The sequence below is a fragment of the Gobio gobio genome, assembly GCF_949357685.1.
Source record: "Gobio gobio genome assembly, chromosome: 16".
Taxonomy (NCBI): domain Eukaryota; kingdom Metazoa; phylum Chordata; class Actinopteri; order Cypriniformes; family Gobionidae; genus Gobio; species Gobio gobio.
In genome coordinates this window covers 46,385,992-46,516,139 of record NC_137109.1, presented here as the reverse complement: position 1 = coordinate 46,516,139, position 130,148 = coordinate 46,385,992, and the positions used below count along the sequence as shown (strand labels likewise).

General features: G+C 38.2%; 4 protein-coding genes across 8 annotated transcripts; all 4 read left to right on the top strand.

Moving 5' to 3' along the window:
- Nucleotides 1-37,439: 37,439 nt before the first annotated feature.
- On the top strand, nt 37,440-52,262 carry bscl2l (BSCL2 lipid droplet biogenesis associated, seipin, like). 2 transcript variants are annotated; one of them, XM_079838420.1, is made up of 9 exons: nt 37,440-37,641; nt 37,748-38,126; nt 41,904-41,985; nt 42,566-42,709; nt 48,493-48,627; nt 48,844-48,941; nt 49,026-49,155; nt 51,184-51,265; nt 51,536-52,262. In XM_079838420.1, exons 2-9 carry the CDS (start codon nt 37,861-37,863, stop codon nt 51,775-51,777), a joined length of 1,179 nt encoding a protein of 392 aa, XP_079694546.1. In that variant the 5' UTR covers nt 37,440-37,641; nt 37,748-37,860; the 3' UTR covers nt 51,778-52,262. The 2 variants fall into 2 exon arrangements, with proteins under 2 accessions (XP_079694546.1, XP_079694545.1); XM_079838419.1 differs by having other exon boundaries at nt 37,458-38,126.
- A 446-nt stretch (nt 52,263-52,708) lies between these two features.
- Nucleotides 52,709-64,465, top strand: LOC307139669 (inositol-trisphosphate 3-kinase B). Of its 2 annotated transcripts, XM_079838719.1 has the most exons (8): nt 52,709-52,772; nt 53,051-53,909; nt 54,330-54,414; nt 54,582-54,795; nt 62,953-63,157; nt 63,245-63,346; nt 63,771-63,842; nt 64,040-64,465. In XM_079838719.1, the coding sequence occupies exons 1-8, from the start codon at nt 52,753-52,755 to the stop codon at nt 64,286-64,288; spliced, it is 1,806 nt and encodes a 601-aa protein (XP_079694845.1). In that variant the 5' UTR covers nt 52,709-52,752; the 3' UTR covers nt 64,289-64,465. The 2 variants fall into 2 exon arrangements, with proteins under 2 accessions (XP_079694845.1, XP_079694846.1); XM_079838720.1 differs by lacking the exon at nt 52,709-52,772 and having other exon boundaries at nt 52,886-53,909; nt 64,040-64,463.
- A 2,299-nt stretch (nt 64,466-66,764) lies between these two features.
- Nucleotides 66,765-93,866, top strand: nxf1a (nuclear RNA export factor 1a). Its single transcript, XM_079839054.1, has 21 exons — nt 66,765-67,020; nt 68,869-69,067; nt 69,172-69,289; nt 73,190-73,273; nt 76,588-76,692; nt 76,773-76,853; nt 81,367-81,436; nt 81,564-81,652; nt 84,143-84,250; nt 84,409-84,518; nt 88,228-88,264; nt 88,582-88,650; nt 88,736-88,791; nt 88,890-88,994; nt 89,209-89,267; nt 89,376-89,491; nt 89,577-89,619; nt 90,924-90,996; nt 91,237-91,419; nt 92,678-92,738; nt 93,074-93,866. The coding sequence occupies exons 1-21, from the start codon at nt 66,984-66,986 to the stop codon at nt 93,110-93,112; spliced, it is 1,842 nt and encodes a 613-aa protein (XP_079695180.1). The 5' UTR covers nt 66,765-66,983; the 3' UTR covers nt 93,113-93,866.
- A 191-nt stretch (nt 93,867-94,057) lies between these two features.
- Nucleotides 94,058-128,526, top strand: atg2a (autophagy related 2A). Of its 3 annotated transcripts, none has more exons than XM_079839051.1 (42): nt 94,058-94,586; nt 95,837-95,999; nt 96,111-96,260; nt 96,931-97,033; nt 97,831-97,969; nt 101,777-101,980; nt 102,319-102,421; nt 102,620-102,790; nt 104,106-104,242; nt 106,245-106,320; nt 106,415-106,667; nt 107,791-107,932; nt 109,306-109,404; nt 109,517-109,684; nt 109,807-110,071; nt 111,029-111,116; nt 111,247-111,415; nt 111,485-111,627; nt 111,762-111,916; nt 112,628-112,782; nt 112,930-113,080; nt 113,198-113,382; nt 114,463-114,543; nt 114,629-114,735; nt 114,823-114,915; nt 114,999-115,069; nt 115,160-115,236; nt 115,365-115,535; nt 115,614-115,740; nt 116,985-117,208; nt 117,568-117,797; nt 119,462-119,597; nt 119,669-119,881; nt 119,961-120,062; nt 120,162-120,246; nt 122,059-122,212; nt 123,206-123,275; nt 123,452-123,534; nt 123,642-123,763; nt 124,497-124,651; nt 126,183-126,335; nt 126,453-128,526. In XM_079839051.1, the coding sequence occupies exons 1-42, from the start codon at nt 94,416-94,418 to the stop codon at nt 126,687-126,689; spliced, it is 6,081 nt and encodes a 2,026-aa protein (XP_079695177.1). In that variant the 5' UTR covers nt 94,058-94,415; the 3' UTR covers nt 126,690-128,526. The 3 variants fall into 3 exon arrangements, with proteins under 3 accessions (XP_079695177.1, XP_079695176.1, XP_079695178.1); XM_079839050.1 differs by having other exon boundaries at nt 116,982-117,208; XM_079839052.1 differs by having other exon boundaries at nt 94,067-94,586; nt 102,623-102,790; nt 116,982-117,208.
- Nucleotides 128,527-130,148: the final 1,622 nt, after the last annotated feature.

Here is a 130,148-nt window from a genome sequence, read left to right as displayed (position 1 = left end):
GTCCTCTCTCGTCCTTCACTCATGAGAGGACTCGAGACCGGTGTGCCTCGCAGGTGACGCTCACTCTCAATCACTCTAGATCTTGCTCGCTCCTCCCATGTCTCTCACTCGTCCACCTCGCCACATACCCCCAACACCCCTTGTTGGCCGGGGAACTACGCCTACCCAACCCCCGGGGAGCCCAATCTCTGCGTCCGGGGATATGGGTCGGCGAGACGAGAGAACAGGAGACGGAGACCCCAAGAGCGACCGGACGAGAGAGTGAAGAGAGGAAAAAAGAAATAAATTCTGCTCCGGTTCCCGGACACAATGCCGCTCAGTGCTCAGCCCGCTGAGAGGCTCTTCCTCGCGGTGCCAATGCGATGGTACTGGACGCTCGGTGGACGGCTCGATCCTCCTCGTGTGGGAAGAAGGAGGCGGAAACCGGCGAACGTTCAGCAACTTTTAATCAAAATAAATGTCTCTCGCTCGTCCACCTCGCCACAGAATTGTTCTGCATCTGCGAGAGTGTGGGCGAGCTTTTGACATCGCGGCTCTGCTTCCTGCTCTCTACTGCGCAGACTCCGGTCCCAAATCTGCGCAAGATGCCAGCGCCATATTCAGACCTCCGGAGGCTTCAATTACTTCAGCGGAAGCCAATGAAGTCGCATCGTCCATATTTTTTTACGGTCTATGGTACAGACCAAGTTGGTACAAATAACTTTTCAGTTAATAAGTGTGAATTCGTATTGAATTGGCAACACACTCCACAGGATGTTGAATTGGGAGAACAAGAAGAGGTATATCTATAGATATAGAAAGACAGTTCGCTCATATTACTTATGAAACAACAATGCGCAATATGGGTGAATAGTCCCGCCTTCTAAAGTAAAAGAGCCAATCCCTGATTGGTAAAGTCATTGCGTCACTGCAGCTGCAGTTAGAAGCTCCGGTTCCCACAGAAGCCTGAGACTCGTGCTTAGGACTGCACATGCGCATTGGCTCGTCTAGCCTGAAAAATACGCTTTTTTAACGCTATTTGAGCATAAGAAACAACATTTATAGTACAGTTCATGTCAGGTTTTGTTGCTGATGTGATGTTATTTAATTGTGAGTTTGGCAAGCAGTTTCTGAGATTCCAGGATTCCCCGTTCAAATAGATAGGACTTGGTCTTGGATGTCCGAAATAGCTGCCCGGAGGCGTTGCAAATCTGGCTGGCGAGTGAACAGACTTTCCTTGAAAGGGACTTTGCTATCGCTTTGGCATTTAGCCAGAGATGGGCTGAATCCGAAATCACCCCCTATACCCTTTAAATAGGGCACGATTTGAGGGGACAGTCATTTGTAGTGTTGTCCGAAACCATAGTGGACTTTATGGGTATTAGTGGACTAACGTAAAGAATAGTGATTGAGGGTTTAGGGGCCGATTTCGGATTCAGCCATGGTGTTGTTATTGGGAAATACGAGATGGCTCTAGCATTGGAGAAAGCACAACGGCTAACTTGAATCATGTGTGCCTTGATGACCAATATCATTACAGCCTTGACATCATTGAATTTCGTTCAGAGTCGTGTGACAGTTAATCACTGTTTGCAGATACCATAGAAATTAATTGCTGCATCCCAATTCGCCTACCTATACGCATGTATTGCTTTTGTGAAGAAAAAGTACACATTTTTGAGTGTGTGGCAGAAGAGTAGGCAAGCTTTGGGACATACTACTCTCTGTCATAATTGTGCCTTTAACGGACAGCTCTGTCGCTTAGTTGCATACATCCTGTCCCCGTTTAAACTGCCCTGTCAATCATCTTGTCACAGTTAAAATCCTCCACATTTCATTTAATTTCCTACGTATCAGAGAGAAATGTAGTAGCACGTTGATCTGCCAGTCGTGGGTCTTTCATGCGGAGACTCTCCTCATGTGTTTGCATGGTGATGCCTTTAAAGGTTAATGACCAAACGTATCTTTACAAAAGTTCACAATGCTGTTGTATATTAAATATTATGTGGATAACATGGAACAAATATCTTTTCGTCAGGTTAGATACTGATTATTAATCACTCAAACCCATTTATCTAAACCTCTCTACTTAACTGCCGGTCTCACAAGTTTTTTTTAAGCACATTTTAATCGTGTTTGTTGTAATCAAAGTTGTGTCCCAAATGACACACTATGCACTATGTACTCAAACGTGTAGTGTATGAATTTTATATGGTTATTTATTTTCTCATTCAACATTGGAGTCTGATGTCCCTCCCCCTCCACTACATAATTAAAGCTGCGACGGTTGGGTACATGAAGTGTCCCAACAAGTGTATTATCCAGGTATTTAAAGTACACTTTCTCTTTTTGGAATTTTGAGTATGAACATGCCAGTCGCAATATTTATATCATAAAACGTCACAGAATAGTACAAACACTCTAAAAAATGCGGGGTTAAAAACAACCCAAGTTGGGTTGAAAATGGACAAACCCAGCAATTGGGTTGTTTTAACCCAGTAAATGGGTTGTTTTAACCCAGCAGTTGGGTTAAATGTTTGCTTAAAACAACCCAATTGCTGGGTTAAAACAACCCAACAGCTGATTTCATTCATAAAAAAACTCCTCTATTCTCGTCACGAAGACTCGCGACAAATCAACATCCCTCAGGGCTTTTAGTTCAAAAGTGTGCAATTATTTTTTATTCAATACTTCCTCAAAATGCGCAGATGTCTCTTATGTGTTGTTTTCAATTCAAACTGGCAGCCGGAGGGCGCTCTGTGCACATGTAGTCCATATATGGTACAGACAGACGTAGAAGATACCATGTGCCATAATAGAAGTCCATAATAAAAGCTTCCTGAGATCGCGAAACATGCAAATAGAGACATTTGAAGACTAATAAACACTCAATCGCGACAATGTATGGGTTGTCTTCAAGCCACTTAGTCTTCAAATGCTCATCCTTGGGCAGATGAAAAAAGTTTGCTTTTGAGTCGCACTTCAGAACACAGCGTCTCGTCGCCATGATGTTTTCTAGTTTTCACTGGCGTCTTGGAGCGCAATAAGTGGGCGTATCGTATTCAAATAACTTGACAAGTTGACGTCATCTAGTCAGAGAAAAAGCTTCGGTCTTCTAACGATTCTTAAAAATGACTCCGAGTCGACTCTTACTTTTGAAAGAAAATAACTATATATACGGTGCACTGTCATATTTCAAACATTGCAGGATGTTTTTGTTCACTTAGATCTATGTTACACACTACATGAAAGGTACATTTCAAAATTCCATGAGAGATGCTCTTTAAAGCTTCTGCAACACATTACTAAAACGTTATGGTTTAATACTAAAATATTGCTATAGTTCATAATGTAATACTGTACTGTAATCGACAGTTGTTAGAAATTTGACAGAAAGAATTTGCTACTGCCTTTGTGTCACCATTATGTTCTGTTAGTTTCATGAGGGCACTATCATTTTCTAGCGACTGAGGAATGGTTACAAATGACGATTGATCAACCTCAAAGCCCTCCATTTTCTAACCTATTGAGTTTGATTTGCATGGCCCAGCTTTCATTCACAGCTGTGACCCATGTGGAAATGAGGGGATCAGCGATTAGCCAAGCGTCCACAGGATGTGGCCAGCAGGCACCGCGGAGAGGATGCTACGGGTGGGCATTTTGGGTTTGTTCAATGCATTGCCATTCATCAGTTCTCATTACAGGGCCTAGCGGCTGGTGACCCAGCGATTCAGTGCCATGGATACAGAACTCTTCATCCACCCCCATCTGTTCCAGTCCATTAGCTCCTGAGATGGGCCTGAGCCTGCGGTAAACGCTTTCCAGAACATTCTAATCCCACTCATCCCTGTGTCTCTCGTTGCATCGTACCAACACCACCACAGAGATCCATTCCATCCCCATGACAACAGTGACAACATCCCAGCTTCCCGGTTCCAAATTCTGTTCTGTTCGCACATGAATGGGGCGTTTAAAAAACAATGTGACGACAATTTGAAAGTCAATTGAACCAGCTTTATTCTGGCGGTGTGCAAAATAGCACTATATTCTGAAAAAGACCACGACACCGTATGTGAAATCATAGCTAAATCACTGCAGGCTAATAAGTGATGTTTTCTAAAGCAAGCATTGTTATTTCTGCTGCTTATACTGGCTACATAGCTTGGGGTTTGTTCAGATATTTGACTTCATGTATTAAACTTTGCAGCATAATTCGTTCCTGCACAATTTTTGTGACTTACACATCAAGCATTCAGACTTAAAAACTGGAGGCTATAACAAATTATTTGAATAATTTAACACAAAAATGTATTTGTAACATAATGACTGTGATCAAATCGCATGACGAAGGAGAAGGCAAAGAATCACTTAATAATATCAAGGAAAACAAAAACGATATAAACGATACGGGACAGAGAACTAAGGAGAGCTCAGGGCGTTCAGTGTATACAAACTGGGTAATCTATAGAAACAAACTAGTGGCGGGAAAATTAGAACAAAAGAAACGGGAACAAGAATTAATTGCTGTTGTTTCTGCTGCTGTTGATTGTTGTTACTGCTGCTTCTGTTGATGTTGATTATTGTTATTATTGCTGCTGTTGATATTGTTTATTGCTGCTGTTGCTGTTGATGTTTATTATTGCTGCTGCTGTTGATGTTTATTATTGCTGCTGCTGTTGATGTTTATTATTGCTCCTGTTGCTGTTGATGTTTATTGTTGCTGCTGTTGATGTTTATTATTGCTACTGCTGCTGTTGATGTTTATTATTGTTGCTGCTGTTGATGTTTATTATTGCTGCTGCTGCTGTTGATGTTTATTATTGCTCCTGTTGCTGTTGATGTTTATTATTGTTGCTGCTGTTGATGTTTATTATTGCTACTGCTGCTGTTGATGTTTATTATTGTTGCTGCTGTTGATGTTTATTATTGCTGCTGCTGCTGTTGATGTTTATTATTGCTGCTGCTGTTGATGTTTATTATTGCTCCTGTTGCTGTTGATGTTTATTGTTGCTGCTGTTGATGTTTATTATTGCTACTGCTGCTGTTGATGTTTATTATTGTTGCTGCTGTTGATGTTTATTATTGCTGCTGCTGCTGTTGATGTTTATTATTGCTCCTGTTGCTGTTGATGTTTATTATTGTTGCTGCTGTTGATGTTTATTATTGCTACTGCTGCTGTTGATGTTTATTATTGTTGCTGCTGTTGATGTTTATTATTGCTGCTGCTGCTGTTGATGTTTATTATTGCTCCTGTTGCTGTTGATGTTTATTATTGTTGCTGCTGTTGATGTTTATTATTGCTACTGCTGCTGTTGATGTTTATTATTGTTGCTGCTGTTGATGTTTATTATTGCTGCTGCTGCTGTTGATGTTTATTATTGCTCCTGTTGCTGTTGATGTTTATTATTGTTGCTGCTGTTGATGTTTATTATTGCTACTGCTGCTGTTGATGTTTATTATTGCTGCTGCTGCTGCTGTTGATGTTTATTATTGCTGCTGCTGCTGCTGTTGATGTTTATTATTGCTACTGCTGCTGTTGATGTTTATTATTGCTGCTGCTGCTGCTGCTGTTGATGTTTATTATTGCTACTGCTGCTGTTGATGTTTATTATTGCTGCTGCTGCTGTTGATGTTTATTATTGCTGCTGCTGCTGCTGCTGTTGATGTTTATTATTGCTACTGCTGCTGTTGATGTTTATTATTGCTGCTGCTGTTGATGTTTATTATTGCTGCTGCTGCTGCTGCTGCTGCTGTTGATGTTTATTATTGCTGCTGTTGATGTTTATTATTGCTGCTGTTGATGTTTATTATTGGTGCTGCTGTTGATGTTTATTATTGCTGCTGCTGTTGATGTTTATTATTGCTGCTGTTGATGTTTATTATTGCTGCTGCTGATGTTTATTATTGCTGCTGTTGATGTTTATTATTGGTGCTGCTGTTGATGTTTATTATTGCTGCTGCTGTTGATGTTTATTATTGCTGCTGCTGTTGATGTTTATTATTGCTACTGCTGCTGTTGATGTTTATTATTGCTGCTGCTGCTGTTGATGTTTATTATTGCTGCTGCTGCTGTTGATGTTTATTATTGCTGCTGCTGCTGCTGTTGATGTTTATTATTGCTACTGCTGCTGTTGATGTTTATTATTGCTGCTGCTGTTGATGTTTATTATTGCTGCTGCTGCTGTTGATGTTTATTATTGCTACTGCTGCTGTTGATGTTTATTATTGCTGCTGCTGCTGCTGCTGCTGCTGCTGTTGATGTTTATTATTGCTCCTGTTGCTGTTGCTGTTTATTATTGTTGCTGCTGTTGATATTTATTATTGCTACTGCTGCTGTTGATGTTTATTATTGCTGCTGCTGCTGTTGATGTTTATTATTGCTGCTGCTGCTGCTGCTGTTGATGTTTATTATTGCTGCTTCTGCTGTTGATGTTTATTATTGCTGCTGCTGTTATGTTTATTATTTCTGCTGCTGCTGATTGTTGTTATTGCTGCTGATGTTTATTATTGCTGCTGCTGATGTTTATTATTGCTGCTGTTTATTGTTGTTATTGCTGCTGCTGATGTTTATTATTGCTGCTGCTGCTGTTGATGTTTATTATTGCTGCTGCTGTTATGTTTATTATTGCTGCTGCTGCTGCTGATTGTTGTTATTGCTGCTGATGTTTATTATTGCTGCTGCTGATGTTTATTATTGCTGCTGTTTATTGTTATTGTTATTGCTGCTGCTGATGTTTATTATTGCTGCTGTTGATGTTTATTATTGGTGCTGTTGATGTTTATTATTGCTGCTGCTGCTGTTGATGTTTATTACTGCTGCTGTTGATGTTTATTATTGGTGCTGCTGTTGATGTTTATTATTGCTGCTGCTGCTGCTGTTTATTATTGCTGCTGCTGTTGATGTTTATTATTGCTGCTGCTGCTGCTGCTGTTGATGTTTATTATTGCTGCTGTTGATGTTTATTATTGCTGCTGCTGCTGCTGTTTATTATTGCTGCTGCTGCTGCTGTTGATGTTTATTATTGCTCCTGTTGCTGTTTATTATTGCTGTTGATGTTTATTATTGCTGCTGCTGCTGTTGATGTTTATTATTGCTGCTGCTGATGATTGTTGTTATTGCTGCTGATGTTTATTATTGCTGCTGCTGATTGTTGTTATTGCTGCTGCTGCTATTGATGTTTATTATTGCTGCTGCTGATTGTTGTTATTGCTGCTGCTGTTGATGTTTATTATTGCTGCTGCTGCTGTTGATGTTTATTATTGCTGCTGCTGATGATTGTTGTTATTGCTGCTGATGTTTATTATTGCTGCTGCTGATTGTTGTTATTGCTGCTGCTATTGATGTTTATTATTGCTGCTGCTGATTGTTGTTATTGCTGCTGCTGTTGATGTTTATTATTGCTGCTGCTGCTGCTGCTGCTGATTGTTGTTATTGCGGCTGCTGCTGATGTTTATTATTGCTGCTGTTGATTGTTGTTATTGCTGCTGTTGATGGTTATTATTGCTGATGTTTATGTTTATTATTGCTGCTGTTGGTTGCTGTTGTTGATGGTTATTATTGCTGATGTTAATGTTTATTATTACTGCTTTTGGTTGTTGCTGCTGCTGTTGATGGTTATTATTGCTTATGTTGATGTTTATTATTGCTGCTGTTGGTTGCTGCTGTTGATGGTTATTATTGCTGATGTTGATGTTTATTATTGCTGCTGTTGGTTGTTGCTACTGCTGTTGATGTTTATTATTGCTGCTGCTGCTGCTGCTGCTGCTGTTGATGTTTATTATTGCTCCTGTTGCTGTTGATGTTTATTATTGCTGCTGCTGCTGCTTTTGATGTTTATTATTGCTGCTGCTGCTGCTGCTTTTGATGTTTATTATTGCTGCTGCTGCTGTTTATTATTGCTGCTCCTGCTGCTGCTGCTGCTGATGTTTATTATTTCTGCTGCTGATGCTTATTATTTCTGCTGCTGATGTTTATTATTGCTGTTGTTGATTGTTGTTATTGCTGCTGTTGATGGTTATTATTGCTGATGTTTATGTTTATTATTGCTGCTGTTGGTTGCTGCTGTTGATGGTTATTATTGCTGATGTTGATGTTTATTATTGCTGCTGTTGGTTGTTGCTGCTGCTGTTGATGTTGATTATTGCTGCTGTTATTGCTGCTGCAGTTGATTATTGCTGTTATTGTTGCTGCAGTTGATTGTTTCTGATGTTATTTCTGCTGCTGTTGATTATTGCTTCTGTTGATTATTGCTGATTTATTGAATTACCCATAGCAGATACTATACTGGTGGATCTGGGGAAGGTGAAAGGTTGAAAGTTGAGCAGCAAGCTCATTTACTACTGATACAGCAGGAACCAATCAACTGTACCTTATAGAGAATTATGTGATTGCAAGCAGAGTTATCAACCTGCACCATCTAGAGATTCATGACAGAACTCTGTATAATCAAATAAATATAAATATTATTTAAAAACAAATAAAAGTGACTAACAAGTGTATTGATTATGGCTAAAATAAATTATGCTGCATATACTGTAAATGAGGTTAAAATGGATAACTATATACTACTGTAAATTGTTCAGTTATTTAGTCATTTATTTAATATAAACAAGTAAATATAGGATGAAGAATCATTATTATGTATTTGATCTTTATTTTTGTCTGAATTTGTTTGTCCTCAGTTACTTCTGCTAGGGCTCAAATACGTTCCATCGTCCTGAATAGTATGCTGGATGATTCATCTCTCCCCTCATGTAAGGCAAAACTCCTCAAATACATTCACACGCTTTTATCTATTAACAGAGAGCAGGTTTGGCATTTTCAATAGGCTGTGGCCGTTAATGACACCATTAAGACAGCAAATCTGCTCAGCCCACACTAATTTATTCATGAGCACACCAGGAACTCATCCTTTGAAATGTGCAATTGACCTTTCCACTGGCTTTTTGTACTAAAACAGCCGTTGTTCAACCACGGTCAGGCTTATTACATGTTTTAACACATTGGCTGCTGTTGTTTGTTAAGTGTTCATTCATTATGTGACTGAACCCTTGCCAGCGAAGTAAATGGATCACAATGTTTGAGGACGACCTGGAAAAGAAAATAATCTGTATTATCTGGCTGCAGGCTCACAGATGAACTTTTTGAACAATGAACAGATGAACAAAGCAGCATCTGCCCTAATGATGCTTTCAGATTGTGTTTGTGAGCAGAATACTTCCACTCAGCCGCCCTCTCTCGTCCTGTTTAATCAGGAAGCCAAGTGAGGTGTGTGCCTGCCTTTTTAATCTGCCTTCTACCCCAGATAACTCATTTTGACTCCCTGTAGACAGTGTGTAGTTTCAGTACACATGAGAGCAGATTCTGAATAAATGTGTGTTGGCTCCTATTAAAAAAGTGTATTGATAATTCAGAGGCTACTTCCCTTCTTTTTTTCAATCTATGCATTGTTTTAAATCACTCTTCCAAAAGTAATTAGAACAATATGGAAGAATGTGGTGTTAATTTAAAACATAATAACTTTAGATTAGAATTAGGTAGTGCGAAATGGTGCATTGCATTTGTTTGAGATCAGTTGTTGTTTATATTGCTAAAATAGATTACTGCATTATTGTGTGCTCAATTTAATCACAACAATGAATGTGTTTTTTAAAAGTAAAAATAAATAGTTGAAGTAAATATTAAAGAAAAATGCACGCTTCTGGTCTTGAATGAGTAGGGTTATTCCAAAGGGGGAAAACAGTTTGCCATTTGTCGTTTTTAAAGGGTAACTTCAGTGATTTAGCATTAGGCTTTGTATCAGTACACTCTAAAAAAAAAGGCTCGTACACTCTAAAAAAAAAGGCTCGTAATCATAGGGGAACCTTTTTTAGTGCTATATAGCACCAATTTTGGTGCTTCAGTGGTTCTTCAGCGGTTCTTCAGAGGTGCTATATAGCACCTTAGTCAAAGAACCGTTGAAGAACCTCTGAAGAACCGCTGAAGAACCACTGAAGAACCGCTGAAGAACCACTGAAGCACCAAAATTGGTGCTATATAGCACTAAAAAAGGTTCCCCTATGATTACGAGCCAAGAACCATTTTTGGTGCAATATAGAACCTTTTTTTTTTTAGAGTGTAATCATAGGGGAACCTTTTTTAGTGCTATATAGCACCAATTTTGGTGCTTCAGTGGTTCTTCAGCGGTTCTTCAGAGGTGCTATATAGCACCTTAGTCAAAGAACCGGTGAAGAACCTCTGAAGAACCGCTGAAGAACCTCTGAAGAACCGCTGAAGAACCACTGAAGAACCGCTGAAGAACCACTGAAGCACCAAAATTGGTGCTATATAGCACTAAAAAAGGTTCCCCTATGATTACGAGCCAAGAACCATTTTTGGTGCAATATAGAACCTTTTTTTTTTAGAGTGTAGAAACCCGGTAGTATATTCAAATTATGATATTTTCCCCCCTCATATCCCCCTGACACGAGAGAATTATGCATTTTATTTCTGGAAAAATTCCTCCGATGACGCAAATATCGTCATTTTGCGTCATCGGAGGATTTTTTTGGTCAGAGGCAAAGACTACAGCCACTAGATGGAGCTGTTCCGCATGTTATCAACCCGATTAGCCCCCAGTGAGGGTATTTTAGGGTCCAAATTGTGCTATTAACTAGTAGCTTACTAACATGCATATCCACAGGATGGCTGTTTAGTAATACTTATAAAGTAGCTAATACTTATAAAGCTCCCCCGAGAAAATGTTTATTTCTCTGATCTACATAGGCTATGTGCATTTTAAGATGTTCTGAAGGCCAAAAAATTAGATAACAGTAGCTTGAAAACCATGTCATTGGGCAGTAGATTATTTGTCTTTCTTATCTCTTTTTTCTCTGTTTTTCTCTTGCCCAGTCTCTTCCCCTCCTGATATAGTTTTTCCATTTTCGTCAGAGAAGAAAGTAAATATGGTTTACATATTAACATACTGATATTTATATGTTTTATGAATACTTTTCTTAGACACGTTAATTTACTGTTTATTAAAGTTTTAAGTTTATTAAATTAATTCACAAAATAAGCACATTCATTACTAATCTTATGCCCAATACAGGCTGAAATAGCTGAGCTTTTTTATTTATTTACTGAAGGCTACAAATAGAATAATATTAATTTACAATATGTACACATTCATCTTATGCCTAATCTGAAGAAAACGGTTTTGTTAATATTTCTTGTTTTGTTAATTACATTATGAATCACAATGGCCTATTTTGAATTCAAATTGGCGAAATTAGACAAAAGTGTAGGCTATTCATTTGCCTGAATATTTTTGTCTTTGTTTAACATTTCTGACTTAAAGAAGCAGAGTCTTCGCTTACATTTCTCTCACTTGACGTCGAGTCGTGCTGCTAAAATTCGCGTTTAGCCTCAGCAGCATCTGTGTGAACATAAAGCCCGCCTACTCTGATTTGATTGGTTTTCCCGAATATTTTGACATTGACGAGCGATGACAGACCAATGAGGCTCAGATGAACGCACACACCTCTGCTTCTGATGTGCGCTCTGCCTGGCGCCGCTGCGGATTGAAGAACACGCTGACTAAAAGACGGGACGAAGCCGAAGCCTCCCGCCAGTTTCATATGCTTTAAAAGGTTAATCACACATTTTTTGGGGGGGCTGGGGCAGAAGTTAAGGGGGGCTGAAAGCCTGTATTACTATGAAGATCAAAACGACGGTGTATGGAGTGGCCTCATTGGGCAGTGAAGCAAGTGCATTCTGGGAGTTGTCTTTCATCCGCATGAGACAAAAATTTCTGTCTTTTCTCAGTCTAGAAGGCACCAACTTCAAAAATTATTTCCCATTTCTGCTGCATAAATGACTCAGTTTAAATACAAGGTTTAATGCTAAATCACTGAAGTTACCCTTTAATTGAGAATCTCCTGACTTGGCTCTAAATTGGCATTCCTTTTTGTGTGACATTAGCACAGCATTAGTGGAGAAAACAGTCCAAAATGTTTCCACTCCCCTGCAACCTCCTGTATGCCGCGAGCTGTGACCGCCACATGGAGGTGCTTATTTGACTGTTTATCTCCCCGAAACCCTGTAGAGGACACATAAATATCAGAGGTTGCAGTTGTGCGAGGAATTTCAAATTATAGTGTTCAGGAGTGAAGAAGAACAAAATACAGTGTGCTGAAGCTCTGTTATTAAAGTCAACATGAAATCAAAATGTACTTTTTTTAATGCACACCCTTGATCTTATTGTGCATGATTCATTGGTGCATGATATTCGAAAATAGAAAAAATATAATCTTTGTAGTCTGTTTTCAAAATATAATAACTTGCTCTGCCTCTGAAATTACATTTTTGCCCTCTTACTTTTTAACACCCACTTTTTGGATCATTCTCAGTGGATACATTAAACATTCTTGTCAAACATTATATAATTTACTCAGGCGTATGTCAAATTACAAAAGTAAAATGGGTTGCAAATATATAAATATATATATAGGCACATAAGGCACCTTATAAGGAAGAATATTTTTTATATTTAGAATTATAAATATATGCTATGGGAGTTTTATGTTAAATTTAACATGCACCATTTCTTCTTATATTTTTTACAATATATATGCATATGTTTATGCATATGTTTATATATATATATATATATATATATATATATATATATATATATATATATATATATATATATATATATATATATATATATATATATATATATATATATATATATATATATATATATATATATATATATAATTAATAATTTGTTACATTTATACAGCGCTTTTCTAGGCACTCAAAGCGCTTTACATAGAAGGGGGGAATCTCCTCAACTACCACCAATGTGCAGCATCCACCTGGATGATGCGACAGCAGCCATATTGCGCCAGAACGCCCACCACACACAAGTTTATTGGTGGAGAGGAGACAGAGTGATTATACCAATCGTGTATATATATATATATATATATATACACTCTCCTAAAGGATTATTAGGAACACTTGTTCAATTTCTCATTAATGCAATTTTCTAATCAACCAATCACATGGCAGTTGCTTCAATGCATTTAGGGGTGTGGTCCTGGTCAAGACAATCTCCTGAACTCCAAACTGAATGTCAGAATGGGAAAGAAAGGTGATTTAAGCAATTTTGAGCGTGGCATGGTTGTTGGTGCCAGACGGGCCGGTCTGAGTATTTCACAATCTGCTCAGTTACTGGGATTTTCATGCACAACCATTTCTAGGGTTTACAAAGAATGGTGTGAAAAGGGAAAAACATCCAGAATGCGGCAGTCCTGTGGGCGAAAATGCCTTGTTGATGCTAGAGGTCAGAGGAGAATGGGCCGACTGATTCAAGCTGATAGAAGAGCAACTTTGACTGAAATAACCACTCATTACAACCGAGGTATGCAGCAAAGCATTTGTGAAGCCACAACACGCACAACCTTGAGGCGGATGGGCTACAACAGCAGAAGACCCCACCGGGTACCACTCATCTCCACTACAAATAGGAAAAAGAGGCTACAATTTGCACGAGCTCACCAAAATTGGACAGTTGAAGACTGGAAAAATGTTGCCTGGTCTGATGAGTCTCGATTTCTGTTGAGACATTCAGATGGTAGAGTCAGAATTTGGCATAAACAGAATGAGAACATGGATCCATCATGCCTTGTTACCACTGTGCAGGCTGGTGGTGGTGGTGTAATGGTGTGGGGGATGTTTTCGTGGCACACTTTAGGCCCCTTAGTGCCAATTGGGCATTGTTTAAATGCCACGGCCTACCTGAGCATTGTTTCTGACCATGTCCATCCCTTTATGACCATCATGTCCCCATCTTCTGATGGCTACTTCCAGCAGGATAATGCACCATGTCACAAAGCTTGAATCATTTCAAATTGGTTTCTTGAACATGATAATGAGTTCACTGTACTAAAATGGCCCCCACATTCACCAGATCTCAACCCAATAGAGCATCTTTGGGATGTGGTGGAACGGGAGCTTCATGCCCTGGATGTGCATCCCACAAATCTCCATCAACTGCAAGATGCTATCCTATCAAAATGGGCCAACATTTCTAAAGAATGCTTTCAGCACAGTGTTGAATCAATGCCACGTAGAATTAAGGCAGTTCTGAAGGTGAAAGGGGGTCAAACACAGTATTAGTATGTGTTCCTAATAATCCTTTAGGGGAGTGTATATACTATATATATATATATATATATATATATATATATATATATATATATATATATATATATATATATATATATATATATATATATATATATATATATATATATATATATATATATATATATATATATATATATATATATATATATATATATATATATATATATATATATATGGGGATTATTAGGAGGCCATGATGGACAGGGGCCAATGGGCAAATTTGGCCAGGATGCCGAGGTTACACCCCTACTCTTTATTGAAGGACATCCTGGGATTTTTAATGACCACAGAGAGTCAGGACCTCGGTTTAACGTCTCATCTGAAGGACGGTGCTTGTTACAGTATAGTGTCCCCATCACTACGGCGTTAGGACCCACACAGACCACAGGGTGAGCGCCCCCTGCTGGCCTCACTAAAACCTCTACCAGCAGCATCCTGGTTTTCCCAGTTGGTCTCCCATTTAGGTACTAGCCAGGCTCAGCCCTACTTAGCTTCAGTGGGAAACCAGTCTTGGGCTACAGAGTGATATGGCTGCTGGCAGTTGACGAGTTGGCAAGCGGTTCACATACTTTTTCTTGCAACTGTATATATATATTAGGTAGGCTGCCAAAACCTGCTGCCCTGCAGAGGCAGTGACTCTACAAACCCCTGAAGGTGTCCTGTGGTATCTGGCACCAAGACGTTAGCAGCAGATCTTTCAAGTCCTATAGGTTGTGAGGTTGAGCCACCGTAAATCGAACTTGTTGGTCCAGAACATACAGAGAATTTAATTGGATTGAGATCTGGGGAATTTGGAGGCCAGGGCAACACCTTGAACTTTTCATCATGTTCCTCAAGCCATTGCTATGCAGTGTGTGCAGTGTGGCAGGAGTCACATGATGGCCATACCCAGGGTTTCCCAGCAGAACATTGCCCAGAGCATCACACCGCCTCCACCGGCTTGTCGTCACCCCACAGCGATCAGTTATACGGCGCACATGTACACGGCCGTCAACGTGATGAAAAAGAAAACAGGACTCATCAGATCAGGCCACCTTCTTCCACTGCTCAAAGGTCCAGTTCCGATGCTTGCGTGCCCATTGTAGGCGCTTTCGGCGGTTGACAGGAGTCATCAGGGGCACTTTGATTGGCAGAGTGCGATGCAGTGTGTTCTGTGACACATTCCTTCCATAACCATCATTAAAAATAATCATCATTAAACGTTTGTATGACTCGCGCCACAGTAGAACTACTGTTGGCTCAGAGCAGACGGGATAGTCTTTGTTGTCCTTGTACATGGGCGCCCAACACCCTGTCGCCGGTTTGTGGTTTGTCCCTCTCGGACCACTGTTGGTAAATTCTCTCCACTGCTGACCAGGAGCAACACACAAACTCAGACCCAGTTGCCTTGCCCTTAAAATCACAAAAAGTCGCTCAGATCTTTTTTGGGGGGCAGGAATATGTAAGAGATATAAGAGAACAGATTTTTTCTTTCCATCTTGTACAATATTTTTACATTTTTAAATACAGGCTAAAACAAACTGTTATATGTACAATTTGTGTGCATTTTATATATTAATATATATATGATGTACAATTGCGGGTCTGGAAAGATAGCTTACCCATAGGGCTGTGCAATATATTGAAATTATCGAAATATCGCAAATGTACATATCGCAATATGCATATCGCAAGGGCACGCAATATCTGAATGATTTTAATAGGCTACTTCAACCTTGTGAAAAATGTACGTTTTAGGTTGATGCATATAGCAGAGAATAGACTGGGCACATGACTGTTACTTATGTGACTTGCTTAATGTTAAAAAGAGTTATTAAACGTAATAACTTGCGAAAAACAACTCCTTGCAGTCTCGCGCTGTCTGCTGTCTGACACACACACCGAAACGTGCGCACAAGCCGTTCTTTTTTTCGTGTCTTGTTACACACTCGAACTGTCAAATACACACACAGTCTTGATGAGTATTCATGTAAACACAGTCGGTTATGCTTGAAGATATCAGTTGGAGAAAGAAATAGATTTTACACACTTAAAGCAATATCGTATTGCGTATCGAATATCGCATTATTTAACAAGGATATCGCATATCGCATTTTTCTTTAATATCGCACAGCCCTACTTACCCATTATGAAATATGAATGTAATATTGAGAAAGTCATCTATGACACACTCACCTATCACAGATAGACAGTGTTCTGATAATCAATATTTAATAATTTCATCAAAACAACAAATTATTTTCTCCTGACATGATTCATTTTTAAAGCTCTGCTTTTGTATTTGCATTTAGTCAGAATCTCACTATATCAGACGCTGTAATCAAGCAACAAATTTCGTATTAGAAATTATGCTGAATTCCATTTGTGATGAGAGCAAAAGGGATTAGCATGTGCTAATGAGCGTGCGATGTGCCAAACAGGGAGAATTCAGGCCAAATCATTTGTGCTTGGCATTGGACATGGACGGCAAGCACTAAAACTCAGATGCATCATTCTAAAACAAGTACAAACGGGCCATCAGAGCTACTAGAGAGCAGAAGAGACAGACACAGAGGACCCTATAAAATAATAAGTGCTACATCAGTACAGTACATGCCGCAAAAAAAATATCAGTATCTCCTCTTCAAGGTTGTTGAGCTACTTTGAAGGAGTCCAAATCACTCACTCGTTCCGACTGCAACATCAGCTCATCTACAGGACGACTTCTGAAGGATCAGATGAGAGACAGTCCTTCAGGGTTTGAATGAAGAGCGCAAGAGAGAGAGCAATCTGCCCCACCGCTGGTATCAAATGACCTTCACAGCGCAAACATATCCATCTGTTGTGTCTGCAAAGACGATGACAGACAGCCAAATAGTGCCTTATAATTAAGTAAAAATAAAGCAGACATCAAACGCTTAACGATCCGTCTCCATTAATGCCTGTGCCGACATTTACAGGATTTCAACCGCTCCTGAAGGACAGACAACCACCAGCATTACATCTTTGAGCATTAATAATGCATTGACTGTTTTCAAAAACAAGACAAGGTGCAAGGTAATGTTTACGATGTATTTGCCATATTTGCTATCACAAATGATGAATACACAAATTATATTTCAGCTGACAGTCGTAAGAGACTCTTTTTTGCCTATAGTATAAACAGAAATTCAACACATCTGCAAGCTGTCCAGAGTTCAATACAAAGTGAATAGCCTTTTTTTTTTACTTTCACTAATTAGCAAAAATATTTATTCGGCATGCATTGGCTGATTGAAGTATTCTAATGCTTTTACACAATGATAAAAACACAAGTTGACAAAAGAACAATCGGCAATAATTGGCAGGAAAATGAAAGCTCGTCTGAATGCTGTGATGAAAGCCGTGATGGACGCCCCAGTCAGTGTTGGCACACCATTTTATGAAACATGACATATGACCTTTAAACGGGAGCGTGTATTAATCAGAGGCTGAATGAATGCACGCAAACTCATTAACAACATTTGGCCTTAGCTACATATCTGATCCCTGAGCAATATTTTCTCATGGGGCGATGTGAACATTTCAGATTAATTAATTCGTATAATTAATACAGATTTTAAAGTCGATTAAAGCACAACGCTTGAGCTTGAGTGGTTGCTATATAGGCTGTTGCCAAGGTGTTCTGAACGTTTTTCCTAAGTGGCTGCTAAGGTGCTCTGAGTGCTTAAAAGGCTAAAAGAGCCCACCCAAGTCTCTGGCCCTGTTTACACCTGGTATTAAGATGTGTTTGGTTGATCGGATTGGACAAGTGGATGACACTAAATACAGGTGTAAATGGAGTCTAAAGCCGCAAAACCACAAAAGACTGGCTTCTCTCCGCCTACTGACCTAACGCGTTAACATTATGGGAAGCACGCTAGCCAGACGGGATTTAAACTCGGCTGAAAGTCGGCTGAAGACCCAAGTTTGGTTTGAAGTTGAAAAACATACCAAGCTCAAGTTCTCTCACCAGTGATTTCTAACACACACTCACCACGTTCAGTGTGGTATTGCGGCTATCAGAGAAACAAAAGCTACTGCTCTCCAAACGTTTTCTCCGGGCACGTTCATATGTAAATTGCGCCTGCTCATAGACCCTCCCCTCGAAGAAATCAGGACAGAAGTGATCGAAAGTGGACAAAAGAGACGTATTAAAACACCAGGTGTAAACGGGAATGTGTCTCCCTCATCTACTTGTGATCTGACCAAAATGCATCTTAAAGAGCACCTATTATGGCATTTAAAATGTTCCAAATATTGTTTTAGAAGTCCCCAACAACAGTTTTGCATGCATGCAATGACAAAAAAGACTTTAGTTTTCTTATAATATGCATTTATTTTTACCTGTTTTGACAGCAATTCTCAAATGATTCCTTTAGTGATTCACTTTTCAAAACCCCGCCTTTACGTGACGCTAATCTGCGGTGATTGGTCCGATGACCCAGTCAGTTGTGATTGGTATAGTCTGTGCAGATATTTTCGGAAACGGAAGGCCCATCAAAGTCTTATAGTGACAGTAATTTGTTACTATGTGTCAGGAGTTATGAATATGAAAACCGCGTCGGTACCGTTTGATTGTAATATGAGCCTCAGCTGATCTCATCCTTCTGCACTTCAGAACACAGCGTCTCGTTGCCATGATGTTTTCTAGTTTTCACTGGCGTCTTGGAGCGCAATAAGTGGGCGTATCGTATTCAAATAACTTGACAAGTTGACGTCATCTAGCCAGAGAAAAAGCTTCGGTCTTCTAACGATTCTTAAAAATGACTCAGAGTCGACTCTTACTTTTGAAAGAAAATAACTATATAAACGGTGCACTGTCATATTTCAAACTTTGCAGGATGTTTTTGTTCACTTAGATCTATGTTACACACTACATGAAAGGTAAATTTCAAAATTCCATGATAGGTGCTCTTTAATACCAGGTGTTTTTCTGGTCTCGGGTTAGGGCTGTGCGATATTGAAGAAAAATGCGATAAGCGATATCCTTTTTAAATAATGCGATATTCGATATACGATACTATATTGCTTTAAAGGGTTAGTTCACCCAAAAATGAAAATTCTGTCATTAATTACTTACCCTCATGTTGTTGGACACCCGTAAGACCTCCATTCATCTTCGGAACACAAATGAAGATATTTTAGTTGAAATCCGATGGCTCTGAAAGGCTTCCATTGGCACAATGTGCTTTACACTCTCAAGACCCTTAAAAGGTACTAAAGACGTCGTTAAGAAGTCCATCTCACTACAGTGGTTCTACAATAACTTTATGAAGCAACGAGAATAGTTTTTGAGCGCAAAAAAACCCTAAATAACGACTTGTATAGTGATGACCGATTTCAAAACACTGCAAGAAGACAGCCATTTTGACATAACTGTGTGTGTATTTGACAGTTTGAGAGTCTAAAAAGACACACAAAAAAAGAACGGCTTGTACGCACGTTTCGGTGTGTGTCAGACAGCGCAAGACTGCAAGGAGTTGTTTTTCACAAGTTATTGCGTTTAATAACTCTTTTTAACATCAAGCAATTCACATAAGTAACAGTCGTGTGCTCAGTCTATTCTCTGCTATATGCGTTAACCTAAAACGTACGCTTTTCACAATGTCATTCAGATATTGCATACCCTTGCGATATGCATATTGCGATATGTACATTTGCGATATTTCGATAATTTCAAATGTAATTTTACTCTATTTATTAATGTTTTTACTCAACATCTGTGCAGTTTTTGGAGTATTTATAATAATTTTTAAATTTATATAAATCAATGTAAAATATATATTGTTTAATGGATTTTCACACAAAATCATTTTTTTATGTAAAACTCACTTTATAAAAGACACAAATTTCTAACTTTCATTCGTGGGGATAACATGGATAATTTGACATGGCTTAGTATAAGATTTTTGCCCATCTTTTGGAGGAAAAAAATATTTTTTTCAATGATGTTACATTATGATTAGAATCAAACCTGAACTAGAGAAAAGTTGGAGTCTTTAGAGTTTATCATTTATTTCAAACATCTGATTTTCTTATAATTCTACAAATTGAATCTACACTTCAGTTACTAACTGTAACAGAACAAAAATTTACAGAAATGAACAGTTATATTACATATTGAGTAAAAAATACACAACATGAACATCAAAATGCAATGAACTGAACAGCAATAACAAATGTATTCCTGTGTGTGTGTGTGTGTGTGTGTGTGTGTGTGTGTGTGTGTGTGTGTGTGTGTGTGTGTGTGTGTGTGTGTGTGTGTGTGTGTGTGTGTGTGTGTGTGTGTGTGTGTGTGTGTGTGTGTGTGTGTGTGTGTGTGTGTGTGTGTGTGTGTGTGTGTGTGTGTGTGTGTGTGTGTGTGTGTGTGTGTGAGCATGATCATTTTGCATTGTGGATATTTTATGCGTTGTTGGAAGTGTGCCACTTCATTTCTGTATGCGTGTTCTGTGTTGTTTTCTGTTTTTGAGGATGAATTTTGTCCATTTTCTAAGCGGGGTCTCCAGAGACCCTGAATGTGACTTTTTTTGTCACACGAACATAAAAACAGATCAATCCATTTATATTTTATTTGTAGATCTAGAGAGTGTTGACCACCGTACAAAGTCTCATGCCATTTGGACAAAGGGAACTTTTTTTTTTAAATTTGAGCAAACGTCCTTTGGGGTCAGAAAAGATCCCAATATCATCTTGTCCAATAGGGGACCATGGAGTTTAAAAAAAAAAGGGTTGAGATCTCTGCATCTATAGGATTTCTTTCCTTAAATTGTAAGGCCAATCACTTTGAAAAGTAATAGCTGCACCATTTGAGATAACACTCGGTCATTCAATTTGCGGTATCAAAGTCAGTGGGGTTCAAACATCATTGGACCAGATTGAATTTCATTATATGGAGAGAGAGAGAGAGAAACTGAAAAGACACTATTTTTTAAAACTATCTTCTTTTGTGTTTCACAGAAGAAAATTATACAGGGTTGAAATGACATGAGGGTGAGTAAATGGTGAATTTTCATTTCTGGACGAACTATCCTTTTAATATTGTGACCTGTAATAAGTTAATTTTATTACTATTAGTTCAGTCATTTTATTTTACTTTGACATTTTTGAAATGATCTTCCTGATGCTGTGCATGAGATATGTTTTGTATTAATGGAGACTGAGCTGCTGTGCTCAACACTGATCCGGGATGATTGACAGCTGTGTTAGCACTGCCCACCCATCATTTACATTTATTCACTGCCATTATGCATGCCTGTCACTATGCATCAGGCTACAATCAGTGCTGTGTGTGTGTGTTTGTTTGTGCAAGTATGCGTGCCGTGCATGCATTTGTGTGGGTGTGTGTGCACACATAGACACTACTTTATCCCTGCAAAAAAGAGCAACAGATTACTTCATTCAGTTTGGATGACCCAAGCCTCGCTATGGTGTGATCCACCAGCAGGTGGGAGTCAGTGTGTCATTCTTTCGGGCTGTAGATTCACGTCTTTTCCTGTTCTTGTCATCAATCCAGCGCGTGCACCGAGCCAAGCTTACAATGGCATGTGTGCCTTTGTCTGAGTGTGTGAGTCAGAGCATGTGAGTGTGTCTGAATTTTAGCGGGACCATTCTAGTCGGCAGATGGCCACCCGGAAGGGCTTCATCTTTGGCCTCATTGGCTGCTCACATCACTGGCATGCTGGAAAATAAACGCACCTGAGCCAAGTTTCTCTCCCACAGACAGCAGTGAGAGCAATTGTTGTTCTGTAAACCACGTTATTGTGTCAGCATTAGTATTTCTAATATATGTGCTTTGTAGAATAACAGTGAATAAACCTCGTAATCCGGGAAGATTTCTCGTCTGAGGTTCGTACAAGTAATAAGCTCTAATCACAAATCAGTAGGATGAATAAAAATACCCAGGCATATGGTGTTTGCCCCATGTTTGTTAGACTGGATCTGTTTGCTTATGATTCTCCTGCAGTTTACAGCTCCTTGTTTTGCCTTCCACACATATTGTGGAGTATGGAAAGCCTGGTGACACCTGGCCTGGGCGTTTGCTTGCTAGGGCAGAAATAATCAGCATGTTGTCAGGCTGCAGCAAGACTCAGCAGAAATCTCAGCTCAGAGACTTTGGTGTCAGATGGGTGACGAGACACTTGCTGTTCCCTTTAATTTCCTTTGTCTTGGAATTTTCTTGGTCTGGTAACCTCACTGAAAAAGTAAGATACATTTACCATGATCTTCAAAGTCATCCCTTAATGAATTTAGCATTAAAGGTGCAGTGTGTAAATTTTAGTGGCATGTAGCGGTGAGGTTGCAACTGTCCACCGCTCACCCCTCCCTTTCGAAGCACATAGAGAAGCTACGATGGCCAACACAGGACAAAGATGTCGTTGTCTGAGAGAGCAGAGAGTAGCTAGCGCTCTGTAGAGAAGTTTGTCCGGTTAGGGCTACTGTAGAAACATGACGGCGCAAAATGGCGAATTCACTGTAAATGGACCCGCGGTGTATGTAGATAGAAATGACTCATTCGAAGGTAATAAAAACATAACGGTTCATTGTGTAAGGTCTTTATACACCACTGAAAACATAGTTATGTATATTATATTTCATTTCTGTCAATAGATCCTCATAAATATTACCAGGGCTTGACATTAATACCCGCCAGCCCGCCAAATGCGGGTCGATTTCAGCTGTGGCAGGTAAGGCAGCCACTCTCATTAGCCACTTTGGCGGGTTGAATGTAATTTCAGCCAACAGCCAAATGAAATGCCAAGACCGTCATATCACAAAAGTACAATTCAATTGCAATTCTTTATTGATTAACTTGCAGTTAGTGAAGGCGGGATAGGTGGAATCGCGCTGAATTACACACAACAGAAGCGGCAGTTCTCCTTGCGCCTGAATAATCAAATACACACGCACACAAATGTCAAAATGGATGAAGTGTACATGTGGGTAATAACTGGATATGTGTCAGAATATTACGTCCATGCATTCCGCAGCCCAATTAAACAACTACAGATGTTAAATAGATGTGTGTGTGTGTGTGTGTGTGTGTGTGTGTGTGTGTGTGTGTGTGTGTGTGTGTGTGTGTGTGTGTGTGTGTGTGTGTGTGTGTGTGTGTGTGTGTGTGTGTGTGTGTGTGTGTGTGTGTGTGTGTGTGTGTGTGTGTGTGTGTGTGTGTGTGTGTGTGTGTGTGTGTGTGTGTGTGTGTGTGTGTGTGTGTGTGTGTGTGTGTGTGTGTGTGTGTGTGTGTGTGTGTGTGTGTGTATATAAACCTACTGTATCTGGAATTTTTTTTTATGTACTTTTATATAGCCTAACAAAAATAACTCATATCATATTAAATGTCTCATTAGCCTATGCTCATATTGTCCACCCTTTCCCCTGCACATAGTACCAGCTGATACAATGTAGTCTGAATTTGGGTGGTCACACTGCATTTTAAAGTTGAAAGGGTTTTAAATCTTCTTAAATCCAGTAAAAGAACTCACAATCAAGTAATTGAAGCATGCCAAAGTCAACCTTAATCATATAAAATGTAATTTCCAAACAGCAAAATTGTGGCCAGTGAAAATGCTGAGTGGCTAGTAACTTTGGAAAACCACTAGCCACAGTGGCTGGTGAGCAAAAAAGTTAATGTCAAGCCCTGAATATTACACACTGCTCCTTTAAGCATAAAACACTGTGATTGGAAATAGCACAATTTATAAAAAATTGTGTATTCTCATATATGCATTTCTTTTAAGATGAAATAAAATGATCAGATGTAATGCATATCTGAATTGTATATAGATTCATTTTGTGCAATCACTTACATAAGCCATTCAAAAGTTTGGGATTTATGCTCATTAAGGCTGCATTTATTTGATCAAAAATATAGTAAAACATTAATATTGTAAATTATTTTTACAAATTAAAAAAAATAAATAAATAAATAAATATATATATATATATATATATATATATATATATATATATATATATATATTTTTTTTTTTTTTTTTTTAATTTGTAAAAATAATATATATATATATATTATTCCTCTGATGTCAAAGCTGAATTTTCAGCATCATTACCTGCAGTCTTCGGTGTCACATGATCCTTCAGATATCATTCGAATATGAGGATTTGCTGCTCAAGAAACATTTCTTCAATGTTAAAATCGGTGTTGTGCTGCTTGCTATTTTTGTGGAAACTGTGAATCTTTTTTTTTTAGGATTCTTTGATTAATAAGATTGAAAGAACATTATTTATTTAAAATAAAAAATATTTTCTAACATAATAAATGCCTTTACTGTCACTTTGATCAATTGAATGCATCCCTAGATTCCCTACCATACTAAAGTATTTATTTCTTGCCTAAAAAATAAATACAAATCTTACTGACCCCAAACTTTTGAATGGTAATGTATATAAAGAAATGTTGTGCAACTACTTACCTTGAATTTTTTTTTTTTAAATCAATACGTAAACCCAAAATTTTCAACTCTTTGGGGTTTCCATAGAATTCCTTTATTATTTAAATACCCTAATTAATCTATTATATATTTAAATCGTTTTTGAGTATTCAAATATTTAAAGGTTAAAGCATTTGTCTATGCCATCTTAACAAGACAAACAATGGCTCTGCAGTGTTATCAACAACATTGTTTTGTTTGTTTGAGAATGGTGATGATCCACCAATGGCGTGAGTTTGGGGCAGTACTACTTGTTTGACTGACCAATGGCAGACTAAACTGGAGGGAGTGTTTGGCGAAACTTGTTTGTAATCGCTATTTTTGCAATTCTGTTTGGAGCCATTAGTGTCAGAAACTCAGAATACTCCTTTGAAAGTCCATTGGTGCGAGAGCAACTGAAGTCCAGGGAAGGTCTCATGAAAATGACCTGGCAAGAAATTGCCACCCTAATTCAAAATAATCAGAAATGGCGAAATTACCTCTTTAGGCCAGAAACATACTCTGTGCAATTACATGAACGCAAATGCTTCTAGCTATGCAAGCTCAATTTCATGCACCATTGAGTTCTGAAATGTGTCAGAACACAGTTTATAATGCAACACAAGTAGGCTACACGTTGTATTCACAGTGTTGCCTCAAAGGGTGCTATAGTGAGCATTATCATAAACTCTCTGTTTATATGGTCAGTTTTCTCTTTCACGTCAACTTAGCAGATCGTCTTGTTGAGCAAGTTAAAGTTAGCTAAACTGTCAATTGCTATCTTCAGGTTTTTTTTACACATAACTCTTCGCATATTTGACATTGTTGCAGCTCTTCTCTTCCCAGTCTGTCAGTAACGCTCTGTTTAGTTCCTATCTCTATGAAGCCCCCTGATTGGTCAGTGATTGATCAGTGTGTTTTGATTGGTCAACCGCTTTGAACGTGTTTCTGAAATGTCACGCCCATAACCCAGAGTTTCAATACACTACTAACACAACTCATTCAAGGCCTAGTCCCCTTTTTTTTTGCATATGCCTTGGTCGGGAATTATTTAAATGAGGTATATTGTGATGTGTACGTCCCCTTCTTACAGTGTCCTTCAAGTGCAAAAAGGGGATAAAGATATGGGATTATAAAATGTAGTGGATTCAGCAAGTGAACACATCAAATGACATCAGTGATCAGACTCGTGTCAGAATATAATGTTTTTGCAATGATTTGCACACACATTTCCCTCAAAAGCACAATAGTGCAACTGTCAGACAAGGGCTGGTTAATGTAGAGTAAGGACAGGAGAGCGAGACGGATAGAGAGAGATTATGAGGCGTGGTAAAGAGAGTAGAGGTCACTGATGGCTTTATTACTGTAGTGTAATAAGAAATCACCCGGATGGAAAGAGGACACCTGCCATGGTCTCGTATTAAACCTTCACATGCGCTCCCAAAACACAATAGCGGATAAGCTTTTTCCCCATCTAGATCCAATAGCCTACAATGTTGCTGGAAAGAATTTTTGAACAGATTATATCCTCTTTAATTTAAAGAGCCAATAAAATGGGAGTTTGGCTGCTAGTCCTTGTGTGGGGGCTTTGAGGTCATGTATGCTAGCTAGACATGCTCAAAATCGACCAAATTTGCATGACTTGAAAAAAAAATTTGACAACATGATTTTTTTGTTTCATCAAAATATCATAACTGGATCTTTTGGTGAAACGACAAGATGTGTCCGAAACTGTTCCCTATTTCAATATACAGTGCCCTCCACTAATATTGGCACTGATATATTGCAACATCCTTTTCCCAAGATAACAGCTCTGAGTCTTCTATAATTTCTGATGAGTTTGGAGATCAGAGAGCATTCCTTCATACAGAATCTCTCCAGATCCTTCAGATTCACAGATCCATGTTGGAGCTTCTTCTCTTCAGTTCATCACTCATTCTCTATAGGGTTCAGGTCAGGAGACATCATGGCAGAAGCTTCATTTTGTGCTCAGTGACACATTTCTGTGTTGATTTTGATGTTTGTTTTGGATCATTGTCCTGATGGAAGATCCACCCACGGTCCATTATAAGATTTCTAGCAGAGGCCGTCAGGTTTAGATTTTTTATCTGTTGGTATTTGCTAGAATCCATGATAGCATGTATCTGAACAAGATGTCCAGGGAAAAAAAGTTTGCTTTTAAAATGAGCAAGAAGGATTTTTCTTGAAACCCTCCCAAACAACATGTGGTGATGTAGGTGCTGTTTGATACAAATATTTTAGGCTTTCTGACCCCAAGACTCAACTAATCTCTGTGATTCTCCATCTGTGATCATTGGAGAGTCTTTGTCCACTCAAACTCTCCTCCTCTCGTGCATTAGGACGATTATAGACACATGTCCTCTTCCAGGCAGATTCAGAACATCTTTAGTTGAGTAGAATTTCTTAATTATTGCCCTGATGGTGGAAATTGTGATTTTCAATGCTTTAGCTATTTTCTTACCACCACTTTTTGCTGCACATCAGAGCTATAATTTTACTCATTGTGAAGAATGATTAAGGGAATTTGGCATTTGTGTTTCCTCATATTTATACTCCTGTGAAACAAGACGTCACAGCTGGACAATTTCGTGTTGCTAGTCACCCTGGTGTGCTAAATTTTTTTAATATTAATGGGAATATACTTCAGAGATATTTTACTCATAAGAATTTCTAAGGGTGTCTGTATGTCTCCAATGTATGTCTCCAACATACATTTTTTTTAATGTTTTTTATGTAAGTTTCCCCCCACTTTCAATTGTTTTACTTTGATGAAAGGTTATAATTTTGTGAAATTTTTAAATGAAATTATCAAAAGCATAAACAATATAGATTTATTTTCACAGCCGCCTTTGCTCATATTTACCAGGGGTTCCAATAGTGGAGGGCACTGTAGTGCACTATATCAGGTGTCAGCCATTTTGTAGTGGTGTCTGAAATGAACGTCATTCCCTACATTTGTTCACCCTTTCACTCTCACAATACACTCTGATTTTGAGTGTACATTCAATGCGAGACGGCAATATAGCACGAAACAAAATTAAAGACACCGGAGGTGGCAACTTTTACAAATGTAGGCTAGGTGTTACGTTTTTTGGTAATTATAGTATATCTGTATGAAGATATTGTGACGTAAAATGATACAGATTTACACAGTAATTATTTTCAACTGCATAGTTTGTGAAATTGTCCGTTACAGAGTCCTCTCTGATGCATGATATTTATGCCAGTGTCTGAATTCACTCACTCCTTTTCATTCCCTTCCTCCCATGTAGAGGACTCAGACACAGCTAAAGACTTCTCTCAGGTGACATATGCAGAACATCTCCAATCATTTATTCTGCTTAAACCCCTGAAAACTTGCATTTATCTGTCTCCATTTTTTAGTGTGATGCCCACATGCATGATTGAACCAAGTCCCGTCCTGTTTTTTTTTTCCTGATAAGCTGTGATGTACATCTAGATGCAGAAGAAAAGATCTGTTGTTACTTCTTTCATCGCGACTTTAAGCATGTATAAATGTATCTTGTTAAATTAGTTCACAGTAAATTTTACAAAATTCTGCACGTGTCAAGCCATTAGCTGTGTTTATACAGTGAAAATAGAGGGAGTACAGGTTAAAAGAAGTAACAACACATCCATTATGTTTTAAAGTTAGCAAAAAAACGGAAGTTGCGATAGTCTTTTCTTCTCTATTGTGAAATGTATCCAAGTGAAAAATTTAGGGAGAACATTTTTTTGATTTCGTCCTTCGGAAATTGATAGGATCGTAGGAAGTTAGGCTAACTAAATTGAGGCGGATCTGAATGCCAGTTTGCAGTCAGTTGTGGAAGATATTTAGTCCCACCCTCATGTCTAGACACATGTCATGAAGAGAACAGCTGTCGTTTCAAGGGGGAGGGGAGGTTAACGTTTTTGATTAAAGATTACGAGGGCATATTAATTTTAATAACGGATAAATCATTTATAATAAGCACTGCAATTTTGTGTAAAAAATATGAGTTGTCAAATTTGATTTCATGGGGACTTGAATGACTTTCAAATGAATGGAGACAGATGGTTGTTTTTAACATCTGAGTGCATCAAGGGTGAGATCAAACAGGAGGCATGAAGAGTGGGTCAAAAGAGTTAGCCAAGACCGATAACAGTGCAGACACCTGTCAATCAAAGGTTCAGATCCACATGTGCAGAGAACACCTGCAGCCACTACCCTTCAGATCACCTGTGTCTGCAGAACTGAAGCAGAACTATGGCTCTGTCCCAAAACCTTGTCAGCTGCCTTGCTGTCATGCTTATATGAGCATAAAGCAACATCCTTGAAATGGAATCTCATAAGTGACTGGTTTTGAATGCTCTACAAATGCACATATCTTCCACAACTGACTGCAAGCTGGCATTAAGATCTGTCTCCATTTAGTTAGCAACGCCTAACTGTTGTGTTTAACCAAGGAAGAACTGGAGTGAGTACTCAATTGCAGTGAATGGTGGAATTTATTAACAAAATAAACAGAACACAAAACAAAAACCCATGAGGGGGAAAATCAAACGTAATACAAAAACAAACCAGGAACATGAACCAGAAGTCAGGAACGGGAAACAGACAACGGGAAACAGACGCCGTGACATAGACAACGTAGGGGAGAGCAGGGACGAAAGTAACATTTTTCAGAAAAACGAAATTTTAAAAGATAATATTTTAGACCGAGATATATTTTTGCTGTGGTCAATAACTCATAAGTGTGGTCTATCAATAGCAGGTGGTATTTTGTACAAATATAAAATGACTTCAGTATATTTTCTCTTTGAACATAAGCTGCACATTGTTACTTTTGACCCCATCAGGTGGGACGAAAGTAACAACAATACAAGCTAGATTTTTAAAACATACCTGACTATGACCATGTTAATATGTAACTGCAAACATATTTGGTCCTTTGTCTTTGCAAAATAAATATTAAATTACATTTTCATTTTAAATGTTAAAGTTCATCAAATGTTTCAAATGTAACCTGACAGTACAAACTTGAATTGTTTAGAATATTTTTTTATATGCAATGTAAATCTATTTGATAAGTTTTTTCTTCAACAGTATGACCAATATGAAAATTAAATTAAATTAGCATAATATGTATTATATATATATATATATATATATAATAGTGGGACAAAAGTAACAAGTGTTACTTTCGTCCCGACAGGAAGTCCTGACATTTAAACACGATTTACTTTTATACTGAAAAACTCTGAAAAGACAAACCTTCAGGGTGTGTAACAGCACTAAATAACCCGTAGATTGATCATTACTGTGACACATGAAACAAGAAACACAACTTGTAATTAGAAAAAAAGTACCGCTTCATTAATTTACTTGCCGTACTTGAAAACTGAATTTCGGACCTAACCGCGGAAAACGAGGACGGAATCACAGGATATTTGGCAGATCCGTCAAGGGTTGTGTGCTGAACCTGCTGTCATAGCTTGGAATGCAAATGTAGTCAGAGAAAATCGCTTTGTTACTTTCGTCCCGTGATACTTTCGCCCCGGTTCTCCCCTACCAGCACAGGACAGAAAAAGGAAGGAGATTAAATAGACAAACAAGGCAGGTAATGAGGACAACAGGTGGGGCAAATGAATCACTAATTATATGACAAGAAGGGTGGGGTCAAGACTGCAGACAGGAGCACATGGCCCAAAATAACAAAACACCACATGTGCTCAACCAGACAGGACAGACATGTGACACTAACTTCCTACGATCCAATTAACTTCCGAAGGACGAAATCAAGCATTTTTCTCATTCCAGAAGCCGTTTCACTCGGATATACATTTCACAATCGACTCGCAATGCGCTTCATGCACACTCTCTTCCCCATTCAAAAGTCAGCCAAGTCGACTTGTTCCCTCAGCTTGAGGATCTCCTCTCTAAAAGACATGTTGTCATCAAGGGCTAAATCGAAAACTGCGGGATATGGAGCAGAAGCCTAGCCGTGGTCCATGGGGATATCAGCCGCCTTGCACGCTGTGTCATCCCACGACAGCGCTGGTGGCGGCCGCTCTCTCCTCTCCCATACCCCTGGTCTTGACTCAAACAATGTTGGAACAGCTTCCTTAACTAATAGCTGTCTCCCTGTCTCGGACTCTGGCTCACGAACATCCTCCTTTTTAAAATGCCGGGTTTTAAAACACTCGGGTATGGGGAGTAACTGTGAAGTTGTCCCTCCGGATAGCGACAAGCCATTTTCTCCGGATTTCCGCGTCAGGTGGAAATATGTGAAAATGAAGTACTTTGTTAACTTACTCGAGGCTTGACACAGAGGCACACAACAATGTTCAGCTGTAGTGCTGTTGGTTCGCTGAAATTTAAACGTTTTCTTAGACATATCTAGCCTGACGTCGTCATACTCAATTCTAGTCAGAATATGAGTCTGGTTCTGCTCCGTTGGGCAGTGATTATGGGGCGTGTTTCAGCCGAACCAGGAAAGACCTCAATTGGACAGACCTACAACCAATCAGAGCAACGGAGCGACGCATAACGTTAGTTGTCAAATGTCAACAGAACTCAACTGCACTGTGTTGCCATGTCCGCGGGTTGAAGCGACCCCACTTATGTGATATACAGACCCAGGAATGCGATTTTTAGCTGCCAGCCCTGCCGAAATAACACATATTTTACCCCCCAAATGCCTTTTTTCCCGGAGAACCCCCCCTGGAAAGCTATTGGGCTTGTTTTTGGCTAGTTTTGAGGAACGTTAGCAATTGGGCGGGTTTTGTTGTAAAAACTTGGCAACCCTGTACCTGCACGCACGCTGGAATAAGTAGCCTAACGTTAGAAGAAACATATGAGTGTAAACGATCTTTGCCGGTGTTGTAAAAAAAAGGATACACAGAGTTTACTTACCAACACGATCATCATTTCTGAGAGAAATAGTAAAGGTGAATGCATATACGAACAAGTTCTGCGTTTAGGATTAGAACAAACTCAACCCAAGCGCCTTTGATGACGTGGATGATTACGTTACTGTTGATCATCTGTCCGTCATCGTCTAAAGCCCGCCCTGACAATTTCATTGGTCCGAACAGTTTCTGTTCGGGCATAATTACTTCTCTACCGATCAAGTCCAGACCGAACTGCCCGAGTAAAAATGTTGTGGGCGGGGCTAAGTTCGGCTGGCATCCAGGCTAAGACATATCGTTATTGCTTTGGGAAAAAAATCAGCTCATTAGTATGATAGCGGAAGTAGCTTAGCTGGCGGAGATTTTTAGCTTGTGTAACGGAGGCCAGCTAGTAGTTGCTGTGCGAGTAAACCTCACTCCTCTGATCTCAAGAGACGCTCTAGTGACTGATACTAGGGGTTTCAGCCTTTAGCCTCCTTGTTAGAGCGTCCGACTCGCATGCCGGCGGACCCGGGTTCGAGTCCCGCTTGGAGTTGGCGGTTTAAACAGGAGGGGTTACACTTAGAAACATGCTAAGACCAAACTCTAATGAAATTAGATAATGCACTATAAAAGACATGTTTAAAGTTTGCATGAAACTGAAAACACGTCTTTACTTCTCTATATGTTCAAGTGAAACCGCTCTTCTTGAACGAGAAAAAAAAGTTGTGTGCATTGGGAATAGATGGGGTTTTTTGGAAGAAAATGCTTTTGATTAAAGATTGAAAGGCACATTATGATCTGCATGGTTAAATAATTTATAATAAACACTAAAATTTTCCATTAAAATATGTAAGATTTGTAGATTTTTATTTCATGCTGACATTTCTCTGTTTTCACTGAGCTTGTTGTATTGTATGATGTGATTTGCTTTTTTTTTTATAAAAGATACATGCAATGCTACCCTAAAGTCACCATCAAATCAAAATTGAAAAATCCTATTTTTGTTGGAAAATTGCAATATTTTTTATAATTGATTTATCCTTCTAAATCTTTAATCAAAATAACTTCCCCTCCCTCTTGCAACCACAACCATCCAATCAATTCCTTATGGACAAAATCAAGTCCTGCCATTCATTTTTTCTTGTTCTTGTTTCACTTGGATATAAGTCACAATAGGGAAGAAAAGACTATTGCAACTTCGATTAATTCCGACTTTAAAATTGGTCAAAATGGCTTCTGGACCATAGCCTGGCTCCGATGACGTTGATGTTGTGCGCTAGTTTGAGATGGCACACGTCACGACCAAACGTTAGCGATTGGTTATGGCAGATCCAGAGTGGCTCTGGGCAGATCCAATAGTTTTAAACTTCAACAGAGTTCCCGCCTTCAAGGACGTAAACGCTTGTCAATGGAGAGTGGCCAGACTCTCTGAACAAATGAAATGTACGAGGACCAGGCTATCTGGAACAGCCTTTGTGTCACGCTTATGATTATGATCCCTTAAAATGCTGCCTAAGAAGACAGCTCACTAGGTTTTGGAACAGAGTATTTGTCTTCCTTTCAGAGTCTGTGTTATGTGATACCAAGAACTGGTTGAGATATATGCTGTGTGATTCCTTCATTTCTGAATCTGTGGGAACTGGGAAGGATTTTGAAATTTTAATGTTCCTTTGGCAGAACTTTGTTGACCAGTGACCTTTTTTTCCACTGTGCTGACGTTTTTATTATGCTGATGTCGACTGATGGGAAAACTGAACATGTATGGCCTTGTTTCTATATTAACTGAACTGGATTTAATATGGTACCTCTCATAACTGAATAACAACTTAAGGTTGTTTTATAGCTGGAATAAGTAGCCTAACGTTAGAAGAAACATATGAGTGTAAACGATCTTTGCCGGTGTTGTAAAAAAAAGGATACACAGAGTTTACTTACCAACACGATCATCATTTCTGAGAGAAATAGTAAAGGTGAATGCATATACGAACAAGTTCTGCGTTTAGGATTAGAACAAACTCAACCCAAGCGCCTTTGATGACGTGGATGATTACGTTACTGTTGATCATCTGTCCGTCATCGTCTAAAGCCCGCCCTGACAATTTCATTGGTCCGAACAGTTTCTGTTCGGGCATAATTACTTCTCTACCGATCAAGTCCAGACCGAACTGCCCGAGTAAAAATGTTGTGGGCGGGGCTAAGTTCGGCTGGCATCCAGGCTAAGACATATCGTTATTGCTTTGGGAAAAAAATCAGCTCATTAGTATAAGGGCCCCTGCCCTTTTTCAAAATGAATCAAAAGTGCCCCTCTCAGACAAATATCAATGATAATATCGTGGTCAATAAAACTAAATAAAAATGTGATTATTATAACATGACAATGCATATAATAGTAACGAACGGCTCAAAAGTCGGACAATTTCTGTTGAGGCGTTGCCATAACGCGTTGCGCTCTCGCTCTGTCTAGATGTGTTTAAATCTGCTGTCACACATGCACACTTCAATAAGCCGACAGAAAGCAGGTTAATGCGTTTACATGCCGCACGAAATCGGGATAAGCGGCAAAAAACTACCCATTCCGCCTTCCGTGGAAAAGTGTTGAATGTTGAAAGTGAAACTCAAGATACGGACGTGACGTCATGACGAGCGAACCTGGTCGAGTTAGTCTTTCGATCGGCAGGGGAACTTTCAACAATTTTTCCATAAATTGAACAGGGAAGGCGGTCGGCCGAAAGTTTACTTTATAAAGTTTTAAATATGGATATTTTTCTTACACAAACGCATCGATTTGCTTCAGAAGGCCTTTATTAACACCCCGGAGCCACGTGGAGCAGTTATTTGATGGGCAGATGCACTTTTTATGGACTTAAACGGAGCAACTATTACTGCAATTCTAATGCTTTGGATTAGCCAGGAATTTTGTAATATAACTCAGATTTTATTAGTCTGAAAGAAGAATGTCATATACACCTAGGATGACTTGAGGGTGAGTAGTAAATTATGAGCTAATTTTCATTTCTGGGTGAACTATCCCTTTAAGCATAATCGGCTTAAGAACATGCACGTAAACGCACTCAATGGCTACCGAGATCTGCTTGGTTACAAACATTCTTCCAAATATCTTCCCTTTGTGTTCAGCAGAACAAAGAAACTCATACAGGTTTGGAACAACTTGAGGGTGAGTAAATGATGACAGAATTTAGATTTTTGGGTGAACTATCCTTTTAACAGTGAATATTTCAGATGATGGCAGCTTTGGATTGACACACAAAACTTTCAAATATTATCCTTGTATTGTATGAGCACATGTTGTAATAGCTGCCTAATAGTTGTAATATTTTAAAGGGGTCATGAACTGGCTTCTTTTTTTTATATACTGTTGTCTGAGGTCAACTTATGACAGGGTTTTTACATTAAAAAATATCTTAGTGAATAAGTAATAGGCTATTTTCTGCCTTGGTTTTGAGGCTCTCTGAAAAACGGTCAGTTTTGATGGGCGTGTCGCACTGAAGACTTGGATTGGCTAGGATTGGATAAGATTTGCATATTTAATGAGCTTCAGCTCTCCTCAGTACATGTGGGGATTGTTTTGAAAGCATCTGGGGAAACTCACAGGACTCGCAAAATATCTTTATCAAACAAACACAATGATTCATCTCTCATCCACCCGCGATTGATTGGAAAGTTATTTTTGTATTACTTGGCCCGCCCGATCAGTGAATATAACCGCGACCCGTACACACACACGCGCATGCAAGAAAGGAATGTTATTTCACTATTTAAGATAGCCCGTCGGCCGGCCGGTGATATGTTTTGGTAGCCCGTCTAAAAAACACATAGCCCCGGGACATTGGGCTTTGCGAGCACTGCCGTTACATGTCCAAGTCTGTTCACGAATGAACCAATAACCCCTTCTCCAGCCTGTGACAGCGTGCTAAAGTATGCCATCAATAGATATCAAACGATCTGTAACAATGCAATACTAACACATATAAAAAACATGTTTACTCACATAAGTGTGTTGCACCGTTCCTGTCGGATCCAATATAGAAGGCACAGCATTGTGTTTTAATCACAATATGTCTGCAAATCCAGTCTCAACCTGTATCTTGTTTACAATCGATTCCGTGGTGAAATTAAGCAAACAAATGCGCAATGTCTTACACACGTGAGCTGGAACCGGCATGTTTATTGCTCTGTAGCGCGACCCGTTTAGCTCCACGTGTCGGTGGGCGGGGCTTGAGGAGGTGCTTCTGCATCCTATGATGTCAGTGGTCGACATATTCTGAGATCTCTCGTTTTCTGGGCCTGGTGTCTATAAAAGCTTTTCTTTGACTAACAAGGACGTTTTCAGCTCTGAAACTTACAGGATATTCTTATATCACCATGAACTTTAATATACCAAAGGCTCAAAGGAAAGTTGATTTCTCAATTCATCACCTCTTTAACTGAATACATGAAGTAATATCATAGCTCCATATGGACACTATGGACCTTACTTTGATAGACATTAAAACAGGCATTTTCTGTAAAGCTGCTTTGAAATGTATAGTGAAAAAACGCTATATAGGCTACATATAATCTGAATATACATTGAACTGAATTAGCCGCAGTGCAGTTGTATATTGAAGCTTTACATACTAGGGGTGTATATTATTTACAAATGAGTCATACCAGCATGAGGGGAAGAGGAGAAGGGGGGGGGGGGTGAATAAGTCTCGTCTTCAGTGTAGTTCAGCTCTCTCCATTTTTACAAATTCAATTCCAATTAAAGGTGTCATGCTTTAAATTTTTTACTTTATTTCCTTTTGTCATCCCATCAGAGCAAAAGCACTGTTCCAGGTGGAACAATTTGATTCACCTGCAAGATCCTTTTTTAAATATGTATGTAGGCCAGCCGTCTCTCTTTGGCAGGTCATTTGAAATCATCCACAGAATCCCTATCATCTCCCGCTCTTTCCCTGGCACGTGAAAAATCAATCCGAATGTGGCACCTTTTCAAGTGGAGCTCATTTTAGAGAAAAATACTTGTTTTGGAGGCACATGAATAAAGCAATTCAGACATTTTATACCAGTGCTGTTACTAATGGTTATATCAACTATATTTGAAGGAATTTCTGAAGGAAATGTAAGTGTTTGCACATGCAAAACTCGACACCACAATGCTAGAGTGTTGCTAGGGCATTGCTTTGTGATTTCTAAGGTTGTTGCTAGGTAGTTATTTACCGTTCCCAAGTCAAAAGAGCCAATTTTATGTCTCGATGTGGCTTGGGTTCCTTCTTCAGTAGAAAACATCACTCATTTATTGCATTTGCTATAATTGATTACAACACTATTTTTAACAATACCAAAAATAAACACTTATTTAAATAATAATTTAGAATAAAATCTTTATATTTCAGTAAATATCACCATAATGAAACCGGTTCACTGTCGTATAGATTTAACTGAAAGGATATTTGGCGTCATCTAGTGGAAGGAGAGACACATTACAAAAACACTTCATGTGGGACACAGTGCTAAACTTGGGGTTTGTAAACAAGATCTCCTGTTTATGTTTTTACTTTTATGTGCAAAACTTTTTAGCTTCATATAGGAGTCCAATAGACTACATAGTTGTGACAAGCACAAGCTCAGACCCGTTGCCTCGCATTGTCCTCAGCTACTGTGCTTTTGAAGTTGCATGTGTCTTGTGTGCATCCAATGGATTTGTGGTTGCATGCTAATCTTGAAGTGTTGTTGTGTATCCAACCTTGCAAAGCAGTTACATGGCCACATGTTATTCTCACAAAATGACTGCTGTTTTTGCTTGGTTGGCTGTTACCAATTGTACTGCAAGGTCATCAAGATACACATATTTTTAATAGAAGGATTCGTCTTGGATATTTCATACCCCTTGTATTTCCTAACAGCTCTCCTTGTCCTTTGCCTCACATGCTGGTCATGAGTCCCAGTGTCGTCCCACTGGACTCCAGCTGTTCTTCAGACGGTCCGTTTTTTTTTTCCAGGAACCAACAGTATCACAGTCCATTACAGCAGAAACATTCATTAAAAAGAGCTTGTTCATTGATTCAGATGAATCAAAGTCAGACGTCAGAGCTTCAAGGGCAGAGGAAAAGAACTCGAAAATGAGAACATGAGCTGGTGGTGAGAAATGAGATTCAAGTGAGATGAGATTCAAGTGGAGATTCAATTCTGGTGGTGAGCGTTTTTTCTGAGTAACGAAGAAGGTTCTGGTGTGTTATTTTTGTAGATGGTCAAACATTAAGCAGTGAGAACAGGGGAACACAGCTGAAACCGAAAGGGAAGAGGAAGTGGTTGTGAAAGACATTTCTGAGATAGCAGCGCAAAAGCAAGTAAATCTCGATGAACATGCACCCCAGTATGGACGAGTTCAGTTCAGAGGATTCTGGTGTTCAAGATGTGGGACCTCAAATCAACGGGCTGGTGGTCCAGATCCTGGAGAGGGTGTCTGTGCTGCTGGTGCGGGTCAGACAGAAGGTTCTGGAAATAGCTCTTCTGATCTGTGTGATTCTGCTGTTGTTCTGGGTGGCTTTGTTCCTCTACGGCAGTTTCTATTATTCCTTTATGCCCACAGCCAATTTCATCACACCTGTCCACTTCTTCTACAGGTGAGATGATCCGTTTTTAAAGTATAAAGTATAAATGCAATGATAAACTAGATCAGTTTTGTTTATGTTTTAAGCATAAACCTCATTAAACTATGTTAGATATCTTCTTACAAGGAAACACCTTTTTCTTGCACCACTTACAATATCTTTATTCATGTTTTAAGCACAAAATGGTTATATGCATTATATATATATATATATATATATATATATATATATATATACACACACACACACATTAAATATGTTTCTCAGATTCTCAGATAAAAGCATTTGCGCCCTAATAATCTCACATTTCAGATGAGAAAATCTCAAACTACTCAGATTTGATAAAATGCCAACATCTGCAATCAAAACCCAGGGATCTCAGTGTACTGTAAACTCTTTATTTAATAAAACTTTATTTGAGCTAGGTTATATATGATATCCATATTTTACATTTTATAAGTTTATATTCTCACTGTGTCTATTTTTTGTTTGTTTATTATTTAAAACTGTAAAGTCTGGCATATGATCTAATTTTGATCTAAAATCATCGCATTTATTTAAATGGATCAGTTTATTGGTTATAATTTATTGGGAATAGTTAAAGGGTTACTTCAGTGATTTAGCATTAGGCTTTGTATCAGTAGAAACCCGGTAGTATATTCGAATTATGGTACTTTCCCCCCTCATGTCCCCCTGAGACGAGAGAATTATGCAGTTTATTTCTGGAAAAAATCCTCAGATGATGCAAATATCGTAATTTTGCGTCATCTGAGGATTTTTTTGGCCAGAGGCTAGAGACTACAGCCAGTAGTAGGAGCTGTTCTGCATGTTATCAACCCGCCCACAGGAGAGAGATATAGGTCGGGCATTCATAACGGAGCGGTGCGGAGCAAAGTGAGTGTTTCAACTTTTCAATGAATTCCTTTGAAAGTTAAGCTTCCGTATAGCCTGGTTAAAACCAGACCATTCTCAGTAGTAACTGAGTTATGGTCTGGCAAAGCTTCATAGACAAATCATTTCCAAAGGGGCGTCACCAACGGGCGTCGCTCAAATGCCTCTCGGCGCAATTGGATAGACCTAAAACCAATCAGAGCGATGAGGGAGATGACGTATGCAGAGCGACGGAGAAACAGCTGAGACTCTGGCCGTTTCTCAATATGCGTTCTTGTCTGTACTTGTGTTCTCAAATAGGAAATGTCCCCGGTTTCCATTTCAGAAATCTGGTCACTTTACCTAAACCACATATTAATGTTTAATATATTATTTTTAAAATGTAAACGAAAAGCAATTTTATTATAAATATATAAGATAATCAATGTAGGCCTAGCTACGCGTTGCCTGAACCACATTCGTGTTTAAGATTTTTTTAAATTAATTTTTTTTATGAAATGAGGCAGTGGTGTTTTATGACATATTTCGTACGCAAACTTCTGACTTGCGTCCGTGACTTGCCAAGTTTGACTCCAGAGAACGAACTCCCGAGGACGGGAGGACACTAGTCCGCCTACTATGCTAATGGACAAGCAGCGTTCTTGACAGTATCACTCGGTATATATTTGTATATGTAGTGCAGGCAATGCATATTATCTTCAATGCATGTTTATAACAAAACTAAATATAAAAAAACCCAGCCTCTTTTCGTTTACAATAAAAAAAAACACACACACATAATATAGGCATAATATAGGCTATGATTATCACTGTAATAAATGACATAAAACACAGTCTCTTTTTGTTAAATGTCAGTTTATGTGTGATCATCAATAGCAATTCTAAAAGTAAAAGGTATAAGAAGCTATACAATAAATAAAGCAATTCAGTCAAAGTCAGCGCTAGGAGACAACAACGGTAAAGTTTAATATCGTAAAAATATAAAGTTATGAAACTTCACTTTGCCCTCAGACAAAACGATCTGTCTGGGAACAAATTATAGATTAATGAGAGCAAAGATCAGCCGTTAGATCTACACAAGACGAGACGAATCATATCTTATGTTTAACCACTACAGAGACATCAGAGCCAGCGGCAGGCGGCAGAAGGACTGGCCGAGGAAAGGCGCCTCTCGGTGGGGGGTTAATGAGCGATTGAGCGCCGCTGAACCACTGGAGTTCACAACTCCGAAAACGGCAGATAAAATTTTTAAAAAGGCGCTCTCTTTATAAATAAACCACAGATTTGAGCTTGAAACAACTACATTCTCACCTGAAAAGGACTTAAAACTATATTTTGTAAAACATTAACACTACCAGAGGGCTCTCGCTAAGACCCATTCGTTTAGCCACCAAAGGGCCAAGCTGGTATCAGACTTTTGCCAAATCCAGTCGGTAAGACAGCGATAACATCTTTTTCAGATATGAAGGCTTCGAGTGTTGTTCTTTGCTCGGGTCTTAACGAAAATGAAAAGTTTAAATCGCTTAAAACAGACGCGATAGCTGATTCGAACGAGTGATGCTCCACGGCGGCAAATCTGCTTCAACGTCGCTGCGCTGTCATCATCGTGTAAAGCCCGCCCCAACGTTTCTAATTGGTGCCGCGATTTCTAGGGATTAGAAATGGGCTTGAATGGGCTCTTTGCCAGACTACTTGCAGAGTAAATCTAAATTTGCCGGAAGTTGTCTGGGTTTTCCTAGGCTAGCTTCCATAGGCATGATCTGAAAACGCGACAGACTGGACACGTGTCATAAATGACAGCCGCGCTTACCTCAGCTCTGCTCAGCTCTTCTCTCGTGATGAATGAAATCTGACTCCTGCTGCGTGTGTGGCGTGACTTTAGTTTGGCTCACTCACACTTTATTGAAAAGACACGTTCAGTTTTTAATTGTAGTGTTTATTCTCTAATTGAAGGAAATTATTTTATTACTATGAAAATCAAAATGACGGTGGGGCGGTGCCACGGTGGGCAAGAGATGTAACCAGTAGCCGTGGCTTTGGGAGTGGCCTCGTAGGGCAGTGAAGCAAGTGCATTCTGGGAGTTGTTGTCTTTCATCCACATGAGACAAAAATAAATGTACTGTCTTTTCTCAGTCTAGAAGGCACCAAATTCAAAAATTATTTCACATTTCTACTACATAAATGACCCAGTTTAAATACACATTCATCTTCCCAGCACTGAAGTGCCCCTTTAATGGAACAGTTATTATTAACTTTAGACAAAATATATATTAAAAGCAAATTCCATTTATGCTCGTAGTATAATTTAGGAGAATGTGGAGCTTCTCCTAAGCTTCTCCTAAGGAAAAAACAGCTCAATTTAATTAAGAGACCCAAACTGAGCAAAAATATGCAATTTGGTACAGATGGATGAAAAGTAAGATGAAATTCTGATAGTTTGAAATGTAAATCAATGAGTCTACTTTCATAAAACACAGAAATATCAGTTGTCACTCTATATACAATTATATTTCAAAGCTTAGTTTTATGAGCAAAGTTATGTAGTTTTAATTGTGTGTGTGTACAATTGAAAAAAAAAATGAGCCACTTTTATGGTGCTTTCTCTTATAGAGGTAAGTCATACAAAAGACACGTGAATCACAAGTTGAAGGGGGGCAGTTTTACTTGTTGCTAAAAAAGTATGAACTATCAATTCGATGACAGAAGCCATGTAGTAGATTGTGTACCACATTTTTCAGCAAAATTTTGACACGTTGATCATTTAGAGTCCTTAGAAATGTAGAAAGTAGGCTTTATAAGGTGAAATCGATGCTGAAATGTCACAGAATCAGCCTACATACATCGTTTTTTGATGTCTGCATTCTGCTTGTTCATGTCAAATGTGTTTCTGATCTCCAGGACTGATTGTCCATCTCATCATCACCCTATGTGTTCTTTCCCTGTGGCTAATGTCTCTTTACTGAAAAATGGAAAACATCAGGTGACCATCCTTGATCTAATCCTTAAACTTTTTAATATCCTTTCAAATTAATGATTTTTCTGGTTAACTTTTATTGCTGAGTTTATGTAAATGAGAAAATGAATGACAAAAGCAGGCTATATTCTTACTTGCTTACTGTTCAATACAGGCCTATTATTCTTTATAGTATGTGAAACTGTGCAAAGTAGGCCTGTGCGATAGTATTTCAAACACCAGCATATGCTGCATTGTTGTCATATGACCTCACTACATTGCATGTTTATCTCAGTGGTTTTTAGTTATGATAAAAATATAACATCTTAGTCCAATTTCGTGCAAAAATGACTTTTTGGTGTTTTGATCAAATAAGAAAGAAAGACGTTCAAAATCATGTCAGACATCGCTTCTGGTTTTTCTCAGTGCTGTACAGTGGGCTCAGTTTGTTTACTGCACATAGCGTGCACTCATTGGGAGATTCCAGAATATTTGCATATTGTGCACAGTGGCATATTTACAAAATTTGATTGGTAGGCTATATCATTTCATATTCCATATTCATATTCCATGCTGTTTTTTTTGCTTTTCTCTTTCCTGCCTACAGGTAATGACGTACGGCCAGCCCTATCAGATCACACTACAACTGGAAATGCCAGAGTCTCCAGCCAATCAGGAGCTGGGAATGTTCCTAGTGAAAATCGCTCCCTATTCTAAAGCTGGAAAGATTGTTGACGTATCAACACGTGCTGTAAGTGCATGAACTAGGAAACAGTGATACACATGAAAATGTGTTTTTATGATAAAAGTTGTCAATCAAGTAAGTAATAATTGACGACGGGACGTTGAATTATTAGAAAATAATGCACACCCGAGGTGGTAATGCGGCCACGACGCGAAGCGGGTATGCATCATTTTCTATTAATTCGATGGACCAGTATACCTCAAGACATTGTTCCTATGTTATATTTCAAGACATTTGTCAGGTTTTTTTTTTCTTAAAACACTCTAATTTCGTACTCATCTCATCCCAAGCCTCCATTGCAAATTCCAAAACTTTGTTTTAGAGCTAACGGAAGCTTGAGCCATTGATTAATGTCTAATTTCTTTCTTCTGCTGAACACAAAAGAAGACATTTGGAAGAATGTCAGTAACCAAACAGTTCATGGGCTCCACTGACTTCCATAGTATGGGGAAAAAGAATACTATGGAAGTCAATAGGGCACATCAACTGTTTGGTTACCGACATTCTTCCAAATATCTTCTTTTGTGTTCAGCAGTTTGAAACAACTTGAGGGTGAGTAAATTATGAGTTTTTTTACGGTCTATGGGTTAACCCAATTTAGCCTGTGTAGAATCACTTTTGCCGCTCGACAGAGCAAGATATATAGAAAAACTGAGCCGTATTGTGTCAGATTGTCCATACAGTATCTGTGACTGATAAATGACCCAATGGAATCAATGGCCAAAGGTGCCATTTTCTCATCAAAATACATACCCATATAGGTATGACAAGCCAACTTCATAAATCACCCAGTCTTTCCATGAAGACATTAATTCAGTGTTCCTGAATTTAATGACTTGACTTGGACTCGCGAACAACTGACCTGAGACTTGACTCGAGACTTGACTTGGACTTGAAGACTTGGACTTTTGTATTTTGGGCCGGCATTCCCGATTGCTTTCTCTATTTCCTACCCCACATGACAGCACGAAAACACCACCTTGTACTACTCATTCATTCACAAATATGGGCTGCAGCAGCAAATATCACAAAACATTTCTAAACACACCAAGCCAGCGAGCGCGTGACGCATCTGAAGGCACGCAAATTCATCACCCATTAGAAAACTGCTGTTAAATAAATTAGCAACAAATAGTAACAATATAGTCACACCTTACCTTACAAAACTTTGTCATTTAATTTGAAAAGCAATCAATTAATCCAAAGGGAAACTGTGGTGTTGCACAGCAGCAGAGGCTTACTTGCGGTCCATTTTCAAGAAGTACATATTTCCATGTCCCTTTCATATTTTTTTCCAAAGTAGGCTATTTGCTAACACATGTATATAATCCAGATTTACCAAATTAATTAGCATCTGGATTGCACGAACACTTTCAAACGCAATTTATGACCCTGTCCGACTAATTTCCACAAACGGAATACACAGATGGAAATGTCCTTCATTGTGTCGTTTACTGTAACGCTTGTCTATTCACAGGTTTTGTTATCGCCGGCGCTCACTGGAAGACTACATTATATATTTTGTGTGCTTTATTATGCAATTTTAAAGTAAAATAAATCTGTTTTGATAGTTCAATACACTGTTAATTATAACAACTAGCTGAAAAAAAATATTGCTAAAAATAGAACAAAGACTTGACTTGACTAGGACCCTAAAGACTTGAGACGTGACTTGAGACTTGACTTGGACCTCAAAGACTTGAGACTTGAATTGAGACTTGACTTGGACCTCAAAGACTTGAGACTTGACTTGGACCTCAAAGACTTGAGACTTGACTTGGACCTCAAAGACTTGAGACTTGACTTGACTTGGACCTCAAAGACTTGAGACTTGACTTGGACTTGGACCTCAAAGACTTGACTTGACTTGGACCTCAAAGACTTGAGACTTGACTTGAACTTGGACCTCAAAGTTCTTGAGACTTGATTTGACTTGACTTGGACCTCAGAGATTTGACTTGGACCTCAGAGACTTGAGACTTGACTTGGATTTGGACTTGGACCTCAGAGACTTGAGACTTGACTTGGACCTCAGAGACTTGAGACTTGACTTGGACCTCAGAGACTTGAGACTTGACTTTGATTTGGACTTGGACCTCAAAGACTTGAGACTTGACTTGGACCTCAAAGACTTGAGACTTGACTTGGACCTCAAAGACTTGAGACTTGACTTGACCTCAAAGACTTGAGACTTGACTTGACTTGACTTGGAACTCAGACTTGAGACTTGACTTGACTTGGACCTCAGAGACTTGAGACTTGACTTGGACTTGGACAGACTTGAGACTTGACTTGACTTGACTTGACTTGGAACTCAGACTTGAGACTTGACTTGACTTGACTTGGACCTCAGAGACTTAAGACTTGACTTGGACTTGGACAGATTTGAGACTTGACTTGACTTGGACCTCAAAGACTTGAGACTTGACTTGGACTTGGACCTCAAAGACTTGAGACTTGACTTGGACTTGGACAGACTTGAGACTTGACTTGGACTTGGACCTCAAAGATTTGACACTTGACTTGGACTTGGACCTCAAAGACTTGACTTGACTTGGACTTCAAAGTTCTTGAGACTTGATTTGACTTGACTTGGACCTCAGAGACTTGAGATTTGACTTGGACCTCAGACACTTGATACTTGACTTGGACCTCAGAGACTTGAGACTTGGACCTCAGAGACTTGAGACTTGGACCTCAGAGACTTGAGACTTGACTTGGATTTGGACTTGGACCTCAAAGACTTAAGACTTGACTTGGACCTCAAAGACTTGAGACTTGACTTGGACCTCAAAGACTTGAGACTTGACTTGACTTGACCTCAAAGACTTGAGACTTGACTTGACTTGGAACTCAGACTTGAGACTTGACTTGACTTGACCTCAAAGACTTGAGACTTGACTTGACTTGGACCTCAAAGACTTGAGACTTGACTTGACTTGACTTGGAACTCAGACTTGAGACTTGACTTGGACCTCAAAGACTTGAGACTTGACTTGACTTGGACCTCAAAGACTTGAGACTTGACTTGAACCTCAAAGACTTGAGACTTGACTTGACTTGGACCTCAAAGACTTGAGACTTGACTTGACTTGACTTGACTTGGAACTCAGACTTGAGACTTGACTTGGACCTCAAAGACTTGACTTGACTTGGACCTCAAAGACTTGAGACTTGACTTGACTTGACTTGACCTCAAAGACTTGAGACTTGACTTGACTTGGAACTCAGACTTGAGACTTGACTTGGACCTCAAAGACTTGAGACTTGACTTGAACCTCAAAGACTTGAGACTTGACTTGACTTGGACCTCAAAGTCTTGAGACTTGACTTGGACCTCAAAGACTTGAGACTTGACTTGGACCTCAAAAATTTGAGACTTGACTTGACTTGACTTGGACCTCAAAGACTTGAGACTTGACTTGGACCTCAAAAATTTGAGACTTGACTTGACTTGACTTGGACCTCAAAGACTTGAGACTTGACTTGGACCTCAAAGACTTGAGACTTGACTTGGACCTCAAAGACCTGAGACTTAACTTAACTTAACTTGACTTGGACCTCAAAGACTTGAGACTTGACTTGACTTGGACCTCAAAGACTTGAGACTTGACTTGACTTGACTTGGGCCTCAAAGACTTGAGACTTGACTTGGACCTCAAAGACTTGAGACTTGACTTGACTTGACTTGACTTGGACCTCAAAGACCTGAGACTTGACTTAACTTAACTTAACTTAACTTAACTTAACTTAACTTAACTTGACTTGACTTGACTTGACTTGACTTGACTTGATTTGACTTGACTTGACATGGACCTCAAAGACTTGAGACTTGACTTGAAGAGTTCGGTTGCAAAACGCGATAAACGCCATTTTTTGACATTTGGGTTTTATTATTGGAAATCACTGTTTAGATGTACCTTAATCTATGTGTGAATTGCTGCCATTAATAAGATTTAAAAATGTACATTTTAAGCCTACTACAAAATGTATTTTTTCACAAAACGCGATATCCGCCAGCCCAGTTTCTTTACAAAGTGCGATATAGAACGTTCTGCTGCGCGAGCTCAGGATGTCACGCGAGGAGAGAGTCACCGCCGGTGAAGTGCTCCGAGTTTGCTCAGTGATTTAACGATAATATCAAAACAAAAAACATATTTTTAAAAAGAGGATTCAATAGGCTAACTAAACATTTACCATTTAATTGTTTATACTGTATGCGAGCTGTCAGTCACGTAGGCTACGTCACTGATCAACAGCTGTCTGTCAGTCAGAGAATCAAAGCTTCAGAGTCAAGCTAACGTTATGAATTTCGATGACGGATTGGAGCCGGTCATTCCAGCTGCTGTTGGGAGAAAGAGGAAGGCATCTAAAGAAAATCATCAAAGGGAGAAGACAAACGGGCAAGGCATTCAGGGGAGGGAAAACATTCAAAGATGAATTGTGGTCATCGTGCGACTGCGAGTAATGTTGGTCTGTGTCATGCCGACAAACTGTCAGATGAAGATGTAGCCTTCAACTTCACAAAAATGTATAAAAACGCTTCAAAAGTGGACCAGGATAACATTGATTCACTAGCTTTTCTTAATGGTATTACAGTAGTAGAATATAGCCTAAGGTGGATATAGCGTTTTGCAAAAAAAAAAAAAAAAATAGTTATGTTGTGTATGTTCTGGCCAAAACTAACTCGGAATCTTATTATTATTAATCAATCTTTGTATATACTATTCCATATATTTAATGATGTATTGGTTTTTTTAACCAATTTAAGATGTTTGACAATGTTAAGATAAATATGTTGCATTTTGGCATGGTTTTTGACTTATTTATGAACTATTTATGGACATAAAATTAAATAAAAAATATCCTGGATTTGAAGAATATTGTGTCCCTGGCCTTCACTGAGCTCAAGTAATAGTTTAATGTACAAAAAATTGTGAATGAACTTCACTGTTGATGTCTTAAATAATAATGTCAAATAACCAACATTTCTCAAAATGGATATATCTCATTTTGCAACGAAACTCTTCACTTGGACCTCAAAGACTTGAGACTTGACTTGGACCTCAAAGACTTGACTTAACTTAACTTGACTTGACTTGGAGCTCAAAGACTTGAGACTTGACTTGACTTGGACCTCAAAGACTTGAGACTTGACTTGACTTGGACCTCAAAGACTTGAGACTTGACTTGGACTTGGACCTCAAAGACTTGAAACTTGACTTGGACCGCAGGGACTTGTGAACATGTCTGCCCCGTAGTATAAATTATTTTAATGTTTGACATAAAAGAATAGTTCACCCAAAAAGTTAAATGTCTGTAAGCATTTACTCACCTGGACATTATTTACTCAATTACATTTACAATTACATTATTTACTATATCAAATGGCTTTAGAAGACATGGAATATAATACACAAGTCATATGTATCATATGAACTAATTTTGGACATTTTCTTTGGGAATGAATTGTGTACTAGAACAAAATATATACGTACATTCAAGTCATTCAAGTAAAAAAACGTTTACAATAAATTAGCTTCAGAAGTCATGTGAGCCACTTTTATGGTGCTTTCTCTTATAGAGGTAAGTCATACAGGTTTTGAACCACATGAGGTTGAGTAAATGATGACAAGATTTTCATTGTGAGATGAACTATCCCTTTAAGTAACTGTTGCAAACTATAGGTTCTCCAAGATAAGCTTCATGCGCTTTCTGAACCCATTTAGGACATCTTGTTTCACAATGCTGCAGCTGTGTTTTCGCATTTTTCTCTCTCTATCTCTCAGGCGATGCTCCATTATCGCTCCTCTCTTCTTCAGACTCTGGGCACATTGGTCTTCTCCCCCATGTTGTTAACAGGAGCATCGGAGCAGAAACAGTCAATCATAGTGGAGCTGTACTCTGAGTTCAAAGATGATTCTGTGAGTTATGATTCTGAACACCCTAGCAACTGCATAGCAACGCACTGACAACCACCCACAACACATTGTGCCACAGATTTTAGTATACACAAGAACTTCACATTTTCTTCACAAAGTGATTTTTTTTTTTATTATAGTGGAAATAAAAAGTCCTCCAGTATATGAGCTGTGGAACAAACCACATACTCTGTAAAGTTGTCTCTTTTCTCCATTCAGTACAAACCCATTGTTGGTGCTGCAATTGAAATCCATTCCCAGAATATTCAGATCTACAGAGCACATCTCTACATCTTTGCTCACTTTACAGGCATCAGGTTTGTGTTTGTGTATTCTTGAGATTTACTCAAGAATAAAATCCTAGTATTCTTCACCCAGGCATGTCTCTCTGATCTGCACAGGTACCTGCTGTATCACTTCCCCCTGATGTCAGCACTGATTGGAGTGATGAGTAACTTTACTTTCCTCAGTTTGATCAGCGTTCTCAGCTTCCTGCAGTTTAATCTGAGTAGTCGCAGGAAACCTGGAAAGGTGCGCGGTTCTAAAATTATCTATCTATCTATCTATCTATCTATCTATCTATCTATCTATCTATCTATCTATCTATCTATCTATCTATCTATCTATCTATCTATCTATCTATCTATCTATCTATCTATCTATCTATCTATCTATCTATCTATCTATCTATCTATCTATCTATCTATCTATCTATCTATCTATCTGTCTATCTATCTATCTATCTGTCTGTCTGTCTGTCTGTCTGTGTCGATCGATCGTCTGTCTGTCTGTCTGTCTGTCTGTCTATCTATCTATCTATCTATCTATCGTCTGTCTGTCTGTCTGTGTCGATCGATCGTCTGTCTATCTATCTATCGTTCTATCGATCGTCTGTCTGTCTGTCTGTCTGTCTGTCTGTCTGTCTGTCTGTCTATCTATCTATCTGTCGTTCTATCGATTGTCTGTCTGTCTGTCTGTCTATATATCTATCGTTCTATCGATCGTCTGTCTGTCTGTCTGTCTGTATATCTATCATCTTTCTGTCTGTCTGTCTGTCTGTCTATCTCTCTGTCTGTCTGTCTGTCGTTCTATCTATCTATCTATCTATCTATCTATCTATCTATCTATCTATCTATCTATCTATCTATCTATCTATCTATCTATCTATCTATCTATCTATCTATCTGTCTGTCTGTCTGTCTGTCTATGTCTGTCTGTCTGTCTGTCTGTCTGTCTGTCTGTCTGTCTGTCGTTCTATCTATCTATCTATCTATCTATCTATCTATCTATCTATCTATCTATCTATCTATCTATCTATCTATCTATCTATCTATCTATCTATCTATCTATCTATCTATCTATCTATCTATCTATCTATCTATCTATCTATCGTCTGTCTGTCTGTCTGTCTGTCTGTCGATCGTCTGTCTGTCTGTCTGTCTGTCTGTCTGTCTGTCTGTCTGTCTGTCTGTCTGTCTGTCTGTCTATCTATCTATCGTCTGTCTGTCTGTCTGTCTGTCTGTCGATCGATCGTCTGTCTGTCTGTCGATCGATCGATCGTCTGTCTGTCTGTCTGTCTGTCTATCTATCTATCTATCTATCTATCTATCGTCTGTCTGTCTATCTATTTATCGTTCTATCAATCGTCTGTTTGTCTGTCTGTCTGTCTATCTATCTATCTATCTATCTATCTATCTATCTATCTATCTATCTATCTATCTATCTATCTATCTATCTATCTATCTATCTATCTATCTATCTATCTGTCGTTCTATCGATCGTCTGTCTGTCTGTCTATCTATCTATCTATCTATCTATCTATCTATCTATCTATCTATCTATCTATCTATCTATCTATCTATCTATCTATCTATCTATCTATCTATCTATCTATCTATCTATCTATCTATCTATCTATCTATCTATCTATCTATCTATCTGTCTGTCTGTCTGTCTGTCTGTCTGTCTGTCTGTCTGTCTGTCTGTCTGTCTGTCTGTCTGTCTGTCTGTCTGTCTGTCTGTCTGTCTGTCTGTCTGTCTATCGTTGTATAAAAATATCTATGTAGTGGTGAGACTGCAGTGAAAACCAAACCCAATTGTCTTCAAAGTATTTTATTTTAGCAAGAAGGCCATTCACATACAGACATCAGAGTTTTCTGCGGCAGCCTCACCCAGTGCAGGCTGCCTAATATACTTCTCACACCTCTCACCCTGCTGTTTTCCTGTTATGTCGATTGAAGATAAGGAGACAAAAACATCTCTTATTCTCTTGGTCCAAGACAGAGGAGCCACTTCTAAGAAACAGCAGGATTTAGACATATAACACCTTTGGTTGCAAAGACACTTTCAGCTGACATTTGAAATGGCACACAGTAATTTTCACCTAAGATCAGATGTTTGTTGTCATGCAAGCACATAAATTACATTTACATAAAGCAAAATTAATTGCCACTACTATCTATCTAGGCCATCCATCCGTCCATCCATCCATCCATCCATCTATCCGTCCATCTATCTACTGTACTATACATTTTTCACACAGTATTTTCCTTGCTTCAGACGTATATACAACAAGAAGAATTCAATGAGCCAGATGACCTGGATGATCAGGCTGAACCCCAGGATGAAGGAAATGCACCAGGTGAAGCTCATGTACTGTTTCAAACCAATTGCAACTGCAGTAATAAAGTGTAAAATCCTAGAATTAATTTAGGAAATATTCTTTAGGAATAGTTCACCTATAGATTAAAATAACTCACATCATTAATGCGCATTAAAATCAAGAAAGCATGTAAATATGAAAGCCTAGTTTAGCAGATAGCAGTGGTTCATAAACCTTGACTGCGACTCATTGATCTAATTCTGTGAACAGCCGCTACAACACACTTGTTGGATTCCCCCATTTTTATAGAAAATGTTGACACCAGGGAGTGCAATTCTGTGGAGTTGGAAGAATCCATTCCAGACATGGGGGTGGAGGAGAGTGACGACTCTAGGGAACTCGCTGCGGATGAACCCATCTGTGAGGCTCGGAATGAAGAAATGATTTTGAGGCGCAGGCATTTATCACAGGACATGTTAGAGTCTTCTCAAGCATTAACAGACACCATAGATAAAAATTACTATCGTGTTGGTGTCTGCACAAGCTTGTAGAGAGGGAATGGAGCCATCTTCTAAATGAGGGTAAAGGTTATGAAGAGCAAAGGCCACCACCAACTTGACTTGGTAACAATTTCCTTGTTTAAAAAAATATAAACTTTATGCTAGCCCAAAATAATCACTTGTAGGCCAATCATTATGTCAAAGACAAGCACATTTATATTGTTTCCTCAGTATTGACATAACCTATATATATCCAAACTGTTCCAGAAGTATCCTTTGTTGTGGAATATATAATATAATAACAACACTGAAAACAGCGAGACTGTGTCAATAATCATCCCAAGGGGAAGAATGGCATTTGGTTGCGGTGTATGTCTGGAAAATGACATTATTAATTTGCATTCATTTACATGCATTCCTCTTGGAAACACAAAGACAACCAGATAAATATCTATTGGTTGTGTATACAGAAAGAGCTGAGGATATGACTTTACTGAAGTTTATTTGTGGACATTTATAATTGTGACTTTAATGTGAAAAAAAAATAAAGTTGAAAAAATATACATCATGGTATACTGTCTTTAATTTACACTGATTTTACATATAAAAATATTATACTGTATAATAATTACAAAACAACTCAAAATTAAATTACAATTTGGAGCAAGACGTACAAATCAAGTAATAGAATCTGTAATTTATGGTAGATGTTACAAAGAGCACGGTGCCAGCTACACCAAAGTTATGGGCTTAATTCCCAGGAAATGTGCATACTGATAAAACAAAAAAGCATCTGCCAAATGGAAACATGACGCGGTTGCAAGAGTAGGTCACTGCTCGACACTAGAAAGTGTGGATCAGCCCTCATCCCAACCTCCAAAGAGCTCATTGTAAAAAAATGTTGTGGAAAACCGTGATGTCACACTATGCAAATCACTGCTGGAAAACGTTGACAGCAAAACTTTGAACTGGCATTGAGTCGTTGGCGCTGAACTGCTGGAGGGTTCAACTTCACACACAGGAGTGATGAAAGATTGGCGACTCGGGTACGTGGGAGTTGATGCTTTTTTCACCCCTACTTTGTTTTGACCTTTGTGCCATTTAGCATATGTGGGCCATTTCCTGGGCAGGTAAAGCTTATTTTTATCCATTTCTATAGGAAACCACCAGTGATGGCAGTATTTCTATACCAAGGCTTTCTATATGTCCAGGAAATCCCCACACAATGTGCCTCTTTAAATAACAAAAGTGTATTGATGAGATGAATATTGTAATTAAGGTATTCTATTATGATTGATCAAATAATGATTGTTTATCCCCTCAGATTCTCTTTCTCTAGAGCTCAAAATAACAAAACACGAGTTACGTCCGTTTCCAAAGAGAATTTCCATCCTAGCGGCTTCATGAAAGACTTGGATTCTCCTCCAGAAAGAATGAGCACATTGTCGGAAAAGAAGAGCAGCGGAAGGGACGGGGAGAGCATGAGAGATTCTGTCGAAGACAAGATGTTTGATTTCTCACCATCCTTGAATAATCAAAGTCATCATAGCAAGAACACGGTCTTCAGAGCCAGACCCAAACTGGCTGTTGCTCACGCTGTCCTTTCTTCCAAGCTAGAAGAACCAACTGAAACTCAGATAAATGCATACGAGGAAACGGAGGACGCCAAACCAGAACCTCTGGAAAGTGTTTGTGTGGATCCCCCACCAGTACCTGCCGGAGAAATGACCGAGGACGAGGAAGAGCAGAGAGCGAAAGAGAGGGGGATGGCAAGTGAAAGTCTTGTTGAAGACGTGCCGATGGATGCAGAAACTAGGAAAAGCCTGTGGAGAAGCAAGAAGGGGCTGAAGGAAGGGATGCGGCAAAGGCTGGGAGGCGGGCTGGAGAGTATCGAGGAGAGTAACGAGGGAGAATTCAACAAACGAATGCAAAGGAAGAAGAGTTGGGGTACAAAACAGAGAAACGCACAGGCGTTTGGGTCATCGCGGGATGGAGAGCATTACAGGCAGGGAGGTGTGGAGAGAGATGGTGAGGAAGAATTAGTTCCACACCCTGTTCTCTCTCGGGTTCTCCTTCACTCCTCTGCTTCATCCTCCTCTTCCTTCAACAACTCCTCAGCAGAAAGTGACGAAGTCTTCAGCGAGAGTGAGGATACAGCCGCCAGGAGGCAGACCATGAAGAAGGTGAGTGGAAAGCAGTTTATCTTGATTCTGCAGAATCTCTCAGGACCAGTTGAAGTGGTGTCAGGTTCAGTCTGACTTGGGGATTAACTGAAAAGGTCTCCATTTTTTCGGTGCACTGAAATGTGTTAGACAATTTGCATGAGTACCATAACATAGCGTATATTTGAATAAGTTATTTGCATAGTACTGATATGGATAAAGTAGCATGTTACGGCCACATTTGCAATATTCCCAAAACAAATTCATCAACAAACCAAACATGCAATATACCCCATAATGCAACATTTTTGGGTTTGAACTGTTTCACCATTGGTAGGGTGTAACCATAAACCCTTCAAGGTTAAAGAAGCATGCCCATTTTGTGAAACACAGACTTTCTTTTAAGGTACTGGCACTAAATGACTGCCTTTTCTTTCCCAGTGTCGCTCTTGGAGAACATTTTTGACCATGATGCAGTGGTCCAAACGTACACAAAGCTCATGGATCCAGCTTGCTGGTCACCAAGGTACATAGCTCAGGCTTTTGTAAAGGACACTGCATTTTGACCCTCACCATACCTTCACTTTTTTTCAATCAAAATACACCATGTTACATAAGTAAAATGGGTTTGGACAATACTTTTGAAATAAGCAATATTTTGTAGACAAAATGTGTGTCGTGTGGTTTCTCTAGGTAATGTAAGGCTGAGTGAGGGTGGGGAGGTGCTGAAGAGGTTTTGCAAGGTGGAGGACGTCTGTCTGCAGGCCCTCATGTCTGATGCGCTCTGTCAGTTCGTGCCTCATTATTTCGGGCACATCAGTCAGGACGGAGAGCGATACATCCGTCTAGAGGACCTGCTTAGTGGGCTCAAACATCCTGTCATCATGGACTGCAAAATGGGTGTCCGGTAGGAAGAGAACCAACAACTTTACTCTAACACTGATTCATTTGTCTTCATAATAATTGTTACGTTGAAGGGTGGTTGATCTATGGTTGATCAGCTTTTTTTCGAAGGCTTGATTGTGTTTATGGGGTGCAGTCTAACATGTGTTTAACACTTTTTCACACAATTTAGCTTTATTCTAGACCACTGTGTCCCTTCTCGTAAAATGGCTGGATAGCTTTCAGGTTCTATGAAGCCCCTCCCTCAGAAATAGGGCTGGGCAAAAAAAATTGTTTTTTAGATTAATCCTTTTTTAAACTGTGGTCGATTCAAAATCAATTAGGATATAAAATCAAAGGCCACGAATCGATTTTTTCCCCATTTTTATTTCCGCAAACATTGAACGTAAGTTTAACGTAAATCTAATTATTAGTCTTCTCCACTAGATGTCACCCTCTTATTTGCCTTGCGCGATGTTACAAAGGAGCGAGAAGCGCGCCTGTCATTCATTCATTCAGTGGTTAAATGGCGGCTTCCGGTGCGTTGTCGACGTTTGTAATGCAGAGGTGAAATGCTACAAATCTGCAGAACCATTTGATGAGACATCACCCAGACGTTGCAACACTCCCACAGCCGAGCACACAACCGCTAAACATAGATCACATACATGCCAATGCTTGCCTTGCATTATGATCATTGTATATACTGTTCTTGAGCGTTCACTTAAGCACGTACGTTAGCCATTATAGACATATTCAAATCAACTGAGTAAATAGACAGCGCAGCACCAATAATTCCAAACTAATAGCTTATATTATAAACAGATTTCCTCAAATAAAAGTTAGTCCACATAATTCAGCACGCTAAGGTATTGTTGTTCGTTACTACGGCAACTACTTGTGTCCAAGTATGAACGCGCTTCTCGTGTAACTGCATACATGATGGGCGGCAAAATCCCAAGAAAAGCTTGTCGTGTAGGCGACTGAAAATCATCCAATATCCTTTTTATGTTTAGAATAAATATATCAAAATATCCATAAAAACTAAATTTTATAAAATACTTCTCAGATAATTTTTTAGAATAAAGTTGAAATCAAAATTGTATTGTATTTGTAGAGATGGGTTCTGTTTTAATGTACCCGAGTGTACCTAAAATAAAAAGAGTTTAATATACAGGTTTGTGGCTCTTCATTTCTTTTTAATTACCCACTTGTAAACTTATGTTCACTGTTCTTTTTTTATAAATATAGTATTTGTTTTAAATCTATATTCATTGAGTTGAATCGAGAATCAAAATCGGATCGATTTGAGAGCTTGCGAATCGAAATTGAATCGAATTGGAACATCTGAATCGATACCCAGCCCTACTCAGAAATACGCAATGTGCTCAGATTGGTTAGCTGGCCCAGTGAGTTGTGATTCGCTAACATTGTCCGGAAACGTCACGCCCCTTACCATTACGGTTAGTTGCATATGCTCAGGTGTATTTTAATAAACAATGCCGTCGATATTGCCTTATCAATTTGAGCCCGAATCAGACCCAGAAAATTTTAGTGAAGAGGATCGTGTGCAAGAACAGCTGTTACAGGATGTTTCAGAATGATATGTTTTTTGTTTGTTTGTAGTTGTCTCATACTTTTAGATATGCTGTTATTTGTAAATGCTTGAAGGGATTATTCGGATTACAGACTGGAGATCTATAGTGATCGCTACTGACTGTAGAGCACCGCTAGTTTTGTCTTTATAGAACGACTGTAGTCAAATATCTGTCACCAGAACTATGAGCACATTACAAAGACTAATCCATTTAATATGCATGTATATACATTTATATAATCTATAATGTATATAAATATAAATGTTTTATATATTAAAATAATATTTTTTTCTTAAATATATACATGCTTGTGTGTGTATTTATATATAAATAATAATTAACAGAGTACACACACATATATTATGTAAACACAAACTTTTATTTTGGATGCGATTAATCGCAATTAATCTTTTTACAGCCCAAATATATATATATATATATATATATATATATATATATATATATATATATATATATATATATATATATATATATATATATATATATATATACATATTTTCAGTTACGTCTGAAATCGTTTTGGAGGGCCGAAACCATTGTGCAAAACTGTGACATTTAATTAGCACTTCTCAGATGATGCATTTTGACCATGTCGTAGGCTACAACAGGTAAACAGAAGTGTGGACGCACTTCTGTGACTAAAAAGGATCGCAAAGAAGCAATCAACCCTCTACAATGCGATTAAAGCACCGCATATGGAACCAAATTTCACACTAGGCGACTAAACATTTCTTTCATTTGCCAATGGCTAGTAAATTGCCCATGATTAAGTTAGAGGCAAAAAAATTAAATTCAGCGCAGATATAATTCATTGCCTGCTGAGCTTTGCGCACCATTGCTTGGCTAAGAGCAACCTCTGTCGCTTTCTTACCCACCCGCACTCAAAATGAGAGAAAGAGAGAGGCTTTTACTCGTGATGGCGAAGTGAAGCTTTCTAAACCAGTGAAGCTTTATGAACCAATATCTAATATAAGCAAAAATTAATTAATGGATAGATTAATTAATCATTAAATTAAATACATGACAACAATCTGTTCCATTGCATACTCCTAGTAACTCAAACCAATAAAGATAACATTTTGTATTGTGAATGTGGACAATTTTTCCTGTTTGTGAACAAATAAAACTCATGAATAAAGGAAGTAGACTAAATAAATGCAGGAGCATGCACACAAAAAAACTGGCTTTCACCCAAATATATAAAGGCTGCAGAACAAAAGCCAAATATATTATCAACCTTATTGGGCAAACTCAAATGAAAGTGTTCCCACATTTCAGAACCATGACAAAGTCTTGCAACAATAAACTAGCGAAATACAACAGTTCTAACATAACAGTTCGCATTTTTAAACCTTTTTGAATCAGATTATGAAGCAGTCACACGGGTGTGTGTGATGCGAGGCTTCGGACGTCATTGGTCACGTGATTTTGATAGAACGAATCAAGCATCGATACAAAGCTTCACAGAAAATCGTTTCCTTTTTTTGACACACGCTTCGGAGCTTTGGTGTCACTGTTAACATCACTAGCTTTTACACATGCCACGTAAAGAGAATTGACGCGCTAGATCTAAATGCAGGGCTCGACAGGACCGATGGCCAAGAGTTGACAGAACTGTCACTGTCCTGATCGGGCCAGTGCTGCATCGTCATGAAAGCCAATGTGTTTTTTAGTCTTGTCAATGTCAACATTCAAGCGCAAGAAGACGCGGAAGATAACTTGCACACGTTATACAGAAAGTCTAACAGGACGCGAATACTGAATTGAGCTCTTTCACATCTACTTGCACTTGAACGGACAGTTTCACACAAAATTATGTCAAAATGCCCATCTTGGCGAGTAATAAACATAGTCAGTTATGTCTTAAGTGAACGTACAGTCAAGATAGAAAACACACGTGTAACTGTGCGTTCACACCACCAACGGCGAGAGTGTCAAAGTGGCCGGAAGTCATTCATTTTCAATGGGAGCCGGCGGCGAGTGCGGCGCGGCGCGTCTTGGACGATTTGGTCGTCGAGGAGAGTTGAAATCAGCTCAACTTTATGGTAATGAGCTATGACGCGGTTCGGTGACAACCAGGCGGCAACCAATCAGAATGTAGAAGTGCTCCGCTTGAGATGACTCCAGAGAGCGCAGTGCTGTAAACTTTGGTTCCGACCACATTAGTTCCCAATCAAAATGGAGGAGAGGTTGATCATTGCTGTGGAGGGTTTGTTAAGAAGGCGCGCAACATTATTTATAGGCAACTTTTTTGCACTAGGACACCAATTGCATTAATGCTTCGACCAATTGCATTAATGCTGCACTTTAACCAGGACAGTTATTGTTATGAAGGCTGCACACAAATTAATGTTAATTTTAAAGGACAACTCTGGTGAAAAATTAATTATTTAAAAATTAAATACATGGTTACCGAGTAGATTGTTTTCTGGGATGCGTTTTCATGAAAATCGAATGTAAAGAGTTTTATCTCTAAAAACAGATTAGCTTATAACGCTAGTATGTGGGGCACAGAATAAGTAAAATTAAATCACTAGTTAATACCACTAACAAGGCTCAAAATAGCCTCACACTAACACGGTAGCATAATGAGGGTCCCTACATGCAAACCGGAAGCATTGAGAACGTTGTAAGTGTACAAACAGTTTAATAAGAAGATACTTTATAAAGACAGTACATTACACGTATACAGACAGGAGCCATCTTGGAAAACAGTCTCGACAAGTCGAGCCACGAACGCTGTGCTAAGTGATGAACTGTGACTTGGAATCTCATATGGTCCGTTGTTTCCGGAAGAAAGCACTGACCGCAACAGAGAAAATAAAAAAATAAAAATAATAAAAATATAAAAAACTGAACGCAACAGAGACTAGTGCTCCCAAAGGATACACACTAAAGAGATGGCGGATTATTCAACCGTGGCTCGACTTGTCGAGACTGTTTTCCAAGATGGCTCCTGTCTGTGTACTCGTAATGTACTGTCTTTATAAAGTATCTTCTTATTAAACTGTTTGTACACTTACAAAGTTCTCAATGCTTCCGGTTTGCATGTAGGGACCCTCACTATGCTACCGTGTTAGTGTGAGGCTATTTTGAGCCTTGTTAGTGGTATTAACTAGCGATTTAATTTTACTTATTCTATGCCCCATATACTAGCGTTATAAGCTAATCTGTTTTTAGAGATAAAACTCTTTACATTTCGATTTTCATGAAAACGCATCCCAGAGAACGATCTACTCGGTAACCATGTGTTAATTACCCCTACACTGTAAAAAATACTGTGCCCGTTTTACTCAATAAAATTGAGGCAACTATTTGCATCAGCTTTTTGAGTATTTTAAACTCATTTTATTTGTGTTTATCCTATTAGACTTTGCATGTTTTCAACTTGGACTCTTAAGTAATAGCAACTCAATTTTATCAATTTAGAAAGCTATAGTTTTAAGTATATCCAATATAATCTTTTAAGCAATATTTACAAATGTCTCCTTATAAGCCACACATTAAGCTATACTTTTTTCCAAGCTACTTTTTTTAAAATATCAATTTAATTATTTTCTACATTTTTTTAAAGTACCATGAAACAGTAAACCAGCATCTCAATACAAAACATTTATTCACTTTAAGATGACAATGCAACAGTGCAAAACACAGTAGCTTATTTTTTCACCTTTACATAAAGCTGACTTCAAGTAAAAAAAAACGTTATGTACCACAAGAGGTAGCAACAGTATTTAATTTTCGTAAAACAGTTTTTTCAATGACCATTGGTCTGTTTAACCCACTGAGAACAGTAATTCAGTCATCTAATTAAAACAATGTTTCGAACAATGTTAAAAACATAAAATTAAAATGCATCATAATTATTACATCAGCTGATAAAAAAATAATCACTGAGAAAAGTGAACACCAATTTAAAGGGTTAGTTCACCCCAAAATGTAAATTCTGTCATTAATTATTCACCCTCATGTCGTTCCAAACCTTCGTTCATCTTCAGACACAAATGAAGATATTTTTGATGAAATCCCAGAGCTCTGATCCCTCCATAGACAATAATGTGAAGAAAAATTTCAAGGCCCTAAAGTATAGGAAAGACATAATTAAAATAGTCCATGTGACTCCAGTGCTTCAAACTTAATGTTATGAAGCCTCGACAATACTTTTTTTGCGCAAAAACAAACAAAAATAACGACTTTATTCAGCAATTTCGCTTTGGCCTGTTAGCGTTAGCCAAGCCGTGTAATTCAAGGCAAATTTAAGTATTTATCAATAATACAAACATTTAGCTTTATCCTTGCTATATTTAAAGCATCAAACCATTGAACAGTTCATATTTAATGTCATTCTTACCTTTTGTGTCGTTGGGTTGCCAGCAGTGCAAATTCAGTCCTGTCACCCTTCAGAATGGCGTCTGTCATGAACATTTGTGTTTTTGCAACAGCCAAATCCACTTGTTTAGACTTTTAAATAAATTTTACTTAAAAAGTATCTCGAAAAGGCACACATCTAAAAAGCCTAGTAAACATTACTCAAGATAATACACGCACCATTTAATTGTAAAAAACATGTGTTTACAACAACATTATATTAAATAAGTTACTCAAAATATTAAGTAAAGGACCAAACATAGATTTATTTGTTGAAAATATAGAATTTATTTTTGTTACAATTACAACCCCACAGAGTAATTTTTCCCAGTGTAGGTTCATTTTTCACCTGAGTTGTCCTTTAATTAAAGACCAAGGCTAGCAAACTTCTCCTATAAACTGCAAGTTGAAATTAGACATTTAGCATTTAACCATGAACACAAAAGCCACACCACACAAATGGCTTTTAAATGGTTTATTTCGTTAGCAAACATGCTACTATAATTGTTAAGTTTTCCATCGATCTGTTTTTTTTAACTTTCACATATAAATGATTTCATGAGGTTAACTTATACGGGTATACCCTACCTGTGGTCAGTCAGCACAAATGCAGAATAACATGATTGTTTGCTTTGCAGCCCCTTTAAATAAAGTTTAAAAAAGACCAAGCATTCGATCAACGTCAGCGCGTCCACAAATCTTTCTACAGCGTCGTTGGCAGGGCGGTCAGAGCGAAGTTTGACACTCTCACCTGCGGCAGTGTGAACGCACAGTAACAGTATCAGTATATTGGATCTGTGCATTGTCTTAAAGTGACAGCAGCCTAATATTCCTGCTGCTGTCTGTTTTTAATGTTAATTAAAACATTTTTTTGTCAATGCTCTTGACTGAATAACTTTTGTAACTTTAATAAGGATTAATCTATATACAATGAAGACTACAGTGTTATTTTACGTTTGATTACTTTATTCTGTTAAATTTCTGTACCTGTATGCTACTGTTAGATAGTGTTAGTGTTAGACACACCGCCTCTTTGCCCATTTTCTGTTTTCCCGGGAGTGGCGCACGAATACGCGCTGCCAAGATGGCGACAGCCGGCTCCGCCCACTTTAGGCTTAAAAAATGCTCTTCAGAAACCTACGGGTGACGTCACAGACACTACGTTCATATTTTTTACAGTCTATGGTTTTACCTGAGAACACGACACCCTGAACAGAAAACCAACTTTAGTTACCCAGTTACCCAAATGTAACCAGTGTTGGGGAAAGTTACTTTGAAAAGTAATGCATTACAATTTTGTGTTACTCCCTTAAAAAGTAACTAATTGAGTTAGTATAGAGTTAACTCTAGTAATAGAGTTACTTTTGCGTTACTTTTTCTCACCTGGGCTGGGCTTGTTTTTGTTTTGTTTTTATAACAAAAAAGTTATATTTTTGTGCAACGGTAAAAACTTCTTCATACCAAAATTTATATAATAAGCCCCAGGCTGAGGTAAAAATGCAAATTCACGCATGAACAGTAGAGGGCGCAGCTCTGCTGCCATTCTGGATAATGGTAGAATAGGATGCAGGAGAAAAAAGTTTTACCAATAAAAACAAAAAATCTAATAATTTTCATCATCAAAGGTCAGCAGCAAGATATTGGTAAATTAAATATAAAGGCAGATAAAATGCATAAAAATAGTTGTTTTATTTAACATTTAATTATTGGAGGTTTGCATAGTTCTCTGATTTTGCATTTGACTGATTTTATTCATTTTGAGGTGTACTGAATCTTTATTGTGCAAGTGAGATAAATAAATGCTCACATTTAGTCTGGAACTACAATAACCATCTTGTTTACACACACGCCTCTGCACTTATTTTTCTCAACATGGGGGCAGGAGAGCTGTCAGTCAAATTAATGTGAAAAAGTAACTCAGATATTTTGTTGTAAATTTGAAAAGTAATACGTTACTTTACTAGTTATTTGGAAAAAGTAATATTATTACGTAACTCAAGTTACTTGTAATGCGTTACCCCCAACACTGGATGTAACTTTATTTTCGGTTTGGGTTTCGGCTATCTGAAAGCTTCAGTTTTGGTGTAAAGTCATTCACTAGTTTTGATAACCTACTGTGTCCAAAATACCATTTTAGTTTGCTACTCTACTCTTCATTGAACTTATAATCACACTATATTTGAACAATAACACAGGACATACCAAGAGGAGGAGATCAGTAAGGCCAGGAACAATGCCAGCGTACGCTCTGATATGTATCAAAAGATGGTGAAAGTGGATTCGGCAGCTCCCAGTGCAGAAGAACACACACAGAGGGGAGTAACGAAACTGCGTTACCTGCAGTGGAGGGATGACAGCAGCTCCACCTCATCACTGGGCTTCCGCATAGAAGGCATAGTGGTATGAAACATTAGGCTAAAAGAGTTACAAGAGAGACACCATGAGGTCATTTATATTCATGATATTTGACTGGGTTTTATTTTCCAGATGGGGAATGGTAAAGTATTACGAGACTTTTACAAGACACGCACAGAAGCTCAAGTGACAGAAACCCTGCTATCCTTCACCAGGAGGCAGGTTCACATTCTAGTGAGTGCACACCATACAAACTCACACAAATAAATAAATAAATCAACATTCAGAAACACTTGATTAATTTCTGAAATGACTTTCCTTTCTGGCTGACATCAACAAGCCCTCTTATTTTACCAATAAATAAAACACCAACCTATTAAATTGGTTCCTAATAGGCAAAATCTCATTCCAACCAACATTTTATGTTCGCATATCTTGTTCCACTCTGAAATACTTGACATTTCAAGAGTAAATTGGGTTGTGAATGGGGATACATGTTGATTTTAAGCGCCGTGTTTTAGCCCCGTATGACTTTAGTCTTTTTCTATTATTCTACGCCTGCTTGACAATATGATTTGAATATATGTAAAAATAAATATAACTGCAGTTCATCCCAAATACATGAAAATATTTTTAATTTGTCACTTTGTGTATCTAGGAGGCCTACGAATCCAGATTACAGGCACTGAGCATAGCATTAAAGGAGTCAACCTTTTTCTACAAACACGAGGTTAGTGCAAAACTTGTCACGGTTTTCTTATAGCATTTTAAAGAATGTTGCTCAAATATTGCCAAAGGATGTGGGGTTTTATGTGTTTGACGGATCAGAGTTTGGCCTACAAATGAGCTCACAACTGAACAGCTCTACTTTTCATCTCATAACAACAATTGATGTGAATTTTGTTTCCTCTCTGCCACTTCTCACAGATCATAGGCAGCTCTTTGCTTTTCGTCCACGACTGCAGCAGCAAAGCAAACATATGGATGATAGATTTTGGAAAGACCATTCCAACCCCAGAGGATGTCCAGCTGAGCCATGATGTCCCATGGGTGGAGGGAAACCGGGAGGACGGGTACCTTATCGGACTGACCTCCCTCATCTCTCTGCTGAGGAAAGCCATCAAGCAAGCAGGGGAGCAAAGCCAAGAGCAACCATTTGATAGTGACCTCACATAAATGACACCAAAGAGACAAACCATTTCACCTTGGATCCAACAATAGGTCTTTTGGACAGTACAGGTCTATAAAGCTTTATACAGTTAATAGTATTAATAAAGCACTTCTGTTGCTATGGTCATTGCAAATATTCTTGTGTAAACTGTTTTTTTGTCTATTAAATGTTTTATATACTACAAGTTGTTCTACTTGTGTCTTCCTTTGGTTTGATTTACTGCTAATGGCCATTTTATTGAACATCACTTTATTGCTCAGTATGTAACTCACCAGATATGGACATACTATGTATTTCAATAATTGTGTATTTCATTTTTACACAATTCAGTTTTATTGAAAAATTATTTAACTGTCGTATTATTTAACACCATGCAATAAAGGCGTAAAATGGGACAAAAAGCCACAGATGACAATATGGAATATTGTGTTTTTATTATGTCATGTTATGCTATGTATATCAGCTCGGTTATAAAAAACATTAATATTACAACAATAAAACACATATTGTAGGAACTATAACAGTAGTTACATATAAGTGGAAACCTAATAGCAATATGGGCTGGGCTTTTCCGGCACACACTCCTCATCAGTGCTGTCACGCTCACTTCCTCTGTCCTCTGGGATATTCTCTATTATTCTGGACTGAGTGCTTGACCTGTGCTGTCCCGGTTTGGAAGGCAAAATGCTAATTTGTCTCGGTATGTATGTGTAAAGTTGCCATTTAATGCCTTAATATGTCATTTTGAATGGTTATTAATGTTGATATATTTGTTAAATGTCTGCTTTATTACAATATAAGACAATTCAAAACATATTTGCAAAAATAGAAGAGATATACTAGCAGATTACAGAAATCAGACTTTATGCAATCTGACTCCACTGTTTATGCATGACGTCCACATATGTGTATAAAAACCACATTTTACACTAAATTTTTGTTTATAAAATACTAACATATTCATCATACTTTACTGTAGGCCTACATACTAATATTTTTTTTAGCTCAATTGACCTCCTTGTATAAAAGTTTTTCACAGATATGCCTGAGGCATTGGCACCATAGACGTTTGGCACATGGCTATCACTATCAGCCATCTTGGATTAATGATGTCATCAAGTAATGAATATTTGGGATACAAGACAGTGGCCACTGTTAAAATATTTCTGACACTGCCCTCAACTGGTTTGGAGAAAATTACCATGATAAATGAACCCTAAATGGAGTTAAATTAACCGTCCACAAATGTGGACACCATGCATGAAAGGGTTAAATTGTGCAGCTTGTTGAGGAGAGATGAATTATGAATTTGTTTTCTCAAGCAATTGGACTATTTTCATTTAGCATATTTATAATGGTACTTTGAAAGAGGGACAGGAGACAAGAATTGCATATAGACTTTTTTGACTTGGGTAAGCAACCACGTATAAGCAACTGCATAGTAGGCTAGCATGCTAGCCCACCCACAACTCAACTCACATTTTCTTTATTAAAAAAAAAAAAAAAAAGATTAAAAATCTCAATGCTTAAAACGCTGAATAAATTATGCATTTTATAGCCAATATTTTAAAATATCTCATTTAAAACTAACTTTTAAGCTTATGGATCCCTGGGAGACTATATATTTTTGCTCTTGCCTAGTACGCACGTTTTCGATGCAAAATGAAGCACATTTGCACACTGGGTCCACGTGCATAGCAGTGCACGCGGTCGCGCGCAATTACGAAATATTGATCCGGTTCACCATGAGTCGGTATCGGGAATGGTACCCCAACCTGTCCGTGATGATAACACGGGTTTGCTCCAGTTCCTCAGGTACCACAATTATCATGATTTATTTATTTTTGAACCGATATGGTTTGGTGTCTTTGTAAACTAGGACGACTCGAAGTTGCAGACACTGCATGATATTGATTACGCCAGTGATTGACAGGTTTGATCATGATGGTCAGCTGCTCGTCTTTACATTTGCATTATATGATCGCGTTGTTTTTATATTACTAACTTTAACATGTCAACGTTAGTGATTTGGTGCAAAAAGTGCAGATCCTGAACATTCATGGTGAATCTGGGTAAAAATTAAACCAAATAAACTGTACAGGATAAATGTTGAGGTTATGTGCAACGGTTAAATGTGCAAAATATGAATGCTATTATTTAAAAATAAACATAACACTTGTAATGCTTATAATTTGCTTACATGAGCTCTTATTGTTAATGTTTAATTGTCAATTAACCAGTCTGGGGGGAAATATTTCGAGTCCACTTGATTATCTGCAAAGGAGGTAATATTAATACATTAATAAAACATGTATTTAATTGTACATTTAAATATGTTTTTAATGTATTTAAATATGTACTGCTGAATTAAAACTAGGAGTTTTTCATATTAATTTATGTAGCCGTTGGCGCCACCGAGAAACATGGATGTCAGTGCATTTTGGGAATTGTAGTTCTCATGAACCGTTAAAACCAAATGACGTCCTTTCGACGCAATTAGTCATATACTACTGTTCGTTTTGAGCTCTCTGCATATTCTCCATCTATATTTTTTTTAATAATAATTTTATTCTGGTTAAACAGTTGTTTTGAAGTTTTGTTACGCGGAAGCTGCTAGCACACACAGCAGTACATTCATGAACAACAACAATCTTCCACACTGTTTGGATCTTTCCTTTAGATTCGAGTGGCTCCGCTGTGATGAGAGAGGTGTGGAACACGAGCGGCTCATTTACAGGTAAAACTGAACCTGTTGCTACTTATATATATATATATATATATATAGCTGAAGTAAATATATGTGCATTTATACCCATATATAATATAATTATTTGGAGTATTTGAAGTATATTCAATTACATTTTTGACCATGCATGAGCATTAACCCATAAGAACCCGGACCAATTTATCCTTATAGGAAAATTATGGGGCATATAAAACAGGCTTAATGGACCACTTGTAACATGTTTCTGCAGTTGTTTTTGAAATACAACCCCTCCTTGTGAAAGATCTGTAATGTTACACATATGTGACATTGGGCGTTTATGATAAATTTTTTGTTACATATATGTCACATTGGGCATTTATTTCTCAGTTTTAAAAAAAAACATTTAATAATTTTTTTGCTAAATAGCAGTTTCTTTTCTTTTCCACAACATTTATCAAAATTATGCATATTATTAAAAAATGATTAACAAAACATATCAAGCCATAGACGGATCTTCCAACACTTATTAAACCCTGCTTGCTGATTTTAAGAATCATTGTTGTCAGTGAAATGTAGACATGCTAGTAGAGTCTGAAAACAGTTGCGTAACATTTTGTCAGCCACCATGGTATGTCATTTTGTCATTTTCCCAAGTATGCATGATTTCCTGACATTTGGTGCAGATCAATACCAATCAATATTTCAATTATATTAAACAGTTCTTTTAACATTTTTCTGAGTCCCAGATTTGATACAAAACATAGAGAAAATATAGAACACTAAAAAAATTATTGAATCTGCTAAATTAATTGAGCAGCTCATTAATATGTTTCTTAATATGACAAATACATAACATCAAAATTCCACCAACTGTTGTAAGGTTAACAGACCGATGTGACACATATATCACCACTGTTTTAAGGTTAACAGCCCGATGTGACACATATATCACCACTGTTTTAAGGTTAACAGCCCGATGTGACACATATATCACCAATGTTTTAAGGTTAACTATCACCAATGTTTTAAGGTTAACAGCCCGATGTGACACATATATCACCACTGTTTTAAGGTTAACAGCCCGATGTGACACATATATCACCAATGTTTTAAGGTTAACAGCCCGATGTGACACATATATCACCAATGTTTTAAGGTTAACTATCACCAATGTTTTAAGGTTAACAGCCCGATGTGACACATATATCACCACTGTTTTAAGGTTAACTATCACCAATGTTTTAAGGTTAACAGCCCGATGTGACACATATATCACCACTGTTTTAAGGTTAATAGCCCGATGTGACATATGTCACCACAATATTTTCGTAACTTGTTTTATATCAATTTGTTTAAGAAATTTATTAAAATCAGGTTAAGTGTAATCTATGATAAGTTATTAAAATGTTAGAATTGTTGCATGGGTTGAAACATACCTTTAGTAACAAAAACAAGTGTATTAAAAAATTGCTCACACTGCAACATGTGCTAACCAGACAGACCACCATTTTGGAAATGTTGCCATGGCAACAAAAAATGCACAAATTGTCACATGACTGAACCTGGGTGTTCCTTATATGTCACTTAGGGACTTCCTGAGTTGAAATTTAGGGATATTGCTTTAAAAAGACCTTTCCAGATAATCCCCAGTGTTTGTGACACCCGTGTCACTGTGGGTTCTCTAAATCAATCATATAAAATCAGACATGATAATTGTCATATACAGTGAGTCTAGATAGTATTTGCTGTGTACTTTATGCAGAATAACAGTAATATAATTCAACTAAAAACATTTGGCTAGAATATTATTCCATTCCTCCTGATAAACATCATGAGTTGTCTGGTGTGTCTTTTTCATATGATGTTTGTGTGGTTCAGATCATGATGGCCGCCGCTGGTTGGGGGTCCATCAAAGTTGCGGGTCCTTCAAGGCTAGCCTACACAATGATCCAGTTCACTTGCAGCATCGTGGTGGAGCACCAGGGGCGTCTTGGTCGGGACCCCGCAGCAGGTTTCAGAACGGCAGTGTTAATGTGTCTGTGATGGGTAGTCAGTATGGGGTGTCCAAACAGAGATTGTAAGTGTTGTTGCAAATTGCAATTGATTCAGCTTCATAAATAAGGATTGGACGTGTGTGAGGTTTGCATGTCATTCCCAACCCATGTTATGCTTTTCCTGCAGTATTCCATATGGACGGCCCAGTTGCAAAGGAGAGAGGCAAACAGACAGGATCGGAAATGCAAACAGATTCGGAGCAGAAGATGAAGGGAGAGGAGAAAAAAAGTGGTTCAAAATGACAGTAAGAGTTCTCTTTTCATTTCCTTAAAAAGGAATAGTTCATATGGAAATTGTTTTGTCTCTCATTACTCAACTTTACTAGCCTGACAAGCCAGACCCACATCAAGATGTTGGGTCTGGGAACACAGCATTGGCAGGGCTCAATTCGAGGGGCGGGATAAACGGTTGTCTTTCAAAAAAAAAATGTAACGCGCCGCGTCAAAATAAAAAAACGAACCCGAGGCGTTTTTTAAAAAATGACGCTTTTACGGCTGCCGTTTTGCACGTCAGTTTGCACACTCACATTGGCGCCCTTTGTTTAGTCACGAGGCGTTAAACGTCGGCGATAAACGCGCGCGAAAATCGTCCCAGTGTGAACAGGCCTTGAGACTGCAAAAGAACAATGGTAAGAGCAGAATATTAAAATTTTCCCTATACTTTTTTGCACATTACTGTTGTTAATAAAAGTACATTTTATCTGCATATCAATTCATAAATCTTTGATATGTATATTGTATATTACAAAAGATATGGTGCCTATATACACCGTGGAATAGCCTGTATAAATAACGACTTATATAGTGATGACGATTTCAAAACACGGCATCATGAAGCTTCGAAGCGTTATGAATCAGTGAGTCGAATCATTATTCGGATCGCGTGTCAAACCGCCAAACTGCTGAAATTTGGCGATCCAAACTGCTGAATCGACTCACTGATTCATAACGCTTCGAAGCTTCATGATGTCCTGTTTTGAAATCGTCATCACTATATAAGTCGTTATTTAGGGTTTTTTGCGCACAAAAACTATTCTCGTCACTCCATAAAGTTATTGTAGAACCACTGTAGTGAGATGGACTTTGTAACGACGTCTTTAGTGCCTTTTAAGGGTCTTGAGAGTGTAAAGTGCCATTGTGCCAATGGAGGCCTTTCAGAGCCATCAGATTACAACTAAAATGTCTTCATTTGTGTTCTGAAGATGAATGGAGGTCTGACGGGTGTCGAACGACATGAGGGGAAGTCATTAATGACAGAATTTTCATTTTTGGGTGAACTTACCCTTTAAGTGCAAACAATAACCATAATCAAAGTACTCAATATTCAAAGTGCAAATAGAGACAAAATTTTTCTTCAAGCACGATACAGAGCTAAGAGATGGAAAACAACAAGAGAGAGCCTTTATATTGGGAGATATTCACGTGCCTCAGGGAGCAGCTTTCAAACAGCGGTAACGTATTGAAATCGCGTTTGAATGAGTTTATTTTTCACTTTCGCAATCATACGTACTCTGAATAGGGAGCGGTTATATTTTAAAATATAAGTCTGACGCTTCTGCTGCGCAAAGAATCCTCCGCCACGGTCCTGTCCACTAACATTTAACACACACTCGTACACACGCTCAATGTCTTCTCGTCACGTGATCAGTGGCAGTGCTGCGCACTAGGTAAACTCAAACAGCTCGTGTTGGATGAGCTGATGGAATTGAAGCGACTGTTATCCACCTGAAGTATATCGTTTTTATTTCTACAAAAAGCAAAACTACAGTGGAGGCGTAATGTAAACGTAGCGTTGGCAATTCTATCCTCACGTCACCCTCACACTCCCTCATGACCAGGTCAAGACAATATGACACGAGACAGCTTTTCACCTCGACGAGAAATCTCGTCACAGTTTAGTCTCGCGAGATCTCGTGGCACAAGATCTCGTCACACCCCTATCTGTTAATGATCTCTTTTTGTGTGTCACAAGGAAATAAATTGAAATAGAATTGGATCAGAATTACATGATACATCTTGCACGAGATCTGAATTTTTTTTTTTTTGCAGCCTATCTGAACCACTTCCAAATGTGGTATTAAATCAGATGCATATCCGATATCTGGACATCCAACCCACGTCTAAACACAAATATCCGATTCCCCTTTGAATTCCAAGCCACCACAAGACGAGGGCAACAAATATAGCTTTTTAATGTTGTATTATTAAAAAGAATTAAAGGGGTAGGAGTACAAGTTTTACTTCTTCCTACTCCTTTTCGCACATGAGATAGAAGCATGTTTATACAGGAAAAGTAAGATACTTTGCTGCTTTTTTTATTTAATTTTCTATTTTTCCTCTTTACTTTTTCTTTTATGTCAATTATGAAGCAGATGTGCTTATATGCGCTCGCTCGCAGCTTTTTTATTGAGGTGGAAACTATATAAAGGAACGAAATTGCGTGCACACACAAACATTCAGAAGCTGCTTTTCAGTCCTTCCAGAAAAATGCGGCTTTTTTTGTGATTGTTGCGGGCAAAAATCCTTGATTATGCGGCACGTTTTCTTAAAAAATGCGATGAAAAATGCGGGATATTTATGCAATTTTATGCGATAAAATTGCGGGAACTGGCAAAAACTGCGGTTTGATGAGAAAGAGAAAAAAAGCACTACATCACAGAAAGTGCTGGAATATTTAAGTTCTCATCTTGTTTTATTGAAGACCTTAATAATGGCTCAAATTTACAAAACATTTAGTCAATCAAGTTCTGTAGCTTTACAAAAGGAATATGCTACAACTTCTGAAAAAATTAATAAATAACTTCCTGTTTTACAGATGTCGCTATACAAAACAGACATTTGAGTGCTTCCAATGCACAAAGTGCAATCTCTTAAAGGGTTAGTTCACCTAAAAATGAAAATTCTGTCATTAATGACTTCCCTTTATGTTGTTGGACACAAATTAAGATATTTTAGTTGAATTCCGATGGCTCAGAAAGGCCTCCATTGGCACAATGTACACTCTCAAGACCCATGAAAGGTAGCCTACTAAAGACGTCGTTACAAAGTCCATCTCACTACAGTGGTTCTACAATAACTTTATGAAGCGACGATAATAGTTATTGTGTGCAAAAAAAACTAAATAACGACTTATATAGTGATGACTGATTTCAAAACACAGCATCATGATGCTATGAATCATCGAGTCGATTTATGATTCGGATCGCGTGTCAAACTGCTGACGATCCAACCCACTGAATCGACTCATTGATTCATAACGCTTCAAACCGCTGAATCAACTCATTGATTCATAACGCTTCAAACCGCTGAATCAACTCATTGATTCATAACGCTTCAAACCGCTGAATCGACTCATTGATTCATAACGCTTCAAAGCTTCATGATGCTGTGTTTTGAAATCAGTCAGCACACAGGGAAACTGCTTTGCTCTTTTGCTGTTATTTTTGTTGGCCAATGGGAGTTTGTGCTTCATCATGGTTTCACCGGTATCTATGGTTTCTCCACGGGGTTTGAAGCTTTTCGATGACGTTCACGTCGGGTAATCACGTCACTTCAAAACGTTCCCATGGCAATAGGCGGAAATGGCGGCTCTTGTGTGAAGTAAACGAAAAAATTTCAACTTTCTGCTAATATATATGACTTTTTTTGCAACGAAAATGCGGGGATTATGAAATCATGATAGCCCCGCATATTTTGCACGCGGAAATAGGCAATTTATGCGGCGAAAGTACGGCGTATTTGAAAAAAGGCGGCCCCCGCATGAATATGCGGACTTTGGCTGATTATGCGTTAAATCACGCGATCGCATAATCGCGTTTTTCTGGAGGGGCTGGCTTTTTAACCTCTGCCCTGTGAGTTTTATTAATAAAACAGCTTCACTACTGAAGCTACATTATATTTCTCAGCAATGAGATGATAACTTTGCTGTAATTAAAGCAACACGCTTCACTATTAAGGCTACTAACTCATGCGCAAGCTCTCTCTCTCTCTTTCTCTCTCTCTCTTTCTCTCTCTCTCTTTCTCTCTCTCTCTTTCTCTCTCTCTCTTTCTCTCTCTCTCTCTTTCTCTCTCTCTCTCTCTCTCTCTCTCTCTCTCTCTCTATCTCTCATGAATTAATTAATTCCAAAAATGTGTTTGTTTCACAGATCCCACATGGAAAAAAGTATGATAAGAGATGGCTGCTAACATCGCTACAGAATCTCTGTCCCATTGCGTTTACTCCACTACACGTAAGTGATCATAGTTAGTCAGTGATGCTAGAAGGTGTAACTGTTTGTCCACTAGAGGTCAGTGGAGCTGTTTGTAATTCAGTTCTGTTTTACTGTATAGACGGGTTTCTGTGCAACGTCATCACAGAGATGCGGGGCAGAAAGCAGAACTCTTTACGGCATATCTATAGCAGAAACGGAGATGACACAGAGCTGTTGTGCTGTAAACTGCTCTTAACCACCAAAAAGATGGATTTAAAATTTTCAAAGGATCACATGTCTGTGCTAAAAACAGAAGATTATGGATTCTGGCCATTAATAGGGCGGATTGGGGTCCTAGTGGTCCTATAATGAATAAATGTATAGAAAATGTATATATGTAAGCAATATCACAATAACACTTTTATTTAACTTATTAAAATGATTGAGACGTTAAATTATATTTCAGAGCTTCTCATTGAAAATGGTGTGTCTGCACAGAGATACATTAAAGGATTAGTTCACTTCAAAATTATAATTTCCTGGGCCCGGTTGCATGAAAGCCCTTAAGTTAAGAAAACCCTTAGTTACAAGGTTAAAGGGTTAGTTCACCCTAAAATGAAAATTCTGTCATTAATTACTTACCCTCATGTCGTTCGACACCCGTAAGACCTCCGTTCATCTTCGGAACACAAATGAAGATATTTTAGCTGAAATCCGATGGCTCGGAAAGGCCTCCATTGGCACAATGCACTTTACACTCTCAAGACCCTTAAAAGGTACTAAAGACGTCATTACAATCCATCTCTCTACAGTGGTTCTACATAACTTTATAAAGCGGCGAGAATATTTTTTGTGCACAAAAAAACCTAAATAACGACTTATAGTGATGACCGATTTCAAAATAATGCATCATGAAGCTTCGAAGCGTTATGAATCAGTGAGTTGATTCAGCAGTTTGCATCGCCAAAGTCACGTATTTCAGCAGTTTGGCGGTGTGACATGCGATCCGAATCATGAATCGACTCACTGATTCATAACGCTAAAATATCTTCATTTGTGTTCTGAAGATGAACGGAGGTCTTACGGGTGTCGAACGACATGAGGGTAAGTAATTAATGACAGAATTTTCATTTTTGGGTGAACTAACCCTTTAAGGGTACCTTTAGTGAAACATGGGTTGCAAGAAAAAAACCCTAGGGTCCACTTAAGGAATCTTAAGGCTGTCACTAAGTATTTCCCTTAAATGCTTAAGTTTTCCCTTAAGTTCTGTTTTGCGTTGCAACAAAGTCCTTAGTAACCATTTAAACCTTAAAAAATTAAGGGATCAAAAAAGGGTCCCCTAACCCTTCTCCGGTATTTGGGGTCTTTTCTGACCCCAAAGGACGTTTAAAGTAAAAAAAAAGTTAAAAGTTAAAAAAAAATGTTCCCTTTGTCCAAATGGCATGAGACTTTGTACGGTGGTCAACACTCTCTAGATCTACAAATAAAAAAATATATTGGATTGATATCTGTTTTTATGTTCGTGTGACAAAAAAAGTCACACTCAGGGTCTCTGGAGACCCCGCTTAGAAATTGGACAAAATTAATCCTCAAAAACAGAAACAACACAGAGCACGCATACAGAAATGAAGTGGCACACTTCCAACAATGCATAAAACATCCACAATGCAAAATGATCATGCTCACACACACACACACATGAATACATTTGTTATTGCTGTTCAGTTCATTGCATTTTGATGTTCATGTTGTGTTCTGTTACAGTTCGTAACTGAAGTGTAGATTAAATTTGTAGAATTATAAGAAAATCAGATGTTTGAAATAAATGATAAACTCTAAAGACTCCAACTTTTCTCTTGTTCAGGTTTGATTCTAATCATAATGAAACATCATTGAAAAAAAGTTTGACAAAATTAATACATTTTAATTGTGATTTTCATAGCATTTAGATATGAATCCAACTGAAAAATACTTGTGAAAAGATGTCTTTCAGTCAGTCTAATAGCACATAGCAAATAGTGGAGCTCTGCAGCCATTTACTGGTAAAAGTCTTTTTATTATTTTAAAACTGTTTTTTCCAAAAGATGGGCAAAAATCTTACACTAAACCATGTCAAATTATCCATGTTATTCCCACGAATGAAAGTTGGAAATTAAAAAATTATAAATACTCTGCACAGATGTTGAGTAAAAACATTAATAAACAGTAAAATTACATTTGTCCTAAAAAAAACAATTGTTTTGTCTGTGGAGACCCCAAAGAGTGTAATTCCCAAACGAAGGCAGGAGAAGGGTTAAGTCATCTCCTGAACTCAAACACGATGGATGATTTCATGTTAATTCAGAAAGAATGTACCAATGTGCATTTTTACCAATCAATTAAAATAAGCCTGTTGAAAGTATGAAGTGACACGGTGTATATTAAATAAACATTCAACGCCAAAGTTTTTTTTTTTTTTTTTTTTTTTATTACTTCCACTGTGCACTTGAATTAATTATTTCATCTTGTGCGCAAGAGTGACTGATTATAGTGGCAGGCTTGGGTGTTTTTCCCCTCTCTTTAAAAAAAAAAGCTGTTTGTCCTTGGTCCAGTTTGGTTTAGATTTTGTTTCCATAACTGTAAAGCCTGTTAGCACACGTTGTGTCTAGGACACCGAACACGTCATTCAGTGAATAATCACTAAACTGAAGTTTGGCGTTGATGCGTGAGTATATATGTCCAACTCGTTGTTATAGTATTGTAATGTCATTTTTAATGGAAAACGATGCGAGTGGTGCGGCATCAGAGGCTCTGCAAGATCCCAGACGTGGAATAGGGTCTTATCTGGCTAAACGATCTGTCATTTTCACACAAAAAAAACAAAAAAAAAACGTTTTAACCTAAACTGCTCATCTTGCGCTGCTCTGTGAAGTGCCACGGATTGCATAACGTCGGAAAGATCACGTTAGACGTAGGCGGAAGTACCGCCCCAAGTGAACGTGCAAGGACTAATACAAACGGCCTTTACCAAAAAACACTCCATCTTCAACTTCAAAATCGTCCGACAACGTTGTTTTACCTTTTTTTTTTTGCTAAAGGGCGTTTGTATTAGTCTTCGCACACTTTGTAAACACGGGGGCGGTACTTCCGCCTACGTCCACCGTGACCTTTTCCCAATCAGGGGCTCCTCAGAGATAGGAACTAAACCGCATTACTGACAGACTGGGAAGAGAGGTGCTGCAACAATGTCAATGAACATTAAAGCATAAATCTATTTTAGTAGACCACAAAATCAAGTCAGCAAATTAGCAATACTTTATTTTCAGTTGATGCGTCACGTCTTTGTCTGATTTTGTTTCTGTGTTTTTGTCTAGTACTCCACAGAGGGAAATACAGTTCATTTCTATCTGGAGGATGCTGCCACTGCCAGCGCTCTGTGCAAACTCACACGCAGAGTCACAGACAGTGAAGGGCAGAGGGTACTCTACTGGTTCATGTATTCTTAAAATCATTCATCTTGTACTAATGTATCCTGAGTTCCATGTTTCTTGTTCCCCAGGTGGTCGTGCTTATGAGCCATTGTTCCAGTCCCCGTTTCCTCCAAAGTGAGCTGAAACCACAAGATCTGGAGCATTTAAAGGTAGGGGGACACCAAACCAAAGCAAAAAAAAAAAACTATCGCTGATTAGGGATGCACCGATACCGATATACTATACTGATTTTAACAAACAATTATTGGCCGATACCGATATTTCTTGCCAATATATACCGACATCACTTGCATATTCACTGCATATTCTTCACTGTATAAATTAAATGCATATATTACTATTACATTGAGACGTAGCTAAATTCTACTGTACAACATTAATCCTGTCACAATTACTTTGTTAAACTGAACTTTTATTTTGACGGTTTGCCATGAAGACCTTTTGAGTTTGAGTTTGAGTTTGTGTGTGTGTGTGTGTGTGTGTGTGTGTGTGTGTGTGTGTGTGTGTGTGTGTGTGTGTGTGTGTGTGTGTGTGTGTGTGTGTGTGTGTGTGTGTGTGTGTGTGTGTGTGTGTGTGTGTGTGTGTGTGTGTGTGTGTGTGTGTGTGTGTGTGTGTGTGTGTGTGTGTGTGTGTGTGTGTGTGTGTGTGTGTGTGTGTGTGTGTGTGTGTGTGTGTGTGTGTGTGTGTGTGTGTGTGTGTGTGTGTGTGTGTGTGTGTGTGGACTGGTAATCATCACGTTATGGGGACAAAATGTCCCCACAAAGATAGCAATATCCGAAATCCTCATCCTTGTGGGGACATTTTTAGGTCCCCATGAGGAAAACATCTTATAAATCAGACTAAGTGATGTTTTTTGAAAATGTAAAATTGCAAAATGTCTCCTGTGAGGGTTAGGTTTAGGTTTAGGGGCAGTGTAGGGGGATAGAATATACGGTATGTACAGTATAAAAACCATTACGCCTATGGAAAGTCCCCATAAAACATGAAAACCCAACATGTGTGTGTGTGTGTGTGTGTGTGTGTGTGTGTGTGTTTATGATATGACAATAGATTTTGTCGATTGAAACTGTAAAATGCTCATGAAGTGACTGGAGAGGATGTTCATGCATTCATCTCCTCATATATAGAGGCGGCAGAGGCTGAAAAACACTGCGTGTGGGTGTGTGTGTTAAATGAAACCGTGCGTCTGCACCATTCATTCACACAGAGAAACACAGAAACATGCAGGATTCATATTTAAACAGTCTTTTTGCGGCTTAATATTCATGTACACTAGTATATATCGTGATTTGATTAAATTGTACTGACCAACGTTTGATTTATTCATGAAAATTTTGACATGCTATAGCTGATAGTTGTAAATTGATCAAAAATCGGCCGCAAAAATCTGTAGCGCTGATGAAAGCCGACCATGTTGTTGCCTCCGTCGGGTGAAAAATCTGTGCTTGAACACACCGAAAGGACTACAGGCGAATGTCAACTAGCATGCGCGTTGCGTGTAAAGTAGATAACTGTCTATTTAAGGAGATGCATTCGTCATTCAAAAAGGGAAAGCGAAAATAAGGCTTAAAGGTCGGACTTGCAGCAGCTTCTTGCTGCAGTAACATTTTTGGCCTACAGGTGACAGCTGTTGCATTCAAAATCGGCATGAAATGGAAATGGCGTCTTTTTTTCCCTATTGTGACATACACTCACCTAAAGGATTATTAGGAACACCTGTTCAATTTCTCATTAATGCAATTATCTAATCAACCAATCACATGGCAGTTGCTTCAACGCATTTAGAGTAGGGATGGGCGATATGGACTTAAAAATGTATCCCGATATTTGTTAGTATTTATTGCGATAACGATATCAATGACGATAAATGTAGTATCATTCCCCATGTTTTTGGATACAAGTGAGAGCTGCATGCATTCTTGAGAGTCTCAGAAAAACAAACAATGATCTAAAGTAAAACGTACATGTCATCAAAAAGGCTCCTATAATACATAAAAAAATTAAATAAAAATAAAAATATATATATTTTTTTTTTGTTTTGTTTGTTTTATTATTATTTTTATGCAAAATTCCACACCAGCCTTTTCAGAAATGGAAAAGTTGCAGATATAATTGTCTTCTGTAAAAGTGCAGGTAATGTTTAAATAGTGCAACTGTGCTGAAAAACATCACAATACAAACAATAATAATTCAAATCAATGACAAATTTTACTACATGTAAACCAATTCTGTATTTATTCATACACTCATGGTGCAAACAGTGGTAAAAATAGCAGAAACAGCAAAAGTAATTATCCCAAAAATGTCTTCAGATTACAAAAAAGTTGAAAATAATGATTTAATGATAGAACTTCAGTAATTTGAGTTGATAAGATAATAATACCACGAATTCTTCTACTAATAAAAATAAACTGCACTACAGAATAATGAGCTTCTGGGTTCATGAATATTAATCACGTTGTCAGCGCTCATTCAAACTGATTTGCTGAAATCAAAACAGGCACAGTAATAGGTGCACGCCAGCCAATGAGATTACCGTTTGTGCATTCGTTTCTTCCTGTTCATGAAAGGTTGAATAATTCCAAATAAACGCCATTATTTTGCAGGAAAATACAACAAATGATATTGTTTACATGTAGCACGTCAAGTCTGTGTGGTATAAGACTCTCTCGCTTTCTCTTTGAGTGTGTGTGAAACACTGAGCGCTCTGTCGCGCGCCTCACACTAGTGTTTACTGTGCGTCAAATACACTTTGCATTCATTGAGACGAACTGAAATAGTTTGATTTACCGATCGATTGAGACAGAGCGAATCTCTTAAGCGCTCAGTCCAAGTGCTCAGCGAGTGAAAATACATCTGTATGTACAGGTTCAGATTGCCCTCAGGTAGCCCCTCGTTTAGCTATGAACTCTTCCGCAGCTTCCGCCATAGTTGTTTTCGCTCTGCACGTGAGATGCGGATTCAGTGCCGCCGCTCGGGGCACCGAGTGCTGCGGGGGGCACCACAAGAAAATTCTCTCTCCAACCCCGTTCAGCTATACAAATTGACGAACGCAGCCACCGCGGCCATCATAAAGTAATAACGCTTAGGGCATCAAGAGACGGCCAGCGGCGGCACTGTGCGGATGGGTCGCGCCATCAACTAGGCTTTATCAAATTCTTATCGTGGGGAGAATTTTTACCGGTATATCGCAAACGATAAGATATCGCCCATCCCTAATTTAGAGGTGTGGTCCTGGTCAAGACAATCTCCTGAACTCCAAACTGAATGTCAGAATGGGAAAGAAAGGTGATTTAAGCAATTTTGAGCGTGGCATGGTTGTTGGTGCCAGACGGGCCAGTCTGAGTATTTCACAATCTGCTCAGTTACTGAGCTGGATTTTCACGCACAACCATTTCTAGGGTTTACAAAGAATGGTGTGAAAAGGGAAAAACATCCAGTATGCGGCAGTCCTGTGGGCGAAAATGCCTTGTTGATGCTAGAGGTCAGAGGAGAATGGGCCGACTGATTCAAGCTGATAGAAGAGCAACTTTGACTGAAATAACCACTCGTTACAACCGAGGTCTGCAGCAAAGCATTTATGAAGCCACAACACGCACAACCTTGAGGGGGATGGGCTACAACAGCAGAAGACCCCACCGGGTACCACTCATCTCCACTACAAATAGGAAAAAGAGGCTACAATTTGCACAAGCTCACCAAAATTGGACAGTTGAAGACTGGACAAATGTTGCCTGGTCTGATGAGTCTCGATTTCTGTTGAGACATTCAGATGGTAGAGTCAGAATTTGGCGTAAACAGAATGAGAACATGGATACATCATGCCTTGTTACCACTGTGCAGGCTGGTGGTGGTGGTGTAATGGTGTGGGGGATGTTTTCTTGGCACACTTTAGGCCCCTTAGTGCCAATTGGGCATCGTTTAAATGCCACGGCCTACCTGAGCATTGTTTCTGACCATGTCCATCCCTTTATGACCATCATGTCCCCATCCTCTGATGGCTACTTCCAGCAGGATAATGCACCATGTCACAAAGCTTGAATCATTTCAAATTGGTTTCTTGAACATGACAATGAGTTCACTGCACTAAAACGGCCCCCACAGTCACCAGATCTCAACCCAATAGAGCATCTTTGGGATGTGGTGGAACGGGAGCTTTGTGCCCTGGATGTGCATCCCACAAATCTCCATCAACTGCAAGATGCTATCCTATCAATATGGGCCAACATTTCTATAGAATGCTTTCAGCACAGTGTTGAATCAATGCCACGTAGAATTAAGGCAGTTCTGAAGGCAAAAGGGGGTCAAATACAGTATTAGTATGGTGTTCCTAATAATCCTTTAGGTGAGTGTATATCAAAGTGAAACAGCTTCTCGAAAAAATGTAGAGCAATACTTGATTTTGTCCATCAGAAATTGGATGGTTGTGGTTTGCTATTGTTCAATCTTATGTGAGTGACAGATTGTCCCGCCCTCACACCAGTAAATGCGTCATTAGAGAAAAGATGTCACTGTAAGAGGGAGGGGAAGTTTCCGAGGGCACACAAATAAAAAATGTGCACGGTTAAATAATTTATAATAAATGCTGCAACATTCCATAAAAACAAGAATTTTCCAATTTGATTTCATGGTAACTTTAACTGTTGCTGTTCTTTTCTGCAGCATTGCATGTCCAAACGCTTCAATAGTTCCCAGAAGTCTCTCAACCTGAGCAGCATCCGCACTGATCCAGGTAAAATTATACTGAGGGTTTAAAACCCTGACACCGTACAATGGATTCCCCCAGTCAAGATTAACACTGTTACCTTCATAATTTACAAAATGAGAAATGATATCTTTACTTTTCTCTTTCCTACCAGACTTGGTTTCTCATAATATAGAGATGATCTTAAACCAAAAAAACTGCATGCAAGCTGTGATCAAAATCATACAGGAAAATATCCCAGAGGTAAGACTTAGTGTTTGGGGTTTGTTCAAATTATTAACCATAAATATAAACAATAATAATAGTGATGCTAGCCTTAGCAAACACCACTAATTGTTCTCTTTTAAACGGCATAATGTTGAGTAATGTTGGTGACAGAGTAGATTTAAGATCAATGACATTAGCTATGATGTTTCGAGAAGCATCAAAGGCCTGGTGTTCATTGCTTCATGACCTGTTTCCTTCGTCTACCAGCCGTGACGAATAAATATAGTAGCTATATCTAATCCAGCAAAGCTCTGCCACAATGTCTAGACAAAAATAGGAAATCAAAACATCCAGCTGGTGGAAACATTGAAGTACGCGCTTGTATTTCTAGGGTAAACAGCTGTGGGTAGGTCACGCTCCGACACTGATTCCAGGAAACATTTGTCAGGTGTCTCTGAGGGGTATGGGTTCAGAGCTTATTAGCCCATGCATGATAGTAGGGCCTGTGTGTCCAGTGCCAACACTTGTGGTCTTGGCCACTTGACAGAGTGTACATGTGACAGGAAGTAAGTGCACAGGAACGTCCCAGGTCAGAATAATGCCAAAGCTCAGAACCCTTAACTCACACCAAGTCCACACTATCAATAATAGCACTTCAGAGCTGTATTTAAGGTTAAGCGCACTATGTTGTAAATGTGAATAGCCTCGATGCTAACATGGCTTTAAAAATTAAACAAACAAACAAAAAAACGTCATTCCATAGACAACTAATTTGTCACTAAACACAAATATTTTGGAGGGAAAACTTGAGGTCTTCATGCCCACTTGAACACTTGGGCCAAATACAGGAAATATGTCATTACATGGAAAAACATTTTTTATTCAGAAACATGGAATGTCACCTTGAAAGTATTTTAGATTTTCTACCTTATGTCAAGATTAAATGTTTTATATAATTATATTATGGATTGTGCTATTGACCTTGTGTTTGCCACGTAATTAGCTTCAATGCTAACATGGCGCTAAAAATGTAATGAAGAAAAATAAATAAAAAATTGTCACTAAAACACAAATATTTTGGAGGGAAAAGACTTAATATAAATGGAATCAGTACATAAAATGCTTAATATTTAAGATGTACGAGAAACTTTAAAGATGAAGAAGAAACAGTAAGTGCTCTTTGCCATCGCAGCTATTTATCTGTGGCAAAAGCGCAACCTCCGGTCTATCTGGGTGGGTTAAGAAAACATTCAGACTCTGAGTCAGCATGGTGAGTACCACGGAGACATATCTAAAATTATAGGAAAGCCGTTGACCAATTAAACCTCTCAATTTTGCCATCGACATTCATTACAAGATATAGCAACAGATCACATGAGCTTCACTGACATTACTCCTATTGGTTGTCGCTCTAGAAAGTCATTCTTCATTTGCATGGTTAGACATATCTCAACTTTGTTGCATCGCTGGACACTAGAGATGTTCCGATACCCTTTTTCCCTTTTCGATACCTGGGCTCAGGGTATCGGCCGATACCGAGTACTGATCCGATACCTGGGTGTGTATCTGTATATACAGCTAGCCCTGTATTAATTGCTAGAATTATTTTATGGTGTGCTTCAGACTTATCCCTTAATAAAACATGAACAAATACATACAGTGAACTACTTTATTTATTACAGTATTTTTATTATCTGACATGCATTTGACAGTAATATTATTTATTTTTCTTAAAGGGATAGTTCACCCAAAAATGAAAATTAGCCCATAATTTACTCACCCTCAAATCATCCTAGGTGTATGTGACATTCTTCTTTCAGACGAATAAAATCTGAGTTGTATTACAAAAGTCCAGGCTAATCCAAGCATAAGAATTGGATTCATAGTTGCTCTGTTTTTGAAGTCCATAAAAAGTGCATCTGCCCATCAAATAACTGCTCCGGGGTGTTAATAAAGGCATTCTGAAGCGAATCGATGTGTTTGTGTAAGAAAAATATCCATATTTAAAACTTTATAAAGTAAACTTTCGACCGACCATATGTACAGTGTCCTCCACTAATATTGGCACCCTTGATAAATATGAGCAACGGTGGCTGTGAAAAAAATTGTTCTGCATTGTTTATCTTTTGATCTTTCATTAAAAAAAAATCAGAAAATTCTAACCTTTCATTGAAGTAAAACAATTGAAAGTGGGGGAAAATCTCCTTATCAAATAAAAACAATTCTCCAATGCATTTTGGCCACAATTATTGCCACCCCTAGAAATTCTATTAGTATGAAAATAGTAAAATATCTCTGAAGTATGTTCCCATTTATATCAAGAAAAATCCAGCAAAAAAAATCATATTCATACATACAACAAATTCAGACACGACTGGAGCTTCAAAAGGGATCTGGTTCTGTGGTCAGATAAAAGTAATAAAAGCTTTAGTCATCAATTTGGGAAACCCTGCTTTGATGTAAAGAACGTTAAGAGTTTTAAGTAACGTTTTATCTCTGTCCCTATCTTTCTTTGATTCGTCACAGTTGTTGTGCTTGAACCTGAGCAACAACAAGCTGTATAAGTTGGATGATATTGCAGAACTAGTGAACAAAGTCCCCAACCTGCAGTCACTGAACCTGTCTCATAATGAGGTAATGCTTTTACCGTCTCCTATTTACATTAATAGTGAGATACGTTTGTTCTGCAGAATATTAGCCCACTTAATTCTTTAGCTTCTATTTACTCAACTGCAGGCTCCACAGAATTTACTTTCAGTGTCTGCTGTACCTCATTCTCTGTCTTTCTGTAGCTGAAGTCAGAACGAGAGCTGGATATGGTGAAGGGGTTCCGGCTGGTGGAGCTGTGGTTGGACAGGAACCCTCTGTGTGATCACTTCAAAGATCAGACCTCATACATCAGGTCAGTGCCAGTCAGCTCGGAAAATAGGTTGGAATAATTAGCTGACAGATATACCAAAAACAGACACGGTTCCTTATAAGACATAACCGCAGACCTGTTGGTTAAACCCTTGCCTGTCATCCCCCATTTTGGCAAGTGGGGCATTTTGACATACCCCAAATAAAAGGGCTGCTGCTCGCAAGTCTTTCTGAATATACACATAAGTAACATATATCTAGAAATCCAACGCTTAAGAGTTAAAGGGCGTTTTCACACCTGAAAGTCCGCACCAAGGTCCGAACCGAAGTTCATGTTTTGATACATTTTATACATTCGGTTAGTTTTGGTTTGGTTTCACATTGCAATTATGCGAGCGCACTAAAGAACTTTACATGACACACTTGCGTCCACTCGTCATCATCTATGTGGGCGGCATCTGGACATTGATTGGTTTGTAAACGGACGTGCGTCTGACGTCAAGAATGAATGAACGGACGCATATCGTTGCCACTATTGAACAGTGCGCATTGCTTGACTATTTTCTTTTCGTTACGTTTAAAAGTGGACATTTCAAGCTTTATATACACATATTTCTCATGTTTGTAAGACAAGTAGCTGCTGAGTTTCGGTTTATTTGAGACGCGCTCCAGTTCATGTGCAAAGCATGTGATCGTTCCCAGGATCATTGTCTGCTATAGACAATTTGCTTCTTATGTATTCAATTCAGGCAATTATCTGATTAAACGTTGATTAAAATTAAGATACAATTTATACGAAACGAAATTCACATTAAAGAAAGGCTTTCTAAGCAAAGTCATACAAAATTTCTTTCAAAATCATTTCTGACCTTCTGTCTTCTGACATATTGCGCATCTTTTCACTTTTCATAATCAATGTAGCCTAGATTGAATTTAAAAATAACATTATAATATTTAAACATAAACAGGAACTTCCTGTAAATGGTCTGAAAGTCCGAACAATACAGAAAATGCTTTCACATTAGAAACGAACCGAACCTTTGTGCAGTTTGATCCGGACCGAGACTACCTCTTTTCGTCAGACCAAATTTCATCTGTTTGGTCCGGACTGTGGTACTGGGGAGGTTTCTCACCTGTAATTTTGATTCGCACCAAACTGAAAAGTCAGAAAATCCGGACCAAACAAGGTAGGTGTGAAAACGCCCTAAGACAATTCAAGACTGTTATTAATATGGAGATATATAGGCTTAAACATTAAAACAAAAATAAAAAATATTAATAATATATTTTTAAATGTATACAAATATTATGTGAATGTATCATAACAACTTATAACCACAACTAAGGTGAAGCCACAAGTGTGGTCATGCTTCATTTCAAATCTGAGGATAAAATCTCTAAAATCATGCATTTTATGAAGCAAAAGACTGTCATGTGAGTTTTTAGCGAATGCTAAGATAAGATGCTATCATTATGTTATTGGCCTATAAAATACATACTTGCAGTCTACTAACTAGTCTTTCAACTGCTTAATTCATACTCTATTGTTTTCATTCAATTAACTTTTCATACGTCTGTCATGAATGACTTAAACCTCATTAACCTTTTATAGTAATTATTTTGTTTTGGAATTGAGCCATTATAACTGGAAACTTACTATCTGAAGTCTTTCTAGCAAACAAACAAACAAACAAACAAACAAACAAACAAGATATATACAGTGAGGAAAAAAGTATTTGAACACCCTGCTATTTTGCAAGTTCTCCCACTTAGAAATCATGGAGGGGTCTGAAATTGTCATCGTAGGTGCATGTCCACTGTGAGAGACATAATCTAAAAAAAAATCCAGAAATCACAATGTAGGATTTTTTTTAACTATTTATTTGTATGATACAGCTGCAAATAAGTATTTTAACATCTGTCTATCAGCTAGAATTCTGACCCTCAAAGACCTGTTAGTCTGCCTTTAAAATGTCCACCTCCACTCCATTTATTATCCTAAATTAGATGCACCTGTTTGAGGTCGTTAGCTGCATAAAGACACCTGTCCACCCCATAAAATCAGTAAGAATCCAACTACTAACATGGCCAAGACCAAAGAGCTGTCCAAAGACACTAGAGACAAAATTGTACACCTCCACAAGGCTGGAAAGGGCTACGGGGAAATTGCCAAGCAGCTTGGTGAAAAAAGGTCCACTGTTGGAGCAATCATTAGAAAATGGAAGAAGCTAAACATGACTGTCAATCTCCCTCGGACTGGGGCTCCATGCAAGATCTCACCTCGTGGGGTCTCAATGATCCTAAGAAAGGTGAGAAATCAGCCCAGAACTACACGGGAGGAGCTGGTCAATGACCTGAAAAGAGCTGGGACCAGCGTTTCCAAGGTTACTGTTGGTAATACACTAAGACGTCATGGTTTAAAAATCATGCATGGCACGGAAGGTTCCCCTGCTTAAACCAGCACATGTCCAGGCCCGTCTTAAGTTTGCCAATGACCTTTCGGATGATCCAGAGGAGTCATGGGAGAAAGTCATGTGGTCAGATGAGACCAAAATAGAACTTTTTGGTCATAATTCCACTAAACGTGTTTGGAGGAAGAAGAATGATGAGTACCATCCCAAGAACACCATCCCTACTGTGAAGCATGGGGGTGGTAGCATCATGCTTTGGGGGTGTTTTTCTGCACATGGGACAGGGCGACTGCACTGTATTAAGGAGAGGATGACCGGGGCCATGTATTGCGAGATTTTGGGGAACAACCTCCTTCCCTCAGTTAGAGCATTGAAGATGGGTCGAGGCTGGGTCTTCCAACATGACAATGACCCGAAGCACACAGCCAGGATAACCAAGGAGTGGCTCTGTAAGAAGCATATCAAGGTTCTGGCGTAGCCTAGCCAGTCTCCAGACCTAAACCCAATAGAGAATCTTTGGAGGGAGCTCAAACTCCGTGTTTCTCAGCGACAGGCCAGAAACCTGACTGATCTAGAGAAGATCTGTGTGGAGGAGTGGGCCAAAATCCCTCCTGCAGTGTGTGCAAACCTGGTGAAAAACTACAGGAAACGTTTGACCTCTGTAATTGCAAACAAAGGCTACTGTACCAAATATTAACATTGATTTTCCCAGGTGTTCAAATACTTATTTGCAGCTGTATCATACAAATAAATAGTTAAAAAATCATACATTGTGATTTCTGGATTTTTTTTTAGATTGTCTCTCACAGTGGACATGCACCTACGATGACAATTTCAGACCCCTCCATGATTTCTAAGTGGGAGAACTTGCAAAATAGCAGGGTGTTCAAATACTTATTTTCCTCACTGTAAATGTAACAAATTATTATTATTATTATTATTATTTATTATTATTTTAACATGGGGCTCAATGAGATTCTGCTCCTTCTGGAGTCTGTCTCTAGTGGCCAGTCGATGAATTGCAGTTTAAGTCACTTCCATATTGGCCTCAAGAGAAACTGGAGGAGGTTGCTGCTTGGTTAAAACACTAAAAACTGAACCAATCCATCTAGAGAGTGTGTTGAAAATATGGTTAAAACTATTTATTTGGTGCTGAATATTGTTTCTAATTATTTGATTCCGTTAGTCACAAAACACATTTCAGCAATCAATCATTCATTGTATTTGCATAAACATAAATAAATCAGAAGAAATTCCTTGGGAGTGCACAGGTGATCATTGTGTGTCTGTCTGCTGTAATGATGAGGTGCATCACTGTTTTGCTTTTGTCTTCCTTGACAGTGCTATTCGGGAGCGATTTCCAAGGCTTCACAGACTGGTGAGCTTTTTTAATATGTCAATAATGTTTTGAACTAACAGGACTCAATGTACGGTGCCATTATTATAGTGTTTGTCCGATATCAAGTCAGTCAATCATTAACTGGTCAAGGACAGGATGCCTGATTCCAGACTGGCTGCCAAAAGAACACACACTGATTAAGTCCTCAGACACTCTCCTGACTGGCATGATTCATCAGTTCACATTTTTACAAGGAAAAAACAATGTTTGTATTTATAATCTATCATCAAAATGTAGTCACTAACATTTGCATGATGTGGTTAAAACATTTCTTTGTAATGCTGTTATTTCCGTAGGATGGTCATGTGCTTCCACTTCCGATCAGCTTTGACGTGGAAACTCGCACAAACATCCCTCCTTGCAAGGTAGCCTGGAAGTCTGCACTGTTATATTGAGCTGAACCGTTGACATTTAAGTTTTTAACTGGATGTGCCTGTAAAATTAATTCAGGGCAGCTGCTTTGTCTCGAATGAAATCCAGGGTGTCATTCAGCATTTTCTGCAACAGTAAGTGCATGTGTGAAACTGTTGAACTATAGGGGCCGCTTAATGTTTTCTATTAAGAATGCTTTCATCAGCAGTGATGTGTGTTTGTTTTGTGGCAGTTATTACTGTGTATATGACTCTGGGAACAGACAGCCGCTGCTGGAGGCGTATCATGATGGTGCCACCTTCTCACTCAGTCTACCACCCATAAACAATCCCTCCAGGTACAGAGAGAGCTCTCTGTCCTTAAAACATTTTGCAAATTGTTTCATTATTTATTTTGATTGTGAAATGTGACCCAGACTTTAGTTAGATTCATCCACATTGTACACTTTTATTAGTGGGGAAGGAAGTACATTTGAATGTAAATAATTTTTAATGTTTGTAAATGTGCAAAATAGTATTGTGGTCTCATTTCTATTTCCTATAATTTTGCAGGTGCAGGTTGAAAGATTATCATAAACACAGCCGCAATATCAAGAACATCAAAGATCCCTGTATGTTTCATGTGAAATTAGCACATTTACAAATGAGTGTTTACAATGTGCAAAAATATAGAAAACCAGATCTATATTTGTTATGTACAGGCATCTTCTTCTTTACAGCCACTTGGTTCCGCTTGCTAAAACACACTCGCCTGACTGTGGTCGCCTTCCTCAATGAGCTCCCAAAGACCCAGCACGACATTAATTCCATCAATGTTGATGTCAACACATACACAGTGAGTTCATCAATGATTTTAACACTGCTATCACTGGAGCTATTTACAATTTTTGATGTCTTGTTGTTTCCTGTCTTTTCCATAGAGGACTTTATTAGTGTTCACAGTGAGTGGAGTGTTCAAAGAGGGTGAGTCTGCTTGAACACAGTTACATGTCAAAATAACAATCAGTATGTTTACATGGACAACAATACTCCGATATTAATCTGATTAAGACCATACTCTGATTAAGAATCTACCATGTAAACAGCGATTTCTAATGACCTTAATCCGTTTAAAGCCATACTCGAATTAAACAAAAATCGAATGAAGACATGTGGATTATGCCTATTTTAGTCGCATTATCAAAGTGCCTTGTAGACATGTACACACCTTAATCTAACTATTAACGTCGTGTAGGAGTTTTTGCCGCATTTTGTGACACACACACCAGGCAAGTGCAGAGGGGAGGGCTTTGGGGGCTCGAGCCCTTACCCTTTTTAAAAAAGTATCAAAAGTGCCCCTATCAAAAATCATCAATAATATTGTGACAAATAAAACAGAATTTGAATTATATTTAATATAACAGCGCGTACAAAACAGTAACAAAGCGCTCAAATGTCCCGTTTATCTTTTACGTATCTGTCCGTCTGAAATGTCGTTGCCATGACGTTTGCTATGGTGCGTGTCTCGCTTGACTGCTCACTCTGACACTGCCTCCTCTATATTTTTTTATTTGTGTGTAATAATTCTGCTCCATTGTTAAATTAAAATACAAGAAATTTGTATCTGTAATCCCAGATTCCTAATTGTCTGCTTTCAACAGCGGTCGGGAACCTCTAGGCTCGCGAGCCATAAGGCCATTCAGTGAGCGCCTGTGGCTCGACGGCAGAAAAAAACAATACAAATAATCACGATTTTGAAACCTTAATTTTCATCATTAATAAAAGCTATTATTCGAAATGTAGGCTGTCAAGAAGGAGGCAAGATGGGCAGTGTCTCTTAAAAAAAATCTGAAAGACACAATATATAATATTACAAAAATAAAACAATATATATATATATATATATATATATATATATATATATATATATTACATTAAAAAGTATAAAAATCACTTGTTTTTATAAAGGAACACTGTCTAACAGAGACATCTGCAGGTAAAGTTACAGCGGGTTGCCTGAGCCCATTGATTTTAACAGACCCACGAAAGTCGCGCTATGATTGGACATCGGACAGCGTAGTGTGACATGGGGACGTAATGACGTACCATTAATCGATCTATGTTCTATAACAATTAAAACGGGAACATAAACGGAATATTCTAAAAGCAACTCATGTAAACACCTTAATCAGAAAATTGTCTATTCAGAATAAGTTCAATAGTTAGATTACTGCTGTCCATGTGTAGTCAGTGTGTTCAACTCAAAATGTTTATTTTCCTCTCTTTAGTTGATGACAAATCGAGAGACTCTGTCAGGGCGTTCTCTAGAGTCTTCATCACAGTTCCAGCTCGGAATTCTGGGTAGGAAAAGCCAACAGCAAATCACAACCGTGACTAAACAAAAACACTGCCTGCTTCTGTTTTTCTTTAGCTCTTGCTCTAATATATTGCTTAATATGGTTATCTTCATTTACTGGTTTCTCCCTGCGGACTTTGACTCTCCAGCAGCCAATTAAAAGAATCATTGGAGTCACATATTGTAGTCTTAGATACACAATGTTGATTTGATGCATGTTTATTAGTATCTGTTGCATCTTGCAGCCTGTGTATCGTGAATGACGAGCTCTTTGTGAGGAACGCCACCACTGAGGAGATGCGCTGTGCGTTTGCATCACCAGACCCAACCCCCTCGAGTAGCCCAGTGCCCACCCTCTCTGCATCCCAGCAGGAAATGCTCTCCGCCTTCTCTCAGATGTCGGAAATGAACCTGGAATGGTCTCTAAAGTGAGCAGAGAGGAAAAAACATACCCTTATACTTTTAGGTCTTAAAGTGCCCCTATTATGCTTTTTCAAAAATTACCTTTCACGTAATGTAATGTAATATAGCTGTTTGTAATTGTAAAAGCTCTGCAAAGTTTCAAAGTGCATGATAAATTATTGTCTCCCAAATGATTCTAAAGTGCCTGAAATGAGTCGCAAGTCTTACTTCTAGCTTAGGCTTTGTAACAAATTTGTGAAATGTCAGCCTATGGTCTTCATTGGCTGCCCGCAAACATCTACTTTGACCCGCCCTCAAACACTGTAGTTGTAGCTGAGGCCCGGAAGAGTTTGGTTCATGTTGTCGACGTGTCGAGAAGATGCTGTTTTCTGTGCTGCGAAAGCAAATCCCTGAAGCACTGAGACGCACAATTTGATACAGGATTTGCCCTGAAATCGATATGGTGAAAATTATGCATCGTTATTGTTCATATCACTGTGTATAAAGTGCTGAGGAAGCCTCCACACCTGAAATTCAGATATGGTAATTGACATTTGGTTTCCAACACACGCTTTAATCAGTCGACCAATCACAACAGACTGAGCCGTCTGACCAATCAGAGCAGAGGAAACTTTCGGAAAGGAGGGGTTTAGAGAGACCAAATCCTTTATTGAACCGTTCCAGACACTGTGAGAAAAGAGGTAATGCACAATGGATATCAGGAGAAAATAGAAGTGTTTTTTACTTGAGATTATTGTAGGAGACCTCCAGAACAAAATTAGGAACCTTTGAATTAGCATAATAGGTGCGCTTTGATTGAAGAACTAAATATGGATGTTTCTATGGAAGATGTGGGAAATACTAGGGCTGGGTGATATGATGCTATTTACAAAAGCAGAGATCTTGCTATTTATTTGCATCCAAGGATGTTGAGCTACAAGTTCTACTACAGTAGATATATTTGTGCGGTTATTAGCAGGACTGCTTTACATCATTTTTGGGACCATAAATAAAGTACTTTTTCTTTGAAAAATATTAAATTTAGAAATAGGCATTATCGCATGGTAATAACCATGTGATAATGTCGATTTCTAAATTAAATATAAATAGGCATATTTCTAAATCAAAAACGTTTTAATTTTCTTTCATCCAGTGAAGATTACTATACTGTTCATTTGAACACTGTTCAGTTGCATTTACTTTAAACAACTATTTTGGTCATACCACCCACCTTTAGTCTATATTATCCCAATTCTGTTTTTAAAGCTTGTGTATTGCTGTTAGATGTTTGCAGGATAACTCGTGGGATTTTCACAGAGCTGCTCAGATTTTCACGGAACTGAAGGTATGAATCTGCTTAGCCAATTAACAGAAATTCCAGTTTTGAGTAAATAGTGTATAATATGTCAGCAGTTCTGTTCGCTTGGCATTAACTATAGAAAACCCCACTAGTTTAAAATGTACCAAAAGCTGATTAACCATCTCTAAATTTGACATCTATAATGTATCTGAATTCCCTCTTTGAGATCAGGTTATTTGTGAACATGTTGTAAATCATTACAGTAAATGTATGTTGGTTACATTGGTCAGATAGACAGTTTGAGGTGGACCACATGTGCTATTGAAATCTCATCAAATTCATTTGAGACTTGTTATTCATAATATTTCTGTCTCTTTTAGGCTCAAGGAAAGATCCCAGAAGTTGCTTTCATAAAATGAAAACACCAACAAGCCAACAGAAATGCATAAATACCTGCTTGTATGTACATAGTTTTATTTGTTGTTTAACAGGCACTTAATTTGTGATGTCAAACTGAAATGAGGCGAAATCTTGTTTTATATTAATTGTATAATTTTATTTTTTTTATTTTGATTTTTCTTAAAAATGATTATACATCAGGTTTGTAGGTACTATAACACTGTTTCTGTATTAATTTTAAAAAGCACTTTTCTGTTTTAATTGTGATGTCTAAAATATGTCCTGAGCTTTTGTTGGTGTTGAGCTAAATGTTCACAGAAATAAAGTTTGTTTATTCAGGCTTCTCAGCCAGATTAAAAAAAGAACAATACCTTATCAAGTCTTCACTATATCAAAGAAAGATCATTTTGATTATTGCTAAATATAACACTACAATCATGACAGAGCACAAGGGGAATATTTGGCCCCTTGGAAATTCCAGGCAAATGTTTGGGAACATCATGTGACTGAATATATGTGGGAGCAGATGAATGAAAAGCACCCAGCAAGTGCCTAAGATACATATAAACTCCACAAGTCCAAACTTTTTTTTTTAACAGTATTTGTTTAACATTTTGGTCACAAACTCACATAGTCCTTTTTTGGAATGTGGAAAATTGTAATAACGCAGAATGAATAGGAGTGTCCAAATGTTTTAATGGTAGTGTAAGCACTATTTTGTTAAAGTACAGTGATAGCCTAATACATGGTAGTAAATGGCAATTCTATGTAACCAATACAATATGTTATAGTGTTTATTGCATAACGCTCTACACAGTAAAATATTAATATTAATATGAATCTACATAAGATTTTGTAAAACGTTTTGTCTGTGGCTTGATGAGGTAACGACCGTCCCAACATGGCGGACTGACGCTTCCAATTTCCGGCATCTTCAGTCTGCGCCTACGTCATGACGCACGTTCGTTTAGCCCGAGTATGAAAACAATAAACAACCCGTTGACCAGAGGAACCGTAGAGGACCTGTCGCATATTTGAGTGACATATATTATTAAAAGCAGCAGCAGAGTGACCGTTTTCGACACGAAGAACCTCTTTTAAACGCTGCTGTGGATAAACTTGCGTCCAAAAACGAAGAACCGGGGTGTTTTGTTGTCAAAGGACAGGAAGTTAGACGGTTTCACCCACTCTTGTCCGTCCTAGTAGGCTTGTTTTTTTGTATTCTCACTTTCACACACTACCGAGGGGGGTTAAGTCTGTTATGCAGGACTGGTCTCTTGTTCCGCCACCTCTCAGCTCCCTCTCCCCGTCTGCTCTGGCCCTATGTCTCGGTGGCTCTTCCCCTGGTCGGGCTCAATAAAGAAACGGGCCTGTCGGTACCTCTTGCAGCACTACCTGGGCCACTTTTTGGAGGAGAGACTCAGTTTGGACCAGCTGAGCTTGGACCTATACAATGGCAGCGGGGTCATTAGTCAAATTAACCTGGATGTGTGGGTAAGTGTGGGGTAAGGCATGCCCAGGCCGTTTCCGTGTCCCTTTATTGTTTCGCAATATCTGGACTTCAGTATGAGATCAACACATCTTGTTAGTTGAAGGAGCACTCGTTTTTCCAAAGGTTTAATGACTTGTGTAGGAAAGACTGCATCTTAGATCCTCTTCCTGGTCTCGAGACACAGTGACCAAGGTTTACTAACTTTTGCTTTCACATTTGGAGTCTGCACACTTTGCTGGAGGTGTCATCTAGGACAGGGGTTTTCAAACTTTATGATGCCAAGGACCCCTAAATATGAGGGACCCCCTTCCTAAAATCCATCTTTTTTTATGTACGAAAAAACATTTAAAGTGTTAGATAAATAGTAAGTGTGACATTGTAAATACAACGTATTGTTTCCCAACTTAAATTGGCTATTAATGTTGGATGGGACTATAGTGAGAAAAACTCTCTAGAAAGATACAAAGCAAACATACAATTCTGCAATGTATACGGCAAGAAACATTTAGAAATGAAACCGTTAGAATATTCGGTAGACTTTATCCATTTTTGCTTTGTCTTTTATACTCTGAAATGTTCTGGGGACCCCATAGAACCTTCTGGGGGTCCCCGGACCCCAGTTTGAAAACCCCTGATCTAGGAGGTCCGTGGAAAAGTTGAGAGAAAAACTATAACATAAATAATTAAATTAATCTAAATTAAAAAATGAATAACACATTGATAAACAAATCTAACTGTATGATGACTATATATATATATTAGGGCTGTCAAAAGATTAATCGTATCCAAAATAAAAGTTTGTGTTTACATAATACATGTGTGTGTACTCTGTTAATTATTATTTATATATAAATACACACACAAGCATGTATATATTTGAGAAAAAAATATAATTTTTATATATAAAACATTTATATATATCATAGATTATATAAATGTATATACATGCAAATATTTCTTAAATATATACATGAATGTGTGTGTATTTATATATAAATAATAATTAACAGAGTACACACACATATATTATGTAAACACAAACTTATACTTTGGATGCGATTAATCTTTTGACAGCCCTAATATATATATTATATAATTACAAATTTATATACATTTTTCCACAGTATACAATTTCCACATGAATAAGCACAACATCCTTCTCCTTTTTCACAGTAATTTTGACATCCTCTGGTCTTGCATGTGATCATTTGACCTTCAGATTCTCTAACTATACTCTGAATCCTCTTTTCAGGCAGTGAATGAGTTGTTGGAGTCGTTGGGAGCTCCGCTGGAGATTGTTGAAGGTTTTGTGAACAGCATCACAGTGACTATTCCCTGGGCAGCACTTGTGACAGAACACTGCACCCTTGAAGTCACTGGATTGCAAATAACATGCAGACCCAAATACAGAACCAGTGAGTTCTGTAGCCCATTCTTTGTGGACTCATTTGGTTTGATACATATAGCCATATATTTTATACAGGATTTAGTTAATGTTTAATTGTCTGTTTTCTGATATCTGTTAGACGGAAACTGGGATTCCCAAGGATGGTCGTCATGCATGACGTCCAGCATGCAGCTGGCCCAGGAGTGCCTGAAGGACCCGCCCGAGGCATCAGAAGAGCCGCCTGCTCCACTGGAGGGGCTGGAAATGTTTGCACAGACCATCGAGACAGGTGTGTATCAGCTCTTGTGTCTAGTACATTTGTATATTGAAGTAAAACTCTTTCTTGGCAGTGGTGTCTTTTTTTTTAGTGCTGTCAAATCGATTAATCGCATCCAAAATAATTTGTGTTTACATAATACGTGTGTGTGTGTACTGTGTATAATTATTATGTGTATATATAAATACACACACATGTATATATATTTAAGAAATATTTGCATGTATATACTGTATATATATTTATATTATATATAAATATATTTTATGTATAAATATAACATGCATTTGTGTGTGTGTGTTTATATATAATAATAATTATAATTATAATTATAATTTGACAATTGTCCCAGGCATCCATATCTCTTCTAGTTATAAAATAATTTGTATGGGTTTTATTTTCTATTTCTATTTATTTTTTCTATTTCTTTTATATACTTTTTTCTTAATAAAAAAAACAAAATGTACTTTTTTTCCCTTTATATGGTTAGTATGCATATAAAAAGTGGGATAATATACTCTCAACCAGTGATTATTACTAAATAAGCCTTAACAGTGTGATCGAGACCCTGATGTGTGTCAGACGACCGGCTTACTGCAAGTTATCATGTGAACATTTAAACATTGAAAGCATTATCTCATTGTATTTTTGATTTCTATTTGGCCTGTTTGTGTGTTTGCAGTCCTACGTCGGATAAAAGTCACTTTCCTGGACACTATAGTGCGAGTAGAGCACCATTCCCTGGACGCTGAGGCTGGGGTTGCCTTAGAGATGCGCATTAAACGGTGAAGCCATGCATTCCATCCTGATACATCTAGGGATTTATTTTGGGATATATTTGTTGCCTGTTTATTTATAAAGTATGATGAGTTGATAGTGTGGCAACTAATGTCATCTAAAAACAGTGATATTATGAAATATTTTTACACTTCAAAATAACTGTTTTCTATTTGAATATATATTAAAATGTAATTTATTCCTGTGATCAAAGCTGAATTTTCAGCATTATTACTCCAGTATCAGTGTCACATGATCCTTCAGAAATCATTTGAATATGCTGATTTGCTGCTTAAAAACATTTCTTATTATTGTTATCAATATTGGGAACAGTTGTGCTGTCTCATATTCCTGTGGAAACTGTTACATATTTTGTCAGGATTCATGATGAATAGAAAGTTCAAAAGAAAAACATTTATTTAAAAAAAAATGTTTGTAACACTCTAAGGCCTGGTTTCACAGACAGGGTTTAAATTAAGCAAGGATTCAGTTAAAACAGCGCAAATGCATTTTTGTTTTGGACTAGCTTATGCCTTGTCTGTGATACTAGGGGTAAATGTCTTTACTGTCACTTTTGGTCAATTTAATCCATCCTTACTAAACAAAAGTATTGCATGTTATTGTACAAACATATCTTTTCTAGTCAAAATTCTCTTTACATTTTTTAATGTACATTCTTTTAATCGATTCTCACAGGTTAAGATAAAAATTCTCATAAACATCAATCATATCCTTCAAAACCAACGCATTCCATTGTTTGTGACCAAATTGTTTCTGTCCCCGGTGGCGATGTGTGATAATGCAGGGTGGATTATTGTGATGAGGCTGTGAGAGACTCAAGCCAGACAGTGCCTGTAGACATCCACCAGCCACCAGCCTTCCTGCACAAGATCCTTCAGCTCAACTCTGTACAGCTGCTCTATGAGACCCTGGGAGGATCACAGGTCAGGGAAACTACAGCCTGTTAGTTAGTGGCCTTTACATTTAGTATGAATGCTTTTTCTGCATTTTACTTCTGCTCTAGTTTGTGTATTAATCTAAAGGCGCTTTTCCACTGCATGGTAAGGCTCGGTATGGCTTACTTTTGGGGGGTTTTCCACTGTGTACAGTACCTAGTACCAGGTACTTTTTTTAGTACCGCCTCGGTTGAGGTTTCAAGCGAGCAGTACAGATACTAAAACGTTGTAAACATTGCAGATCACTGATTGGTCTGAGAGAATCGTCACTACCAGAGCCGTTGAAAAACAGAGCTAGGACACTCCCATAGACTTCCATAGGAACTGAGGAATGCGGAAGTAAAGCGTGTCATGGAGCGACCAATAGTTCCAGCATTGAGCCCCATTCATTTCAGTGCATCTCAAGCACACTCGATGGCAAATTGATGAAATTACTGCATATTTTGAGATTTTATGGCATTAGTTGACCTCTCAGGAATATTAATAGAAGTGGTATTTTATGCAGCGCGTTATAGTTAATGTTTATTTGTTATAATAGATCGTTAGACTCTAACTGCAGTTAGATAACGTGAGCAGCACTGCAACAGCTACTATATCCAGATGCTATCGGTCATATTTCAACAGTTTTTAGTCTCTCTGAGATCTTTCTGTCGAATGCGTTTCTATGAAGTCAGCCCATTCAAGGAATAACGTATAACGCCGCCTATGAATGAATATTAATAACGCCTGGATAAAAAGAGTTGAATAAAATTGTTTTTTTTACACTATTTAAAACTTCTTTCTTGGGTTCAATTCTGTATATGCAGAATCATTCATTTATGTTCACCTGTTGTGTATGCTTATGTGAGTATCATAAAATAACATTCGGAGGTTAACAACATTTTATAAAAGAAATTAGCACTAACCAGTAGATGGCGGAAGAGGAACACTTATTGGCTCTTTAGCCATTTTTTCTCTTTTTTATAGAATTTTTATAGATCATCAAATCACTATTATAACATTAAAATATCTATTTTTGTTACTTTATTTGTACGGAAGTGTTAAATATATAGGTTAATTGTAGGGAAAATCACAAAGTCTCTTGAAAAACAAAAACTTCTGACTAAACTTCACAGTAAATCTTTATTTAAATTGTCTCTGTGTTTTGTTTGTTATGATGAGAGGATTTGTGTAAAACGTAAACTTGCACTAAAATTCATTCAGCGTTTTGATATAAAACTTGTTTTGATCGATATGGATTCTCATTCCTGGTAAATTAAACATATGACTGGTCATTATTTTCAACAGAAATGCCCGTGATTGGCTAGAACACTCAACGCTGTAAAATCATGCACTCACATGACCCACATAAAATAGCCAGATCACTCAAAAAAACATTAATCAACATTATCTCTCCCCAGAATAAAATGCTACTGTAAAGCCCTGTCGAAGTCAATGCACATATTGTGTTAATATGTACCAGAAATTGCAGCAAATATAGTGAAACTGCTGTCTGTCCTGCTTAATCCTATTCAAACAGATTGACAGGGCGGAGTTGTTTGGAACTATTGAGGGCTCCATGAACCACGTGACCAGGTGGCGGCGAGATCAAAGAGTGTCGCAACTCTCTTTTTCTATGGCTCTGGTCACTACCAGCATCTTTGGATTTACGTCACAAGAAACCAAACCCTTTAGATTTAAATAGTCAGCAACAAAAAAATGACTTGTTTAAAGGACTTGCTTTAAACAACCATCGCACGCAACTTGAAAAAAAGAAATGGCTCTATTAGTGTTGTACATTTCTCCTCGTTCTTGTCTTGGTCTCGGACTTAGAGGACTCGGGATTTTATCTCAAGACCAGTCAAGACCACAACTGCAAGGATATTACTAAATTGCCAGTGCATTGTCTGATTGATTTAACATCATTAATGTGATTTGATGTAAAACTTACAGCTTAAAGTTTAAAGTGTGCTGCCGGGTTAAAAATCAATGCAGCATTGTCTCAAAAATGCCCAAAATTAATATAAATGGCCACAAAATTCTAAGATTTAGTTTTTTTATATAACAGAGTATACTTAAGGAATATCGCAAGAGCAAGAGAGCTGTTTTCATGAATATAAGTGTGATTGCAAATGATATTGATTTAAACAAACGTTCAATAAACAAGAAGTTAATATTAAATGACACATATTAAACTGTGTTTTTGCTAATTCTGCAAAGTTTTGTTATTAAATGAATCAGCTGCTTTGAACAAATCGGTTGAATAAAGGATTCCTTGACTGTAAGTAATGTTAATTAATCTGAATATTATTTATGCAGGTGTAATTGTACCAATTCAGATGCAACTTCTGTGCCGTGAGTTTTATTGTTAGTGATTTGATTGGTAACAGCGTTATAGTGTCTTACTATTCTAATTGTATTTATTCATTAAATAGAAGTCATTTTTTTCCGACAATAGATATGGATCTTTTAGATTAATTTAAAGGGTTAGTTCACCCAAAAATGAAAATTCTGTCATTAATTACTCACCCTCATGTCGTTCGACACCCGTAAGACCTCCGTTCATATTCGGAACACAAATGAAGATATTTTAGTTGAAAGCTGATGCTGAGAAAGGCTTCAGATAGGCCTCCATTGGCATTCAGTACATTCACACTCCCAAGACTCATAAAAGGCACTTAAAACGTCGTTACAAAGTCCATCTCACCACAGTGACTCTACAATAATTTTACGATGCGGCGACAATAGTTTTTGGGCGCAAAAAAAAATCAAAATAACACCTTTATCCAACTTGTTCTTGTCTTCCGTTTGTGCCTCCACGACGCATGCGCGAGAATATGACGTAGCGCCAGCGTTCGGGAATCCATGAAATGCACACTTTAGCCCCATTTTGAGAACTACGCAGAGACCTAGAGCACGATCAATGTAGAATTCAACAATGTAGAATTCAACAGCTTAGCGTCTTCCTCTGCTTGTAAACAAATCGCTTCTGGGTCACGTGTCCGAACGCTGGCGCTACGTCATATTCTCGCGCATGCATCGTGGAGACACACGGAAGACAAGAAAAAGTTGGATAAAGGTGTTATTTTGATTTTTTTTTGCGCACAAAAACTATTGTCGTCGCATCGTAAAATTACTGTAGAGTCACTGTGGTGAGATGGACTTTGTAACGACGTTTTAAGTGCCTTTTATGGGTCTTGGGAGTGTGAATGTACTGAATGCCAATGGAGGCCTATCTGAAGCCTTTCTCAGCCATCAGCTTTCAACAAAAATATCTTCATTTGTGTTCCGAATACGAACGGAGGTCTTACGGGTGTCGAACGACATGAGGGTGAGTAATTAATGACATAATTTTCATTTTTGGGTGAACTAACCCTTTAAGGAGTGATGGTCTGGACTTGGTCTTGACTCGGTCTCGCCCTGTCTTGGTCTTGTCTTGGTCTTGTCTTGGTCTCGGCACACACTGGTCTTGGTCTCGACTTGGTCTCGGTTTAGGTGGTCTTGACTACAACACTAGGCTCTATTGTGGTCATCAGACGAGGTGGCAGCGCAACTATAACGATCAGTCTTTAATCCCACCCACTTGGAAGCGGTACTAAACTGCGGTGGAAAAGCAAACCAAGCCGAAGTAAAGTGTGCCGAGCCGAGTCATACCAAACAGTGGAAACTTTAATCTTAAACATTGTGTACTACAAATATTGTTGTGTAAGCTGCTTTGATTAAAAGCATCTGCTAAACGCATGCATATACATGTTGCTATGGCAAGCATACATTTCTTGTCTGTAATGGACTGTGTCATTCAACTCATCCATTTAGGGGCTGATTCATTCTGATGTCATGGCGAGCAGCAGGGACACTGATAAGACGGATGAAAATGATGGAGATGATGATTCCTCCGATGCCCCTCAATCATTGCATCCCACACAGAAGCCCCCTGAACCTCTGCTGATTGGACAATGCTCTGGATTCATAGAGACAACAGTCAAAATCAAACAGAATGAAATGCTTCCTGGGCCCAAGGTTTGTGTGCATAAGAAAAAAAGACTACTGTCACGTTTGCTGTTAGTTGTATGATGTTAACTAACCACATGGCATGTATAATATTCTAGCTGTATATTATTCTCATATGGACATTACTTTGGTACAGTATACTTCCTAAACCTAAAATGCTTGAAACTATATGTATTGTGAAAAGTGCTGTACTATACAAACTTGAATTGAATAGGATTTATGTCCAAATGATCAGATCATTTTGCTTCAGCATGCATGCAAGATTTTGAATAGTTCAACCCAAAAGACCCATTGTTGTTTCATTGTTCGCACAGACAACTGTATTCTGAATTTCTTTTCCCTCTTAGTTTGAGTTGGATGGTAAAGTAGGGTGTCTCCACCTGCTGCTGTCTCCCAGTCAGATCACTCAGCTGACCGACCTCCTGTCCTCCCTCTGCATTGAGACATCAGGTAACATGAGCACTCTGTCTGTTGTGTGTTTGGTCATCGTCTTTGAGCATGGCTCACTGTCCCTTTTTTAATGGCCTAATGTATAGTACAAATGAGACGCATCAACAATCATCATGTGGCTGTTTGCACCAGCATGAATTTAGCCATTTTCTTGTATGATTGACAGTGTCCAGTGCTCTTTCTCTCTCTGTTTGTCAGAAGGCAGTGGAGGTGTTGGTGTTTCTGGTGGGGGTGTTTCTAGGCCTCTGGGTTCTGATGATCTGCGATTGATCGAAGAGGATCTTAGTAAGCAGCTGAACTCAGAAATGTATGATAGAGACCTGGAGGAGGACGACACAGAACCCTATATCATCAGCATGGAGAACAGAGGTGAAGATAGTCAATATTTTGTTAAGTTTGATCCAACCAGGCCAGTAGAAAAAACCCTTAGCATCGATCCCTGCTGAAGCAGCTCCAAATATGTGCTGTGCTATTAAATGAAAGATAAAATATGATTGAGCAATAGAAAGAACCGTGAAAGTAACCGAGTCTTGTACAATACATTTTAACCGACATAATTAAGCATTGAAGGGAAATGTATATATTTGCTAAAGAAATTAAATCAACAAATATGATTCATATTCTTGTTTTTTCGGTCCCACTTTATATTAGGTGGCCTTAACTACTATGTACTTACATCAAAGAAATAAGTACAATGTATTGTATTGCAAAACACTTTTGCTGATATTGAGGTGTGTAAGGGTAAAGTTAGGGACTTTATTATGTTCTAATAATTCCAACATTGAATATTAAACACCATTAAACACAATCATGTCTCCCCCTTTCTCATCTTGCTCAAAAATACATAAAATAACACTTTTACATATAAAGTAACCACATTTACCCTCTCTTGATTTAGCCATATGCAAAGTACTGGGAACTAACAAACCCTGCCCAGTTTCAGTTAAAGTAAATTAATTACATATGTAATTACATGCAGCTAATTTTTAAAATGTAAGTACAAGGTAAAAACATGTATGTACACAATAAGTGCATTGTATCAAATTATTAATTTAAATGTTAGTACATAGTAGTTGAGGCCACCTAATATAAAGTGGGTCCGTTTTTTCTACCTAATACATTTAAAAATTATAAATGCAGTGAAAATACAGGTATAGGTATCAGCGAGTACCAAAAATAAAAGTATAGGCCTTGTTCTGGAAAAAGTGGTATCGGTGCATCCCTACTTATTATAATTCTGCATATGTTCAGAATGGCAAACTACTGGATTAATATTTTTAACGGTAATCTACCAATCTGAAGTTTGGAATAGTTATCTTTTAATGTTTTCGAAATAAAGCCTCTTATGCTCACCAAGGCTGCATTTATTTGATCAAAAATGCTGTAAAACTGTAGTATTGTAAAATATTAAAATTTAAGAGAACTGTTTTCTATTTGGATAATTTTTTAATATTATTTATTCCTGCGATGACAAAGCTGAAGTTTCAGCATCATTACTCCAGTCTTCAGTGTCACATGATCCTTCAGAAATCATTCTAATATGATGACTTGCTGTTTAGGAAACATTTATTATCAATGTTAAAAACTTAGTAACTTCAGTCTCTGGGGTTATTTGTAGTTCTGTAGTTTGCCAGAATCTTGTCTGTTGTTCTGTGTTTTCATCGTGACCGTTCTTCTGTCTCAGAGATGTTTTATTCGATGGGTCCTGGCTATATGACCAGCAGTATGTTGTCAACACGCTCGGGGAGTGAATTATCTGACAGCGATATGGAGTCGTCCATTCATAGCCAGAGCAGCCTGGCTCAAGCAAACCCTCCACAGGTCAGCAAAGGTGTTTTCTCATCAAGTTCAGCAAGTTTTGTATTTCCTTTATTTAGACGCTGAATGATTCAAGTGTCCAAACTTTTTTTTTTATTTAGACAATGACAAAAAAAGTTGTGTGAATTGAATAGGTTTGTTCCAAAAACATTTATACTTTTCTCTTGTCACATTAGATTTGCTCTAGTATTTTGCTGTATTAAACAGCATTTACTAATTTTTTAGTATTATGCATGCAGCTTTTCTGACCACATATTAATTGAGAGTAGTGTTAATTTTGTCACCTATTTTTAATTTAGTCTTAGTCTTAGTCTTGTGCCAAATGACCTTGTTAGCTTTAGTCATATTTAGTCATTCACATATCTTTTTTTGTTAGTCACATTTTATTCGACTAAAAGTCTCGTCATTTTCGTTTAGTTTTAGTCAAAATAAAACTCAATATATTGTGTGGCAAAAATAAGTAAAATATAAATAACCTGCATAATGTATGTGCCACAACACCATAGCTAACGGGTTGATTTACAGCGTAGATACCTAAAATCAGCATTAGCTTATGAGACGATGGGCACAACTATCGATTTCGATCTTGATTCAGTATGAATTCATATGTATATAGCCTACTGTGCATGTAAGGAAAAATAAGTTTGCCTTTTAGCACTATTTTAAACTTTTTTGGGGTCTTTACTATTCGCTATTATTGACATTTTAAAATTTCACCAATAAGTAAGCAGTTATGATCTGCAATACTTTTTTGAGCAACTAGACTACATGTATATTGATTAAAGAGCCATACAGGCACCTTGTGGGTAATGGCATTACAAATGAAAATGTTTGTTTAATTTTCCAGCTACAAAATGACTCTAATTTGCCTCTTTGCATTGAAATTCTCTATTTTAACCTTAATTACTATACTAATTGTAATATAAATAATAAAAATATTAGAAGAAAAATGTTTTAAGTGGTCATTAATGGACCATACTTATTGCACAAATAGTATTTAGTAGCAAAAGATCTCCTCCAAATATTCAATAAATATTAAATATGAACTCAAATATAGGCTATTTATTTTAAAAATAGTTAAGGTGTATGGTCACATTTGACCACCAATGAGTATAAGTGTGAGGAATAAGGAATACCTGAGGGCTAAATACAAGAAAAACATTAACATTAATGTTAACAATGTTGCATCTCCACCACTCTCCATAATAAAACAGTACTGTAAATGTGCTTGACGTAATAATCGATGCACTCTGCTGTACTGTATTACCAAAACCTGCTGCAAACACCTGTATAGTGAAGCTGTTGTGTATCCGCGGATGTTCAAATGTATTGACTCCGCCACGAGATGACAGGCTGGCAGCAACAGGAATATGAGATCTGTACTTGAGCAACAGCGCAAACTCTTTCGGAATATTTTGATCTCATGATGAAAAGTAGAGACGATTGTAGACGAAAATGAAGAGATTTTATCTTCGTTTTCATTTTATGCAAAATATTTTAGCATTTTCGTCAACAATAATGCATGTTAATTTAGTCTTAGTCAGCATTTTTGGACGTTGGTGCAGTCTCGTCATCGTCTCGTCTTAGTCATGGAAAAAAAGGTTGTTGAAGGACATATTTAGTCTCGTCTCGTTTGACGTCTAATTGAGAGACTACATTTTCAAATTAATTTACGGCACCATTTATAAGTATAAATGGTGACCATATACAGTTCCCGTAGCTCAAAAAGTAGAGCTTGGCGCTAACAACACCAGGGTCATGGGTTTGATTCCCAGGGAATGTATGAACTTATAAACAGTATACCTTAGACAAGTCTCTGGTTAAAAGCGTCTGCCAAATGCGTAAATGTATAATATGCAGGATCTAAGATAACACACTTTCCCGTATACATTCAAATATTTATCTTAATATATTGATGTTGGTCAAGTCCATAGACCTGTTATGCATCATCTACCCATGTACGGTGTGTATGATTGGCTTGCTCTTCATGACATGTCTCTTACAGGGAATGCTCAACTGTCCTCGTCGTTATCCTGTACCAGGATCCTTATCTAGTTTGCCTCAATGTAGCAGACCTCCAAGTATGTATCTAAACCTGTTTTAAACAAGTTATATTAACTTTTTATCTTGCAATCTGTCAACAGTGTTTTCATTCGTCTTTTTTCCCCCCAATAGAACGGTCATCTCGAGGCGGCCAAACAGAGCCGTTGAAACCAGACTCGTTGCTTCGCCTCTCACTGGGTGGAGTCACCCTGACTCTGTTAGAGCAGGACCCGCCTCCTGGGCCAGATGGGCTCTCCTCATTGGCCGAGGTTTCACAGTTGTTTTTCCGTGAGCTTGCGTTCTTTAAAGACAGCATGTTTGGCGAGAGAGACTTCCAGAACCTGAGAGGAAGCTTTGCTAAAGCATGTGCCCACTCCCACATCAGGTACGGCAGGAATCAACTATTATGCTCACTGACTGCAAATTAGGGTGACCACCATCAAACAAACCAAATGTGGGACAATTACTAAGTTTGTGTGGGACAATGTGGGACATGTTACCAACACTAAAACAACCCGAAACTGTTGTATAATCTTAAAGTCCCAGTGAACTGGAAGTTGCAACTGATTTTATTTCAGTGCTGTAACGCATTTCCAAGCAAAACCGAATATTGAATAGAGGGCAGGGTTTCACTTCAGCGCTCCTCCTCTCCATCTCTCGCTCATAGCAGACTAACGGTTGGAGGGGAGTGGTTAAGGATATTCAAACCCAAGCCGTTGCATAGTCGTCATCGGAAAGGGAGCGCCATTCAAGACCGGATGTTACTTTTCAGATTTTGATTAAAGATTACCACGGCAAACAATTGTTTTATGTGTATTAACTTGCACGGATTAATTGTTCACCCTAAGACCTGTAATGTGGGCTAAAAAAGTAAATAAGATCGATTTTGATTTCATGAGGACTTTAAATTCAGCATCACTGAGCCCAAAGGCAGCAGGTATCATGCAGATAACTATTTTTGAAACAGTTCTGACCAAGTGCAACTAAAATCCAACTAAATAAATAATGAAACAAATAAAACATAAAACAACATGAAATTAGTTAATCTTATATATTAATTTATATACAGCACTATCCATTCGTTTTCTGACAGGGAACACATGGAACGAATCACAGCTCCACATTTTGATTGACAGCCGTCACAACCTACTAGTGACCGTGTTTAATCCTTTCTTTTCAACCATTGGATATGATTTAAAAAACGGCTGTTGTATTTGTGTAAGGTGGGATGTTACGTCTGACGAAGCGCTGTTAAATATAGGTGAAAAACGATGCCGCAAAAATAATAAATAAAATGCTTTTTTAAAAAGGCAAAAGAACGCATGCATGTTTTCTCAATATGATCATTAAAAACCAACAGACTGATGAAAATGCAGGACATTTTCTCAATATGCGACATGCGGGACAAGGGGTGAAAATGCTGTGCGGTACAACGCAAAGCGGGACAGGTGGTCACCCTACTGCATATGTATGTACACGCACTCCTTTTGACTCCCTCTGATCTTCAGGGTGACCGGTGCAGCAGTGCAACTAGCATGTGAGATGCGCAGTGCAGGGCGACACATCCGAGCCACGACCTCCGACCTCTCCTTCAGCAGGCTGGAACTGCTGGAGTGCCTGTGGGACTCGGGCAGTCCGCAGTACACAGAAGTAAACAGTTCATCTTCAGACTCTTACACCCAAATGCTATTATCTGTCAGACTTTCTGGGCTGGGTGAATGGTTCACATTTTATGTTTTTTGTCCTTTGAAGACCACTCATAAAATGTGTTTCTTTTACCAAAATCAGTCCTAATTTATTTGTTAGTTTTACTATTAAGTTCATCCCCCATCTTCCCAAACTTTTCATGAAAACTGCTTATAAACCAGTTGTTCTCGACTCGGCCCCTTGTGGTCCACTTTCCTGCCAACCCTAATTTAATCAAGGTTCAAGCTAAACTGCAGGAATGCAGATCTCGAGGGACAGAGTTGAGAAACCCTTCCTTTAAAGGCTCCCTGTGGTTTTCTGCCTAAGTAAAACATGTTGGATTTTTACCATTTCAGAAGAAATTAAGACAGCCATAAATATTATAATTGTAGTTGTACTGTAAATACAATTATTATTATAATATATTTTCTACAGTGAAATATTACAGTAGTTATTTCTTATTTTGTTTAATATTTGTATTTATTAGTAGTGGTAGTAATAATAATAACAACCATTAATAATAAGGGTAACACTTTATTTTAGGGTTCAGTTCTCACTATTAACTAGTTGCTTATTAGCATGGATATTACTAGGATAATGGCTGTTTATTAGTACAAAAACTATCTTACTAACTATTAATAAGCAGTAAATTAGGAGTTTATTGAGGCAAAAGTCATAGTGAATGTGTTTTCCATACTAAAGTGTTACAATAATAATAAATCTAATACATTAACTATAGTTAAAGAATTGAGCCTTATTAGAGTGTTACCATTTTTAATGACCATTTTCTGCCCTCTCTCTGACCCTTAAAATTATAATATGCTTCGAATTAAATAGCTGCAATTTGAAGACTACATGTAAAGGACTTGTGATTATGATTGGCTGGCCTCCACATACCGACCTAATGCTGAATACTGTTCGTGCTAATATTTGAACTCTTTCTTTACGTAAAGTGCTGGAAAGTCCTGTTTTTCATTATATGTCCTCGTGAAACACATTTGCTACATCATTTTGCAGAACATTTTGTTTCTTTCTTCTTCTTTTTTTAACCCTGTTGCACTCTGGTCTACAATCTGGATGGTCAAAAGTCAAACGGCCTTATTACCAGAAAATTGCCAGTTGTTCACCAGATTATTACAGTGGTGTAATGGTTTAATACAGTCACCTCAATAGCTTTGCCAACTGCTCGAGGATCATTTAAAACAGATGTGAATACAGTTTGAGTTATGACAAGTCAGACGGCCAAAAGCTTGCAAATCCCCTGCAGGAAACATCTTGCAGGCTGATGAAGGTTCTGGAAGAGTTCTTTTGAAATGCACGTATGTTTCTTCTCCCAGCTTTTGCAGTTCCAGTCAGCCGGTCTCTTCACGATGGGCACCACTGCCAGACCCTGTGCCCAGTTCCACCACAGTTTGTCTGAGAAGCACATGCGTAAGGTACTGCAGCTTGACAGAGTCTTGTGGCATTGACTTGTGAGAAGTGTTTTTGGCTTTTATATGTTCAATATAGGTCTAAATGAAACTGTTCTTGCTGTTTTCTATCGTGTAGAGTGGTAGCAGGCGGCGTGTGGTGCGCAGAGACAGCTCACTCCGGGTTGAGCTCGCAGAGCTCAGCTCTGAGTTGGACCTTGACATTCTGGGCCGACTGGAGGACATCTTGCAGGCCCTGACCCACTCTCCATCACCACCCCAAAGAAACACAGTGCATGCTGCAGAGGTCTCTAGATTAAAAAACAATAACCCCTTCCTCACCAAAAACGTGTTTTGGTTTATTTTTAAACCATTCACAATGAAAGTTGTTGTAATGTAGAGTTTACTCCTCTCTCTTTATCTCTGCAGTCTCATTTGTTGGAGCTCCACTCTTCTCTCCTGCTTCAGTCTCCTTATGCCGTGCTGAAGGTCCGTTTCCCCATCCCTGACCTTCGACCCCCGGGACTGAGGCGGCCCCAAAGCCAGCGCGCAGTGCGCAGCGAGATCTTGAGTCTGCAGATCTCTAATCTGGAGCTGAAGTCTCAGCAGGGGCCAGACATTGAGCAGGACGGCCCCTGCAACCCAGGGGCCAAACTTACCAAATTACTAGAGGCCTGTTTCAATGATCTGCACGGTAAAGCATCCAAAGATCAAAAGCAGCATTTATTCTTTTCAGTTATACACGCTACCGCTCAAAAGTTTGAAAGAAATTAATACTTTTATTCTGAAAGAACACATTAAATTGATCAAAAGTAACAGAAGACACTTTATAACGTTACAAACATTGATAATAATTAGAAATGTTTCTTGATCAGCAAATCAGCATATTAGAATGATTTCTGAAGAATCATGTGACACTGAAGACTGATGTAATGATGCTGATAATTTGCCATCACAGAAACTAATTACATTTATCAATGGATTAAAATAAAATAAAAAAGGTTTTAAATTGTAATAATATTTCACAATATTGCTGTATTTTTTATTAAATAAATGATGAGCATGGAACGTCTTTCAGAAACAACCCTCTAACCCTAAACTGACTTCTAAACTATATATATATATATATATATTCAGAATATAGTGTCTGTATCTCTTGCCTTAGCCCAGCGTTATATGCTGGACTAAATGTGTTGTTATTGTTGTTTTACAAGATGAAATTCAATTCCCATTTACAATTTTTTATAAATGTTGCTGGTCAGTGCACATTTTTCTAAAAGGAAAAAATATATAGTTAGTTTCTGTTAGATTTAGTTTCGGTTTTGCTCTTTTTAGATTCTTTCTACGGTCTAGTGTTGAGGATACAATGGTATTTTCTTTCTAAATTAATTTGTGTTGTGTGTGTGTGTGTGTGTGTGTGTGTGTGTGTGTGTGTGTGTGTGTGTGTGTGTGTGTGTGTGTGTGTGTGTGTGTGTGTGTGTGTGTGTGTGTGTGTGTGTGTGTGTGTGTGTGTGTGTGTGTGTGTGTGTGTGTGTGTGTGTGTGTGTGTGTGTGTGTGTGTGTGTGTGTGTGTGTGTGTGTGTGTGTGTGTGTGTGTGTGTGTGTGTGTGTGTGTGTGTGTGTGTGTGTGTGTGTGTGTGTGTGTGTGTAGGAGTGTTTGAGGGCTGGGAGGGAGAGGCATTTCCCTGTATCCGTGTGCAGAAGAGCCCAGATCCACTGAACCCTGATGGCATTCCCAGGTATGTTAGTGACTATATGTCTTTGAGATTATGCTTTGGGTAAAATACAATACAGTACAATATTATACAAATCTTTAGATAACAAATCTTAGTAAATCAATCTTAGCTCCCGTCTCTTTTCCACCTGTAGGATTCAGGTGCGAGTGAGTGAGGGAGCAGGCTCTGACGGTGTGGGTGTGTGTGAAGGGGTGAACAGGGATCTGGGGCTGGGCTCCATGTCTCTGGAGAACCCATGTGAACTACGAGAGAAGAACAGTTCTCCCTTCTCATCCAATCGCACCATGTTTGAGACGGAAGAGGTATGTCCGGTCTGCCTGTCTGTCTTTCTTTCATTCTTATACATCACTCATTCTCTGTCTCTTTCTCAGATGGTGATCCCAGCTGACCCAGAGGAGATGGAAGAATTTCAGTCTCAGTGTATATGTCAGTGTCAGTATGTGGTTGATATCACGTTTCCTGTAGCTTACATCCTTCTGCCAAGTAAAGAGGCTTTTCTAAGCATCTATAACAGGTATTGCTCAACACTCACAATTTTTAAAGCTTAATCTCTAAACATTGATTTCAAATACCCTCTTTAGCATAAATTAACATTTATATGATAATGTGTAATGTGATTTATACAAATTTGTAACTCTTTCTCCCCAGGATTAATAATGACCTGCTGATGTGGGAGCCCCCTCCACCTCCTCCGTCCCCTCCTCCTGCTCCTCCTTCTTCTTTTCAAAGTTCTCGTAGTCCCTCCCATCAGCAAAGACCTGAAGATGATGAATTTTACCTCTGTAAATCTGCCTTCAGGCTGGGTCAGTCATGATCATCTGTTTCATATTTCAAATTATGGAAATTTTGGCTCACGGTTATTTTTGTATTATTTAAATACTATTTGAATTTTATTTTTTATATTTTTGTTTACATTTTAATTTGTTGTACTTTTGTCATTTTTATTAGTTTTTAATGTTTCTATATAACTTCTATTATTTCAGTTTTAATTTTATTTCATTTCAACTTAAATTAATTGTCAAGGCAAGTTTTTTTTTTTTTTTACATTCAATATTTAGATTTTATTTTGTTTTAATAGTTTTAGTTAAAAAATAACACAGTTTTGGCCTGTGCTGTGTTGAAAATCCTTTACCTAATTTGATTTTCCTGGTCAAAAGTGACCAGCATCTGAAATTGCTGGTAAATCTCTCATTCATTATGCTATATTATCACATATTGTATTATTTCTGGAGCTGACTGATTGATCTGAGCTTATGCATCTCAGTGTTAACTCAAGCTTATTCACCTATGATAAAAAAAAAAAAACGAGGTGCATACGCTCAGATCAATGAGGTAACAACGTGGGGACATTTTTCTTTTTTAGTTTTTATACCCTGTGTGAGCAAAGTCTGTAGGTTTTAATCCAATGCGATAATAGTAACTAGCAGTTTTCAGGAAAAATGGGTTAAACACAACACTGAAACGCGACATGAGGGTTATAAATTGATTCCTAGTCTTTTCATTTATCATGCCAGAATCTGACTCTGAGGAAGATGAGCCTCACTTCTACTCAGCCAAGCAATCAAAAAGGAGGAAACACTCAGAGCCTCAGTCCAGCCACGCCCTCAGTCTGCTCTGTTTAACGGTGCTGATTGGCAAAGGTCGCCTTCAAGCCATGACCGATAGCAAGGTAAATTAACTGAAAAATTGCTTGATATAGGTGTAGCTTTGTCACAATAGCAACATTTCAGAAGCGGATACCAATACCAGTAAAAATGTAGCACTACCAATTCAATTCACATTTCACAAATCCAATTTTGTTACCATTCTCTTTAAGAACGAAGCTGGACGTAAATTGGACCTCTGTCATGGAGAACTCATTTTGGACTTGGAAGGGGGGAAGATTTTTAGTGTGACGCAACACCAGAACAATCCAAATCTCAACTTCCTGACCATAGAGAGCAAAAGAGTGGAGCTGTATCATAAAGGTGAGCTGTTAGATCACATCTAAACTCTTCCTGTAGTTTTTGCATGGCGAAAAAGGGATTACCGGTATCCTTTTCTGAATTGACAAATGATTTTTGCGTCTTTGGCTCTTTATACAGCGGAGGTGCCGGACTCCCCTATTCCTGTGAAACTGGAAATGCCCAGGTTCACTTGCCCAGGTCATCTGGACCCCACCATTTACCCCACAGAGGTGGGGGTGAGCAGCGTTGGTGGCCGAGAAACCGGCGTTCAAATGTTGTCGACTGCCATTCAAATCACTTTAGATCTTGAGAGGAATGTCAAGGTTAGTGCGTTATTTACGTTATCTGCATACATACAGCATACTTGCAAAATGTAAACTATATTATCACACAACTCTCAGTTGCTTAATAAGTCGTTAAAGGATTAGTTCACTTTTAGATACACTTTTGCTGATAATTTACTCAACCCCATGTCATCCAAGATATCCATCTCTTTCTTTCTGCAGTCGAAAAGAAATTAAGTTTTTTTGATGAAAACATTCAAGGATTTTTCCTCCATATAATGTACTTCAAAGGGCCCCAAACGGTTCGAGGTCCGAATGACAGTTTCAGTGCAGCTTCAAAGGGCTTTAAACGATACCAAACAATGAATAAGAGTCTTATCTAGCCAAACCATCAGTTTCTGCGAGAAACCGAGCAGTATTTATGCTATTATTTTACCTCTTATCAGACGAATGTGATCATCTCTGAGCTCAGCCATAACTTCCGCTAAGTGAGGTCAAAATACAAGCCTGGTCATAGATATATTGATCGTAGATGCCTCATTCTACTGATCCGTGCAAGCGCTAACGAGGCATCTACGTATACATCTATGACCAGGCTCGTATTTTGACCTCACTTAGCGGAAGTTATGGCGGAGCTCAGAGATGATCACGTTCGTCTTATAAGAGGTAAAATAATAGCATAAATACTGCTCGGTTTCTCGCAGAAACTGATCGTTTCGCTAGATAAGACCCTTATTCATCGTCTGGTATCGTTTGAAGCTGTACTGAAACTGTCATTTGGACCTTGAACCGTTTGGGGCCCATTGAAGACCATTATATGGAGAACAATCCTGGAATGTTTTCATCAAAAAACTGAATTTCTTTTCGACTGAAGAAAGAAAGAGATGGCCATCTTGGATGACATGGGGGTGAGTAATTTATCAGCAAAAGTTTATTTAAAAGTGAACTAATCCTTTAAGATATTATATGATTAACATTATGATTTTCTGTAAAGCTGCTTTGTATTGTGTACTGTGAAAGTTATTATTTAATTAAGCTTTTCACCTGTCACTTCTGTTAATAATAGGATGATTGTTGTTTGTTTCTCACCTATATGTATTTATCAAATTTTTTCTGTAGGAGTTTCTGGTCGCGCTGCGACTTCATGGTGCTACTTTACGACATCACATGGCGTTGACCAATCATAGCTGGCATGAGCAGGTGGCAACTAGATTAGATAAATACTTTAAATAGGCATGTGGATCTCTCAGGAACGTCTGGCTGATGTGTATAATTTTCTATCCAGATTGTTGATTTCCTTGATGTCATCGATGATGACATTTTAGGCTACACCGCACCTGCCGTCATCACAGTTCTTCACACACACCTGGCCACCTGTGCAGTGGACTACAGGTATTGTAGTAACTCTGAATGTTTGGGGAAGTCTGACAAATACCCGTTGTTCTTTCTGTCAACATTCTTTGTGTTTTCTCCCTCCAGGCCTCTTTATCTTCCTCTGCGAGTTTTGTTTACAGCCGAGTCCTTTTCTTTATCCAGTAACATCATTGTGGACACCGCAACCTTTCACCTCAGGTACTGGTTGACTGTAGTGTGGTCCTAAACGGTTGCACAGAGATTAATCGATTGGATCTAACCACTCTGAAATCTACTTTTAGGTTTATCTTAGATGACTCTGCATTGTACCTGTCTGATAAATGTGAAAGTGATACGGTGGATTTGAGGCGAGGTACAGAACAAGCATAGCTTTTAAAATCTGAATTTGCATTAATGCCTAAATGTGGGCTACCTCTAATCATATTGTGTTTGTCTGTCTCAGACTATGTCTGTGTGTTAGACATTGATTTGCTGGAACTGGCCATAACGACTTGGAAAGGAGCTGACTCGAGTAAACTGGTTCGTTTTAATGCTAACATTACTGGCTAAGTTGAAGACTTAAAAGCATTAGTGACTTACAGTGCATTTTTTTTGTCTAATATTAAAAGTGTTATTAACTTAGTATCTGTCTTTATGAATATTTCCAGACTCAGCCGCTGTTTGAGCTTCGTTGTTCTAATAATGTAGTTCACGTTCACACCTGTGCGGACTCGTGCGCTGCTCTAGTTAACATGCTGCAGTACCTGGTTTCCCAGGGGGATCTACACCCTCCCCCTCGCCACACATCCCCCACGGAGATCGCCGGACAGAAACTTCTGGTGAGATTTGTCTTTTAAAGCTGTACTACAGCTTCTTTTCCCCTGTTTGTATTCAACCCTAAAATGTCTGTCTTTTAGCTGTCAGAAAGTCCCGCATCCCTTCCGCCCTGTCCACCAGCAGAGACAGCAGAGATTAACCAATGCGACCTCACAGATGCCTTGATTGACACAGAGAGAATCTTACAGGAAGAGACGCAAGATTCTGGTGAGACTTTGGCAGTTGCTTATACAGGTCCAAGGCATATCTATAACCAGTGTTGGGGGTAACGCATTACATGTAACTTGAGTTACGTAATAATCATTACTTTTTCCAAGTAACTAGTAAAGTAACGCATTACTTTTAAAATTTACAACAAAATATCTGAGTTACTTTTTCAAAAAAGTAACGGAAGTTACTTTTTCACATTAATTTGACTGACAGCTCTCCTGCCCCCATGTTGAGAAAATTAAGTGCAGAGGCGTGTGTGTAAACATGATGGTTATTGTAGTTCCAGACTAAATGTGAGCATTTATTTATCTCACTTGCACAATAAAGATTCTGTACTCCTCAAAATGAATGAAATCAAAATGCAAAATCAGAGAACTATGCAAATCTCCAATAATTAAATGTTAAATAAAACAACTATTTTTATGCATAATCTACCTTTATATTTAATTTACCAATATCTTGCTGCTGACCTTTGATGATGAAAATTACTAGATTTTTTGTTTTTATTGGTAAAACTTTTTTCTCCTGCATCCTATTCTACCATTATCCAGAATGGCAGCACAGCAGAGCTGCGCCCTCTACTGTTCATGCGTGAATTTGCATGTTTACCTCAGCCTGGGGCTTATTATTTCTATTTTGGTATGAAAAGTTGCACAAAAATATAACTTTTTTGTTATAAACAAAAAAAAGCCCAGCCCAGGTGATCAAAAGTAACGTAACACATTACTTTTCTTAAAAAGTAACTCAATTAGTTACTTTTTAAGGGAGTACCGCAAAATTGTAATGCATTACTTTTCAAAGTAACTTTCCCCAACACTGTCTATAACAGAGCATGTAGAAATCAGTTTTCTAACTAATCTTTTATAGATTTGAAAATAGGTCATTTTAGATTATATTTAGACTAGTTTGTGGTCGTAAGATAGTAAACCGTAAAAACTGCAATATTATTACTATGTAAAATCACTGTTTTCTGTTGTAATATATTTAAAACGTTTAAATTTGCTCCATTCTTCAGTATAACATGATGCTCAAGAAACTTTACTAATTATTATCAATGTTGAAAACAGTTGTGCTGCTTCCTATTTTAATGGAAACTATTTTCAAAGAATCCTGAAAAATGCATTTAAAATGTCTTTTACTGTCACTTTTGATCAAATTAATTCATCCTTGCTGAATTAATGTATTCATTTCTTAACCTTGGAATGGTATTGATTATTCAATTCTGTGTATTTGACCAGCAGGTTCGCCTTCCATCCGGCGAGCCTCACCTGTCTCAGTCTATCTGTTCCCGGGAGAAGCCCCCAAGCTCCGCCCCTCTGTTCTAGAAGGGGAGGAGTCTGATATTGATGGACTGGTCACCACAGCTATGGAAGCTCAAGCAGATATGATGTCCGAGGAAGGCTCTGAGGGTTCCACCGACAATGATGATTTCTGCATCCTAGAGGCTCCTGGGATGGGCATCCCAGTATGTACCCTCAGTTTTAATGTTCTTTTCAGTTTAATTTAAGCACACAGGAAACATGGATGTAGGATTCACTCAGAAATTGCTAGTAAATTGAAGTTAATTTTTTTATTTTATTAGAAAGACTGAAATATTATTTTCTTGTTTTATTTACAACTTCGAAGAATATTTGCTTTCTGTATATTTCTTTCTTGTCTTTTTCCCTCTTGTAAAAGTTAATAAATTTTCTCCCTCTCCCTTTCTCTCTCTCTCTCTCTCTCTCTCTCTCTCTCTCTCTCTCTCTCTCTCTCTCGCTCTCGCTCTCGCTCTCGCTCTCTTGCTCTCTCTCTCGCGCTCTCTCGCTCTCTCTCTCTCTGTGACAGCCTAGAGATGGTGAGCCTGTGGTGACCGTGCTCTCCCAGGGTCCTATAAAGGTGCGGGATGGGTACTACTCTCGGCCACGGGGCAGTTCAGATCTGCTACGCGCCCCCGCCCGTTTCCCAGTGCCTCAGAACAGAGTGGTACTTCGAGAAGTGTCCGTCGTCTGGCACTTGTACGGTGGCAAAGACTTTGGTGGCAAACCCAGCTCAGCCCATACACCGCACAGCCATAAGTAAGTCCAGCAGAAGATCTGAGAAGAGAGAATTTTAGGGTGCTTGGTTCGATTGGCTGGTCCGTACCTGAGTTCGATTGCTCCCCCGTGCCCCCGCTGGATTGTGTTCACTCTGTATTGTTTGACTTTGAACGGCTGTACTTTTGCATCATCAAAGCAGAAGCTGTTTACCTCTGCAGTGTGTCATTCAAGTGAGTGAGAACCATATGTCATCAATAGCGGTTCACGATTTAGTACGATTGCGTTTGTATCAGCAGCAAACCGTAACGGAGTTCACTTGAACCGCACCGCAGCGCAGACCACCCTTTTTTTATGCGGTTTTAGGTATGGTTCGCAGTCGCTCACCCGAGTTCAGAAAACAGTGTTCACATCATCCAAATGATCCAAACTCTGACCCGGGTGCACACCAAAAGTGCCAGTGGCAAAGCATCCATCCAAGTTTTTTCAGACCTGTTGATCGTTTGCTTTTTCCCCAAAAAAATATGGACTTAAATTTTTGCAATGTTGCATTTTCTTCTTGGTTCGGTTCGCTTTCACAAGGCAACATTTCAAAGCGTACCAAAGGCCCTGTTTACACCTGCTATTAAGATGCGTTTCGGTCGATCGGGTGGGTCACAAGTGGACAACGCTAAATACAGGTGTAAACTGGGTCTAAAACGCTTTGAGCTTATCCACTTTCGGCCACTTACAGAGATAGTCGAAAATGCATTTGACCGGATTGCTTTCGTTTCATAAACGCTCACATGGTCGAAGATTGGCTTGAAGATGAAAAATTTAACTAACTAATTCTAACACGCACACACAGATATCCATGAGCAAGACACCTAACCCCAGCTGCTCCCGATGAGCTGGATGGCGCCTTGCATGGCTGACACCGCCATCGGTGTATGAATGGGTGAATGTGAGGCAATATGTAAAGCGCTTTGGATGGCCATAGGTCTGTTGAAAGCGCTATATAAATGCAGTCCATTTACCATTTACACACACAGTGGTCGGAGTTGTCTTGTGGCTGTCAGAGCAGAAACGAAAGCTGCTGCTCTCTGTGTGTTTTCCGTTGTCTCGCGTTGTTTCACAAGCTTAAGTTGTGCATTAGAAGCCCATACATTTGCCCACCTATTGAGCCTCCCCTCGAAGAAATCGTGACCGAAATGGTAAAAAAAATGGACAAAAGAGGTGGATTAAATCACCAGGTGTAAATGGGAATGTCTCCCTCGTCTACCTGTGATACGATCAACCAAAACGCATTTTAATACCAGGTGTAAACAGAGCCAAAATAGGATTATGAAAGTCTAAAACTGTCTATCGGGACAGCATTTTTGCAATGCACCCATTTCATAGAAGAGCAATTCCACAACATTTTAAGATAAAGAGGCTCATTGTTTTTCAACTGGGATAACTAATGTCCTCACCCACAGAATCAGACACTGCTGCTTTTTTTGTTAATGCATTTCCCATTGTGAAATATAATTGCTTTCTCATCACTGAACTGCTCCAGAGTTCGTTTACAATCGGGCCAAGACCTCCTCGATCAGGTGATACTGAACTGATCGTTTTGTTGCGGATCCAAGCACGATTGCAGTGTTTATATATGCCGAACCAAACTAAGGGGCCAGGCTTAGAAACAATTGCTCCAAACGAGCCTTATGGTTGTTTGTGTCTCTCAGGGTTCGCTCCGCTGCTCCCGGAGCCCGTGGTTCTCCCTCTCGTTCAGCAGTGCCCTCGCGGCCCCAGAACTCTTGGCGGTGGGTTGGCGGAAGTGGGCGGCAGCACACACTGCTCATGGAGATACAACTGACAAAGGTATATTGTATTGTAATAAGCCATATGACAATTCAGAAAGCCTTGTTTCTAACTTCTTTCACTCTCTTCAGGTCAGTTTCCAGCATGAGACGTACCCAGTGGTGACGCCCCCTGCTGCAGGACTGGATGCAGATGGACCAGGCCTTGGGGAGCAGCCAATTTCCCGCCAGGTGTTTATCGTCCAGGAACTTGAGGTGCGAGACCGTCTGGCTTCCTCTCAAATCAACAAGTTCCTGTACCTGCACACCAGTGAGAGCATGCCGCGCAGAGCCCACTCCAACATGGTGAGTTACAGATAGGGATGGATATAGAACAAGTTCCTGTTTGTGCTTGTGTTCTCACCTGTCCCACTCGCTGCTGTAGTTGACAGTGAAAGCGCTACAGGTGATGCCTGAATCAGGTCTGGGCGGACCGGAGTGCTGTCTGAGAGTCAGTCTGTTACCGCTGCGACTCAATATCGACCAGGTACATATTACTCATCATTATATATCATCATTTTTCAGCATAGAGCAAATAATTTTTTTAATCAGGCTCGGATAAAAAACATTTGTTTTCATTTCCCAGGATGCACTTTTCTTCTTGAAGGACTTTTTCAGTAGCATGGCTGCAGGAGTTAATCCTTACTTGCCTGTCGACCCTGCAGCTGAGGGTAAGTATGCCCCCTGTAATAGTTTTTATTAATATTTCGATTTTTTTCATTTTTTATTTAACTATTGAGGTTTTTTTTATTTCTTTTTAATAATTTTTAGTGCTTCAACTCATTTCAGTTAGCCAAGGCAACATTTCTAATTTTCATTTAGTTTAAGTTTGTCATCTAATACTTAAATTGTATTATTTCAGTGAACAAAAATGTTTTTGTAGTAGTTTTAGTTAACTAAAAACCCTGACAGGGCTCCAGACTGTGACCAAATGGTCGCATATTGCGACCTTTCTTCCTGCTGGTGCGACTAAATTTTGTTAGAGGTCGCGCTGGTGCGACCACCACAATACCCAACTGATAAGAGCTGCCATTCCTGTTACATAAGAGAAACATCAAGCGAAAGCGGAACGGAGCCGCGTTTATCAGCTCGATAAAAGACATTGCGATCTCAATCACGCGACACCGTTATTACACAGCGCTGGGAGATCCATTGAGAAAGCGTTTGAATCCACCACAGAATTAATAACATCGCTACTGCGAGATCTAGTGCGAAGCATTCGGTTATAAACCATAGATATCAGATTAAACAACGCTGACGTGGAAACCAGGAGAAACATTGTGCCATGAACGAAATTCAGGGGTTTCAGTCCACAAATCAACAAAATTCACCATTAATTTAATGTAGTTTAGTAACACCACATGGCATTGTGGCAGACATAGTCGAATGTTTTTGTTTTTTTACATGATTTATCTCTGGGTTTGTACAACCCTTTGAGAGGCGTTTTCCTTTAAAAAAGACATGAAATTACCACTATAACCAGTAGTTGGCGACAGAGGAGCACTAATTGACATATTAGCCATTTCCACTCCTTAATATATGGAGAAAAGTCACAAAGTCTCATGAAAAACAAAAACTTAAAATGACATAAACAAGTAAAAGAGTGCTCCTTTTATTATCACTGAAGCTGTTGGTCAGTTCAGTGTGATCCTATAGAAAACCATCTGTAGAACGTAGTGGCGCTGGTGTCTGGAACCCTGTGATATGTAGTTAAATGTAAAATGACTAGTACTGGGCAAATTAACGCGGGCAAAAGTGTTTTTTTTTTTTTTTTTTTTTTTTACGCATTAAAAATATTTAACGCAATTAACGCAGCGTCCGTTTTTATATCCATTTTTGCCCCGCGTTACATTATATGATCACGCTCTTATTCATGTAAATGCTTTTAAACAATCTAAGCGCGACAAGACATGAGAACGCGCTGAACGTCAATGTCCTGTGTGGGTGCGTCTCATGTCAGCTCATTGAGAGACACCCTGACACACACACACACACACTCGACTATTACATTTCTGTATATGTCTAACAGTGAAGGCCACAGGTAAATATAACATTTATTATAATGAGTTTATTTAAAGATTGTTTTAAGTTCACTTAAATTAAAAGTTGTTTTTTTAAAGCCTAATAAATGTTGAAATTGGGAGCTTTCAGTTATACTGTAATGTAACGTCATTAATGTTTCATAGAGACATTAGTATCAGTGATACTGGCCTTCATTCATAAATATATGCCATTACAACACATATTTAAAATATGCTGTCTTTAAATTGTTTCTTCATTAATTTTGAGAGTAACTGAAATTATTACAATATCAAAATATTAAAAACTCCAAAAATATTAAAAACTTGCGATTAATTCTGTCCTTTTTTTATCAATTCCCAGCACAAAAAATTATTTAAAAAATAAATGGGTGCAATTAAAATTATGCATTTTAATTGTGTATTGGCATTTGTGTCATCGTATTTCTGATCTTCTGATCCCAGTGAGGACTGACGCTCCTCAGAAGGCTTCAGACGACACAGATCCTGCCTCTGGATTGGGCCATGATCTCGCTGCTTCTGTAGAAACAACCTATAGTGAGCAGAGTTCCTCCTCCGCTGGCTCCTCGTCCTCCTCTGACCAGCCCATCTACTTCAGGTAGAAGATCTGACGTCAAACCGCATGACACAACAAATGTCTAAGGGCGTTTTCACACCTGAAAGTCCGCACCAAGGTCCGAACCGAAGTTCATGTTTTGATACATTTTATACATTCGGTTAGTTTTGGTTTGGTTTCACATTGCAATTATGTGAGCGGACTAAAGAACTTTACATGACACACTTGTGTCCACTCGTCATCATCTATGTGGGCGGCATCTGGACATTGATTGGTTTGTAAACGGACGTGCGTCTGACGTCAGCGTCTTTGACAAGTTGAATGAACGGACACATATCGTTGCCACTATTGAACAGTGCGCATTGCTTGGCTATTTTTTTATTCGTTACGTTTAAAAGTGGACATTTCAAGCTTTATATACACATATTTCTCATGTTTGTGAGGCAAGCCTGCTGAGTTTCGGTTTATTTGAGACGTGCTCCAGTTCATGTGTAAAGCATGTGATCGCTCCCGTGATTATTGTCTGCTATAGACTATTTGCTTCTTATTTATTAAATTCAGGCAATTATCTGATTAAACGTTGATTAAAATTAAGATACAATTTATACAAAACGAAATTCCCATTAAAGAAATGCTTTCTAAGCAAAATCATTTGACTTTCTGTCTACTGACATATTGCGCATATTTTCACTTTTCATAACCAATGTAGCCTAGATTGAATTTAAAAATAACGTTATAATATTCAAACATAAACAGGAACTTCCTGTAAATGGTCTGAAAGTACGAACCATACAGAAAATGCTTTCACACTAGAAACGAACCGAACCTTTGTGCAGTTTGATCCGGACCGAGACTACCTCTTTTCGTCTGACCAAATTTCGTCTGTTTGGTCCGGACCGTGGTACGGGGGAGGTTTCACACCTGCAATTTTGATTTCGGACCAAACTGAAAAGTCAGAAAATCCGGACCAAACAAGGTAGGTGTGAAAACGCCCTAAATCAGAATTAATGTCTGTTCACTCTCTTTCTCTTTTAGAGAGTTTCGTTTTACCTCTGAAGTTCCCATCTGGTTGGACTATCAAGGAAAGCATGTAGTTATTGAGCAGGTTGGCGATCACCTATATAAAATATCTGATCCTTTATGTTCATGTGGTATTTGTGTATTTTGAGTGCTGAACCTTAAAATGACAACATAAGCTGTCCCATTTTATTCTGAATAACATGATTGCTTTGTTTAGTTCAGCTGCTGTTATAATAATGTATATCATCTCTGGTTTCCTAGGGAACATTTGCAGGCATTCTTATTGGTCTGGCCCAACTGAACTGCTCTGAACTGAAGCTGAAGAGATTGTGCTGTAGACATGGGTAAATGCTCTCATTCACAAACGCATCGTCATCTTTACTTTGGGCCTGCTTTACTGTTATACATCTTTTAATCAAGATCTGAAAAGTGAGTTGTTGTTTTGTCTCAGGCTGCTGGGTGTTGATAAGGTGATTCAGTACGCAGTGAATGAGTGGCTTACTGACATCAGGAAGAACCAGCTGCCGGGGATTCTGGGAGGTGTAGGTCCCATGCATTCTGTTGTACAGCTCTGTGAGTATGAGATGTCTTGTTTTACATATTTTTATTTGAATTTTACACATTTAACAAACAAACAAAACACACTTAAGTACTAACAAACCTAACTTAAATCCCTTCCCCTCCCCAAAGTCCTGGCAGGTATAAAAAAAAAAAACAGATATACATATATAAAATTCCCTTACATATAAAACGCTTTATATCGTACATTCTTATTAAGCACTTTATGTATATACAATAAGTTCACACATCTATAGCCTCTTCAATATCTCCTTCTTTAACAAATTCAATAAACATCTCCCAGATATCATAAAATTCAGAAGACTTCCCCTTTATTATGTATGTAAGCTTCTCAAGGGCCAAACTGGATATCACATTTTTCAACCAAAGTCCAAGGGAAGGACAGCTTGCATTCTTCCAACAGAGGGCAATTGAACGTCTTGCTTGTAATAGGCACAAGTCCTCCAGTTTTCTTTCTCTGACGGGCAAAGAGCAAATGTCCACATAGATACCCAATATACATATTACAGGGCTTAAAGGAACAGAAGTAGTAGTAAATTGAGACACATACTGAGTTATCTTAGTCCAAAACTTTTGCATCTCCTCACAGTATGAGATGTCTTATTTCGGTGCAGTACTGTCTCGTCTCAAGTGCTCAGGCTTTTTATTTTTTTCAGTGATGTTAGAATTTAATGACCATGAGGTTAATCTGAAATATTCAGAATGTAATCAATGCTGTGCTCTGCAGTCCATGGTGTTCGTGATCTGTTCTGGATGCCCATTGAGCAGTACCGAAAGGACGGACGCATTATCCGAGGCCTCCAGAGGGGGGCGGCATCATTCGGCACATCTACAGCCTCTGCTGCCCTAGAGCTCAGCAACAGACTAGTGCAGGCAATTCAGGTACATACATGCACATATAACCAAATATAATCATTGGTGATCATACTCCAAACTACTGTTTATGTGTGTGTGTGTATATATACATATATACAGTTGCAAGAGAAAGTATGTGAACCGTTTGCAGAATTTCTGAATTTGAAGATCAAGGTAAATTGTACTTAATGTGTCTTCCGGGAAACATGCAAGTATCTTCTGTTGCTTCTGAAGGGCAGAACTAAATGGAAAAAAACTGACATTTAAACAAAATAAGACAAGGACATCTTCATCCTGTTCAAAGGTTTTCACCCCCGGCTCTTAACGCGTTGTGTTTCCTTCTGGAGCATCAGTGAATGTTTGAACCTTTCTTAATAGTTGTGTTTGAGTCCCTCAATTGTCCTCAGTGTGAAAATATGGATCTCAAAATCATACAGTCACTGCTGGAGAGGGTTCAAATATGCAAAAGATGCTGGAAAACTGAAGAATGTGCAGGACCTGGAGGATTTTTCTGAAGAACATTGGGCAGTTTAACTGAGACTCTAGAACAACCATCACAAAACACAAAAAAAACAGCCGTGGATCACTCAGGGAACGACACACAGCACTGAGAAGCAATGGTTCAGAAACTTTTGAACAGGGCCATTTTAATAAATTCAGCTAATTTTATGTCTTGTGGACTATATGTAAAAAAAAATTATGTAAAATATCTTATTCAGGACAGCACTAAAAAAAATAACGCATTTTGTATGATCCCTCTTATTTTGTTCAAATGACTCACATTTTTACAGATTCTGCAAGCGGTTCACATACTTTCTCTTGCCACTGTGTATATATGTATACAATATTTTCCTATGAACGTTGAATGTTACTTTTTGCTATGTTACTAGATATTTTTATTAGATTTTTCTTTTTGAAAAATAATATTTTTATTAATTAGATTTAATTATGTTAATTATATTTTAACTATATATATTTTATTATTACTTGCTGGTTTTCCGTGTTACTAAATATTTTAAATTAGATTTTTATTTTATTTTTTATTACATTTATTTATTTATTTTATTATATTTATGTGCATCATTTGTAAATCATATTTATATTTTGTTATACATTTATAATTATTTGCATTTTATTTTTTGTTAATTTTATATTCATTCTCATATTTGTTGCTGCTTTACCATTTTACTAGATATGCTTCTTTCAATTAAATCTGCTATTTCAATTAAATTTAGTTATTTATTATATTTATATTTATCATTTGTATATCATATTTATATTTTTATTTTTGTAATACTTTTATAATTATATTTATTATTGTTTTAAAATATTTTTTATATTCATTATTATATTTGTTGCTGGTTTACTAAATATTTTTCATTTGTTTTGTTTTTAATTTAGTTATTGTCACATCCAATCACATTTATTTTGTTTTATGTTTTTATAATTATATCATATAATCATCCATTTTATATTTGTTGCTGCCTACCATGTTGCTAGATATTATTTATCCATTGCATCAAACCGTACAAAAAATAATTGTCCTGTGTATTTCCAGGCCACCGCTGAGACTGTGTATGACATCTTATCTCCAACCCCACCTTTGACACGCTACATCACTGAGGGACGCCCCGCTCCCCGTCCCAGACGCACCCCTCAACCAGCTGACCTCAGAGAGGGTGTGGCCAAGGCCTATGACACCGTCAGAGAGGTGCGTCCCTATATTACAAACATGTTCATCTCTGCGACTATCCAGTTCAATATAAAGTGTTTATAGCCAATTCAACTCGTTTTATTCAATCTGACATGCCATCTTTGCCTTCCCCAGGGTGTGATTGACACCGCTCAGACTCTATGTGATGTTGCGTCTCGTGGACACGAGCAGAAAGGTCTTCCTGGAGCAGTGGGCGGGGTTTTGCGCCAGATCCCACCCACTGTGGTCCGTCCACTTATAGTTGCCTCAGAGGCCACGTCGAACCTATTGGGAGGAATGCGGAACCAAATTAAACCGGATGCGCGGAAAGAGGACTTCTTAAAATGGCGCACCGAAGTTGGCCAAGAATGAGATTGACGGGCGTTAACGGAGTCTGATTTTTGTTAGTGTGAATGTGAGAGTTTGAATGTGAGTTCATCTGTGAGTATCAATGCAAAAACAAAGGACAAAAAAAGATACCATTTTTAAGTGGCTTCCACATAGTTGCACACTTTGTTTCATGCAATGCAAATGTTTTCCACGTGCACTTTTGCTAGAAGCGAGCGCTCTAGACAGCCAAGTGCAGATCAGTCTCATCTTGTCGTATTGAAACGTATGCAATCATATCAGTCTGTAACTCTGTTTACCCGTGAGCTCAAGACCGGATGCTTCCCCGATCCCCGAAATACTCTTTAACATCTGATCGAATCGATACCCTCCTCTGAAGTATTACCCAAGTAAGAGATTCAACATTATGTTTGTAAGGTGAAACGCTCATTAAATACATTGAGGTGGCCTTACCATACTTTTCACTTAACACTAGAAAAGAGATTTGTGTTTTAAACACAGTCCCTGATGTCTTTGTGCCATAATTCTACTACATTGACATTTATAAAGATCTCGTTTTAAACTGTCCTAAACTAATGCGTTCATTATTCGAGTGGTGCAATCAGTCCCAGAGTCTCTGTACGGGAATGGCCACTCTTGTTTCCTATTCATCTTCTCTTCTTTCAGAATGTGATGAAGAATTGTCTTGTCTTTTTTTCTTGGTGAATCTTGAAAAATGTCCAGGACTGCGTTTCTCAAAAGAATGGTGAGCGAAGTTTATCGGAGAGACCAGTGGTGACAATGCTTCTACGATCTACTTAGGCTTAGGATGCTTTTGGGAAACACAGCCCAGGTCATATTTCTTCCTAAAATATAGATGTCATTTATTAAGTAATTCGATTTTACATGAAGAAAATGAAGCCCGTTTTAGAATTTCTTACACTGTGACATTATTTTCTTGACAGTTTGCATCTATAACACAAGCAGATATTGTATTCTCCTAATTCTCATTATCAGTGGTGATTTTAATTTCTTAAATCGACGTAAATGCAGTACAACAAACACCCTCATTATATATAAATACTTTGCTATTTTAATATATTGTTATTTTTTTCACAAGGCAGGAATGAGAATTTTTTTCATTACAAACATGAGAACTGTAGAGGAAAATTGTCATGAAAATAATGTCACAATGCAAAAGAATAATTCCCCTTTATGGTGAAATATGCCCCAGAAATGTTCTTGACAGATTCACCCCTTTCACCTCCCATTTCCTCCTGAATCAAACATGCTTGCTTTCATCTCATTAGTTGCCTTCCTACATGTTTTAAATATTTTATTTCATATTTGTAATAATGGCTAATGAAATGTAAAAACTAACGATGTTGAGCATTTGATGTCCTTGTGCAGGAAGAAGCGGTAGGCAGTTGGTCGGTTGACAAAGGGCTTGTGGGTAATGTTACATTCACTTATTTGTTTTGTTTTTTTTGTTAATGGCATAACTGTGTAAGGGAAGTGAGTTTTTGGTGTGTGTTTTTATGCGTGTCATGTACAGTGTGTGTTCTGAGTGAGTGTGTAAGGACATGCATGTTTGTGTATTGATGGTTGACTGGCCGGCTATGTGATTTCATAGCTCTCAGTGTATTTCTTCTGTAATTACAACTATATCATACGCTGTAAGAATTACCTGTATAGTACCAAGACAATGTGTAAACAAACAACAACAACAACAACAACAACAAAAAAAGGAATAAAAATGTGCATTTGAAAAATATTGGGATTTACTGTTGTAAATGTTACATATACAGAGGCGATAGTGGGATACTTCAGATTTCTGTTTCTGTGCCATCCTTGACAATTAAATGAATAGATTTAAACCTTTTATAGTTTTATACGGCTCAGTTAGAGGATCATGTGCCCTTTTTGTTTGTTTGTTTTATGATATGCATATCCTCCTGGGACCCAGAAAAATTTAGTTTTTTGAATTTAGTATTTTTTCATGTCATTTACATTGTTTAGAGCACAAGAACATTTTTGAAAAATGATATTTTATTCATATGTTATGATATGTCCTCTGTAGTTGACACCAGGACTCAGTTGTTTAAAAGATAAAATGACATGAAATTGCATGTTTAGGCAAAAACTATTTAAATTCACCAATCAATTTTTAAATTTCAGGATTTTTTCTAACCAAACTTTGTTTAAAGATGATTCTGAACTATGTTATGAAAGATATAACTAAATGCATTGATATACCATTTTACTTTATGCAATATGTGGGTAAAATGGCCGTACTTGGATTTTCCCATTCAATACAATGTATCTATACACTGCATCTAATTTGCATATTAATGAGTTCTTGGTGCAACATGTGATGAAAATAGAAGTGTAATAATGGGAGGAATAATTGGCAACATTTTCATAATAATATTGAATATTTCATAGGAATATTGATGTGTAATTTCTTTCCCTAATCACTTGTGTCTCCAAAATGCCTGATAAACATGATTTAAGTCCTGGCGTCCTCTACAGTGGACATTTATGAAATCAATGCCCTGTTTTGTAACAGAAAGTCATATTTTGATTAGAAACCCCATAACATGTTCCTGAGATGCTGATTTATAACAAACCATTTGAAAATGAATCTGATTTAAATTATAATTACAAAATATTATCATATTTCCATAAGAGTGCTAAACATTAATGTCAGCCGTTTTTAAAGACCAAGAAGAAGTTGCTGTCCTGGTGAAACCTCCAAACATTTGGCATCTCTGCAAAGCCCCGAATGTGCTCTTTACAGGACAATCCAGACTTATAATATAAACTAAAATATGTCCTCTACAGTGGACAAAAGTCTATTCGTGGGTCCCAGGAGGATGGGAACAGTTTCTGTGCATAGTCTAAAACCAAAATGTTATACATGTTATTTAAAATGTATAAAATATACAGTAAAGTAGGGGGTGAAATGTCTTCGTTAGAGTCTGCCACTAAAAATCCCATTATAGTTCTTAAGTAAAAACATGTCATAATCCAGTTATAAAAGACTGTAAATGTCAAAAGTGTTATACACTGATATCAAATCCTTGTTTTACAAATCAAATATTGTAATTTGTAATTTTGAGCAGTTTAGTACATAAAAAAAACGACTTCTACCTCGAAAAATTGCTTTCATAATTCTGTTGATTCTTCAAAAATGAAACTTTTGTCATCACTTACTCGCCCTCAAGTTGTTCCAAACCTGTATGAGTTTCTTTCTTCAGTTGACTTTAAGCATCGACTTCCATCGTATATTTTTCCTACTATGAACATCAATGGTATACCATCAACGGTCTGCTTATCATTCTTTAAAATATCTTCATCTGTGTTCAGCAGAAGAAAGAAACTCATACAAGTTTGGAACAACTTGAGGGTGGGTAAATGTTGACAACATTTTCATGGGTGAACCATCCCTTTAGCCAACCACTATTACAAAAAATGATTTTAATTTAATTTTAGTTTGGAGGA

What these genes read in the sequence shown, in the direction of transcription:
- bscl2l (XM_079838420.1), top strand. Translation starts at nt 37,861, where the DNA reads ATGAACATGCACCCCAGTATGGACGAGTTCAGTTCAGAGGATTCTGGT. An exon ending in CTGAGTTCAAAGATGATTCT is followed by an intron (nt 48,628 to 48,843) that starts GTGAGTTATGAT and finishes TTCTCCATTCAG; the next exon opens with TACAAACCCATTGTTGGTGC. An exon ending in GCTCACTTTACAGGCATCAG is followed by an intron (nt 48,942 to 49,025) that starts GTTTGTGTTTGT and finishes TGATCTGCACAG; the next exon opens with GTACCTGCTGTATCACTTCC.
- nxf1a (XM_079839054.1), top strand. Translation starts at nt 66,984, where the DNA reads ATGAGAGAGGTGTGGAACACGAGCGGCTCATTTACAG. An exon ending in CACGAGCGGCTCATTTACAG is followed by an intron (nt 67,021 to 68,868) that starts GTAAAACTGAAC and finishes TGTGTGGTTCAG; the next exon opens with ATCATGATGGCCGCCGCTGG. An exon ending in TTGATGTCAACACATACACA is followed by an intron (nt 89,492 to 89,576) that starts GTGAGTTCATCA and finishes TCTTTTCCATAG; the next exon opens with AGGACTTTATTAGTGTTCAC.
- LOC307139669 (XM_079838720.1), top strand. Translation starts at nt 53,016, where the DNA reads ATGATTGATCAAATAATGATTGTTTATCCCCTCAGATTCTCTTTCTCT. An exon ending in CCAGCTTGCTGGTCACCAAG is followed by an intron (nt 54,415 to 54,581) that starts GTACATAGCTCA and finishes TGGTTTCTCTAG; the next exon opens with GTAATGTAAGGCTGAGTGAG. An exon ending in GACTGCAAAATGGGTGTCCG is followed by an intron (nt 54,796 to 62,952) that starts GTAGGAAGAGAA and finishes ACAATAACACAG; the next exon opens with GACATACCAAGAGGAGGAGA.
- atg2a (XM_079839050.1), top strand. Translation starts at nt 94,416, where the DNA reads ATGTCTCGGTGGCTCTTCCCCTGGTCGGGCTCAATAAAGAAACGGGCC. An exon ending in GCAGAGCCCACTCCAACATG is followed by an intron (nt 119,882 to 119,960) that starts GTGAGTTACAGA and finishes TCGCTGCTGTAG; the next exon opens with TTGACAGTGAAAGCGCTACA. An exon ending in GCATTCTGTTGTACAGCTCT is followed by an intron (nt 123,764 to 124,496) that starts GTGAGTATGAGA and finishes TGTGCTCTGCAG; the next exon opens with TCCATGGTGTTCGTGATCTG.